Here is a 144,179-nt window from a genome sequence, read left to right as displayed (position 1 = left end):
TCAAAGCCTGCCCCACCTTTGATGTTTATTACCTTGCTACTCTAAAAACAGCTAATTAGCAAAATGAACTCAATGTCAACTCATTGTGGACTAGGGATTAACAGGGCAGTGTCGGGTGGGTATTAGTACTTGCAATTGTCTGTTAATTACTTAATTGAGTAGTGACGGCTTAGTCAGTTGTGCCTTTACAACCACGCTGACTGCTATTCAACTTATCGAGTCAGTTTACTATGTAACATGCTTCTTGGGACCAAGGAAATGTATCTTGCTGGATAACAGTTTTTTTTCTAATTGATCAAAGATCAGAAATAATAATAATGACGTTTTTGATGTGCATTTCTTTGTTGTGTTCACTAGGATGATTAGTAGTGATGGTGTTTGAATTATTAGACACTATTTATTCCAAAAGAGGAAGAGGGTTGGTGAAGAGGCAAAGCTTATTTGAACAACATATACATTTAATAAACAGAAACTGTACAAAAAACTTATTAACTGTATCAACAGTTGAAACTATCATGATGCAAATTTTCACTGAATCAAAGTCATATCTTTTCAAGACTCAGATCAGGTTGTAGTGATTGAAGGTCACATAAAAATCTTGCTAATTTCAAATCACTCATCCCGCACTTATGATTTGGTTTGTTGTTTTATGCCGCACTCAAGCAACATTCCGGCTATATGTAAATAATCGAGTCTGGACCAGACAGTCCAGTGATTGACATCATGAGCATCGACCCACACAATTGGGATCAATGACATGCATCAACCAAGTCACCGAGCCTGATCGCCACCTGATCGCGTTAGTCAACTCTTTAGACAAGCATTGTCGCCCGTTACGGCAAGTATTAGGTTACTTTATATTTGTGTGTCCAAATTACGCCATTATTAGAAATAAAATGTATTACACACATGAATATGATATAAAATGGCAAATATGGTTGACAATATGAGCATTGGTCTAAGCATTTTGAGCAGAATTGTGAATATTCACCTAATGAAGGAGTAAGTACATACTCCGAAATGTTGTGACCATCATGATAAAGAAGTTGACATCAATACATTTTCCACCTTTAAGTCCTTATGTGTATAACTTGTAAATAACTTTCATAGACTTCGGGAGTTTATCTGTGATATATGTGTGCACTTAAATAAATCACTGCATCCTTACCTGAGGCAGGAATAGATAATAGACAGGAACAGAAAAAAACAGTCAAAGTTATAGCCAAATACAGGTATTTGAAGATTTTCAGTTGTGGTGACACTTACAGTAAACCCATACAGTATTTGATTTGTAGTAGTTAACGGTTCTGGTATTTTCTGTCTGTAACTGTAAAGAAGTTCCGAAATTGTAGCGAGCAACTGCCCAGACATAAGGAGGAACAAGATGACATAGATATTAACCCATTTGTAAACTGTACAGCCTGAAGTATGTTTGTTGCCACATATCAATAAAATAGTTCCATATTGGCTGATTTATTTGTTGTAATGTAAGGGCAGAAAAAGCATCAGTTATTACTGACAAATATCTCTTGTAAACTTACTTACTTACTTACTTTGGAGATTTAACGTGCGCTTTCCGACTGATGCGTATTTCGCACACGGGCCCGGTCAGGCCATTTAATGTGTTTCCGAAAGGGGCGAAAGTGGTCTGTGCAACCCAAGAGGGGGGTTTAGGGGTTGCTTATATAGAATTTGGGAATTTTGAGATTTGGAATAGATGCCGATGGGATTGGGGAGGAGAACTAAGGGAGCTGGGTATGGTGGATGTTTGTTTGTTAATGTGATTTTGATTTGGTAGGTTATTGTGTTTTTAGATGCGTTTTATTAGTTCCGTTTTTATTAAGAATACGCCTTAGGCCTTGAAGTTTTCTAGTTTATTTTGTGGGTTTAGTATTGCTTCTAGAGTTAGAGCCTTGTTTAGATTGAGGGTGGTTTGTAATGCGGTTCGATGTGTTAGGTAGTGTGTGCAGTGGATGAGTGCGTGTTCTGGGGTTTCTGGTTGTTTGCAGTGTGGGCAGTTACCTGTAGTGTTTTTTTAAAAAATATTTAGGTGGTTATTTAGGTTGGTGTGTCCTGTTTGGAGTTTAGTGATTACTCTGTCGATTTTTTGGGATGGGTGGAGAAATTTTGGTTTGGTTAGTGGTTTGCTGAGCACTTTCTTGATTTGGCTATTTGAGTTAAGATATAGGTTATGCCATTTGTTGGTGATTTTTTGCTTGTTTACACTTTTAATTTCTGATTTTGAGATGGGTAAGTTTAAGCTTATTTCTGGGATTTTGAGGGATAGTTTAGCTGCTTTATCGGCGTTTTCATTACCGTATATTCCTACGTGGGCGGGTATCCACAAGAAGGTTATTTGTTTGCCTGCCTTAGTTAGGTCGTTGGAGCTTATAAGTATTTGATTTATTAATTTAGGTCAGTTTTTGGTATTTTTGCTTTGGAGGGCTTGCAGTCCACTTAGGGAGTCGGTAAGTATTAGGATTTTCTTTTGGTTTTTGGATTCTTGATTATGGAGGGCTGAGGCCATGCCCATTAGTTCGGCAGTGAATATTGATTGGTTGTTTGGGAGTCGGAAGGATTGTGTGGTTTTAGTTGGTTGTGTGGTATGGACTCCGAAACCTGTGTGTTTGGAGGTCGGATCTGAGGATCCGTCCGTGTAAATGTGACACCAATTTGGCCAATTATCGTGTATGTATGCTAGTGTGGTAGTTTTAGCTATGTTTGGGTCGGTTTATTTATTTATTTGGCTAGCTAGTGTTGTGTCTATTTGGGGTATTTTAAGTTTAGGGGTGAAGATATTCGATTGTTTGCAGTTTTGTTTAAGATTTTTAATTTGGTGTTCATTTAGGTAGTTTGTTATTCTTTGGGATATTGGGGTAAGTAAGTGGTGTTTACGAGCTAGAGCTTGGTTTTTGGGGCTGATGTTTTGGTTTATTAAATTTTGAATGAGAGGGTTTGATTGGGACGCGGCCCAGAAATTAAAGCTTAACTGTTCCCTGCGTAGACTTAGTGGCATTTCTCCTGTTAAGGCCTGAAGTGAGGTGTAGGAGGTGCCATGTTGGGTGCGTGTAATTAGTTTGAGAGCCTGATATTGTATTGAGTCAAGTTTTTTAGATAGAGAGTTGTTAAGGGTGTTGGATATGGCGCAGCGGTAGTCTAGTTTTGATCTAATTAGTGATATGTAGAGAGAGAGGAGGGTATCTTTGGATGCTCCCCAGTTAGAGCCAGTTAGGCATCTAAGGGTGTTTAGGTCTTTACTGCATTTAGTTGTTAGGTTTTGGATGTGAGCATCCCAGGTGAGATGTTCATCGAAAATAAGTCCTAAGAATTTGGTTTGTTTTTGAAATTTGATTTTGTTTGATTGTTTAGCTGGAGGATTGGGGAGGCGGGTTTCATGTTTTTATGTTTGAATACTATTCCTGTTGTTTTTTCTGAGTTAAGGGAGAAGCCCAATTTGTCAGCCCAATGTTGTATTTTATTAAGAGATTTTTGGAGTAAATTTTGGACCATGTTCATGCTTTTAGTGCGGATCCAGATGGCTCCATCATCCGCGAATTTTGATGTGTTTACTTTAGGGGATAGGCCCTCGAATAGATCGTTTATCATTATATTGAAGAGGATGGGGCTGAGGATACTGCCCTGTGGAGTACCATTTTCTAGGGGACATTGGTCCGATAGAGTTTGGTCTATACCCACGGTTATTTTACGATTGTTTAGGAAGTCCTGGATGTAGTTTATAATCTGACCTTTGAGTCCTATTTTTTTAAGTTTTTGTATTAGCCCATCGTGCCATACCATGTCGAAAGCTTTAGGGAAGTCTAAGAAGATGCCTGTGATATATTGTTTGTTTAGTTGTCCTGTCTTAATATCTTGTTCTAGTCGGGCGAGGTTATCTAGGGTTGAGCGGCCAGGAGTGAAACCGCTTTGATCTGGGTTTATGATGTTATTTTTTGGTTAAGTAATGTTGTAATCTATTTTTAGCCATTGATTCCATTACTTTACATAAGTTTGAAGTTAGGGATATTGGTCTATATGAGTTAGCTTGATTAGCTGGTTTATTAGGTTTAGGGATTGGTATGACTAGGGCCTGTTTCCAGGGAGTAGGAACCTGTCCGTTTAGGTAGATGAGATTGTATAGTTTGAGTAGTGCCTGGAGTAGTTTTAGGGGGAGTTTTTTAATTATTTGGTAAGAAGTTAGGTCTAATCCTGGGGCTGTGCCCTTTTTCCTGTTTTGGATTACGTAGAGGAGCTCCTCCATTGTGTAGGGTTGATTTATTTCTAGATTGTTATTGTTTGGTTCTTTTGTGGGTTTGTTTTCTGTTTTAAGTTTATCTTTGAATTTTTCACTGAAGTTGGTGTTTCTGCTAACGACCGAAAAGTGGTTGGCGAGATTATTTGCTTTTTGGGCGGGGTTGGTTGAGTTGTCAATGTTAGGTTTTTTTTATGTCGTTTTAAGCCTCTGATGGCGTGGATTTTGCGCCAGACCATTCTGGCATCTGTACGGTTATTTATACCTTCGCAGAATTTTTTCCAGTCTCTACTTTTGGCTATTTGGACTAGTTTTTGAACCTGGTGGTTTAGTTCGTGGGCTATGTTTAAATATTTGTAGTCGCGTTTTGCTTTATTGAAGGCTGATTTACGTTTTCGTCTAGCCTGTTCTATTCCCTCATTCCACCATGGTACCGTCGGTTTGCCTGTCTTAGATGTTTTGAAGGTGATGGAGGTTTTGGCTGCGTTTATTATATAGTCTGTTAGGTTTTTACAATAGGTTTCTGGATCATTATTTTCTATTTCGTTTAAGTTAGCTTCGTTGCAAATATCTTGGAATTGGTCCCAGTTAGCTTTGTTGTAATGGAATTTTGGTTCTTGGTTTTCTGTTTGGATTGGTACGTTTGTATTTCCTATGGTTATGTTTATGGGGAAGCGGTCACTACCTAGCGGGACGTCGTGCACTTCCCATTGAGTACTTTGGGCTAGATCTGCAGTGCATATGGTTAGGTCGATAGCCGACATTGTTTGGTTTATCTTATCGTACCTCGTGGGTTGGTTGCTATTAAGGAGTACTAGGTCGTTTGTTTCTATCCATTCGGAGATTAATTTGCAATGATTATCTATTTTATCATCTATGCTCCATGTAGGATGGTGAGCGTTAAAGGCTCCTAGGAATATAGTAGATTTATCGCTTATTTGGAGTAGTTTGTTTAGATCCTCAGGTTGGACTTTTTGTTCCGCCCAGTGGTAAATATTTATGATGTTTATTTTATGTTTCGGTTATTTAATGTGATTTTAATGCCGTTGGCTTCTAGGTTTGGCGTGTCTATTTTTATTTCTTCGTAATTTATATCTTCCCTGATAAATATGATTAGTCCTCCTGCGGCTCTTCTTGTTTTCGGTTTAGCTCTGTCAGTTCCAACTTAGTTGTAGTTGGGTAGTGTGAATTTGGATTTTTTTGAGAATTTGGTTTCCTGTATACAAGCAATGTGAGGGCCTTTATTTAGTTTTAATTTAGTTTTTAGTTCATGGCCGTGGGAGGTGAGTCCGTTGGCGTTCCACTGAAAAATATTTAGTCCTTCGAATATTGGGTTCGGGTGATTGGTGATTTAGTTTTTAGTTTTTATTTTATTCGGTGAGTTCTTTTAGATGGAGGTTAAAGAGGAAGAAGGGAAGATCGGTTAATTTTAGATTGAAAGCTACTTTGTAGAAGGAGTTCATCCTAGCTTTTGGTGAGTTTTGACTATGCATGTATGCTAGGAGTAAGGTGAGGTTATTTAGGTTTTGGGTGTTGGCTGGTTGGGGAGTTTGGTTTGTTTTAGTTGGAGTAGTGTCTATTGTTTCCTCAGTAGTGGAGAAATCTTCGTCATCGGTTAGATTAGGTTTAGCTGATTGAGTTTCCATGGGGGAGGCATGTGATGTGGAGGATTGTGAAGGTGTTTGTGGGATGGGTGTAGCTGATGATTTCTTAGTATTTGTGTTTTGTTGTTGTGCTTGCTTGTGGGAGAGTGTTGTTACCATATGGGCTGTAAGGTGCTTGGATGAGGGTCGTGTTGTGGTGGTCATTTTGAGGTTTGTTTTGCATGCGGGGATTGATGTTTTGGCTATGTGAGATGTGGGAGGGTTCGTGGTTGGTTGAGTGGCTGCTTGTATGTGTGAGGTGGGTGCGGTTTCTCGGTAGGGGGCCCAGACAGAGCTGTCGGTTATGGGTATTGTGTTTGTTTGTGGGATGGTGTTTGGGTGTGGTGTAGGGAGGAGTGGTTTAGATGCTGGTGTAGCAAATTTTCGTGTTTGGATTTTAGCCGTGTCTATGTTTATGTGTTTGTTGGCCTGCTGGGTGTGTGTGTGTCTGTATTGGCATTGGTTTGAGAGTGAAGTGTGTTGGGTGGATTTGCAGTGGATGCACCAGGGTGTGCATGTGCCTGGGCAGTCTGTTTGTGCGCATTTTTTACATTTAGTTTTACGGTATGTGCATTGGGAGGCAGTGTGGTTGTATTTGAGGCACTTTGTACATTGCTTAACCTGCTTTATATAGGGTTTGACTTCTAAGTTTGTGTGGGCTCCGAAGGATATGTGTTTGGGGGCTTCAGGGAATGTAGCGGTCTTTTTGAAGTTGATTATGACAATGGAGGTTGGGACCGTTTTTCCGTTTCTAGTTGAGGTTATTCTACGCGTGCTGGTGATTAGGGGTTGAGGGTTTTGGTCTTGGTTTATGTTAGCCTCTAGAGAGTATAATTGCAAGTCCTCAGTTGTTATCCCCCGCCGCGCGAAAGCGCGAAGCGGGGGATATAGTATTCACGACCGTCCGTACGTACGTCCGTACGTCCGTACGTCCGTCCGTACGTCCCACCTGTTTGTTGCCGCGATATCTCAAGAACTAAACACTGGATTGTCTTCATATTTGGAACTATGGTGTATATACAGACTCCGCAGACACCAGTCGGTTTTGGTGACCTTGATCCCATTTTCAAGGTCACAGCAGACAAATCTGCTTTTAGAGTTGGAAAACGGTGTTGCCGCGATATCTCAAGAACTAAACACTGGATTGTCTTCATATTTGGAACTATGGTGTATATACAGACTCCGCAGACACCAGTCGGTTTTGGTGACCTTGATCCCATTTTCAAGGTCACAGCAGACAAATCTGCTTTTAGAGTTGGAAAACGGTGTTACCGCGATATCTCAAGAACTAAACACTGGATTGTCTTCATATTTGGAACTATGGTGTATATACAGACTCCGCAGACACCAGTCGGTTTTGGTGACCTTGATCCCATTTTCAAGGTCACAGCAGACAAATCTGCTTTTAGAGTTGGAAAACGGTGTTACCGCGATATCTCAAGAACTAAACACTGGATTGTCTTCATATTTGGAACTATGGTGTATATACAGACACCGCAGACACCAGTCGGTTTTGGTGACCTTGACCCCATTGTCAAGGTCACAGCAGGCAAATCTGCTTTTGGAGTTAGAAAACGGTGTTGCCGCGATATCTCAAGAACTAAACACTGGATTGTCTTCATATTTGGAACTATAGTGTATATACAGACACCGCATACACCTGTCAGATTTGGTGACCTTGACCCCATTTTCAAGGTCACAGCAGGCAAATCTGTTTTTGGAGTTGGAAAACGGTGTTGCCACAATATCTCAAGAACTAATCGCTGGATTGTCTTCATATTTGGTACTATGGTGTACAGGCGGGGGATATTTCGTCACTCTGTGACAAATACTTGTTTCCCTTGGGTTAACCCTAATTACGCCTCGTGTATATTGTTGCCAATTAGGTGTTTGTTTGATTACTGTGACGTGGAATATTTGAGTTATTTTATTTGCTGCGTTGTAAGATTCTCGGTTAGGGAAGATTATCTGGTATCCTTTGGTGGCTTTTGTAATATTGTTGTAATTTATTTTTTCTCTTTTAAACCAAAGTCCTATTTTATCTGCCGAAAGTTCTAGTGAGAGAGTGGTGCCTGAGCCTGCTGAGAAGAAGTAGTGGGCGAAGGTGGTGAGGAAGGCGGCCGGGGAGGGTGTGGGCGATGGAGGTGGAGTGGATGTGTCGAGTTTGCGTTTTTTTGTGTTTTGAGGTGGCGAGTTAGCTGGTTTGGTGGGGGTGGTGTGTGTCGTGTTTTCGCCATACTCGGTCGGGACGATGTTTTCGAGTGACCTCCCGGAAGTGTTGTGCGCTTCCGCAGGCGTGGGTGAGTAAGGAGCTGGCATGTCTGCGAGTGTGGCGTTGCGGGTGTCAGTCATGTTGTTTGGGTGTTGTGTTGGAGAGTTGGAGAGCGTGTGTTGTGGTGAGTGGTGGTGGAGTGGGAGTGGTGTTTTGGGGAGGTGAGTTGGTTTGTTGTTTTACTGGGTGAGTTGTGTTTAGGAGGCGGAGGAGGTTGCGGTGGTTATTTGTTGTTGGTTTTAGTAGGAGGGTTTGTGAAATGGATTAATTATTAAAGATTTATTTTGTTGCTGGAACGCTGGGATTAGGTGAGACAAGTGGAAAGCGGGGATTAGGAGATATTTAGTCGAAGGAGTGGAGGTATGTGAGTGGTGGGCGTGGGTGGTGAGTAGGAAAGAGCGTGCGTTGTGTTAAGGAGAAGGGGGGATTAGGTGTTTTTTTTGTTTTTAGGAGTTGGGTCAAAGGGTGTGTTTGAGTGGTGGGCGTGGGTAGTGAGTAGAAATGAGTGCGAGCTGTGTTAGGGAGATGGGGGAGGATAAGGTGTTGGTTATTTATAAGAGTTGAGTGTTGTTGTTTTTAAGGATTTAGGGGTTTTGTGATTAATTCGGTGAGAGTGATGTATGTGAATAAGGATGAAAGGATAACGTGATAATTACCGATGATGGAGTTTCCTTGGCTGGCTATCAGGCAATGCTCTTTGCTGGCTTGGGAAGTGTTGCTCGCTTGGCCAAGACTCTATTATTTACAGACCACTGTCCTATAGCTGGAATATTGCTAGGTTCGGCGTTAAACAACAAACAAACAAACGATGAGAGTGATTTTAAGAGTATGTGAATAAGGCTGAAAGTATAACGTGATAATTACCGATGATGGATTTCTCCTTGGCTGGCTATCAGACAATGCTCTGTGCTGGCTTGGGAGGTGTTGCTCGCTTGGAGTACAAACTGCAACTTCGGGAGTTTATCTGTCATATATGTGTGCACTTAAATAAATCACTGCGTCCTTACCTGAGGCAGGAATAGATAATAGGCAGGAACAGAAAAAAACAGTCAAAGTTTTAGCCAAATACAGGTATTTGAAGATTTTCAGTTGTGGCGACACTTTCAGTGAAACCCATACAGTATTTGATTTGTAGTAGTTAACGGTTCTGGTTTCTTCTGTCTGTAACTGTAAAGAAGTTCCGAAATTGTAGCGAGCAACTGCCCAGACATAAGGAGGAACAAGATGACATAGATATTAACCCATTTGTAAACTGTACAGCCTGAAGTATGTTTGTTGCCACATATCAATAAAATAGTTCCATATTGGCTGATTTATTTGTTGTAATGTAAGGGCAGAAATAGCATCAGTTATTACTGACAAATATCTCTTGTAAAAACTTTCAACATGTTCAAATGACACATCGAAAGGCCATTGTGAAAAATTGTAATCTGACAGCACCAGGTTAGGATTCTTAAATGCAGTTTCAGCTTGACATTGAGTACTTTAAACTTTAAAGTGAAAAATACATTCACAATAAGTGAGCTGTGTCTGCCAATCAGAGTCGGTGAGTAAATTGGATTAGGGGACTAATTTCGAAGGTAAACTTGTTTCAACGTTTAACAACTATTTGTGTTTGTATGAGCATGATGAGACGATGTGTGTTGATTTCATATATTTTACTTCAAAGCATGTTATCACAATAAATTGAGTCGCGTATAGGATAAGTTGGAGTAGAGGCTAATTTCTAATGTAAACTTGTTTTAACATTTCACAATTATTGGTCTTTGCAAGTTATCAATCCAAGTTTAATTTAATTTATTTTACCAAGGTAAAAAAAAAAATAAGGTGTCATTTTTGTCAAGTAATAATCGCCGTTTTCGCTTTCGGCGAGTATTTCGCAAGTCAGTGCTGTTTTGCTAAGGTGTCGTTTCGGCTATAACCCGGTTATTGCATATTATAGGTTTCAATTTATATTTATAATCATTTTAACCACTGTAATAAGTAAAAAATGAAATGAAAGCATATAGAAAATAAAGGTGCTTTCATAAACTAGCACTTGTTATAAACTGCGCATCCGCAGGCAATATTTATCAGATAATCCCACATGTAGCTGTGACCATCACACTGAAGATGCACTTCACTTCTTTCTCATAATGATATGCCCAAATTACAATGATTTAAGACAGAATATGTACTATTATGTTTAGGGATATGATCTAAATTCAATTCTATTAGGTAATCCTGAAAGGACGTCAAAAATAAACTTAGAAATTCTTAAATCAGTACAATACTACATTCAGCTATGCAATAGGTTTTGTGATTTTACATAGCATCTTAAATTTATAATACTATTCCTTGCCATATATTGCAGTACACTATTACTACTAAAAATGCGACCTGACAGCGCCGACAACGTAGTTTCTATAATAAGAACATGTATATAATTGTATTCCTTGACTGTACCTATGTCATATCATATTGTATTCTAATTCTGGAGCGGTATTCAAATAAGTTTTTGCTTGTTTACCCATCTAGTTCACAAGTTGTGACATAAATATGTTTTAAGCAATATTTAGTAAACAAATAATTAAAACTTATGCAACAACATAGCGTATGGAGACGATAGACCACTGAAAAGGGCATATATATGCACACCCAATGACCCCTGACACCACAAGGCATTGTTTTGCCAGTGTATCAAGCAAAAAATACTACGAATTACATCACATGGTATTGTGACCTGTTTGAAAAGTTAGGTACTGTATTCTAAAGGTAGGCCCAAGATTCTAGACAATCCAGTGATTGGTATTGTGAACATCAATCCACACTGTTAGGTGGTCACTGGCAGATGCCATGAACCAGGTCACCGAGCCTGATCACCCGATCTATTAGGTTATCTCTTATGGGTGAGGCTAAAACGGCACCTCAGCAAAATGTCATTGCATTCTCGGACGAAAACAGCACCTTGTTTTGGCAAAAAGGGCTACTAATTGTTGTCTGTTATCTGGAGAGACATGTTGATTCCTGGCCGAAAGATATATAAATGCAATTTCTATAAAATTACTATTTATTTCCTACTTACTAAAATAAATATGAAATATATAGTTTACCTGTTGTCCAGTTTCTTGACATTTTCGCCAGACTCAGTTTCAGCTTGACATTGAGCTAATCTGAGTAAAGCTACTTAAAACTTCAAAGCATGTGATCTTTCAATGATAAGTTGCACCTCCCAATCAGAATCATGAGTAAATTTGAGCAGAGGCTAATTTCTAATGTAAACTGTTTTTAGGTAATTAACATTTAACAATTATTTGTGTTTGCAAGTTTAATTGCATTTATGTTACTTCAAAGAAATCAAAGCATGTTATATTTTCACAATAAGTTTAGTTGCATCTCCAAATCTGAGTCGGCGAGTATATGCTAGTTTCTAATGTAAACCTTTTTAAACATTTCTCAGTTATTTGTGTTTACAAGTGACCATGCAAGTTTAATTTCATGTATTCGGGCTTATTCAGACCCAAGGTAAAATAAATAACAAGGTGCTGATTTCACCAGGCTATAGTAGGCGAGGTGCTATTTCGCTTTATAGTATAACCCTCTTACAACCAGCATAGGTTGATGGGGACCAATTCCAACCCGGAATCCCCACATGAGTGGGTATGTTTTTTTTAGCAATACCACAGCAAGGGACACCTGACATAGACTTCACACATTGTACCCATGACAAGAATCAAACCTTGGTCTTCAGCACTTCAACCACTAGGCTACCCCACCACCAAAATTCCAAACATGATAAAGTTGTCATCATGGTATTCTTCAACAAGTTCAAGTGAAAATATCCATACCTTTCAAATGTCTTATCCTCCACTTCACTATGTTCACTGTTGCAAAACTCATGTCAATGAATTTGTTCTTGATTCTTCACACCTGCAAAAGTAAGTTTAGTCGGTACGGTATGAACTAAAAAAATGAGTCACATTAGAGTATCTAGATATAGGAATATAAGTAAGCAAACATATTTCTACATCATATACATTAGCAAGGATTAACATAAGTTAGGTAGATTGCTTATCCTACAAAAATTAAATCACACATTAAATAATATATATAAAACAGAATAAGTGGCTTACAGAAGATAAATAACTTTAATACGTGATCAATATTATTCACATATTCCTTACCTGAATCAGAGACCATATATCAGTCTATGTATTATGGTCTCTGTCCTGAATATGTCACGTCTTCAGCTCCCTGCAATCGAGGTTGTGAAACATTTCTGCTGTAGGAATATTACGTCTGCTGGGATATCCCTTGTCACACTGCCTTGCATGGTAGGCAAAGGCATATTCCATACACGACGTAGATATACTCCCTAATGCACACTGTCGAAATCAGCTACAGGTTCAGGACTTTTAAGGGTCGTGTCCTTATTCTCAACATAACGCTGGGATTTGATGGTTAGGTACCAAGGGTATAAATCTGGCAAAGTGCATGTCAAACATGTGGCATTCAATTCCAATCATGTGTTGCCACCTGAACCACCTGAAAGTGAGATATGGATTACAATGAATAATGACAGCTTATCAATCTTTAACAAATTCACACTGAAACATTGAAAGGATAAAGACAAGTTAGTTGTTTTCTGTTTCATCAGCATGTTCAGGGTTTATGGGGAGGTTCACAGACATCCTCAGGGGGGATACAAAGTATTGAGTGAGTATTTGTGTTTGTGATAAATACAAACTACATGTATTCATCATAGTATATTTCAATGCAATGTGAAACATCACACTCACAATAGTCCAGCTCTGTGATGGCAGCCTGTAAATAATTGAACATGGACCAGGCAATCTAGTGATTGTTATTATCAGCAAAGATCCATGCCCTCAGAGTATGATGACAACCTAGTCTGACCACCCAATTCATTAGTTGATTAGTGTTTGCAGCGGTAGAAACTAACACTTTCAGTCCACTAGTCCTAAAATGATAGCATATAGCAAAACCTTTAAAATGTCAAAATGACTAGTGCCAATTTCTAACCCTGGTGTTTGGATGTTGTGTTTGTGTGTGTATGTATATGTATATGTATGAGTGTATTTAACTTAAATCATGAATCTTATACTTGTTTCTCTGTGCTTTTACAATGTAACCAAAATTTTCTCGGGAATAATAAAGTATTCTCTTATTTATATCATTTCTGAACAAAGTGTCATATCAAGATTAGATCTCTGTCAAAACAGTGCCATGGAAAAGCCAAACAAATAGCCTAGAAATAAAAGTAAATACTGCATTGCATTAATCTGCATTTCAAGAAAATTTGGCAATAATTCATGGAATGATATTCACCTCGGTGAGGATCTCTCTGCATTGTCGAACAAGTAATTTCCTATGTAATGTATGTGTTGAATGACCCTGACTTTGTTGTCAAAATATTTGTTTTGACATTTGTTAAATATGGGGATAAATGTCATCTCTGAATGTTTGACATGAATTATTATAATTAGGGCAGTTCTTAGTCGGAATCACAACCAGGGTCTTTTCCTTTGAATCAAATGTACAACATGTACAGTTTGGACATTTCTGTGATGTGAATGCTACTTATGTTTGTAGAATGTCCGGATGAATAAAAAAGACAGTCATCTGTGCAGCATCAATGCAATGAAAGACCATAGAAGAGCAACAGTGGTAACTATTTTGAAATTATTCTGTTTGGTTCATATGGTTATTTTGCAAATATTTCTTCAGTTTGTTCCTTATCGCTGTGGGCACGGATGTCCTATTATCTAAGGCACTACAATTTTCTGTGCAGAGTTGCATCTCTTGGGCTTAGCCGGTTCTACCCGATTATGTTGCTAGGTTTGTCAGCATTATACACATGCTCGTGGGATTCATCAAAGACCTGCATCACTTAGGGCTTTCTTCCCACGTCAAGCTAACATGCTGTGATATATCTGGAATACTGTTCAAAGCAGTGTTAAAGCCAACTCATTTATTTAACACTGCATCCAGCAATAGTTTGGCTATATGACAAGGGTTGTAAATATATATTTTTCCATGTTGATGAGTTGAAACAATCACTAAATGACATCACTTAAAAAGATTCCCAGCATTCCAAGCCTAATTAATAGATAAGGTAGTGATTGAGTAGGCTCATTGATCGCATGTAATCATACCACAGTGTTGTTGGATATTGTCCATAATAGTTATCATTGGTTTGTCTGGACCGAGTTCATAACATTAATCACCGGTTTGTCTGGTTGAGATTTGAGATGTGATTATCTTAAATGTTTAGCATATAACAAGACTCACATATGATAACTTAAGTGATTTTGCTGCCTTCTATCTGTAAGTACATGTGGCAACAATTCTTTTTGATTGCTAAAATCTTTGTACATTATGCTGCAGAAACTGAGGCCCTGCTTGAGATCCCTGGATGAGTTCTCCAGGTTGACCGTCTGGAAGGACCAGACAAGGGGGTCCTAAACAGAGGGTGCACCCCTTCAGATATCAGAGGTGATTTGCAGACAGCGATGACGAGGGTCCTGTTATTTCAATAGACGCCAACCGAGAAGTTGTATGCCAAATGGTACTGGGACACACAAAGGCTGGTCTGGCTAATGTGAGAAGACTAACCAATGCCAAGCTGGAGTGGAATTCTTCCAGGACATTCAGGAAATTCTTGTCTTGAGCCATGTGGTAAACAATTGAAAGGAATGATAAATGGGACTTATTGTCTTTAAATGTGGACCCAAACACGAAATGGAAAGTTCACAATTCTACTAACACAATGCAGCAGAGATAGAGTCCAACTGGTATCCCCTCATCCTGGTTGCTGTTCATCCATGGCAATATAGAAAGAAAAGGAGGATTGAGGGAAAGAAGTTCTCTGAACTGGTGAACATTATCCGTAGGTACTGTCAAGCAAACAGTTATCACACTCTGTTATGAGTATTGTAGGATGAAATTGCATACTGCATCAGGAACCATCACGTGAACACTGTTCAGTGTGCGATATACTATAGGCATATGAATAAAAGAAATTGATAATTTGATTGTTGCTTATGTTTCATTTGCCAGCTGTGTAAATGGGGATGTTTCATGATTTTGCCTCAGTTTAATAGCCACACTTATCTTATGAAACCATGCATTGCTTGGGCATCTCAAGAATAAATAACACATCCTTTGCTCTGAAAACGTCTGATGACACATTGATCTGTTATGTCAAAGGTCAAAGTCACAACCAGACAAAAAGTTTGTTTGTGGTCTAACTCTTCCTTTGGGCAGGGGTCGAAGTTGGAAAAAGGTCGTGTGTGATCTATATATACTACATTTTTCCCTAAATTGCCTTTTCTGCATAAGTCCTAGTAATACATATACTGGTTACATTACTTTCATATTGTTGTCAATGATATGTTGAATTCTACCAAAGGACTGCATGTTTGGTTTATGTGCTGGATAGCTCTTTGAAATGTTTTTGAAATATTTATCACTGATATTGAAGGTCAAATTCACACTCAAAAGTGAAGGGTTGAAGTGTAAGATCAAGGCAATAGTGAAGGGGTCATTCATAAAGTATTTCTGCAATTATGACTAAAATGCCTATTTCTGGAGATATTTGTGAAGTATTAAGCACATAGTTGTTATATTATTTGAATACACATACATGTGCAGTGGTTACAACTCCAGTGTCAAATTAACTCTCAATCCCTTTTAATAAAAGAATTCACAGTCACTGAGGAAGAGCTTACTGTAGTACCATAAAACTAAGGTTAGGCAAATTTCAATGAAGTTAGTATTTTGGATATAACAAGTACATGTACCGTTACAAATAGTCTTATTTTCATCTCACTAGGACTAAAGGCCCAAGTGAGCACATTGTCAATGACTTTTTCTTTTTCTCAGTACAAACTGGAAGTCTGGACATGAAACTTAATGATATCATTATACGAGAACGGATGTTTGTTCATTAAATACCATTAACATCTGAAAAGGACAATATATATAATTGAACAATTGTCTTCTCCAAAAATGTTTTAGGAGGATATTTACCATTAAAGTAACCCAGAATATTACAACAGCTACGTAATGCACATGCTAACATTATGTACCAGAAGCAAGTCATGAAGAAAATGTGCATCCTGATACCTTCCGGAAACCTTCCGGAAACCTTCCAGATGCCTTCAGCAACCTTCAAATTGCTTGGTATTTTCAAGTTAATTTTTTATGTGTTTCACACTTAGGTGAAAAAAATGCACCCCCCAAATTTTGACATTTTTTGGGGGAGGTGTCCGGAAGGTTTCCGGAAGGTATCCGGGCCGGATCCAAAATGGGAAGGTTTCTGGAAGACGGAAACCTACACTTTTTTTGCTGTGAAGGACATGCTTGACCGTGACTGTTTCATCACGAGGGACACAGAATGGATGATCTTCACCTTGCAGTAAATACTCATGTGTACAACGCGAATGGCCAATACGGCATCGTCGCATAATGACCTCATCAAATCTGGACTGACAACCCATGTAAGTATTACTGATAGTTGGTTGTATTGCATGTAATATATTAGTGCCTACTTGGGTGTCTGCAATACCATCCTTGGATCCATCTGTAAAAATGGAACGTGTGATTCATATATATTTCGAACTTGTATATATTCTTGTTGATATATCAATTGATTTATGTCTGATTTTTTAAGTTGTGTGAGAGTAAAGTCTACTTCCGGTCTGACAAGCTGCCAAGGTGGAGAAGACAAAAGCCTGAAAGGAGAAATATTATCAAGGTTAATATTGGCAGCTGTAATGTGTGGTTTAATCCAAATGCCTAGGGGTGGGACCGGCTTTGGCTTACTGTGAAAAAGTTTTTTGTAAAGTGGTTGAAAAACACAGTTGTAAGCAGGGTTTGATGGGTTAGAATGTAATTAAGTTATGTATTATAGTCATAATATAGATACAGCGTTGCTTCAATGAAGGTTCATCAGCACCAATATATAGGCTTTGCACTGGAGATGTTCGAAATGCGCCTGGACAAAGTCGTAGGCCCTGATGGTGAATCAAATCTAACTTTTGTAAAGTGCTCTTACAAGGCTCCAACATAAATGATGGAACCATAATCTAATTATAGAGTGAATCAGAGACCTACACAAGTGGAGGAGGTTGTCTGACCCCCTCCCCACTTTGTATTAGCAATAACGTTCAACAAATCTAGAGCCTTCAGGCATTTAGTTTTAACATAATTGATATGTGGTTTAAAAGTCAAATGTTGATCGAAAATGAGACCCAGGAACTTGGCCTCTTCTACAACCTTGATAGGAGTGCCATGAAAACATAGCTCTGGATCTTTATTATGTTTGTATTTCCTACAGAAATGTATAAAATTGGTCTTAGCTTTGGAAAATATTTAGTAGTGAATAAAAACTAAAGAACCTTAAAAAGAGTTAGGCACTTAGGCAGCTTTATGTCAACAAAAAAGTGATCAGATAAAACAAAATACCCCAGTCTTGATAAGTATCGCTGAGGTAAGCTAACTTGATTAGTTTCTGGGAAAACTTGTCTCTATTGCAGACACTATGCACCAAGTAAAATAACATATCAAGGGTCGTAACTCTATAAGAAAATAATCTATTGAACCGATTTGTCACTACCACCAGTGTCTGTTGACCCAACGCTAACCCTAAGGATGCAGTAGTGTCTGTGAAACTTGTCCCCACAACATGTATCAACGGCTGTAAACTAATAAAAACCAACATAATATATATTATTCTGTGTAATTAGAGATACAGTAAATTACGTTTATAACGAACGTTCTTATAACGAACTGACGGATATAACGAACTTACTTTTTTGTCCCAACTATTTGCTGTAGTTATGCTGTATATATGCTTATAACGAACTACGGTTATAACTAACTTAAATTAGTGGTCCCTTTGAGTTGGTTATAACAACAGTTTACTGTTCTGCTGCTTACGGTGGCCATTACAATTTTCCACTGTACAATGTACCGCACTGTTATATTTTACTTCAGTGTTATTACATTTTACCACTGTTTAGTACATTCAGCGCGTTAATACATTTAAGTCACAACAATGTGTCTTGAACCATGCAGTTACCGATATTACCTTCTACAAATCTACAGAAAACGTTTCCTTCTTGTTGAGACTCGCGCACTCGTGTACAGATGAATGGCCAAAGATTACACAGCTGTAAATTTAACCTTAATTTCCATTACAGTGAATAAACTATGAAACGACACCTTGATAGGCAACCACAGAAGAAAATGACTTCCCATTAAAACTGGATAAAACATGTAACTCTTTCTGGGTACAGTAAAAATCGATAGATAAGTAATATGTATAACGTTAATAACAAGACATTTAGCTTAATAGGTTTGATTGCTACCGTTGAATCGATGCAATTAATACAATCGTTTCCACACTGTTTGTAAATTAAGTCTGTATCAGCCTCCCGCGTTAGTTTATCATTAACATGAAAATAGCGTTTAGTCATACAATAGTGAATAAAAGAGTTCTATTTATCCTTAAGTAGAAATAGACACTGGGGTGGCTTAATCTCATAAGAAAATCTTATTTTTCTTTCACTATTGCAGACATTGAGTGCGTGAGTGAGTTAATATTTAACGTCACATCGGCAGTATTTTAGCCATATCGTGACGAGAACTGACATAAAATACATATATTTGAATGGAATAAATATCTGTCATCGAAGGACAGTAATAATAACTAGAGTAACATTTTCAATCAACAATACAATATTAAAATGGGTTATAGATCACCAGCAATCAAAGTTAGGCCACCTTACTGGGGACCGTGGGGACTTACAATACTTTTGCTACCTGCACGACTCCCCAGCAGGATTTACACCATCCCTTCAGCCGCTGGTGATTATATGCAATTTAGCCAACACTTAAAATAAACAAATATTCTACGTCTAAAACTGTGGCAAGAATAATGTACTTTGAATGATGGGGTCTTACATATCCTCTCAGGGGGACAATAATTTTACGCTACTTCAACCCCCTTTGAGGATATAGCCACTAACAATCTTAGTTACAAATTATACATTACCAATATAAAGTATAGCTATTTACTCAATTCAAAATTGATCAATGAGTTCAATTTCTTTTAAATAGAATTAAATGAGTACTAACCTGATTGAAAAGATCCTTGATGGATGAAACCTGAAAATAAATAACCCTAGTGATGGAAAAATCGATACAGTCAAGCAGAACATGCTTAACGGTGATTCCTTCATCATAAGGGACACAGAATGGAGGATCTTCGCCTTTCAATAAATATTCATGTGTAAAACGTGAATGGCCAATACGACATCGTCGCATAATGACCTCATCAAATCTGGACTGACAACCCAAATAGGTATAACCGATATTTGCTTTTATTGCATGTAATTTATTTATACCCACTTGAGTGTCCCACTTCTTTTGCATCAGATCTTTGATGTAACATCGAATGATAGGTTTTCTAATCACTGTAGGGTAGAAGACGTGGTGTCACAGATTTGTTGAGTGCTGCTTTAGTTGCAGCATCAGCCATTGTGTTGCCATTCGTATTGGCCAGTTGAAAGATCATTATGAAGTTCTAAAATGTTTAAAATGATTGGATGACTAGAAGAGACTTTTTTAGTGCCTGAAGACAAGATAAAGAATCAGAAAATATTATAAATCGTTTATAGGCAGACTGTTTTTGAATGTATCCCAAGGCTGTAAGGATAGCATTGGCCTCAGCAGTGAATATAGAGCTATTATCTGGATATTCTGGAGGATAAATGTGTTGATCCAATGACGGTGGCAGATGCTACTTTGCCACCAGCCTTGGATCCATCAGTAGAGATTGAACGGTGGGTGTTGTATTTATTTCTTAACTGTAAATACGCTTGTTGATATACGAGTGGATTGGTCTCAGATTTTATCAAACGTGTGAGGGAAATGTCTACTTCTGGCCTCACCAACTGCCAGGGAGGAGAAGACAAAAGGCGGTAAGGAGAGATGAGATCTAAATCTATATTGGCAGCAATAACATTTGATTTAATCCGAATTCCAAGTGGGGGAACCAGCTTTGGTTTTCTCTGAAACAGTTCTTCATATTGGGGATGAAAAACGTCATAGGCAGGATTAGAAGGGTTAGAGTGCAATTTAGTGATATATTGAAGAGATAATTTAATAGCATAGTTTCAAAGAGGGTTCATCAGCCTCGACATAGAGACTGTCAACAAGAGAAGTTCTAAAAGCACCAAGGCACAGGCTAAGTCCTTGATGGTGGATTGAATCTAGCTTTTTAAATTACTCTTTCAAGCTCCAGCATACACAATGGAGCCATAGTCTAATTTAGAGCGGATTAATTATCTATATAAGTGAAGGAGGGTTGTCTGATCCCCTTCCGACTTAGCATTCGAGACGACTTTAAACAAATCGAGGGCCTTCAGGCATTTAGTCTTTAAATATTTAATATGTGGCAAAAACGTCAAATGGTGGTCGAAAATCAATCCCAGAAATTTGGCCTCTTTGACAACCTTAATTGAAGTACTATCTAAAGAGAGCTCTGGGTCTTTATGGGTGTTATATTTCCGACAGAAATGTATACAATTTGTCTTCGTCTGTGAAAACTTAAATCCATTCTCAAGACACCATTTTTGAATTTTATTAAGACACAACTGTAACTGTCTTTCAATGGTATGCATATTTTTACCACGACATGAAATATTAAAATCATCCACAAACAATGACCCATCAATTGAGTCATTTAATTCTTTATATAAGCTATTTATTTTTATGCTAAACAATGAAACAGACAAAATACTGCCTTGTGGAACCCCCTGATTCTGATTATAATGATCAGACAGGGTTGATCCAACACGAACTTGAAATTGTCTGTCTGTTAAAAACTGTGATACAAATTGAGGCAAGCGGCCTCTTAAACCAAAGTCATTTAAATCTTTTAAAATACCATGCTTCCAAGTGGTATCGTAATCTTTTTCAAGATCGAAAAAGGTACATACAGCATGTTGTTTGTTTATAAAAGCATTTTTAATGAATGATTTTAAACGAACCAAATGATCAATTGTACCTCGGTTTTTACGAAAACCACATTGGATATCACTGATTAAATTGTTGGTTTCTAAAAACCAAACTCAGCGATTATTCACCATGCGCTCCATGGTTTTACAGACACAGCTAGTTAATGAAATAGGTCGGTAATTGGATGGATCTGTATGATCCCTGCCAGGCTTTGGTATGGGTACGACGATGGCATGTCTCCACGAAGGAGGAAAATGTCCTGTTGTCCAAATATCATCAAAAATATTCATTAGTGTTGTAAGACAAAATTCAGGCCAGTGTTTTAGAAGCTGATAAAGGATATCATCAGCACCAGTTGCAGTATCATGAGCTTGTGCTAAGGCAGTGTGTAGCTCATGTACGGAAAATACTTCGTTATAATCTTCGCCATTGTCAGAAATAAAATGACTTTTTTCCTTTCTTGTTGTGGTTGATACTTCTGAAACTTTGGATTTGACGAAGAAGAATGATTGGCTAAAGTTTCGCCCAGTTTGTTTGCAATATCTGATTTTTCTGTCAATAAATTATTGTCATCTTTGAGATGATGAATACTTGATTTGGAACCTTTGCCTTTAATCTTTTGGATCATGTTCCACACCTTTGACATAGGCGTGCGAGAAGTTATTTTGGAAACATAATCCTTCCAGGTCTGTCGTATACTGAGTTTAAAAGTTCGTCGAGCCTTGGCATAATTAATTTTTACATTATTCTAATTATGAACAGTAGGATGGCGTCGAAAGTATTTCTCAGCCTTCTTTCTACGCTTCCTAGCATGTTTGCAGTCATAAGTAAACCATGGTTTACGAATATGTGGGTTCACAGAGGACTTAGGAATAGTTTCATCAGCTATACCTTTCAGTTGATCGTAAAACAACTGAATCGGGTCAGGAACATCCATAAAAAGTTCGTGTTGCAATTTGTCAGTACATATGTTCTGAAATAACGGCCAATTTGCCTTAGAAAAATTCCATCTTGTTAGAGGTGGATCATCAGTGGGGTTTATAGCCGTAAGCACTGTCGGAAAATGATCACTTCCACAAAGGTCATCATGGACCGACCATTCAAATTCATTATATAAGTTAGAATCCGTGATTGACAGATCTAATGCAGTGTACGTCCCTGTTGCAGGATGTAAATATGTGTTCGAGCCGTCGTTGAAGATGCATAGAGTATTGTTAGCAATAAAATCTTCAAGGATTTTCCCTTTATTATTTGTATTGGAACTTCCCCATAGAGGGTTATGCCCATTAAAATCACCCATGATGATACAGGGCTTAGGGGGTTGGTCAAATAAGTCCTGAAGGTCAGACTGCTGCAAATTTGAGGATGGAGAAATATATAGGGAACAAAGTGTGAAAGTTATTTGTAGAGTAAGACGGACAGCAACAGCCTGAAGGTTACAGTGGAGATGAACAGGACTGTGGATGATGCCCTGCCTCACCAAAATTGAAGCACCGCCAGTGGCTTTATCACGTGGAGGTGAAAAAGAATGATAAGAATTGTACTGACGCAATTCAAATTTATCAGTATGCTTAAGATAGGTCTCTTGTAAACTAAAAGCTGATGGTTTATAGTCTTGTGCTAATAATTGGACTTCATTAAAATTATCCCTAAGTCCTCTGCAATTCCACTGAATTATGTTAGGAGATTGAGTCATTGTGGTTCTATGGGGGATCTCTCACGAGCACGTGAGGAAGATGGACTCATACTATTGCTCTGGGACGATGGGGTGACGTCCATGTCCAGAGCATCAAAGGACTTGTGGAGCAAAACCTCTGAAGACGAGGATTTCATCGTACGTTGTTTTCTGTTTAATTTTTGTCTTTCTTTTCTTGTCAGAGTAACAACAGCAGATTCAATAGTAGCTGGTTCTACAGTCTCTGGCTGTTTAGTAACAATCTCTACATCAGCCTCAGCAGTCAAAGGTTCAGATGAGCTTATTGTTTGAGTAGAAGATGTATTTGAAGTTACTACAGAAGATATGTTAACAGGTTGATTGGATGTAATCCAAGTCAAATATGTCTGGGGAGAAATTGTAGTTTTTGTAGGAGGAGCAGCGGTAGATACAGCAGCAGAATATGTTCTGGTTAGTGGAGTTTGTGGAGACTGATTTTCAATAAGCTTCTTAGCCTCGTAAAACGAGATATTGTTCTCGTGTTTGAGCTTCAAGATTTTTTTTAGTTTTTTGCCATTCGGGACATAACTTTGATGAAGCCAGATGTGTTCCTTTGCAGTTTGCACATTTCACTTCAGCTGTGCAGTTGGTGTTGTCATGGCCGCCGCCACAGCGCTGACAGAACACAGAGTGATTACAGGATTTAGACCCATGTCCAAACTTTTGGCAAGTGAAACATCGGAGTGTATTGGGGACATACACCTCCACTCCGATGTTGAGATAACCAGCTTCAATTGACTTAGGAAGGGCCGAAAGGGCAAAGGTAAGCAGATGAGTGTTTGACGTGATGATGTCACCATCTCTCGATTTCATAGTAAAACGCTTAACTGCTGTTACACCTTCAGTTGTCAGTTCATCAGTAATCTCTTGCTCTGACATGTCGGACAGGCAACGAGCTCTGTCTCGAACAATGCCTCGGCAAGAATTTAAGGTTTTGTGAACGGACACAGCAACCTCAATACTTGGGAATGCGGTGAAAGACAAAAGATTCAGAGATTGCTGTCTCGACATGTCTACGTTTTGAACGGGTTGAACCGGGGTATTGGTGAGACATGGTGAAATATAGTAATTCAGCACCCCTGCTCCCCATCCACCATGGAGTGCTACAAGGGCGATGTTTTTTGCACCGGATCTCCAACATGCAAACACCAGGGATACAGGGATGATATACACCAGCAAATATGACTTGAATAGCTATATTTATCTACCAGATGTAGTGCCAGGCAGGTTCATTCCATGACAAGAAACTGGAGACATACAGAATACAGAGGTCAACATCACCATATTGGCCCATGAGCCACCGCCTTCTGGCGTAAGACTCTAGGCAATTTATTCAATCAAAAATTGAGAACTCATACAAGTTCTGCATGGCCAAGACCAAAATATACATGACAATACAACACAGGTGTGCATATACAATATTACGCACAGGGCCTGGCATGACCAGCCGATTGATAAAACCGGGCCCTCTTACCACCCGTCTAGGCGAAGTAAGTGTCGAAGTAGTGTGTTGGGCAAAGGAACACAGTTCCAGGAACCAGTGCCCTCAACAACCAGACTCCCGTCCTCCGACGACACAGGGACGCAACCCACGGCAAACGGGCTGCCCACTTTGGTCGCCTTTTACGACCAGCAATGGGGTGCTGTGGACAAACTCTACCCCGAAACCACACGGGGGAAGAGCTATTAGCGCTACCCAGCAGTCACCACGAGGAGGTTGCTCTTCACGAGTGCAACAGTCGTTTTGAGAAAATGTATCCCCATTTCTCTATGCACTAAGTAACATAAGTTGTAGCAAGGGCCGTAACTCTGTATAAAAATAATTCACAGGCCCAAGTTTCGAACTCAGTTTCGACAAGAATCTCGTGGATAGGCATACCAATTTTCACTGAAGTAAGTTTAGTAGTTTCTGAGAAAATTGTTTCTCATTTCATGCAGTATTCACTTAGTTGAAAAGCACGGAGCAATAGACAAAACTGTGCAAAAAATGAATTTGCGACATCAATTTTCGAAATCTTTTGAGATCATGACCAGCAGCATCTGTATCTAAATTTAATTGCCCTGACTGAGAACAAATCTCCTTTTGCCCCGTCATATTTCACGACACACAAGACATATCCTATTTATCATATAATTTTTGTATAGTTCTCTCCCTGAAAATTTAATCATTTCATTACAAATGTAAAACCATGAAACGTAAATTATCCCTACGTAACGCACAGGGACAATTCATCACCCCTTGTATTTGTGACTAAAAATGTAGTTTCATGTTTGCAAAATCTTTAGAAATTATTTAGGTTCACGAAAATTCGTTTTCATACATTTCGGTATGATTATATACAAAATCAACCAAATATTCTTGAAATCTAGGAGACCGCTGTTGGAAGCGAGAGAATACATGCTGGTCAAGTAACCAAAATCACTTTTCTCAACTTCACACTGAAGTCTATAATAAAAATTGTCTCAATGCATGAGAAAAAAGTCTAGATTTTGCCCAAACAGATTCCATTTGGCCTACAGGGCAAATTATTCGTGAAAATGATATAAAGGGGCCACTGAAAATTAGTAACAACATCGGTTGTTAGCAGAAAGGATAATCTTTCGATGCGACAGCGTCCTGTAAACAAACAAAACAATAAAATAATCGATGAACCAGAAAATCAAGTGACAAGATAGCGTATTTACTGTTTTTGTTGAAGCTAATAAAAACGATATAATTATTCTGCAAAGAGTCTGCTTCTTACAGTAATTATTTCTTACCGCAGTGTAGATCGTTCAGCACTTAGATACACTTTACATCGTAATAATGTGTATCGAACCGAGGTGACTCAAGGAAAAGGAAAATGTGAATACCATACACGTTGGTTATATATGAAAAATTGCTCAAGAGATTATAAGTTTCGTTGTGTTATTTGTACTTCCTGCATTCTGATTAGCTGAATTGGTAACGTATTACTGCATTCAGAGGACATTTAGCGAAATAATTAATGCATATTCATTGTCAAAACTACCTTTGAGACGGAAAGCCGAGAAGGAATGAAACAGCCAACGTGCAGGCTCGCTCGTCTGCTGTTGTTTTTCCCCCCGCTCGCCTATGTTCCACAATTTTCATGTCTTCGGGTTTCATGTCTAACCCACATTTTTCCAACTATGTCTTCACATTTTAAGGGAATTAATGTTTGAATCTGACAGTAGCTGACAATGTCATTGGAAACAGCCGTCTTTTGTTCTGGTTCGTTGCAGTCTGACTGTTGCAGTTATTCGCACTTCTGGTCTTGATTGCCAGGTCCAATGAACTTTGTTTTGATCCTACTCTCCGTTGAACCGACGCTCATGAATATGACAAGTGACGTCATAGATCCATAACTAGAGATGCACCATTTACCTCGTGCAGGATTAGCGTGTACAGTTTCGACATCACGTGCAGCATATCGTAATAAGAATAAAGACACTGTGGTAGCTGTGGAATCATTGTTAGTTCTGTCATTAAGTGGTACACATCAGAAACATTTTATTTTTAACGTATATACTTCTCTTATGAGTTTCTGTGGTTCTCGTTTCTTTTGGCGGTGAGTATTTTTACCACAACCTTCAACAAGGACACAGGCACGTATTCTCTCTTGTTCTGAATAGTACACTTGTACACCACGTTCGCAGATAAAAGCCAAAAATGTCACAGTGATCAACTGAATTTTCATGCAATTACATTTTGTAAACTATAAAATAACACCTCGTTAGGCAACCGCAATAGCCAAGGCAGAAGAAAATGGCTTCCCAGAAGAAGCTGGATGAAATATTTAACTATTCTAGGAAGGGTAATATATCGATAGATAAGTAATAAGTATGGCGTAAATAACCAGGCCTTACGTTTGACAGCTTTTATTGCTACCGTTGAATCAATGTAAGAAGTACAATCATTTAATCCCTATTTGTAAATTAAGTCTAATTCCGCCTCCCGTGCTAGTTCACGGTTACCAAGAAAAAAACCTATATTCATGTTGTATAAGGTGAGGTGAAATCGGGTTTAACGTCGCGTCCAAGATTATTGCACTTATATAGCCACTTGCATGTACGTGTGTGTGTTTGTGTCGCTCTTTGTACTAGTCTGGACTGATGCCGATTTATAGTGCTAGCACACTGAGATACCATGCCGCAGTTTAACATGAATATTCCACTCAGACACAGTATACTGACTCCGAGCCGACCAGTCCTTGTTTTAGCCCATTAATGCCGAGCACCAGACAGGGTAACAACAAGTACCATCCTTTAACGTCTTTTGGTATGACGCGGCCGGGGATCGAACCCCGAACCTTCCGCTCTACGAGCGGCCGCTCTACCCCCAGATTTGGGCAAACCTTTCGTGCTGTCTACTGGCCTAGGTACAACCACAGGCCAGCCTTGGTGTATTCTGAAATACATGTATGTACCTGCATCTACACGACTCGAAGAGTGCTAAAAACACTGTCCAAATAAGAGCAATAGAACACTTGTGATAATGCCATCTCGTGAATAGGAATCCAGTCTGATTCTTAAGAAAAGGTTGAATAGCTTAATAACATGGCCAAAACAAGGTTAAATATAAAATATTTAAAATAAAATGTGAGTTAAATTCATCATCTTTCTGCACACACTGTATTCCATTAGCTTAAATGCATGCCCAGAGGAAATCTATGCTTGTTGGTTCATTTCAATTATGTTTGTCAGCTTGTCAGCTCTGAACCCGTGCTCGTAGTATTCACAAGTGGTAACCATTCAAGACCCCCCACATTAAGCTGACACGCAGTCGTATATCTGGGATATTGTTAAAAGCTGTGTTAAACCAAACTCGCTTTCCAACCTACTCAAATTCATTTGGTGAAGAGTCATTTCAAGGTAACTATTTTAGATATTTTGAATTTGTGTTTCGGCCTTAATATAATCGGATTCGGACTTCTTCAAAATATTCAGGTACCATCTTCGGAGGGAACAAGGCAGACAAGCAGACCATGATTTACAGCCAGGTCTAATATCTGAGGGATTACAACGTTTTAGGACAGTAGACCTTCCGCATTCAGTTTGGGAAACAAGTTCCACTCGACAGTTTGTAGCGTGATGCAGGGGAGGTTTAGTTTATGTGTAACGTCTGTATTCGTCAATGCCAACGGGCAATGAGCAACCTTCAAACCCTGCTCTTGGTTATGCAGACCCGTAGGTTCAATTGTCTGCTCGTGATTATTCTTACGGTTTTAGCAGTAGGTGGTTTCAGCATAGGGGTAATCAATAACAGCCTGCTTAACTTTAAGCTTTCAGCCAATGGCAAGCTGTGATACAACTGAAAAGGATTATTCTCAAACAAGACGTGTGCGTACATTCTTATTAGTGTAGGTACAGTGTTTCCGTTTCATACCAGAAGCATTTTGACACGTTTTCTGCCAGAGTCAGTGTAGCACAAACACCATGCAAACTCTACTGACAAGTGCAATCTTATGTTCGATATTGATGGTTAAACCTGGCCCCAGCGAGTCTGCGCTCTATGCAGGCATACAGGAAAGAAAATATATAAAACTTGTTTTTGTGGATGACATAGGTGGTCAAGTAAGGGTACTGAGTGAAAAGAGAGTGGATTCGCTTATATTGTGTTCCGGAATGTGTAGCCTGAATCAAAGATGCAAAGCGTTTCATTTTCAACGTTCTGACATTATGTGCACAACATACCGTATGCGTGTGTTCAATGACATTGAGTTTGAGAGTCCTCGTCGTCCAAGTGCTGAACTTCATGCTGAGATTGGTAAGTATATCTAACATTTGATATGCCTTTAAGATAGCATAATATTATCTCCAAAATACAAACAAATACCAAAAGAGCATTTCATGAGAAAGCTATGTTAATAATAATGCCCCTGCAGCAATATTGCCACGTTTATATTTGGCAATGAATTCTGCCGGATTTACAGTTAAATTTGATAAAAAGTTATGATCGATTTGGAGAAATGTGCTTGCGATTTATATGACCTTTGACAGTGAGCGTAACAAGTGGAGGAGGGGTTGAGGCAATTGTTGTAGCCTCTTGGTAATTATATCGTAAATATGTCACAAAAGAGCCAATTCAATTTTTAGGCCTGCAAACTTATTTGGCTTGAGTGATTATCTAAGCAGATCTAAACAACATAGAGTCGTATGGCCAGAAGGTGTTGGTTAATTGGCCAATGTGGTGGATTCCGTTGTTCTGCTTGAGTATAACATTCTCATATCTATGGAATACTGTAAGGGACATTCTCGCGATCTTGCATTCTCGCGATCCCGACCTTTGGAAACGAGCAAAATATGCCCAAAACACGAGAATGCAAGAATTTGGCCAAAATCTCGCGTTCTCGCGATCTCGCATTGTCGTGTTTTTGGTACATAGCACTTTTTGTCAAAAGTCGACAACGCGAGAATGCGACATTTGGACATGATGCAAAAATCTTGCAATATCGCAATCTCGCAATCTCGACTTTTCATTTTCTCGCGATCTCCCGTTCTCGTGTTCTCGCGTTTTAGACGCTGTCCGTGCGCATGCGGAATATCATAAGGTCAAGCGCACGTGCACGTTAGTAGTCCTTTGGTCATGCTTCTTTCATGCTCTTCATTCTCCAAGTAGCATTTAGCAAAATTATGACTTGAGCTTGAAAATGCTATGTAATTTACATACACAAAGTCTGAGTCATCTCCCGTTGTTACAGTTTCCTATGTACTTTATAATAAAACCCTCAACGTGCTCAATATAATTTAACAAAAGAAATTGTGTACATTAATGTCCAATGATTGTGAAAACATTAATGTGTCCGAAAGTGAGTGAGTGAGTGATATTGCTTAAAGCTGCATCAGCAGTGTTGCAGCTATTCGCGGCTACACAGTCAGTTACAGAAATAATCATAGGCCAGTGAGTCCATGAGGTAATTTATACACAGCTAGAATATTCATTAAAATAAAATACTCACAGACCAATTTGTAGCATTCAGATAAAATGATATTGTCTGATGTTGTTGTTTTTTTTGTTTTTTTTATACGATATCATATTCGCTTCTTTAATTAATAGATTTTCATCCGCTCCCGCCTGACAACAAAACATCCTGCCTTACATTATTCTAATGCCCTTAAATTCCTAGAAATAGAAGTATCGCTGATATGAGTGTTCCTACTTTCTTTACCTTATAAAATACTCTGTACACGTAGCCCTACTGAACACACATGATGCATGTGAATCGCACCCGTCGACAGCAATTGTACACATATGCCTAAAGTAGGTCGATAAGAACAAAATAAAACGTTAAAAATAAAATGCCTCCTGTCTCCCATGTTTTTAAAAAATCAATCAAACTGTAACTATTAATTTATTGCGGACTTAATATAACATCCAAATGACAGGCATGCTATTACTGGAAAAGTACCCCCAATATCCAGCCTCAGCCTGAGTCAAATTAAAAACAATTTTAAAAGTAATCCCATATATGATATACAACGGACAGATGTATCAGAGAAGGTAATCTTTAATTACTTTTGTCAAAAGAAGTATTTTAATTAACGGTGGTAACCATAATTTGTTCCAAGCACCTACGGTATTCGGTAATAACATCAACAGTTTAAATCATAAGTCCCAAGCACGAGAATCTGATGGCACAAACGTTCAGTAGCGTGTATGGCCACCATGTGCGTTGACAACTGCCACACAACGCCTTCGCATGGACCTTGTGATGCTTGTGAACTCATGATTGGGAAGACGACTCCATTGTTGCAGCAAAATGGTGCCAAGATCTTGCGAATTCTGTGGTTGGTTCCGGAGAGTGCGCAGACTTCTGCCAAGAGCATCCCAGACGTGTTCGATGGGATTGAGGTCGGGAAACCTTGACGACCAGTCCATGACGTTGACTCCCGCATTCTGAAGGAAATTCATTGTCAAAATTGCGTGGGCTCTTGCATTGTCGTGTTGGAAAATCAAACCGGATCCATGTGCTGCCATTAAAGGCAGAAGTTCTGGTGCCAGTACCTGGTCGCGGTAAGCAGCAGCGTTGAGGTTGCCACGGATGTCAAGAAGCCTGGAACGTGCATTGCCACAGAAAGCACTCCACACCATGACACTTCCGCCTCCAAATCTGTCAACTTCCTGTACACAACACTGGGCGTAACGTTCATGACGGCGCCTCCACACCATCGCCCTACCATCAGCAAATCGAAGATTTAATCGGGATTCATCACTGAGTCCATCGTAAGTGTCGCTGTGCCCACAATTGACGTTGATGTCTGTGTAATTGAGTCAGAATCGGCCCGCAGTATGGCCGTCGTGCTTGAAGGTGAGCAGTTCTCAGACGGTTTCGAACAGTTTGCGCACTCAATCTACCCCTAAAGAGTTCATTTCTGGTTGATGTGGCCGTCAAAAATCGGTTACGGAGGCGACGTAAGACAATCTGACGATCCTCTGCATGTGACGTCACACGTGGTCGACCTGGCCGAGGGCGATCAGCGGTGGTACCCGTTTGCTGTAGACGCGTCTGTAAATCATAAACAGTCCGTCGACTACAACCCATCGTCCTTGCGACTTCAGCTACGTACGTTCCCGTCTGCAACATGCCGATGGCACGTTCACGTTGCACATTTGAAGGCGTGGCATGACAAATGGCCGTAAAGACTTTTGTTTTTCTTTTGTTTTTCTTTTTTTGTTAATGACTTCTAACAAGTATGGCTGAAAACACGTGCGGTATTATGGCCACGTGACCAGTTGCACGTGAAAAAAAAACACTTTTGCCACTGCACAAAAACGGGTGTTATCTGAAGACAATACGTGGCCATTACTGTTTAAATACACAATAAGGGCCCGCAATGCTAACTGGTCAAAATATTAAAATTTTAGGATTGTGAAGTTTTTAATTTGGTTCAGTATATTTGATACGTTTCAAATCTTATTTCGTTTAACGATTGATCTTTTACATGTTACCTAGATCAGAGCGCCACTTTCTGGTGTTCAAGTGATTTACTCCAAATAACTTGAATATGGTGGACGTTTTTGGTTGATGATTGTTCAGTTATGTCATGTGTGTATGTTGCATCGATAATATGTAGGTATGATCGCCGCTAATGGAGTAATTAGCCAATAACACTTTGGCTCGTCTTGGCCCGGTCCGGCCCGAGTTTTATCCAATGCCCTGAACTGTTGAACTGCATGGGAAGTATTAATAAAACGACCGGGGTAGGAAATATTCTGGGGGCAGATTTTATTGCATAGGGTGGGGGAGAGTTTATTTCAAGAGGGGCGGAACTGTACCGGTATAAATTCGCCCGGGGGTGATTTTATTCTGGGGGCGAATATATTTCGTGACACCGGCATGGCTCTGAATAAGTGAGTGAGTTTGGCTTAACACTGCTTTCTGATTGAGTGAGTTGGGTTTAACGCCGCTTTTAACAGTAATCCATTGATATCACGGCGTGTCAACTTAATGTGGGAGGAAAGCCCGAAGTGATGCAGGTCTCAGACGTTAACCAGTTCGGTGAAACCCACGAGCACGGGTATGGTGCTGACACATAATGGGGGCGAACCTGGATTCGAATCCACAATCATAGGTTTCTGGCGTGACCAAGGGACGCAACTCTGCACAGCGAATCGCGGCGCCTTAGACGACTGGGCCACCCGTGCCCCTAACACTGCTTTGAACAGTATTTATATTTCAGTTATATCCCGGCTTGTCTGTTTAAAGGGGCATTAATCTTCTTCTCGACTGTCTAACACTGCCAGCTGGGGCTCACTATCTGCCGTGAGTCCATTTGCTCGCTGATGCAACTGAGCGTGACAAGAGACTCGGCTACCGTCTTCAAGAACACGGATGGGTTACCCGTTATCTCTGAATCTCAGACAAAGGGCGCATGTTGATTAATTTCTTCAGCCTAAACAAACGGACAAAGAGAACGATGGAAGCCCATCGGATGTCGTTATTTGGAAATACCCCAGACGGTTATAGTTTAATAGTCAAAAAAATGGTATCCCAGCAGTGAAAGCATTTTCGGATATTGGATTGCGCGGATAATATTTCTTGTTCCACGTTTTCTGGCATAACCCTACACATGTGTCTTTGTTGCCATTCGCTTGAAGCTCAGTTAATGAGCCTATTACAAGTATAGTTAGTGGTAGCACCGCTCAGATTGCTTGACAACGATTCCCATTTGGCATGTCTTGTGTCTGTGGTAATATTTCATCTGAATCCAGGTTTGAAGTGAAGTGAAATGTATTATATGTACTATTCCCGTGGCAGCCCAGCAAGAGGAGTGATCAGTTCATTTACCTTTTTGTAAACGGATCATTCCTCGCTATCAAAATTTCCACAGAAAATACGTTCATTAATTAATCACTGTTCTCTTGCACAGTGGATTTGTCAAAAGTAAGTGTTTACATGTGTAGGTTTACTAAAGCAGACGGAATACACTCATATTATGGCGTGAAGTGCCGATGTAAAAACAACATACTTGGTTCAAAGGATTAGCCAATAATACGTTTATTGATTGTTCATTGCTTTCTAAGCACCATGGACATCATGAACATAATTGTCACACGTGCTATCTTAGCTGACCGATGAGACTTGACACCTTTGTGAAACACCTGAAACAAACTTAGTGATCAGTTGAGAAACGAACACGGGTTATAATATCCAGGAGCGCTATATGTATATATTTTAAAATATTTGATTGTAACAGAGCCACGTGGCGTCGAATAAGTTTATGTGTACAGCTGCAGACGTATGGGATATTATTCCTATATCTGAATATTCACGGATACATTCTTCTGACAAGGAAGCTGCCTAAATTTATACATAAAACTTCGGTGGTTCGTAATTATGATGTTTGCATTTTGTTTTCATTCATTTGCAGTTGCATTGGATAGAATCACTTTTGTTCCTCTTTGTTCCTGTAGGCGTGTATATGTTACACTCAATGTGTAAAATGTGATTCACTCTGACAATTTATAAAATGTCTAAATATTTCAGAAATAGACAAATTGACTGAATCAAAGTCCAGATTGACTAACAATTGTTAAGAGGTTCAAAAGGGCTTAAAACATCACAAAAGACTATTTATCCTAGTATTAGAGTGAGTGAGTGTGTTTGATTTTACCTGGCTTTTAGCACTATTCCAGCAAAAACCATTAGGGTACCCTACCGCTCCGCTAGTAATAGAAGGCAAAACTATAGAAACGCACTTTGAATTTCGTTTTCTTTTAATCCTATCATTTTCAGTCACTGGGTGATGATATTAAAACATAAAAATGTTTGGAATTCGTAATAACAATAACGTAAATTGACCGATTTTCAGTCAATTTGTAAAATAACTGAATATTTAGGCGTTTAAAAATTTGCCTAAGCGAAACTTTATACTTATACGTTTTGGCTAAACAATATACCCACAATGAAATACTATCAATAAAAGCTATACATGTGCTTACGAATGGCGCAGCACAGGTCGCGAGCTAGTCTTGATTTCTGCTATATCATCCAGATACTCACGGGGGAAAAACAATAACAAAGGCAACAACCAGTCTCGGGGCATTGCTGTAGATCAGTGCCCCTTTAAAATTTGGAGGAAACCTACCATTGTAGGTTTCTGGCACATCCAAGGGACGTAACTCTTCACAACGAATTGCGACAACTCAGACGACTGAGCCACAAGATGACTGCATGGGTAATTGGCAGAAAAACGCGAGAACGCGAGATTGCGACATTTGTCAAGTGTCGTGATCTCGCATTCTCGTGTTCTCGTGTTTTTGAAAATAGTTACATATAACTCCATAGGCAATTAGCACAAAAACACGAGAACCCAAAAATCGAAACACTTGACAAATGTCGCAATCTCGCGTTCTCGCCTTCTCTTGTTTTTGAAAATAGTAACATATGAGTGTATAGGCAATTAGCACAAAAAACACGAGAACGTGAGATTGCAAAGCTTGACAAATGTCGCAATCTCTGGTTCTCGCGTTCTCACGTTCTTGTGTTTTTGAAAATAGTTACATATGAGTGTATAGGCAATAAGCACAAAAACAGGAGAACGCAAGATCGGAACACTTGACCAATGTCGCAATCTCTCGTTCTCTTGTTCTCGTGTTTTTGAAAATAGTTACATATGAGTGTAGAGGCAATTAGCACAAAAACACGAGAACGCGAGATCGCGACACTTGACTAATGTCGCAATCTCGCGTTCTCGTGTTTTTGAAAATAGTCACATATAAGTGTATAGGCAATTAGCACAAAAACCGAGAACGCGAGATCGCGACACTTGAGAAATGTCGCAATCTCGCGTTTTTGAAAATAGTTACATATAAGTGCATAGGCAATTAGCACAAAAACACGAGAACGCGAGATCGCAACACTTGACAAATGTTGCAATCCCGCGTTCTTGCGTTCTCTTGTTTTTGAAAATAGTTACATATGAGTGAATAGGCAATTAGCACAAAAACAGGAGAACGCAAGATCGGAACACTTGACAAATGTCGCAATCTCTGGTTCTCGCGTTCTCGTGTTTTTGAAAATAGTTACATATGAGTGTATAGGCAATTAGCACAAAAAACACGAGAACGTGAGATTGCAACACTTGACAAATGTCGCAATCTCGCGTTCTCGTGTTTTTGAAAATAGTTACATATAACTGCATAGGCAATTAGCACAAAAAACACGATAACCCAAAAATCGAAACACTTGACAAATGTCGCAATCTCGCGTTCTCGTGTTCTCTTGTTTTTGAAAATAGTTACATATGAGTGTATAGGCAATTAGCACAAAAAACACGAGAACGTGAGATTGCAAAGCTTGACAAATGTCGCAATCTCTGGTTCTCGCGTTCTCACGTTCTTGTGTTTTTGAAAATAGTTACATATGAGTGTATAGGCAATAAGCACAAAAACAGGAGAACGCAAGATCGGAACACTTGACCAATGTCGCAATCTCTCGTTCTCCTGTTCTCGTGTTTTTGAAAATAGTTACATATGAGTGTATAGGCAATTAGCACAAAAACACGAGAACGCGAGATCGCGACACTTGACCAATGTCGCAATCTCGCGTTCTCGTGTTTTTGAAAATAGTCACATATAAGTGTATAGGCAATTAGCACAAAAACCGAGAACGCGAGATCGCGACACTTGAGAAATGTCGCAATCTCGCGTTCTTGCATTCTCGTGTTTTTGAAAATAGTTACATATAAGTGCATAGGCAATTAGCACAAAAACACGAGAACGCGAGATCGCAACACTTGACAAATGTCGCAATCCCACGTTCTTGCGTTCTCTTGTTTTTGAAAATAGTTACATATGAGTGAATAGGCAATAAGCACAAAAACAGGAGAACGCAAGATCGGAAAACTTGACAAATGTCGCAATCTCTGGTTCTCGCGTTCTCGTGTTTTTGAAAATAGTTACATATGAGTGTATAGGCAATTAGCAGAAAAACACGAGAACCCAAAAATCGAAACACTTGACAAATGTCGCAATCTCTCGTTCTCGCCTTCTCTTGTTTTTGAAAATAGTTACATATGAGTGTATAGGCAATTAGCACAAAAAACACGAGAACGTGAGATTGCAAAGCTTGACAAATGTCGCAATCTCTGGTTCTCGCGTTCTCACGTTCTTGTGTTTTTGAAAATAGTTACATATGAGTGTATAGGCAATAAGCACAAAAACAGGAGAACGCAAGATCGGAACACTTGACCAATGTCGCAATCTCTCGTTCTTGTGTTCTCGTGTTTTTGAAAATAGTTACATATGAGTGTAGAGGCAATTAGCACAAAAACACGAGAACGCGAGATCGCGACACTTGACTAATGTCGCAATCTCGCGTTCTCGTGTTTTTGAAAATAGTCACATATAAGTGTATAGGCAATTAGCACAAAAACCGAGAACGCGAGATCGCGACACTTGAGAAATGTCGCAATCTCGCGTTCTTGCATTTTCGTGTTTTTGAAAATAGTTACATATAAGTGCATAGGCAATTAGCACAAAAACACGAGAACGCGAGATCGCAACACTTGACAAATGTTGCAATCCCGCGTTCTTGCGTTCTCTTGTTTTTGAAAATAGTTACATATGAGTGAATAGGCAATTAGCACAAAAACAGGAGAACGCAAGATCGGAACACTTGACAAATGTCGCAATCTCTGGTTCTCGCGTTCTCGTGTTTTTGAAAATAGTTACATATGAGTGTATAGGCAATTAGCACAAAAAACACGAGAACGTGAGATTGCAACACTTGACAAATGTCGCAATCTCGCGTTCTCGTGTTTTTGAAAATAGTTACATATAACTGCATAGGCAATTAGCACAAAAACACGATAACCCAAAAATCGAAACACTTGACAAATGTCGCAATCTCGCGTTCTCGTGTTCTCTTGTTTTTGAAAATAGTTACATATGAGTGTATAGGCAATTAGCACAAAAAACACGAGAACGTGAGATTGCAAAGCTTGACAAATGTCGCAATCTCGCGTTCTCGCGTTCTCACGTTCTTGTGTTTTTGAAAATAGTTACATATGAGTGTATAGGCAATAAGCACAAAAACAGGAGAACGCAAGATCGGAACACTTGACCAATGTCGCAATCTCTCGTTCTCCTGTTCTCGTGTTTTTGAAAATAGTTACATATGAGTGTAGAGGCAATTAGCACAAAAACACGAGAACGCGAGATCGCGACACTTGACCAATGTCGCAATCTCGCGTTCTCGTGTTTTTGAAAATAGTCACATATAAGTGTAGAGGCAATTAGCACAAAAACCGAGAACGCGAGATCGCGACACTTGAGAAATGTCGCAATCTCGCGTTCTTGCATTCTCGTGTTTTTGAAAATAGTTACATATAAGTGCATAGGCAATTAGCACAAAAACACGAGAACGCGAGATCGCAACACTTGACAAATGTCGCAATCCCACGTTCTTGCGTTCTCTTGTTTTTGAAAATAGTTACATATGAGTGAATAGGCAATTAGCACAAAAACAGGAGAACGCAAGATCGGAAAACTTGACAAATGTCGCAATCTCTGGTTCTCGCGTTCTCGTGTTTTTGAAAATAGTTACATATGAGTGTATAGGCAATTAGCACAAAAAACACGAGAACGTGAGATTGCAACACTTGACAAATGTCGCAATCTCGCGTTCTCGCGTTCTTGTGTTTTTGAAAATAGTTACATATGAGTGTATAGGCAATTAGCACAAAAACACGAGAACGCAAGATCGGAACACTTGACAAATGTCGCAATCTCTCGTTCTCGCGTTCTCGTGTTTTTGAAAATAGTTACATATGAGTGTAGAGGCAATTAGCACAAAAACACGAGAACGCGAGATCGCGACACTTGACTAATGTCGCAATCTCGCGTTCTCGTGTTTTGGAAAATAGTAACATATATGTGTATAGGCAATTAGCACAAAAACAGGAGAACGCGAGATCGCGACACTTAAAAAATGTCGCAATCTTGCGTTCTGGCTTTCTCGTTTTTTTGAAAATAGTTACATATGAGTGTATAGGCAATTAGCACAAAAACACGAGAACGCGAGATAGCGACACTTGCCACTTAATGTCGCAATCTCGCGTTCTCGCGTTCTCGTGTTTTTGTGCTTTTAGCCTATACAGTTATATTGCGGAGCAATAGGGCGCAATACATCTTTAAAAAAATCATATTTTTTAGTTATCTGTCCTTGGCCTTTGGGCCATCGTTTTGGGCTTATGATGTACTCACCGGTCTTCATACACATACAAAATCTGAACAAAATCGAGCCAGTGGTTTGTTTGCTAGCTCTGGTACAAAAAATCGGCGGAACAATAAATAATAAATCAGATGATTACAATAGGGCTCTACAGCCTTTCGGCTTGGAGCCCTTATAATAATAAATCGAACGATTAGAATTGGGCTCTGCAGGCTTTCGGCTTGGAGCCCTAATGATAATAATAAATCGAACGGTTAGAATAGGGCTATACAATAGAACGGTTACAATAGGGCTCCGATCACTAAACCTGTAATAGGTTCATTAACTGAGCTTCAAGCGAATGGCAACAAAGACACAGGTGTAGGGTTATGCCAGAAAACGTGGAACAAGAAATAGCAATCGTATTATACGCGCAATCCAAAATCCGAAAATGCTTTCACTGCTGGGATACCATTTGTTAAACCACTAAACTATGACCATGTGGGGTATTTCCAAATAACGACATCCGATGAGTTTCCATCGTTCTTTTTGTCCGTTTGTTTAGGCAGAAGAAATTAATTAACATGCGCCCTTTGTCTGAGATTCAGAGATTACGGTGTTCTTGAAGACGGTAGCCCAGTCGCTTGTCACGCTCAGTTGCGTCAGCGAGCAAATCGACTCACGGCAGATAGTGAGCCCCAGCTGGCAGTGTTAGACAGCCGAGAAGAAGATTAATGCCTCTTTAAACAGACAAGCCGGGATATAACTGAAATATAAATACTGTTCAAACCGGTGTTAAGCCAACTCACTCACTTATTCAGAGCCATGCCGGTCCCTCAGGCTGGATATTTGGGGTACTTTTCCAGTCATTTGGATGTTAAGGCTGCAATAAATTAATAGTTACAGTTTGATTGATTTCTTAAAACCATGGGAGAAGGTAGGCATTTTATTTTTAACGTTATATTTTGTTCTTATCGATCTACTTAAGGCATATGTGTACAATTGCTGTCGACGGGTGCTATCCACATGCATCATGTGTGTTCAGTAGGGCTACGTGTACGGAGTATTTCATAAGTTAAAGAAAGTAGGAACACTCATATTAACGATACTTCCATTTCTAGGAATTTAAGGGCATTATAATAATGTAAGGCAGGATGTTTTGTTGTCAGGCGGAAGCAGATGAAAATCTATTTATTAAAGTACTGAATATGGTATCGTATAAAAAAACAAAAACATCGGACAATATAATTTTATCCGAATGCTACAAATTGGTCTGTGAGAATCTTATTTTAATAAATATTCTAGCTGTGGCCTGTAATTATTTCTGTAACTGACAGTTTAGCCGCGAATAGCTGCAATACTGCTGATGCGGCTTTAAGCAATATTACTCTCACTAACTGACGGTGATAGTTTTGTTTCCAGCTTCGGACACATTAATGTTTTCGCTATCATTGGTAACTCATGTACACAATTTCTTTTGTTAATTAACATTGAGCATGTTGATGGGTTTAATATAAAGTACATAGGAAACTGTCACAACGGAAGAGGACTCTACTCTATTCCACATAGGACTTCGTGTTTGTAAATTACATAGCATTTTCAAGCTCATGTCATAATTTTGCTAAATGCTACTTGGAGAATGAAGATCATGAAAGAAGCATGACCAAAGGACTACTAACGTGCGCATGCGCTTGACCGTATGATATTTTACGCATGCGCACGGACAGCCTCTAAAACGCGCGAACACGAGAATGCGAGATCGGGAGATCGCGAGAAAATGTAATGTTGCATTCTCGCGTTCTCGCTATTTGTGTGTTTGTGGCCTAATTTGACAAGTCAAGATTGCGAGGTTGCGTGTTGTCGACTTTTGACAAAAAGTACTATGAACCGAAAACACGAGAATGCGAGAACGCGAGAAGGTGAGATTTTGGCCAAATCTCACGTTCTCGCGATCTCGCATTCTCGTTTTTTGGGCATATTTAGCTCGTTTCCAAAGGTCGAGATCGCGAGAATGCGAGATCGCGAGAATGTCCCTTACATTATTCCATACATATCCTTATGGTGTCCGTTTGCTTGTATTCTGATTACATATATTATCGCCTTTGTTGGTGCTTTATGGTTGGGCAGAGGCAAGTCTTGATAAACCACAATAAATACAAAAACAGGGAACTGGTTCTGACGGTGGTGATGATGGAAGATGCTCTGTCTGGGACGTGGAAGTAGATTTCATAATGTGATATATCTGAGCTTCGTCGATGATAAACTTGTCATCCTTAACCCAAGAGATGTCAAGAAGTCTGACAGGAAGCAGAGGGTGTAGTGATTGTGACAACTGGAGTTGAGGAAGAGACTGCTGCTGAATGGGTTTTATTTGAGGGGGATTTAGATGGAATTTGTACTAATTGTTTGACATCAGAGTAAGAAATATTTTGTGTATGCTTTATTTTTAATATTTGTGATTGAAAAAATACTTAGATCAAGATTGCGACGAGGCCAACTGCTCCCCGTCGCAGTTGCCACATTTGATGTCATGTGTGCACTCTGAACCCTCATGAGTTCCACTGCAACAGAAGCGCCTAGCCTTGCAAGTACAAATTTTGGCCCCATGTCCAAACTGCTGATACTTGTAACACCGGAGTGGATTTGGAACATAAGCCTCCACTCCAATGTTAAAGTAACCGGCTTTGATAGATCAGGAAAAAGATCAGTTCTTGTTGGGATAAAGTTTCCATCTTCTGATTTTCTAGTAAACGGCTTAACAGCAGTGACCGCTTGATGTTTCAATTCAACAGCAATCTGGTCTTCTGTTATAACAGAGGGACATCAAGCAATTCTAGAATTCAGTGCCCTGTGCAACAAAACAACAACCTGGGAGTTAACAAACTGCTGTAGACCCAGCAGATTGACAGTGTTATATCCGTGCACATTCCACGAGGATGGAACCAGAACGACGACGTGTAACATTGATTTCTTCTCCACAGACACTTTGAATGCCTTTCAAGATGGCAAAAGGATTTAGGTATAAAGGATTGCCATCAGTAGATGAGATGACAATGAATCGTGGCCAAGAATCAGCAGTCTCAGGTGATGATTCTTCTTCATCAGACGATATGGAATCGACATGACGACGTTTATTTGTTTTGAAGGAACCAGTTGATTTGTTGTGAGCCATGGTGTAATTTGCACCCCTGCTCCCCACCCCATATCGAGTGTCAACAAGGACGATGCCGCAGTGGAAGCCAACCTGCAACGCCAGGGATACAGAGGTGTTACACTCCAGAAAATAAAGACTTGAAAAGCTGTGAGATCAAAAAGAATAAGTGTCAGTCTGATTCGGCCCATAACACTGTTCCTAAGAAACAAAGAATTCAGAGGTCTCTTTCTCCAGATTGGCCCATGAACCACCGCCTTTTGGCATACGACTCTATGCAAACTTGAGCAAAAAAATGTTTTTATCACAAAGTCTAGTGTGAAAAAATAGTTTTAGTAATATAGCAATGTATTCCATGCTAGGGCATGACATGGCCAGCCGATTGATAGAATCCGGCCCATTCTACCACCCGTCTAGGTGAAGAAAGGGTCGAAGTGGTGTGCTGGGCAAAAGGAACACCTGTTCCTTGCTCCAATACCCTCAGCCACCAGAATCTCGTCCTCCACCGATACAGGGGCGCAAACCACGGCAAACAGGTTGCCCAATTTGGTCGCCTTTTATGACCAGCAATAGGGTGCTGAGGACACATTCTACCCCGGGTCCACACGGGGGAAGAGCGATTGGCGTTACCCAGCACTCACCACGTGGAGGTTGCTCTTCACGAGTGCCGATTTAAAATGAAAAGGTATCCAGGTATTTCTTGAAAATGGATACTAAACCCTTTTATGGTGTGTATTCTTCATATATGCACTTTGTCAGTGTGTGCTCTGTGTCGAGAAAATCAGATAATGCTACTCAGACTGCAGACAGCATCGTCTTCTAAAATATACAGACACATGCAAAGGGTTAACTAGGTTGTCGAAGAATACTCAGTAACCCCACTCCCAACATACATTTGATGTTGCATTTGCCATATGTTATAAACCCCTTCACGTGTCCTTAATCGTAAACAGTACCAAAGGTTTGTAATAATTGAGATCATTGACAGGATACTTTGGCAGCAGCAACCTAGAGTCAGGATGCCTAAAGGATTCTGATTGTCCTGCAGCCAGGAACTTTGTGTGCCTCAGCATGACCTGCAAGTGTGTACCCGGGTACAGCTTCAACCCTGCCAACAGCAGCTGTGTGAGACGTAAGTCTGTTTTATAACGAAAATATGTACCAGAGATGGCTGATCTTGTAAGCAGGACACGCATTATATCGTGTGAAGTCGCTCGAATAGTTCAGTATACTAAATGACCAGAAAGGCTCAATATCAAGGAGGATTTTGATAATCTGCAAACAAGCCCATTAACAGTAGTTTTAGAGTTTGATATTTGTTTTTCTTGACATTTTTTCTTTCATCAATCTATGAATATAAACTATATTCACAGTTTCAGTCAGAGTACAACAAGACCGTTCATTTAATGTACAACATGTCACATTTCTGAGTAAAATTAAAATGTTAAATAATTTTTATAATGTCATAAAAGTGATTTATAGACCATATTGGATTTTAGTGGCTACGGAAAGTAACAAACATATTTTAAGGTGGCTCCTATCTAAATAGTCAGTATTTCTGTATGCCAAATTTGGTCCTTTTATCTGCCTTGTAACACTAATCCGGTTAAGCCCCTTGACTACAATGTTATATTTGTCTTATTGTATATCTTCTTACCGTTACTAAGTATATCTTGTATAAAGAGGACGTTGACATTGAAATTGTATCTTGTGAAATGTATGATTGTAGGATAAACATAGCACACTAAACTATATGCAAAATAAATGTATGTGTGTGTGATGGTAGAAAATATATATTTTTCCAGGTTGCAAGTCATACAGTAACGACTTTACGACCTACCAAGGCCTGGCCATCGCTCAACACAATGATGGAGGCGGAATATGTCTAACCCAGGAGTCGTGCTTAGAAAGGTGCATCGGTGAGAACACATTTCAATGTATTAGCTACGAGTTCATGAAACAGGGGATCATGTGTTATATTTCAAAATCTGGGTACCTGGATGTACAAGAATCCGACAGACAGAAGGGATTGAAGGGCTGGACGTTTGCAATGAGAAAATGTGCATAACAACATACGAATGAAGCAATAAACTGCTTCATCGGGATAAATATGTTTAATACATACTGAGGTTGACTGATAAGTTCTGTGCTCCACGTAAAAATATATAAATAAACAAAAGAACAGGGGAATATCACCTTTAGGAATAAACGACAAACTTGATGAACACGAATTGGTTATTTGCTTAAAAAGGGCTTCACACCAATAGCCTACCCGTGAAGATATGGGTTAGTATAGGTCTTCAGCAACCTTTGCTTGTGGTAAAAGGCGTCTATGCTTGTCGTAAGAGGTAACTAACGTGATCGGGTTGTCATGCTCGCTGACTTGGTTGATGCATGTCATCGTATCCCAATTGTATGGACCGATGCTCATGATGTCGGTCACTGGATTATTTAGAGACCGCCGTCATGAAGCTGGAATGTTGCTGATTATGGCGTAAAACAACAACTCGAGAAACATCCATAGCCACCCTCGAAGACATAAGTACAACACTAGATCAGGATGCCCCTTCCTGTGTCACCATTATTCTGGTGATCTATAGCCCGTTTTTACAAAGTATTGTTCTCGTTAGTAATAGCTTTTTATGGTCACATACTAGTTTTAAAAACCAATTGATATCTGTGATAAGTCTAGTAATTTTACTGTCCTTTGCTGACAGGTTTTTATATAGTCTAAATTAATGTTTTTTTTCTGTATAAATTGCTTAGTCACGATATGGGCTGAAATATTGCCGATGTGACTTTAAATATTAACTCACTCACTCACTCACTCACTATGTCACAATAAAGTGACGTGTGGCTAGGAGAGCCCGTGACGTCAGCACCACAAGAAATAATCCAGATAGTCTACGCTATTGTGATGACCAGATCCAGGTTCCAAAAAGGCAAAGAAAGGTTATGGCCTTCATGTTTTTTGGATGCTCAGGGAGTCATCATGCCTACATTTCAAAACGTCTGAAAATATACGGAGCATATTATGCTGCTCTTTGAGGCAATAACAATATCAAATCAAGACTGAGAATTTGAGACAAGGGATGCTCTTCCATCAGGACTGTACACCAGTGCACAAATCAGTCATTCCCATGGCCATAATACACGGATGCAATGTAGAGCTCCACACCTCTATTTCCTAATATAGTTAGGTACACTTTCTATCTGTTTCCAAACATGAAGAAAACTCCTGCCAGAAACCAACTTGGACTCGAACGATGCTGTGGAGAACTTTGGGACAGCCAGGACGTTTGCGAAACTGGGTTGAAATGCCTTCAACATTGAAGGCAAAAGTGTGTCGGTGTTCAGGGGGATTATGTTGAAAATGTTAATCTTCTAAATGTATTTAGGTCACGTCTTTCTGCTCAGAACCTATCAACCATCCCTCGTATGGCTTACAAATGGTGGAATACATTTCCACCAGCATGGGCATTCTTAGCCCAAGGTTTCCAACATAAACTGCAAACTACACGTTCATTACATTGTTTTATGACATGTGGAAAGCCGACACTGTTACAGCTTTAGAAAACGGATTCAGACGGTATTTGTACAAGTGATTCTATCATATTAAACATCCGTCCGTAAAAGATATCTAGAGTTTTTTGTTTTTTATTGACTTAGGAAATAACATGTGTTTTTATATGTCACTCTGAAGGCTGCTTTTTTCTCAGTTTTATTAATTTTATTAATATTTTAAGTTATCAGGCCAGCATGGATAATTTGTGTGACTCGAGAACTCTGTTGTACTGCTGCTGAACAAAAGTGCCAGAGATTACTTATTTAATACTGTAATAAATATAAGTTCAATAATAAGACTGATACGCGTTAAGTAAGTCCTTAAATATGTGTCATAAAATAAATTATGAAGTTTAGAATAGTAAACACGAAACAAGAGACGGTCTCTAAATGTAAGAGCTTAGGGGTACAGTTTTCATGTCAGGTTCTTAGTTTCTTACACAACAAGCATTGAAGAATATGTAACTAAAACAGGCATCTTCCCTTCATGGAGATGTTTGTTCAAATAATTATCACACAAAGATCTTTCGATTGTTTACTTATGAGTCCAACATATGGCGATTTCACCAATCACCTGATAAAGAAAATATCCTTGACCACTGTTGCATTTATGTTTATCGTTTAATTGGCCTTCATCTAATCATGGTTGAATGAAGTATTATCAACTGATCGAGTATACATGTTTCTCGTTTGTTACGTGTTGATCTCCAATTGAAACGCGAAGTTTAACAAACAAATAAGAACTAGATTGTGATATCAGTAAATAACAATACAAGATCAATGCACAGTCAAAACAATATTTCGAAATACAGAGGATTATGTTCAAAAACCTAACAAGGGACAACATGCTGCAGCAGCAATATACAATAACAGGCCCTTATACAACAGTTAGTGCACTGACGAATGTCTTGGATTTCTCACAGTTGAATGGTTTTGAATGAGACACGAGCTCCGTTCTTGAATCAAAGAATCAGTTTTGGAAACAGGCAGGTATCCTGTCCACCCTATGACAATATACTCACCGTCAAAATAAACGCGAATATCGTACACGTTTGTTAATATACGAAGAATTATTCAAAACATATTACATTGGTTCGATGCACAAACGAATATACTGTTATGTTGCGTGAACTGACGCTCATGGACGCATCAAACGTGACGTCATAGATCCATGACTCGATATGCATAATATATCCCTTGCAGGATTAGCGTGTAAAATTTCAGCATATCATGATAAGAATAAAGATTCACCGTGATAACACATTAGGTGGTACCCATTGGAAAGATCTCTTCTTAACCTATATGCTTCTCTTTATTCCTACGGTTTGCGTTTCTTTTGGAGGTGAGTATAGATATACACTACAACAGTCTCCTAGAGGATACTGCCTGTACATAAGTCCTTCACCAACTGTGGCAGGAGACAAGTATCTGACTGCGGAACTGTCTATACAGTGAAGGTAATGAAGGTGTCTAGTACAAGGGTGTCTGGACTATCACTCTGTATTCTGGTCATTACCACATCTCAACATTATGCGAGTACCTGAGTCACTACCACATCTCAACATTATGCGAGCACCTGAGTCATTACCACATCTCAACATTATGCGAACAGCTCAGTCACTACCACATCTCAATATGTTGCGAGCAACTGAGTCACTACCACATCTCAATATGTTGCGAGCAACTGAGTCACTACCACATCTCAACATTATGCAAGCAACTGAGTCACTGCCACATCTCAACATTATGCGAGCACCCGAGTCACTACCACATCTCAACATTATGCGAGCACCCGAATCACTACAACATCTCAACATTATGCAAGCAACTGAGTCACTGCCACATCTCATCAAAATGCGAGCAAGTGAGTCACTGCAACATATCAACATTATGCGAGCAATTTGGTCACTACAACACCTCAACATTATGCAAGCAACTTAGTCACTACACATCTCAACATTATACCAGCAGCTGAGTCACTACACAACTCATCATAATGCGAGCAAGTGAGTCACTACCACTTGTCAACATTATGCGAGCAATTGGGTCACTACAACATCTCAACATTATGCGAGCAACAGAGTCCCTACCACGTGTCAACATTATGCGAGCAACTGAGTCACTACAACATCTCAACATTATGCGAGCAACTGAGTCACTACCACAATTCAACTTTACGCAAGCAACTGAGTCACTACCACATCTCAACATAATGCGAGCAACTGTGTCAGTAAAACATCTCAACATTTTGCGAGCTACTGAGTCACTGCCACATCTCAACAATACGTGAGCACTTGAGTCACTACCACATCTCAACATTATGCGAGCTGCTGAGTCACTACCACATCTCAACATTATGCGAGCAACTGGGTCACTACAACATCTCAACATTATGCGAGCAATGAGTCACTGCCACATCTCAGCATGATGCGAGAAACTGAGTCACTGCCACATCTCAACATTGTGCAAGCACCTGAGTCACAACCACATGTCAACATTATGCGAGCAACTGAGTTACTACAACATCTCAACATTATGCGAGCACCTGAGTTACTACCACATCTGAGCATTATGTGAAAAACTGAGTCACTACTACATCTCAACATTATGCGAGCACCTGAGTTACTACCACATGTCAACATTATGCAAGCACCTGAGTCACTACTACATCTCAACATAATGCGAGCAACTGAGTCACTACAACATCTCAACATTATGCAAGCACCTGAGTCACTATTACATCTCAACATAATGCGAGCAACTGAGTCACTACAACATCTCAACATTATGCAAGCACCTGAGTCACTACAACATCTCAACATTATGCAAGCACCTGAGTCACTACTACATCTCAACATAATGCGAGCAACTGAGTCACTACAACATCTCAACATTATGCAAGCACCTGAGTCACTACAACATCTCAACATTATGCGAGCAACTGAGTCACTACCACATCTCAACACAATGCGAGCACCTGAGTCAATACAACATCCCAGCATGATGCGAGCACCTGAGTCACTACCATATCTCAACATTATGCAAGCAACTGGGTCAGTAAAACATCTCAACATTATGCGAGCTACTGAGTCACTGCCACATCTCAACAATACGTGAGCACTTGAGTCACTACCACATCTCAACATTATGCAAGCAACTGGGTCACTACAACATCTCAACATTATGCAAACACCTGAGTCACTATCACATCTCAACATTATGCAAGCAACTGAGTCACTACAACATCTCAACATTATGCGAGCAGCTGAGTCACTACCATATCTCAACATTATGCAAGCAACTGAGTCACTACCACATCTCAACATAATGCGAGCAACTGGGTCAGTAAAACATCTCAACATTATGCGAGCTACTGAGTCGCTGCCACATCTCAACAATACGTGAGCACTTGAGTCACTACCACATCTCAACATTATGCGAGCTGCTGAGTCACTACCACATCTCAACATTATGCGAGCAACTTGGTCACTACAACATCTCAACATTATGCGAGCAATGAGTCACTGCCACATCTCAGCATGATGCGAGAAACTGAGTCACTGCCACATCTCAACATTGTGCAAGCACCTGAGTCACAACCACATGTCAACATTATGCAAGCACCTGAGTCACTACTACATCTCAACATAATGCGAGCAACTGAGTCACTACAACATGTCAACCTTATGCAAGCACCTGAGTCACTACTACATCTCAACATAATGCGAGCAACTCAGTCACTACAACATCTCACCATTATGCAAGCATCTGAGTCACTACAACATCTCAACATTATGCGAGCAACTGAGTCACTACAACATCTCAACATTATGCGAGCAACTGAGTCACTACCACATCTCAACACAATGCGAGCACCTGAGTCAATACAACATCCCAGCATGATGCGAGCACCTGAGTTACTACCACATCTGAGCATTATGTGAAAAACTGAGTCACTACCACATGTCTACATTACGCGAGCACCTGAGTTACTACCACATGTCAACATTACGCAAGCACCTGAGTCACTACTACATATCAACATAATGCGAGCAACTGAGTCACTACCACATCTCAACATTATGCAAGCACCTGAGTCACAACTACATCTCAACATAATGCGAGCAACTGAGTCACTACAACATCTCAACATTATGCAAGCACCTGAGTCACTACAACATCTCAACATTATGCGAGCAACTGAGTCACTACAACATCTCAACAATACGTGAGCACCTGAGTCACTACCACATCTCAACATTATGCGAGCAACTGGGTCACTACAACATCTCAACATTATGCGAGCAACTTAGTCACTACAACATGTCAACATTATGCTAGCAGCTGAGTTACTACCACATCTCAACATAATGCGAGCAACTGGGTCAGTAAAACATCTCAACATTATGCGAGCTACTGAGTCACTGCCACATCTCAACAATACGTGAGCACTTGAGTCACTACCACATCTCAACATTATGCGAGCTGCTGAGTCACTACCACATCTCAACATTATGCGAGCAACTTGGTCACTACAACATCTCAACATTATGCGAGCAATGAGTCACTGCCACATCTCAGCATGATGCGAGAAACTGGGTCACTGCCACATCTCAACATTGTGCAAGCACCTGAGTCACAACCACATCTCAACATTATGCGAGCAACTGAGTTACTACAACATCTCAACATTATGCGAGCACCTGAGTTACTACCACATCTGAGCATTATGTGAAAAACTGAGTCACTACCACGTGTCAACATTATGCGAGCACCTGAGTTACTACCACATGTCAACATTATGCAAGCACCTGAGTCACTACTACATCTCAACATAATGCGAGCAACTGAGTCACTACAACATCTCAACATTATGCAAGCACCTGAGTCACTACTACATCTCAACATAATGCGAGCAACTGAGTCACTACAACATCTCAACATTATGCAAGCATCTGAGTCACTACAACATCTCAACATTATGCGAGCAACTGAGTCACTACAACATCTCAACATTATGCGAGCAACCGAGTCACTACCACATCTCAACACAATGCGAGCACCTGAGTCAATACAACATCCCAGCATGATGCGAGCACCTGAGTTACTACCACATCTGAGCATTATGTGAAAAACTGAGTCACTACCACATGTCAACATTATGCGAGCACCTGAGTTACTACCACATGTCAACATTACGCAAGCACCTGAGTCACTACTACATATCAACATAATGCGAGCAACTGAGTCACTACAACATCTCAACATTATGCAAGCACCTGAGTCACTACTACATCTCAACATAATGCGAGCAACTGAGTAACTACAACATCTCAACATTATGCAAGCACCTGAGTCACTACAACATCTCAACATTATGCGAGCAACTGAGTCACTACAACATCTCAACATTATGCGAGCAACTGAGTCACTACAACATCTCAACAATACGTGAGCACTTGAGTCACTTCCACATCTCAACCTTTTTGCGAGCAACTGGGTCACAACAACATCTCAACATTATGCTAGCAGCTGAGTTACTACCACATCTCAACATTATGCTAGCACCTGAGTCACTACCATATCTCAACATAATGCGAGCAACTGGGTCAGTAAAACATCTCAACATTATGCGAGCTACTGAGTCACTGCCACATCTCAACAATACGTGAGCACTTGAGTCACTACCACATCTCAACATTATGCGAGCTGCTGAGTCACTACCACATCTCAACATTATGCGAGCAACTTGGTCACTACAACATCTCAACATTATGCGAGCAATGAGTCACTGCCACATCTCAGCATGATGCGAGAAACTGAGTCACTGCCACATCTCAACATTGTGCAAGCACCTGAGTCACAACCACATGTCAACATTATGCGAGCAACTGAGTTACTACAACATCTCAACATTATGCGAGCACCTGAGTTACTACCACATCTGAGCATTATGTAAAAAACTGAGTTACTACCACATGTCAACATTATGCAAGCACCTGAGTCACTACTTCATCTCAACATAATGCGAGCAACTGAGTCACTACAACATCTCAACATTATGCAAGCACCTGAGTCACTACTACATCTCAACATAATGCGAGCAACTGAGTCACTACAACATCTCAACATTATGCAAGCATCTGAGTCACTACAACATCTCAACATTATGCGAGCAACTGAGTCACTACAACATCTCAACATTATGCGAGCAACTGAGTCACTACCACATCCCAACACAATGCGAGCACCTGAGTCAATACAACATCCCAGCATGATGCGAGCACCTGAGTTACTACCACATCTGAGCATTATGTGAAAAACTTAGTCACTACCACATGTCAACATTATGCGAGCACCTGAGTTACTACCACATGTCAACATTACGCAAGCACCTGAGTCACTACTACATATCAACATACTGCGAGCAACTGAGTCACTACAACATCTCAACATTATGCAAGCACCTGAGTCACTACTACATCTCAACCTAATGCGAGCAACTGAGTCACTACAACATCTCAACATTATGCAAGCACCTGAGTCACTACAACATCTCAACATTATGCGAGCAACTGAGTCACTACAACATCTCAACATTATGCGAGCAACTGAGTCACTACCACATCTCAACACAATGCGAGCACCTGAGTCAATACAACATCCCAGCATGATGCGAGCACCTGAGTCACTACAACATCTCAATATTATGCGAGCACCTGAGTCAATACAACATCTCAACATTATGCGAGCAACTGAGTCACTACTGCATCTCAACAATACGTGAGCACTTGAGTCACTACCACATCTCAACATTATGCGAGCAACTGGGTCACTACAACATCTCAACATTATGCACGCAACTGAGTCACTACCACATCTCAACATAATGCGAGCAACTGGGTCAGTAAAACATCTCAACATTATGCGAGCTACTGAGTCACTGCCACATCTCAACAATACGTGAGCACTTGAGTCACTACCACATCTCAACATTATGCGAGCTGCTGAGTCACTACCACATCTCAACATTATGCGAGCAACTTGGTCACTACAACATCTCAACATTATGCGAGCAATGAGTCACTGCCACATCTCAGCATGATGCGAGAAACTGAGTCACTGCCACATCTCAACATTGTGCAAGCACCTGAGTCACAACCACATGTCAACATTATGCGAGCAACTGAGTCACTACAACATCTCAACATTATGCGAGCACCTGAGTTACTACCACATCTGAGCATTATGTGAAAAACTTAGTCACTACCACATGTCAACATTATGCGAGCACCTGAGTTACTACCACATGTCAACATTACGCAAGCACCTGAGTCACTACTACATCTCAACATAATGCGAGCAACTGAGTCACTACAACATCTCAACATTATGCAAGCACCTGAGTCACTACTACATCTCAACATAATGCGAGCAACTGAGTCACTACAACATCTCAACATTATGCAAGCACCTGAGTCACTACAACATCTCAACATTATGCGAGCAACTGAGTCACTACAACATCTCAACATTATGCGAGCAACTGAGTCACTACCACATCTCAACACAATGCGAGCACCTGAGTCAATACAACATCCCAGCATGATGCGAGCACCTGAGCCACTACAAGATCTCAACATTATGCAAGCAACTGAGTTACTACAACATCTCAACATTATGCGAGCACCTGAGTTACTACCACATCTGAGCATTATGTGAAAAACTGAGTCACTACCACATGTCAACATTATACGAGCACCTGAGTTACTACCACATGTCAACATTACGCAAGCACCTGAGTCACTACAACATCTCAACATTATGCAAGCACCTGAGTCACTACTACATCTCAACATAATGCGAGCAACTGAGTCACTACAACATCTCAACATTATGCAAGCACCTGAGTCACTACAACATCTCAACATTATGCGAGCAACTGAGTCACTACAACATCTCAACATTATGCGAGCAACTGAGTCACTACCACATCTCAACACAATGCGAGCACCTGAGTCAATACAACATCCCAGCATGATGCGAGCACCTGAGTCACTACAAGATCTCAACATTATGCAAGCAACTGAGTTACTACAACATCTCAACATTATGCGAGCACCTGAGTTACTACCACATCTGAGCATTATGTGAAAAACTGAGTCACTACCACATGTCAACATTATACGAGCACCTGAGTTACTACCACATGTCAACATTACGCAAGCACCTGAGTCACTACTACATCTCAACATAATGCGAGCAACTGAGTCACTACAACATCTCAACATTATGCAAGCACCTGAGTCACTACTACATCTCAACATAATGCGAGCAACTGAGTCACTACAACATCTCAACATTATGCAAGCACCTGAGTCACTACAACATCTCAACATTATGCGAGCAACTGAGTCACTACAACATCTCAACATTATGCGAGCAACTGAGTCACTACCACATCTCAACACAATGCGAGCACCTGAGTCAATACAACATCCCAGCATGATGCGAGCACCTGAGTCACTACAAGATCTCAACATTATGCAAGCAACTGAGTTACTACAACATCTCAACATTATGCGAGCACCTGAGTTACTACCACATCTGAGCATTATGTGAAAAACTGAGTCACTACCGCATGTCAACATTATGCGAGCACCTGAGTTACTACCACATGTCAACATTATGCAAGCACCTGAGTCACTACTACATCTCAAAATAACGCGAGCAACTGAGTCACTACAACATCTCAACATTATGCAAGCACCTGAATCACTACTACATCTCAACATAATGCGAGCAACTGAGTCCCTACAACATCTCAACATTATGCGAGCAACTGAGTCACTACAACATCTCAACATTATGCAAGCAACTGAGTCACTACCACATCTCAACACAATGCGAGCACCTGAGTCAATACAACATGCCAGCATGATGCGAGCACCTGAGTCACTACAACATCTCAACATTATCCGAGCAACTGAGTCACTACAACATCTCAACAATACGTGAGCACTTGAGTCACTACCACATGTCAACATTATGCGAGCAACTGGGTCACTACAACATCTCAACATTATGCGAGCAACTTAGTCACTACCACATCTCAACATTATGCAAGTACCCGAATCACTTCAACATCTCAACATTAGTGAGTGAGTATGGTTTTACGCCGCTTTAAGCAATATTCCTGCAATATCAAGGCGGGGGACACCAGAATTGGGCTTCACACATTGTACCCATGTCGGGAATCGAACGTGGGTCTTCAGTGTGGCGAGCGAAGGCTTTAACCACTAGGCTACCCGACCGCCCCATATTTCAACATTATGCGAGCACCTGAGTGTACTGCACAGGTACTTGGTAACAACTGATTGTCTGACATGATGAAATCAATGTCAGAACACGCACTATTAAACAAAATATACACGAACCACTGTGCCAGGGCCACAACTGTCAGAATTCTTTCACATGCTGGCTTTGACAATAACAGGTGACAACAATGAAGAATCGCTCATGGAATTCCTCTGCAGATAGGTCTCAAAGGCACGATATTCAGCCCCAGACTCATTCTCAGAAAATGAACAGGTTAATGTTAAACAATATCATATATCAGGGTTGTTTACTTGCATCATGGAACTTGTGGGACAAGGACTTCAACAACTACTTTGGAAGCCACAAAAAAATGTAAAATGAAGAAACAACGGTATTTATTGCAGAAAACAGTGAGGCGTTCTACCACTCTAGGAGAACATCACATCGATGAAATGATGCAAACTCTTTATTTTTATCAGCTTTTGCATGATTTCCATGATTTTGCACAATTCCTTTGCAGCCAATAACAAATAGTGTTCATAATACCTAGGATTTCAATGTAATAAAAACTCGGAGATACACCCTCATTTGCTGCACATTGACATCCTTTGACAGACCTCTACCACTGATCTATAAGTATTTAACAACCCTGCCTTAACTTTAATTTTGACAATATGTATTAACAAAAAGAAATATATCACATGCAAATGCAACCTACCATACAATCTCTCCAACAATCAGTTACTCCATTGCAATAGACACATCAGAGAAACGCCAAAGAAGTAAAATCGTAAATTTCTGACAGAGTGTTGACGACTTCCTTACAAAAAATAATACCAAAAATCTATTGGTAATTTCTGCATGGATTGGGGTGAAGTTACGTGGAAAGAATGAGGTTCTGCAAAAAAGAAAAGGTAAAAAGATGGGAAAATCACAAAAAACACAACTACTTGAGAGCCTGGTACCAAAACACACCAACATGAAGAGCAACCTCCCCGTGGTGAGTGCTTGGTAACGCTAATAACTCTTTCCGCGTGTGGACCCGGGGTAGAATGTGTCAGCACCCCATTGCTGGTCGTAAAAGGCGACCAAATTTGGCAGCCTGTTTGCCGTCCCTGTGTCGGCGGAGAAAGGTAGTCTGGTGGGTGAGGGCGCCGGAGCCGGCAATTATGTTCCTTAGACTAACACCCAACTTGGGCTATTTGAATGTACATATAATTTTGCTCTTTGAATTACTTGATATATACAAAATTTGCCTTGATGCCAGTGCCAGAAGGCGATGGCTCATGGGCAAATCCGGTGGATTTATTGATCTCTGGTTAGTACTTCTGCTTGAGTATACCCTCCTGGTATCCTTGGTGCCATCTGTTGGAGATCCACAGACGTGTGGCATCGTCATCGTAGACACTCCATGGTAGGTGGGGAGCTGGGAGGGCGAATCACAATTAATACTACCATGACACCCCCACTCAAAAAACGTTCGCACGAATCCAATGATTAGATTTCTTCTGAGGATGAAGATTCTACTAAACCTTTCAAAAATCCTGATTACTGGATAACGTAAGTTAAAATGGTCTGTCTGCTTTAAATATGTCTCTTGTTAGCAGAATGCTGATGAATTGAAATCGTTGACTAATAGATGTAATTCATTAAAATTAGTCCCTGTACAATTCTACTGTAGAATATTAGTTGAAGAAACTATATTTTCGGGGGATTGACAGGAGATCTACTCCTCACCTTCCTTGAGGGCGACAAGCTATGTGCCCTTTGATGGCTGATGTCGGACACATCCATGTCCTCAAGGGATCCATACTTATGTAAAAGTTGGATAGTGTTGTCTGCCCCCTTTGATGGTCTACCACTCTGATACCTTTTAGAAGATTCTTAACAATTTGTTTGACACTTTTTTCTGAGTAAGATGATTGAGCTAATTTTGTTGATGACTGTTCCTGAGTTAATGTTGATTCCTTATCACAAGATGCCTTGGACTGAGACGCGTGACGTGGTGATTGTTTGTGAACTTGAGTTCACCCGTGAAGGCTTCACCTGAACTGCCGCAGACAATAACGTTGGACCAGATGTTTTAGTCCACGTAGAGGGACATGTAACATGTTTGGGCTTAGATACCTAAGGAGAGGCGGAAACAGCAGTAGAATAGGTTGGACCTGGATGTTCCTGATCAAGAACAACCTTTTTTGCAGCGAAAAACGAGATGTTGCGTTCGTGCTTAAATTTTAGACTGAAGTTTCCAACTTGGACATTCCATAGAAGAAGAAGCATGGTTGCCAGAGCAGTTGACAAAGAGTGGAGGTTTGTCACAGATGGCACTGATCGTAGAGCATATGTTCCTTTAATCTTGCTAAATTTGTCAATAATCGCCAACAGCTGAGGGGATGGTATAAATCCGGCTTGGGTCCATGCAGGTAGCAAAAGAACTGTAAGTCCCCATGGACCCTAGCATGGTGATCTACCTTCAGATGCTGGCGATCTATAGCACTTTTTTATATTGTACTGTTTCATTTAGTGATATCTTTTTATGGTTGTATGCTAGTTTAAAACATTAACCTGTGATATTCTAGTAATTTTTCTGTCCATCGATGATAGTTTAAATATATGGATTAAAAATGTATAACTTCTCGTCACGATATGGCTGAAATATTGCCGATGTGACGTAAAGCATTGACTCACTCACTCACTCACATTTGCAACATCACATGTTGGGCTTAAAAAAAATGTTGGGTTTTCATTTGCATGCCATCACAATCTTACAGTAAATATAAACGGCGAAAATATGCCACGACTGACGGAAGCCCAACGCAACAATGCCATCAGCCGACTGCAAACTGGAGAATCATCTTCAGCTGTAGCCAGGGTTTTCCCGAAGCACCAAGCACCAGACTATGGGCGGTTATTATACACCACGTATTACTGCTAGAGCACAGGACAGCTTCATCCAGCTACGTCACTTACGTGAAAGAACCACCACGGCCACCTCTACAACTACGGTAATACCAGGATTGCGTAGGATATCAGGCCACACAGTGAGGAAGGTAGTGGCGCTAGACGACCAGTTCAAGGTGTCTTTTTGACGGACCTGCATCTCTGGCTGTGACGTCAGTGGTTTTAAGGTCAAAGAGTATGGACACAACTGCAAGGGGAACAGGTTTGGTTTGATGACGAGTCACGTTGATTTCACCGTGCGGATGGTGAACGTCGTGTTTACAGGCGTCGCGGGGAACGTTATGTACAAAATTGCATAGGGGAAGGGGGGACAGATATGGTGGTGATAGGTTGATGATGTGGGCAGCGATCGCCTACACTGGTGTAACAGACCTGGTGCAAGTAACGGGGTATTTAACGGCACAATTTTACGATTCTTCGGACATACGTCTTTCCAATGATCATGCAACAATCGAACAACATTTTCCAACAAGACAACAGCCTTTTTCAGGTTCTGCGATTGCTATCAAGGTCACCAGATTTAAACATAGTCGAACATTTATGGGATGCATCTGATCAACGATTGCGAGCACGTCAGCAGCAGGCACAGAACCTCCTACAGTTGGCACAAACACAGCACGCAGAGTTGGTGAACATTCCCCTGACCACAATTCGGGATCTGATAGGTTCCATGGGACGACGATGCCAGTCAGTTTTGGACTCTCATGGGGGCCATAAAGATATTGAGAAAGGACTTCCTTCTCCTCGAAAATCTACTGTTCCATGTGTGACATATGGCACCTGGTTCAATGACAATGATGTGTGCCAATTTTGAACAATCGATTGCCGTCTGTTGATTATTAGTACGATAAATGAAATATACCTCTAAATTCACTTTTGCGTTTCTTTTTTTGAGTGTATACTTTGAAGTGGAATATTTACCTGTATTATTCTGTCCCATGGAAGACGTTTCCTTCATTAGTGTTATGAGTCATCACACGTGTTAATTCATTGATCCATTTTTTACAAAATTCTGATACTTGTGCACTTTAATAGTGGTAAACTACCCCAACAAAAAATCATACTGACTACGCCCATGTGGGAATATCGAAACATCAGTTTTTGAATAGGGAACTTTAACAGGCTAGGAGTTTTGGAATAAAAAAATACCTTTATCTATTGTTATCATTGTAATCCTTGTCAAAGCAAACTTGATGCAGACACTGCACGTCAGTAAGATATTAATATTGCAACACTGGTTATACAATCATAGTTTTAGATATTAAAAATTATTATGAAGATATTGTTTTTAATTGATGAGATGAAAATCTAGATGGAAAGTTACCTTGAATATGATTCTTAACTATATATAGGCACTTCTGTGTTTGAAACAAATATATTTATGGGCTTCCATCTCCAATTTGGACATTTATTATGCTATATAGTTCATGTCATAATTGGTTAGAGCATGTTTCATTCACAATTTTGTTTTCTCATCTCTCACAGCATACGTACTGACTACATACTGTCAAAATTCACAATATTTACTGACGAAATTCAAATGTTGCATAAGACCGTCACATTTTGCATACAGCACCATTTAGCCCCTCTACTGAAATGCATGCACAGAGCCTAATACGACCAGGGGGCACGGGTGGCCCAGTCGTCTAAGGCGCCGCGATTCGCTGTGCAGAGTTGCGTCACTTGGGCACGCCAAAAACCTATGATTGTGGGTTCGAATCCCGGTTCGCCCCGATTATGTTTCTAGGTTTGTCAGCACCATACCAGTGCTCTAAGACCTGTATCACTTCGGCCTTTCCTCCCACATTAAGCTGACACGGGGCGATATAACTGGAATACTGTTAAAATCGGCGTTAAACCAAACTCACTCACTCACTAATACGACCATGATTTTGTTACGTCTTCAATGAAGATATATTTCATGTTCAAAGGTGATAGTCAAACATAAAAGGCAATATTTTCAAGTGTGTATTGCAAAACGTTAATAGATCAAAGCAAATTAGACTGAACGATCAGCTGATCCATACCGCCTCACTGTGCAGTCGTGGTCATCCTGCCTGTGTCACTCAATCACGTAACCTATACTTCAGAATAGGACAATAGATATAGCATTGTTAAAAAGGAAAAAACGTTACCGATAAAAGTAAGGGTTGTGCTGGTTAACTCTCTATATGCGTGACAGTGGGGGGGGGGGGGGGGTGGTTCCAGGTTAGGACACCTGGGGAAGGGATGGCAAATTGAAAAGGATTAGCTCATCAGTTCAGCGATTTTGCCATGATTCCTTTCACCTGCGACCTCCACCATGATAGATGGCATTTTGATCTGTAGATTGGATTTTTAGAAAAACCTAAACGGAAGCCTTTGAAATGTTGGATATTGGACTGGAAGATATGTTTTAATTTATTGGAGAAAATTATAACATTTATTTGAAAAAAATATGTAATATAGTAGACCTTATCACCACTTTGTTGTAATACGATTCTTAAATTGCTTCTATGTATTAAATAACTTCTTTTATTGGCGAAATAAATATCCGTTATCTGCGTTATCCGCTATGTTTATTTGCAAATATCAGATTACTTACATTTTGGATCAGGCTTCTCCGTCAACCAACACACAGATACACCAAGAAGTGTTATGAAATGTTAAACAGATTAGACGAATCGGGTGATGAAAACTTGGTCTTGAAAGTAAGGAAACTGCTTTGCCAAATATGGTTTTGGTTATGTGTGGGTAGCCAAGTAAATTGATTACAGAAACTTCTTCTTATAAATATTTCAGCCACGATGTAAAGATGTATATTTCCACGAGTGGAGCCATGAAATATCCATATCAAGATACTTAAAATTCTACTCAATGATTAAACATGACTACAATCCCGAGACATACTTATTTATCAATAATGCAGGTTTACGGAGACGCCTGACAAAGCTACGTTGTAATATCCATGGTTTTAGTGTAAATTCTTATAGAAAGTACCAAACACCAGATACATTTTGTCATTATTGTAATGCACAAATTGAAGATGAACTACATGTCGTGTTGGTATGTCCGGCTTATAACCATTTACATGTTAAATATCGTCCAACTTATTATTATTATTATCATCCAAAATATGTACAAATTTATCAACTTGTTGAACATAGTTGATTATGATAAGTTACTAAAGCTCTGTATTTTCCTCGATAAAGTGTTTAAAATAAGAAGTTATATGAATGTATAAAGAAAATAGAATCAAGTTAGTGGCGCCATATCATTATATTGTCCCATATTTTACACATGTTGTACTGTTGGCCTCATGGCCATTTATACAGAATGACTTGATAAATCTCCGTTTAACGGTTTTTAATGTTTTCTGATAAACATTTCTATGGATGGTAAGATATAAACATCATCTTTAAAGAAAGAAAAGTACATCAACTTTGAATCACGGACAGGTAAATGGCGAACGAGAATACAGCGAATACGTCGCAATTACAATGAATACATTAAGAAACGACCCCTCGTTAGAAACCCACACTTGCAGAAGCCAGGGACGCAGGTTTAGCATCTGGAGGAGGGGTGGGGACTGTGGATGCAACATCTGAAGGACGTAATTTCGAAGGGAACGATGGATAAAGCATCTGGAGGAAGAGTGGAGACAACAGGTTTATTATCTGGAGGAGGGATAGGGACAGTGTAGGTTACGTCTGAAGGAGGGAAGGGAACGATGGATAAAGCATCTGGAGGAAGAGTGGAGACAACAGGTTTAGTATCTGGAGGAGGGGTAGGGACAGTGTATGTTACGTCTGAAGGAGGGAAGGGAATGGTGGATAAAGCATCTGGAGGAAGGGTGGAGACAACAGGTTTATTATCTGGGGGAGGGGTAGGGGCAGTGTATGTTACGTCTGAAGGAGGGAAGGGAATGGTGGATAAAGCATCTGGAGGAAGAGTGGAGACAACAGGTTTAGTATCTGGAGGAGGGGTAGGGGCAGTGTATGTTACGTCTGAAGGAGGGAAGGGAATGATGGATAAAGCATCTGGAGGAATAGTGGAGACAACAGGTTTAGTATCTGGAGGAGGGGTAGGGGCGGTGTATGTTACGTCTGAAGGAGGGAAGGGAACGGTGGATAAAGCATCTGGAGGAAGGGTGGAGACAACAGGTTTATTATCTGGGGGAGGGGTAGGGACAGTGTATGTTACGTCTGAAGGAGGGTAGGGAACGGTGGATAAAGCATCTGGAGGAAGGGTGGAGACAACAGGTCTAGCAACTGGAGGAGGGGTGTGGACAGAATTTCTGCCAAAAATAATTAATGGTTTTATGTCCTTTATTAGAAATGGTATGGGACTGCCACGTTGTCAACATGCTAATATACATCTTTCAGCAAATGATTTTCCTTAAAACATTATCTTCAAATATGTATAGCCTTTCGGGCTAACACGTACATGTTTATGCATAATTGTTCGGTGGTTTATTTACACAAGTTTATGCATAATGGGCTGGTGGTGTATTTACACATGTATATGCATAATGGGCTGGTGGTGTATTTACACATGTATATGCATAATGGGCTGGTGGTGTATTTACACATATATATGCATAATGGGCTGGTGGTGTATTTACACATATATATGCATAATTGGCCGGTGGTGCATTTACACATGCATATGCTTAATAGCTTGCTGGACAAATGAACCAACTTTCTATCAGGGAGGATGTTCGTCTGAATTGATTTGCGGCATTCAGAAACATATTATAATTTTTAATGTGAAGTTTACAAGACATATGCGCCTTTCCATGGCCCCACAGTGAGGACAATGTGTTACTGGCTGGTTTTGTTAAAAACATAATTATCTCATACAGTGACAAAATTGATATGTTCGTGAGATGAGACATGCATGCAATTTGATAGTTTATATATTTATTTACTATTGATAAGCATTACTGAGTTTACATTATCTGACAAACATTATATTGGGTCACTAAATAAACGTTATAAATATAAGCATTCAAATCGGCCAAAACAATTGAATATACTATGTATGAATACAATTTCTGAGTTTGATGTAGTTCAGATACATGTTTGTATCAATGCTTATATATTTAACGCTCACTTGGTGTCATCACTATATGATTTTGATTCCTGAACACATGATCATGATACAGTTGGAATCGTACTATGAACTCTGCATTTAGCAGAGATTTATTGTAGCTATGAAAGGGTTTCGTCGCTTCCATGTCTTGACTCTCCAATGTATCTCTCTAATGTACTTGTATCTGTTATGATAACAAAATATATAAAAAATGTTATTTGCATTCATTGCAAATATAATATTTAGTCATGGATTGCTTTCACAATAAGTCACGATTGACGTGTTAGTTCAGCCGATTTATGGAATGTACATGTGTATAAAGTCTTTGAATGGAATTAAGAATGTATACACATAAGGACGATAATTTTATGGATCTCAACTTTTTATTATGAGGTGCACAACCTTTTTTGGAGCATATACTTACTCTTCATCAGGCGACCTGTAAGGAGAACAAAGATAAGATATTACCTATAAACGCTAATTAACTGTTAAGTGGTGGCTTTCATTTGTCCACTGCTATCACACATCAACAGTAATGTTCTGTTGGCCCCTTGTGGAGATGACCCGTGAAGATCTGGGGTAGAATAGATCTTCAGCAACCGATGCTTGCCGTAAAAGGCAACTATGCTTGTCGTAAAAGGCGACTAACTGGGTCGGTTGGTCAGGCTCGCTGAGGTATTGATTGATGGATGGATGGATGGATGGATGGATGGATGGATGGATGGATGGATGCATGGATCGGTGGATGCATGGATCGATTGATGGATGGAGGGATGGATGGATGTACAACGAAACTGGAACGTGGAAGCTCCACAAGGTTGTGTGGTTGGTTGGTTGGTTTGTTGTTTAACGCCGCACTCAGCAATATTCAAGCTATATGAAGGCGGTCCGTAAATAATCGAGTCTGGACCAGACAATCCAGTGATTAATATCGCGAGCATCGATCCACGCAATTGGGATTGATGACATGCATCAACCAAGTCAGCGAGCCTGACGACCCGATCCCGTTAGTCGCTCTTACGACAAGCATAGTCGCCTTTTACGGCAAGCATGGGTTGCTGAAGACCTATTCTACCCTTGATCTTCACTGGCCAACAAAAGGATCAAGGCTAATCATGTACATTATACATAAACGCGATCTTTCATTTGTTTGTTTGTTAAAGATTTATGCGCTCAGCAGTATTGTCATGACACATCTGACTAAGCGGGACATGAGTGTGTGGGGAGTTCAGATTGAAAGTCATCTCGACAATTGTTCAGCCCTATATTGACAATGTATCCATTAATAGTAATAGTACATTTAGTCTTCATAAAACCTGTCAACAACAGGCAGTAAAACACAGATTTGTATTTTGTATCACAATATATAGCAAGGAGGTTTGGTTATCAACTAGAGTATAGTAACATGTACAGATCTGACGTTGACAGAGTTTAGAGATTTGATTGGAATTTGAAGAAGACACGAAATGGTTTTCCTAAAACATAAGGCGTAACAAATCATACGTAATAGAGTTCATTAAATAAAGGGTGAAACAAATCATACATAATGGCGTTCATTAAACAAAAATGAAACAAATCATAGTCATAGCATCACACATAATGTATGTCACCAGCAACACATTTGTCAATATAGGTGTGTACGTGGGCTGGCGGGATAACGCTGACCTCATTGGTCGTGTCATTTTATTTAAGAATAAACAACTGTTAATAAACATCATACAGACGAAAGATATATACGTCAAAGAGTATGAACGGAAGGGTATTTCATACAAATTAGGTTAGCAACAAACCATACATTTAAATGTTTATCGAAACACAATATCTTTGGAGTTGTTGACTAAAGCAGGGAAACACCAATGACTTGTGAAGGAGCGGTCGTCTATGTATGACGTTACGCCAACAAGACAATTAACAATATTCGGTTGGAATCGATACCAAATTGCAACATTAACAGCTCGGACAAAATTATTCTTCGATTGGGTCAAGTAGCGGCAGCACCGTACGTAACCAGTTTGTGGGTCAAAGTGTAATGATAAGGTGTGGCATCTCAAGTCACGGGAGAACAAAACTTAAGGACAATGTGTAAGGCGGGACGACATCGTTCGAGATCATGTTCTAATCTTTGTGCAACGTTCAGTTGCAGCATTTTAATATCCGTAAACACGACTTTATGAGGCAGCATATCATTGCATTGTCACGGACGGCTGTTTCTCCAGACCTTACCCCAACAAGACATGTCTGAGATGGAACGACACCTACGAAAGGACCAGAATCAGGTGGTAATGCTAGCCTAACTTCCGCTTCGCCTGAATCAACGCAGTTGGTGGTCTCATCCGATATTGACATTGTTATTTGAGCTGTTACCCACCCCTATATTGGGGCGTGTCTTCTCTTTTGTTAAGGCGTATCTCCTGTTACCAGCTATGGGTGTTGTCATTGAATTGGCTGTGACAAAACATTGATCAGACGAATGATCAAATTTTATGTTTCATCATAACACTTATTCCACTTTATTTAAAAACTCTTTTTTTCCGCTGATATACAACGTTCCATTTTCATTCTGGAATATGATGGAATATTGCCGAAGCTGCGTAAAATTCCATTCAGTTACTTTAGCCTCCTGCTCATTGCTCAACAGCAAAGTCTCGGATCTATCGTTGACCGATGAAGTATCATGACATTAAAGTTAAGAATGGTTTCAATGGGAAATTCAAGAAGAAAATGGATTAAAATCTGTTAATCCAGTCAACAAACATGTGCAGTGAACGAAATGGCTCACACCTATTTAAGATATCTAGAGTATGTCGTCAAGGAGGCCCCTAATTCCGTATAGTATTTATATTATGTGTAGAAATATCGGCAACCTTTATTATAGAAACGTTTACAATTGAAATATAAGAGATTAAAAATAAATAATATTGATTATTTGCTCTCGCTGTTTGCTGATGATCCAACATGCATCTTAAATGGTACAGAAACAATCTGTGTTTGCTGTTATGCAGGTACTTGAGACGGAGAGTTAAATCTTCCAGCTGACATTTCACTTATGTGGTGTACAATGGGACTTGACTAACAATGCTCACGACGAGCACATTCATAGCAAGAAGATAACACCACAACATATCTCAATGGTATATACATTTGTTTTATTGATACATGTATGTTCGTATTAACAGTCAATTTTAATTTGGTATCATGTGACATATTGATCCCGATTGCTCACCGGGGACTACCGACAGTGGGTGATCCGTGAGCAAAGGAAGATCAGGGGACTGTGTGTGTGTGACGAAGTGCGGGTTATCAGATCATGGGAACTTTCTTCAGGTTGTTTAGCACTATATTTCGTGAACGCCTGTGACAATAGTACTAAATTTACATTCTATACACAGAAGTTTATTTTACAGCAACTGACAGTGTTGGTATCAAGGAGTTCAAGCTGTTGACCATGATGTCTCATGTGCATTGGTTTTGTATTACCTTGACGTGGGTCGTAATGTACAGCATAGATGTGCAGAAAGATATGACTGTATTCAGAAAATGTGCACAAGAAGAGCAATGTGACTTTCCCCTTGACGAATTCGAGCCATATGGTAGTTTACTGTGCTTTGACAAGTGTTTGCAGCTTTCTAGTTGTAGTCATGTAAGATTTGATTCCAAGACGCTGGTTTGCAGGATCTGCTCGGCATCAAAGAATGTGCAGTCTGATAAACCAAACAATTCTCAGAGTGAAGGAGACTGGAGTTGTCGGAAGAAACCAAATTTAGTAAGTTAAGTTAGGACATAAATTTGTTATTTTTAAACTGACAAACTGTAAAATATTTTAGATAGTGAGATGCGGACCCCTGACCTTGGGTCATAGGGCCTACATGTCTGAGGCGCAAATATTTGCATTTGCATCCATAAGGCGTGCCAGAACCCTGTGATCGCTGGTTAGAAACTATCTGATGATGTTTCTAGGGTTCTTCAGCATTACAGACATGCTGGTGTGTTTTGTCGTCTTAATAACAACAATGTTACACGTAGACAACAGAAATGGTCCTATTTTAGGATCTTCAGCATAAGGGGGCACGGGTGGCCCAGTCGTCTAAGGCGCCGCGATTCGCACGCCAGAAAAATATGATTGTGGGTTCGAATCCTGGTTCGCCCCAATTATGTTTCTAGGTTTGTCAGCACCATACCCGTGCTCGTGGGTTTCACCGAATTGGTAAACGTCTGAGACCTGCATCACTTGGGCTTTCCTTCCACATTAAGCTGACACGTTGTGATATAATTGGAATACTGTTAAAAGCAGCGTTAAACCCAACTCACTCACTCACTCACTCACTCATCAGCATAACGACCGAAAGCCTAACCTGCTAATCACTGCCCCTAATTGCTAGATTGCCTTTATTGAATTTAATGATTTAGTGGTTTCCTTTTTAGATTCATTTCATTCCTGTGAGTATCGTCGACAAACTTTGCTCTATATGATACTTGCTAAACATAATTTGCCATTGATTCACATTTAGCCTTATAATGATTGTCCATGTTGAACCTCCATCCTTATTGATAACAGAGTACAAACTATTTCATGAATTCCTCACAACTTTCTGTGTCACCTTTTGGATACTAAATCAGCACGATAACAAGACTGACCAGCTTCTCCTTGCCGCCTGCCTTAATACAGTACATAAACTTGTTTGTTTCTTGTTATGTTTTGTAGTAAGCTGTATGTTTTTTTCCCATATGGCAGATAGAGGGTTGTACCGTATTGTACATGTGAAATTAACAGGCCATGCTGAAAACGTTATTTTCTCATACAGAATACTTAACTTGAGACAGTGTCATATCGATGGGTATAAGTCAGTTGCAAGTTGTCCTTCTTTACCTGTATGAGCGACTCTATGCACTAATTATCAGCCTAATGAGTGGATTTCACTGCATAAAATGTTGTATATGCAGTATCGAGATATGTATCGTACCGTGGCTTCTGTATCGATAACGTATTGTGATCCCTGAATATGTTTTCCTTCAAATGTATTTGGGGCTGGGGTGGACGGGTATCCGTCATGTTGAAGCTAATATATATGTTCGATGTTCCAAAGAAAAGAAGACACAGTCCCTTTGGGCATGTTCAGATTAATGTGAATAGATCAAGGACACATGTGGACATGGGGGAATCATTACCTGTTTGCCTATGTGTCCATATTTTCACATTGTATACTTCATAATACAAAGAATGCCCATGTCTCTTAAAGCAACACAATGTATTTTTCACATGATACTGTTAGTGTTTGCCACCATTTTGGTTATACATACTGAACAACAAAAGTTCCTGTGACACCAATATTTTAGTGTATTTTAAAAAAAAGTAAAGTTTGGTTTTCAATATTGTAGTACATGTATGGAATCAAGTCACAAAAACGCAACTGCTACAGAAAAGCATGCATTCCATGCAAAAGTTGACTTTTATGCAAGCCCAATGCATTTCACTACCCAAGAATGGGTATAAAGACATGTGCGTTAACGGGATTCCATATGCATCGTTTAGCATTATGCTGACAAACAACCACTCAGAAAAACAACAAAATTACGCAATTATTCAACACTTCGAAATGCCACGCCTGTCCGAAAATGAGTGGCTGCGAGCCATTGGTATACTTGAAGCAGGATCGAGTCAACGTGATGTTGCAAGACAATTTAACGTCCACAGAAACAACACCATTTGGTGTTTATGGCAACGTTGGCAACAAACAAATGCAGTCAGAGACCATCCTCGGAGTGGCAGGCCACGCGTAACCAAAAATCGACAAGACAACTGGATTCGAACAACACACCTACAAAATCGATTCCAGCCAGCAACAGTGACTGCAAGAAGCATCCGTGGCCTTCAGCGAATATCTTCACAAACCGTACGTCGCCGCCTCAGATCTGCAGCGATTGTCGCCAGAAGACCCGCCAGACGTCCCATTTTGACAGGAAACCATCGTCAAGCCCGTCTACAGTGGTGCAGGCAGCGTCTACGTTGGACGCCCATGCAGTGGGGACAAGTTCTATTCACCGACGAGTCTCGTTTTCACCTCAGCCACAGCGATGGACGGATTCGAGTGTACCGACGTCAAAGTGAACGTTACGTCAATCATTGTGTCATGGAAAAAGACCGGTTCGGTGGCGGCAGCGTTATGGTATGGGGTGGGATTACAGCAAGACAGGGGACCCGTTTGATAGTGGTAGAGAGAAATATGAATGGACAGCGCTACCGGAACGAGATCATCAGCCCAGTTGTTCTACCGTTTTTGCGTCGTCATGGCCCAGGCATTACCTTTCCTAATGACAACGCTCGGCCTAATATTGCTCAACTTGTTCAGGATTCTCTTCAACAAAACAACGTGAATGTCATCCCCTGTCCGGCTCGCTCCGCTGACCTCTCACCAATCGAGCACATGTGGAATGAGATGGATCGGCACCTTCCACGTCAACCACGTGTTCCACAGACACTCCAGGAACATCGAAACATGCTCCAGCAGATATGGACAATTATCCTTTGTGCGACGCATGAGACAACCAGAGATGGACACACACGCTATTGATTTGTAAATGGACATTTTGGCATGTTTATGTTTTTTTTATGAAATCACGCATTTTCTGAAGTCAGTATTGCAAATTAAACCATTTGAACACTTACGGGAGTCTTTTATCAACTTTGCATCAAATCTTATTCAATGTCACAGAAACTTTTGTTGTTTAGTATATTATCAAAGACTTAATATATTTGAAGATAACTTCTAAATGAAAATACTTTGATGAAATATGATTTTCAGGTATGTTAGCTGCTGCAGGTTCGATGAAATGCAAACAAAGCCTCATATCTTTCAGAAACGCTGAAATTATTTATTTGGTTTCCAGAAACTGTATTTTCTTGAAAGTACAACTTATTGGGAAAGACAAAACAAGGAGTGAAGGCTTCATTTATCCAATACTCACCTCTCCCTTTAAGTCTAGTTGTTCGGCTGTTTGTGTCATAGAGAAGGGCGACCATGTGGCCTCATTTTCAGTGATCCTGTCATACAGGTTTCAAAGCTATTTTGCCTTTTGCGCCCAATTGAATCCGTTTTGGCGGAGAGTCTAGGATATTTTCTCTCTGGTGTTCACGTGTTATATTTACTTGAACTGGGTCCTTGTTACTGCTGTTGGACTGAAGTTCCCAAGTCTCATCATAAGCTCAGTAGCATTTATCAATTATGCTGTATCAACTACAAAAGAAACTTTAGGCCGAGACATTAAAACTGTCCCACACTGCACTTATCCACATGATACGTAATTTAAAATAACGATACTATTTTTAGTTTCAACAAAATCAGTGAATCCGCTATCTCTGCACTTCATTGTGTTGTGTGTGTTTTTAGATGTGCGAGATCAGGAAATGAACACGCACTCAAAATAACCAGTCTAGATTTTACAGCTTAAAATTCTTTCATTTCACAGATTCTCAGTTCCGAGTGTCAACCAGGAAGCAGATGTGTTAAGTCTCGAAGTGGTGAAACGAAGTGTGTCCCCTATGGTGTGTGCATACTATGAATTTATCTGCACATTACGTTCGTCTGCATATATTTCGTGCTAATGTTTTACAAAAGGTATACTGTTACAAGCAAAATTATTTCATGACTGGGCATAATATCAGAAGATATTAATAACATCACACATTAATTTGGAATGGATATTTTGATATCTTCACATGAATAGATGTTGTTAACTTCATATGATTCGGTATGAAATATATACTATTTAAGGAATAATCAATGTATTATACGAACGTTTCGCGTGCATAATGCATATTATTTATTCCCAATATATGTATGGTATTTATAATACACAAATACACTAGGATAATATTCCCGTTATCTTATTAGGTCATTCTTAAAATTCTCGCTGTTTACTGCAAGTGTTTACTCAACGCAGGTACTTTGGAAACAGCGTATAAATATACAGCCATTTATGAGATTCCGGGTTAAAATATAGTTTCCCAGTTACATATGCTGGTTGAAAATGGCAGCAAATTGGATCGAGTAGACGAGGCTTCGTGTGTTGCAGGGGCGGTTGGGTAGCCTAGCCAAAGACCCGGGTTCGATTCCCGACATTGGTGCAATGTGTGGAGCCCATTTCTGGCGTCCCCCGCCGTGATATTTCTGGAATATTTGTAAAAGCAGTGTAAACCTATACTCACTCACTCACTCACTCGTCTGTTGCATGGCATCAAACCCGGCAGTGTCGATCTTTATACCAAATGACAATTACTGGATTGTCTTGTCTGATCAAACTTTTTCTTCTCTAATTTAAATCAGCACCCGTGTTTTCCTTTCAGACCTGCAAGAACACTCACAAAGGAGAGCTAGAATATCGACGCGGCCGCGAAAAAACACCCAGTTATTCAACATAACAGAACGAGGTAAATTTCTTACACGTGTGTGAGAGCAGACGGGTTTCTAGACCTTAAAACACGTGAAAATAAAAGTGAAAATACTGAGTGGCTTAGAACATATAAATGTTGTTACATGTTTCAAGTTTGAATGTTGTAAGGATGATGAGGAAACATGTAAAATAATTAGGACACAGTAGCCTCACTGAGAAATAATTTGGAAGATATGCCAGGTAAAAGTTACTTTCACTAACTTCTAAGACAACTGCGACTGCAAACACCAAAGCATCCTTTGGTCGAGAGGATTTGGACTTTGTCAAACTAGATTCGATGGCTGGTGAACGTTTGCTGGCAGTCTGAGAGGGCTGATTAGCTGTCTGTTTTTGCTTTGTCCAAATACTCTCGACCAGACATCAGGACTTCACAGAAAGAAAACTCTCAGAAGCCATAGAAATCCGTCGTCACAAACTTTCATCAACAGAGATCAAGAGTATTGCACCCCATCTGCCTCTGAAGATCTAGTCAAGCAGCAGACTTTTTAATTAGTAGCCAATCAGCTTGCTCAACCAGTTCATTAGTATCCAGTCAACATGTTTAACTTATTGTTAATCTGGCTACATGTCCACTGTATCATTTGTTCTTTATTCCGTACATTTTGCTTCATTTATCTCTAATATCAATATTTAGTATTTCTATAATATTTGGACAACAGTACTTTTCGTCCTTCGTGGCATAATGCCTTTGTTATATCAAAACAATACCGATCCATCTAACGATCAACCCATTTGGTTAACTAACATTTTCTAGGATAGAATAGGTCTTCAGCAACCCATAAAGGTGACTATGCTTGTCGTAAAAGGCGACTAACGGGATCGGGTGGTCAGGATCACTGACTTGCTTGATGCATGTTATCGATCCAAATTGTGTGGATCGATGCTCATGATATTAATCACTGGATTGCCTAGTCCGGACTCGATTATTTACAGACCGCCGTCATATCGCTCGAATATTGCTTAGTGCGGCGTTAAACAACAAACCAACCAACGTTAACTAGCTGCGTTTGTAAAACCATGGAACGCATTAATCAACTAGAATGTTTTTTTCGAATCCATTGATATTATTGCTAATATTCAATTGGGTTTCCCCAAAAAATGTATGAACTATTGATCAATTGGTTCGTTTAGAATCAATCAATGTTAATAACCAGCAAGCTTATTATACAACATAGTTTAAGAGAGGGGCGGGGATCAGACAACCCTACTTTACAAATTTATACCTTCTAAATTGGACTATGACTCCATTGTGTATCCTTGGGGCTTGCAAGAACACAAGATTCAATCCACCATCAAAGAATAAGACTATGTCCTGTTGGCAGCCTCTATGTGGAGGATGATGAACTTTCTTTAAAGCAACGCCGTTCTTAATTGTCTTTACAATATGTTACTAAACGACGTTCCAGTCCCTGAAATCCTAGTGATGACTCCACTTGCACTTTGGCTCAGATCCAGTATAACTGCTGCGAATCTAGATCTGGATATCATCTCTCCTTACAGGCTTTGTCTACTCCTCCCTGGCAGTTGGTGAGAGAAGTAGACTTTTCCCTCACACGTTTTATCAAATCTGACGCAAATCAACCAGATCATCAACAAGAATTAATACAATTAAGATATAAATACGGCACTCACCGTTCAGTCTTTACTGATGCGTCCAAGGATGGTGGCAAAGTTGCAAGTGCCACTGTCGTTGAATCAAAAATTATATCATCTTGAATGCCAGACAATAGCTCTATTTTCACTGCTGAGGCCAATGCTATCCTTACAGCTTTGTAATATATTTTACTATGACAGTCTTTAAACAAACCGCGTATTGGTATTTATTTACCCGCTTATAAATTTATTTCCCTCTGGGGCAGGATCCAAAGTACTGTATCGTGGACCAATCACACTGCAAACACGAAAACGTCGGTTTTTTTCGCATATTGTCATTGGACGATAAAAACGACTAAACATTCATTCAAATTGATTAACTGGTGAGCGTCCAGAATGTGTCCGGAAAAGCGTCGAGATTTTCAAGCGTAAAATGTACGGTGAGTTGAGGTGAAATGGCGTTTAACGTCGCGTCCAAGATTATTGCACTTATATAGCGACGTGCATGCACGTGTGTGCGTGTGTGGTTGCTTGTACCAGTCCCGACTGATGTCAATTTATAGTGCTAGCCCACTGAGATACCATGCCGCAGTTTAGCATGAATACCCCACTCAGACACAGTATACTGACTCCAAGCCGACCAGTCCTTGTTTTAGCCCCTTAATGCCGGGCGCCAGACAGGGTAACGACAACGTCTTTTGGTATGACGCGGCCGGGGATCGGAACTTCCGCTTTCCGGGCGGACGCTCTACCACTAGACCACGGAGGCGGTCCGTAAAATGAACGGAAAAACGATGCTTTTTTTGCTCGGCCTTGAACAACTGTTAACGGCCAGTCGGCGCTGGTCCTTTCAGAAGCATTAGGTTTCGTATTTCTGGCATGCCTTGCTCTGGTATCTGTCGCGCGCAGAGCAGCGAGATTTGCTGATTAGTCAGTTTTAGCATATGTAACATGTTAATATCCCTCCGCTAGGCACAATTACCTCTATGGGATAATGGGTAAGGTTTTATTTGCTTATAACAGTAACTATTTTTTTAATGTGAAGTTTACACGATATACGGCTTTCCCATAGGACGAGAGGTCGGTCACTTGACGCTTTTCACGTGACTGTATTCTTGAAATGACGTAAACACTGACTACTTTCACATTCCTTGGGAACACCCTGGGAATTCCCTAGCACAAATTCATACAGAAGCGTTGTTTCTCATCATGTAGACCTTTAATTTTGAACTAAGCGTCTTGGCTTATTCTGTGATAAGTCAGAGAGTTTGGTTGCGTGCCCGTTCAAGGATACCCTCCAAATAACCCATCCCAGAAAAAAAAAACGAAAAAAAAATCCAAACTATCCTAGTGACAATCTACATCAATCTATGAATTTACCTTAGTATCTATTTGACACATCTTTACAATCACCTTTCAATGATCGGCCAATTCATCAGTGATGACAAATGCTTGAAATAGCCGCAGGTTAATTAACAACTTCAGAAATAGCTCCCTTCACGTTTATCGTGTCGGCCATTGTGACGCCTTGTACTTGATGTAAATGTATTACGACACTCTGTCATTGTGATTGACTTACTGAGGTAGTTCTCAACAGACCTTCTCATCTAATGAGGATATTATTTGGAATACATTTCTTGTACACAAACTAAAACAGATGTTCCTCGCTTTTGGGGGAACTATTTTATTCCGGGATGACCTATTAAAGCTAGTAGTAAGTCAAGGCACAATGCGTGTGTGTGATCTGTTATTATATGTGTTTAACAAATACGGTTTTGGGCGTTAATAAAATACACTGACGCAAGTATATTCTAATCAAATCAATTGGATAATTGAATATGCTTTCTTTTACATATTACATAACATCACAACACAAAATTTGGACAGTTGCATTAACACACTACGGTGATCGCATTAAACACCACTTAAAACAGTATTTCAGTTATATCACGGCGTATCAGACTGATATGGGATAAAAATCCGAAGTGGTTCAGGCCATCCAACGGGTGTTCGCGAAAAGGCGTGCGTATCCTGCCACACAGGTGGCACCCATCACAAACACATGCAAGGACAAGGCAATAGTTCACCTGAACAAAGTACGGAAAAACACAATGATGCCCGTCCTAACTATTACCGAGAATGTAAATTATATTGTCTGTCAGAAACATGGACGAGTATGAACAATATGTTGACAAAATGTATTGGTATTATTGTTAGTCTCGGCATGCAGTTGAACTCATCACCCATCCCATTATTGATAATCCTTCTTGAAGATCTATGAAATCAGAAGCTGCAATAGCGCATTTTTACACTTTATCTCTTAATTGGCATGTTAGACATCTATTTCATAACTCAAACACTATTTGCACGGATCACTATGGAATCTTTGAACGGACATTTTCGCGTTGTAGTATGGTCGCATTGTCGCATTGACACCCTTACAAAAACAAGCAAAACGTGTCAAAATTAACCAAAGCGCGGCAATTCAACAACGAGACATTTTGGCAATTTGTTGCATTGTGGTGTGGTCGCATTGTCACTCTTTGAATACTCTTTTTCTTTATTTTACTACAGGGCGACGATGCCGTAACGCGACATTTTCAAGTTCAAAATATGTCTCGTTGTTGCATTGTCGCCCCATCACAAATGTGTATAAAAGGCGTCAAGTTCAGTTATGTTACATTTAGGAAGCAGTAACTAAGTTTTATCATATAATGCGTAGGTTTCTCGGCAGGATAAAGCCAACGGATAAAAACGATATCCGTTGGGGTCATATGCGGATAGAGATGCAAATATCAAAGGTCAAGTAGTGACTACTTTCACTGTTTATAAAAAAACATGGCGTCGCCCTCGTCATTCGGCGATCGAGTCAGAATTAACCATCGGGAATCTGGATAAACTACAGGGATAATTGCTATCATTATCAAAAGAACAGTCTAATATATAATCAGTGTCTGACTGTGACGTAGCTAAGGCATTTTTTAAGATTTGGCAACTTTGGAGATATAAATTTCGAAACAATTTTGCGAGGGAACGAGGCCTAGCCAAGCGGGATTAGTAGCCATATCTGTGCTTGAAGACCTCTGCGGCTTGAAACCTTCTCCACAAATTAAAATAGTTGGATTTGGCCGAAATATGTTTGAATTGTTACCTTGTTTCGTTTTGTCGCTGTGTGTACATCTGACTACACTTTTTAATGCTATGACAGGACAGACCGACTGTCAACAATGTCTGACCGTGGCCGTGACGTCTCATAGACTAGGGTTAGAGTAGCTTCCCTTTGACAAAGGGCAGTTACTCTAGCTAACAGACAGATGGATTGCCGCGAAAGGCAATTAAAAACAATAATTATTGTTGTTTTGTGTATATGTTGCTTCCCATTGTATAAGAAATAGATTTCAGTTGGAACTATATTGGCTACTGTCACTGTCCGACTGACACATCACTCACCCTGTGACGTAATAAATATTAATGCGCGCATTCCAGGAAAAGTCGCAATGATTCGTTGAGACATTTTGTGAGAGAGGGAAAGCAATTTTGAAGCCCAGAATTAAAGAATGACATCATATGATAAAGAGGTTATTACGCTTGTGTGTTTGGGAATGGTAAATATCCTGTATTAGGAATACTGACGAGAGCGGGGTTAAAACAATGTGTTTTCATAACGGAGCACTGCAGTCATTTAAAATAGAACCGTATGCATATGTAGTACCAACTCACTCACTCTGTTTCGAATATTCAGCAGAAATATTTATTAACCAGCTGTGAGGAGAGATATCAGATTTTTATAAGCAGTCAAATAGGGATGATAAGGGACCCGTCACTGATTAGGTTTTTGTTTACTTAAGAGCAGATTTGGCCATGTTAGATTATATAACCAATATCCAGGGGATCCAAAGGGGGGCAAACTGGACTTGTTATTGTGTGGTATGAGCTGTGACAATGATTGGGAAAGTCTAGATTTCCACAGCTCTAGCCTGAAATTAAGAATTGTTGTGTGCTCCTTTTCAATTTAATTATTTTTATTTTGTAGACATGGAAAGACCAACCAGGAAAGAAATTGATGGAATATTAATACCACATGTTACCACTGATCGAGTTAAATTCATCACACAATAATATATTAGTATTTGAAATTACGAAGATCATGATCATGTACATGTTCACTGTAGTAATTTACATACTAGTCCGCTTGATGATTATTTTTATTATAGTGTAGTGCGGCATTGAACGATTACTATGTGATATCCTCACTTGTCATCGATGCATTGACATCGAACAATGGATGACAGTTCAACATTCTTATTCGAGTTAAGCTTCAATATGGACAGTACCGGTGTCAGTAGAATTTTCGCGGTGAAAAGTATGTATCTACAAAATAAAATCTAAAGGAGCCCAAAACAATATTTTGAATTAATATTTACTTTCATGGATAGAATTGAGGCAATCGTTCTGGACTTGAGCTGGATTCCTTTTAAATTTATTCTCTGTGGTCAGGGAGAAGTACAAGGGTGTCAGTATTGCATGGAGAACTGCCGTGTAAGGAGAATCCCGCTCGGGCCAGCCTGGGTCAGTGTAATCAGATAGGTTGTGGAGTTTCGGGTTTGGGCAGTTTGCTGAATAGAGCAAGGGCTCACGAACAGGGGCACAATGTAGAGATTAAAGCATTACCACCTCACACAAGTTCATATCAGATATGTTATTGTGATTTGAAATCTCTTTTTGAACAATTGGGAGTTATTGTATACGCTTTATTCGTTTGTTATGGTAGAATATATATTTTCTATGTTGATTTTTGAATTATCCACAAACAATGAGAACTACAATGTAAACATCTATCTGGAGATATACAATAATACTACTGAAGCGCATATCTGAAAAATGGGACTAATCGACTAAGATTTCTTTCTTAAACACTGCCCATTACAGGCATTCTAATCTTTATATTATAATTTGTATAGTTTAAAAGTTGCATTGCAAATAATGGCAAATTGTGTATCCTTCTACATTTTGAATTCATTATAATTACTGCAACAAAGCCTTAACATCAGATCGTGATATAAACGAATATGCTCTACACTGTGATAAATGAATTATTAATTTCGTATTATGAATCAAATAAACTGAAATATGACAGTACAAACAAATTATTTTAATCTGTTGGTGTGAGTAGGTAACCAGACATCGAGACAGCTTACTAACGTAACCATTTGTGAAAAATCAAATATTCAAAGTTTAGGGGTTTAAACATGTGCATTGAAGAACAGACAAGAAAGAAACGCAATGATTAAATTACGGATCCTATTATTTTATAAATAAAACTAAATATATAGAAAATACAAGTTTAATTTCTAATTGTTGGAAGGTGTTTAATAATAGTTTTTGTTTGATTGTTTGTTGTTAAACGCATCAAGAGCATCGATCTACGCAATTGGGATACGATGACATGCATCAACCAAATCAGCAAGCCTGACCATTATGTAAGTCGCCTTCGAACCGGATCTCCACGGGTAATGCTTTTAATATTACAGTTCAATGAAATTCTGTATATGTCCATAATAAATGTGTATAAGTAGATGGATAATATATTCATACACGCCAATTAAATGGGTTAGACTGCATATGGTTCAATAATAAGCTCTTTTAAAAGTCCATATTTCAAGACATGTATTTGATATTCATAATAACTCCACAAAAGCTACGCAATGGCGACAAAACAGTACCAGCATCACAGATACTGATAATACATATTTGAACATGAGATACATATGATTACTTTAAAATAAAAAACATGTATCTAAATAGTAAATTAGAAGGATTAAAAATATACAATTCAAACATTTTTCGCATTTGTTTTTCGTTTGGAGTGAGTGTGAGTGAGTTTGGTTTTAAGCCACTTTTAGCAATATTCCAGCAATATCACGTCGGGGGACACTAGAAATGGGCTTCACGTATTGTACCCATGTCAGGATTCGAACCCATGTCTTAGGCGTGACGATTGAACGCTTTAACCACTAGGCTACCCGACCGCCCTTTTTTCGTTTGGAGAGAGAAGTAGTGACAGTAGTGACTGGAATCTGATGGGTGCAAACAGGTTGTCGAGTCGCTGTCTCAGATGGCTCACATTTCGTAGCTCTAAAGATCACGACGGTGATACAGACCGTGAAGTAGTTTGTCTCACAGTCCCTGGACCATATTATTTTCCCATTCCGCCTAGGCCTCACTGTAATGCTATAGCCCCAAAATGAAACAAGCCTAGATGTTCAACAGGTTCAGGCTGAAATTTCCATCCCACTAAGGCTCCTTTTAAATTTAAATATAGTTTCTCGTTTTAATCAAAATATTATATTTTCAGAGACTAAGCGTTAGTCTGACCGTGAAGTACAACTATCCAAAAGATCCCATGCATGTCTATATATCTTCAGGCAGACTCTCCATGTTCCCATCGATATATATTAAAAGACAAATGAAACAGCACTGGTGAATAGGTTATATGAGCATGTCAGCGTCGATCCTGCAATATCCTTTTGCGCAAAATACATATATATACTGATCAATTAACGTAGTAATACTACGCAAATATATGTCCAGATGTATACATCAGTTTCATCTGAGTATTTTTATTCGTGCTTTTTTCTTCAGTAGTTTATGGGGTGTTACATCACACCAGAAATCAGGTCCAAATTTAAGTCATAATTTCATGGTCTGCCTTGTATGTTGGAAACCAATATTGCAGTATGGCTGAATATTGGTAAACGTTGTATTAACCTGATTACTCACATAATTATTCCATTTTCTTCAATCACGTTCTACAATCATCTACGAACACTATCTATAAGGAAGAATATCTATATTCATCCAAATATCCATAGATATATGTCCACATATATATGTATTAAGCAAGTCCTGCACTCTTCCTTAAAAGATAAATGCTAAGCATTTCTTCTGTATGTACTTATATATGTAAAAATCGTTTTAATGTCAACACTGATGCAGTGAACGTACCACAGACCTGATGCAAGAATAACATCTAATATCTGAAATGAACACATTTTACAGAAAAAAAACAGTTGTTAAACAATAGTTATAAAATATAATAAAAAGGAGACTTTCTTCATGTTTCGGGGTCTGTATGCCAGACAAACCTGATGCTTTTTGAGTATAAAGATAAGTAAGTATAGCTGTTGTATATATTCAAATATCTTTGTGATTAACCCAACCTTGAAACATATTGAAAGATGAGTGGTAACTATTTTTGTCATTATTTCAAATTAGAATGATGTCACAGGAAGAAAGCATGGCACTTTAATAAACGTATCTTGTTAACCCAATAGGTTTTTTTAAGTAAGAGGAACATGTATATCGAGAGTATAGGTTTGGTGCGTGACTTATCACACATTACTTTCAGAAAGTGTGCATATTCTGTTTAGGGGCAATAAATGACACAACACGATTCATACGGGTAAATACGATTTACTTCAGAACTAGTATAGATTACTTTAGGTTAGGGGGAAATGTATGTAATTAACAGAACTTTGAATTTCGGCTAGAGTCGTGCTCAGGGGGTTGTTTGGGTGGTTTTACAGGATTCAGTTCCTGGCTTGGGCTTTGTGTTAGACGTGTAGACGGCATTTCCAGGTTTGTCGTATCAATGACCAAAACGATGTATCTATTTTGGCTTGTACCTTGTGTTCCCATGCCTTTTCGGGTGAACAATTGGCTTGCCTTTGCATGTGTTTGTGGCGGGTGCCACTAGTGGATCGGGATGAGCTTGCCTTTTGCGAGCACCAAATGTCATCATTTTATATGTTGAATCATGACACATGCTGCTGGTGTTGTCGGAATCGTGCAGTTGGTGCTACTTTTGGCAAGGGTTTCTTATGATAATGGACAGGCCTATGTCGCTTTTGTTAACTGATAAACATGAGATATGATGTCAGTGTATATGGTCATGTAATTACGAAACAAACGGCGAGTGGGAACTGTTTATTATATGATAAACAATGACCACGACTCATATATTTCTTATATGAGGTATCAACATTAGGTACAGCCTCTTTAAGGGTGTTAAATTATAAAAAAATGAATGCTTTTAAAATATTTCCCCCTACTTAAATAATGATGACTCGGTAAATAGAATTCGACCGCGGCAATTCCAGATAAATCAATTTTATGAACAGGAGGGTTTGAATTTGGTCTTTCCCGCATTTTCTCACAAATTTCTGGTCGATTATATGTACCTTTTCTCCCAATACCGATTGTCATATCGCCCTCACTTTCGGATGCGATTGTTTGGGCATTCCATTATCTACCTTCACCAGCTACATCTATCTGGAACAACTCACTAGACGTCATGATAGAACAATGTTTTATGTTTTATCGCGTAGATATCTTATATCATCAAATGTCAATTTCTCATTGCTTTATGATGACGTTTCCGTGACATAACCAATCATGTAGCAATAGCATACACAAATATCGTTGACTTAGACGTAGAATAGTGTCATGATATATGATTACCCTTTGGTGTGCAATATTTCTGGTTGATAAATCTAACATATGGTTACTTTTTAAGGATGGCGACTTTACATTTTAATATCACTTCATCTGGTCTCTGTAACATTTGCAAAATAATACAAATTTAATAATACAACTGAACCTATATATATGTATGTTGTAATATCCTTAAGTTGCTGACTTAGGCATTAAACAAACAAACAAAAGATAGTATCTTTAAGAATTATGTTACCAATGCCGATGCTAAAAAATAATCTCAACAATCTCCATACCTCTTTCTCTAAATTTAATATGAAAACATAATAATCTTTTTTTAATAATTTGAAGGAATAATAATGACAACAATATCATAATAATATCATCATTATTTATGTTACTCATCCTCAACTGAAGTAGTCCTCCACACTTTACATTCAGTGAAGAAGCCAATGAACATATTAACTATGAAACATACATTATTCGAAATTAGATGAACAGTTTAAGTTAGTAAATTATATTATTCGGTCGAACGTCTATCAGCCAATACTACATTATTGAATCACATACAGTAATTTTTGCAAGGCTACTCTTATAAATGCTATGACGCATTATAGGCCAGGGTTCTTTTCTCGCATTAATGTGATGACGTATTATTGCGTTAACTTCATGATTTACAGTATTCACGAAGAACATTTCACGTAGGACTAACAGTGGGAATTGTGACTATCGACTTGCTAATTATTTTTTATATTCATGCTTACTCAAACGATCTATTGGTTTGATTTATTGTTATGGGTATCCAAAAAATAAGTAGGATCCATTAGTTGCCTTTTACGACAAGCATAGTCACCTTTTATGACAAGCATGGGTTGCTGAAGATCTTTTAGATCTATCCCGGATCTTAATTATATTAGGTGCTTCCTGATGTCTCCTTTTCATATTTGATTTTGTAGGAAAATATGAGTACTGTTGTACTAATCATTGGCTTCTACGTGGTCTTGTGAGACGCAGACATATCAGTGAATCATAATCATAATCATAATCATAACTTGAGATGCGCACCCACGAAGGCCGGGTGCAAGATTAAGGGACGTGACGTAGCTCGTCAAAAGCGGAGCCAAAGCTTCCCAAATTGGAAGAATGTTTTGACACCACATTAAACCAATTCGCTATTGAATCATTGCACTTACTCATTCATTCTGAGATATTTTCTTCCCTACTAAGATTAAGCTAATGTGTCCTACGACCCAGCAGGGTCCTTATGATTTGTGCCGCGACAGCTGCTATACTTTAATTGAATGAGACGTTGAGAGATTTCACAATCGTATGTAGGTGAGAGCAGCTGTTGAAGGACATCTTTTTATCCAAATAATTGGTGATGGTACGATCCTATTAACTGCGTTCGAGTGAACGTGAACTATGATGATTGTGTTTCAAACGCACATATAGTTTTGTGATCAGTTTTAGTAACACATGAATAGCTACTAAAAGTTAATCAAAGCTATTTTTTTTTAGCTCAAACCTTCATATCACAAAAAAGTATTCAGTATATCTTGTTCTCCAGCAGATAAGCAGGTGAACAGACTTCCTGTTTAATTTTGTATCTGTTATTCACCAACACCTAGCCTCTCCTCAGGATGGATGTTTATCCACAACCCTACTCCTGTTGTAGTGGATCAAATGTCCAGAATGTGCGTATCTATTTATTTTTTTATAAATAACTCAAGAGGATTTTTTCGTTCACACATGTTAAAAAAAACCAGATTGATGAAATGAAAAAAGAGCTTGAAAGACGGTCAATGATCGCACGCATTTCGAGGGGAGTTTATGGTTAAATTGAAAGCGAAAAAATTAATAACAAATATCTAAAGACATTTGGGGAAGAAGTAGCCATGAGCACAGGAACTCGAACTAGGCTCATGTGACTAGGACAAGGAAATTTCAAATTGATATAGGTTCTGGACGTTTACCACTTTGGTGAAACCCAGGGGCACATGCACGGTGCTGACAAACCTTGCAAACCTAGAAAACAGCTCAGGGAGAATCTGGGATTTTATCCAATAGTCATTGGTTTCCGGCATACGTCAGTGATTCAACTCTGCATAGTGAATTGCGAATTCACCCCTTCACCCACAGAAACACTTACCCTTACCCAACTCAACCAAACCCAACCCATTCAAATAACGGTATGCTCGTGTTTTACAAGCACATTACATTGGTAAATATCTTACATTACAGATTTGACAGACAAATGGACCACAACAAGGATTCAAAGACCCGATATAATAATGACATGGTTGACTTGGAGCCCTTCATTTGCTAATGAATTCTACATCCTGAGCAAAAGAGAGGGGATTCATTTCGTCATCGAACTTTTCATGCTCAAAGGAAATTTACTGGAGAAACACGTCCAGTGGGATAACGTCTTTCTACCTCGGAAAAAAAATATCATGGCATCAGCAACTATTGACACGGGAGCATGTCTAAAAAACGACAGTTTGTCCTGCATATATGTATTTAGAATGATGTCCTCGTTTGTCAAACTTGTGATGCATTTGTGTTCTTACCGGGAAGTCAAGAGTCCACGTTACCTTGAGTTGGAAAGGGAAGGGGTCATTACACCGTATGTATTACCATGTTCTTGTTTAACCAGGAGAATTTAGTTAATTATTCACTTCTAAATGTCTTTTAAAGACGTCATGTATTTGTTTATGAGAGCTCGTGTAAATACACAAACAAACTACTGGAAATACAACATTCTAACTAGGGTTTTACTGTAGAATAGTAAGATGCTCGCTTGGTGTATACTGTAGAATAGTAGGATGCTCACTTGTTGTATACTGTAGAATAGTAAGATGCTCGCGAGGTGTGTATTGTACTATAGTACGATGCTCGCTTGGTGTATATTGTAGAATAGTATGATGCTCGCTTGGTGTCTATTGTAGAATAGTAAAATGCCCGTTTGGTGTATATTGTAGAATAGTAAGATGCTCGGTTGGTGTATATTGTAGAATCGTAAGATGTTGGGTTTGGTGTCTATTGTATAATAGTAAGATGCCCGTTTGGCGTATATTGTAGAATAGTAAGATGCTTGCTTGGTGTATATTGTAGAATAGTAAGATGCTTGCTTGGTTTATATTGTAGAATAGTTAGATGCTGGCTTTGTGTATATTGTAGAATAGTAAGTAGCTGGCTTGTTGTTTATTGCAGAAAAGTAAGATGCTGGCTTGGTGTATTCTGTGGAAAAGTAATCTGATCGTTTGGTATATATTGTAGAACAGTAAGATGCTCAATGTGTATATTTTCGAAGATAGAGATGCTGGTTAGGTGTATATTGTGGAATAGTGAGATGGTAGCTTGGTGTATGTTGTAGAATAGTAAGATGCTAGCTTGATGTATATTGTAGAATTGTAAGATGCTCACTTGGTGTGTATTGTAGTATAGTAAGATGCTCTGGTGGTGTATACTGGCTTAGTGTATATTGTAAAATTGTAACATGCTCGCTTGGTGTATATTGCAGAATAGTATGGTTCTCGCTTCTTGTACACAGCAGAATACTAAGATGCTCGCCTTGTTTATATTGTGGAATAGAAAGATGCTCGGATGGTGACTATTTTAGAATAGTAAGATGCTCACTTGTTGTGTATTGTAGAATAGTAAGATGCTAGCTTGTGAATATTGTACCATACTAAGATGCTCGCTTGAAGTATATTGTAGAATAGTAATATGATTGATTTTGTATACTTCAGATTAGTGAGATGCTGGCTTGGTGTATAATGTAGAATAGGAAGATGCTCGCTTGTGAAGATTAAAGCATAGTAAGATGCTCGCTTTGTGTAAAATTTTTAAATAGTAAGATCCTCGCGTCGTGCATATTGTAGAACAGTCAGTTGCTGGCTTGTTGTGTTTTGTAGAAAAGTAAGATGCTCCCTTGTTTTACATTGTAGAATAGTAAGATTCTAGTTTGGAGTATATTTTAGAAGAGTAAGATCCTCGCTTGGTTTGAATTGTAGAATAGTAGGTTATTCGATTGCTGTAAATAGTAGAAATAGTAAGATGCTTAGTGGTGTATATTGTAGAATAGTTTAATTGTGCCTTGGTGTATATTGTAGAATTGAGAGATGCTCACTTGGTGTACATTGAAGAATACTAAGATTCTAGCTTGATGTATATTGTAGAAGAGTAAGATGCTCCCTTGTTGAATATTGTAGATTAGTGTGATTCTCGATTGTGGTAAATAGTAGAATAGTAGAATGCTCGCTTTGTGTATATTGTAGAAAAGTAAGATGCTCGGTTGGTGAATATTGTAGAATAGTAAGCTGCTCGCTTGGTGTACATTGTATAATGGTGAGATGTTCGTTTTGTGTATATTGTAGAAAAGTAAGATGCTCGCTTGTGAATATTGTACAATAGCAAGATCTTAGCTTGGTTTATATTGTAGAATAGTAAGATGCTTGTTTTTTGTCTATTTTAGAATAGTGAGGTGCTGGCTTGGTGTATAAGGTACAACAGTAAGATACTTACTTGCTGTATATTGTAGAATAGTAAGATGATCGCTTGATGTATATTGTAGAACAGGAAGTTACATGATTGGTGTATATTCTAGAAAAGTAAGATTCTCGTTAAGTGAATATTGTAGAATAGTAAGTTGCTCGCTTAGTGTATATTGTAGAATAGTAAGATGCTCGCTTGGTGTATATTGTAGAAGTGTAAGATTTTCGTTTGGTGTATATTGTAGAACATTGAGATCCTGGCTTGGTGTATATGGTAGAATAGTAACATGCTCGCTTGGTGTATATGGTAGAATAGTGAGATGCTGGCTTGGTGTATATTGTAGGATAGTAGGAAGCTGGCTTGTTGTATATTGTAGAATAGTAAGATGCTGGCTTGGTGTATATTGCAGAAAAGTAAGATGCTCACTTGGTGTGTATTGTAGAATTGTAAGATGCTGGCTTGGTGTATATTGCAGAAAAGTAAGATGCTGGCTTGGTGTGTATTGTAGATTAGTAAGATGCTCGCTTGTTGTATACTGTGGAAAAGTAAACTGAATGTTTGGTATATATTGTAGAATAGTAAGGTGCTCAATGTGTATATTTTCCAAGAGTGAGATGCTGCCTAGGTGTATATTGTGGAATAGTGAGATGCTAGCTTGGTGTATATTGTAGAATAGTAGGAAGCTGGCTTGGTGTATCTTGTAGAATAATAAGATGTTGGCTTGGTGTATATTATAGAATAGTAAGATGGTAGCTTGGTGTATATTGTAGAATTATAAGATGCTCACATGGTGTGTATTGTAGTATAGTAAGATGCTCTGGTGGTGTATACTGGCTTGGTGTATATTGTAATATTGTAAGATGCTCGCTGGGTGTATATTGCAGAATAGTATGGTTCTCGCTTCTTGTACACAGGAGAAGAGTAAGATGCTCGCTTTGTTTATATTGTGGAATAGTAACATGCTCGGATGGTGAATATTGTAGAATAGTAAGATGCTCACTTGTTGTGTATTGTAGAATATTAAGATGCTAGCTTGTGAATATTATAGCATACTAAGATGCTCGCTTGATGTATATTGTAGAATAGTAATATGAATGATTTTGTATACTTCAGATTAGTGAGATGCTGGCTTGGTGTATAATGTAGATAGGAAGATGCTCGCTTGTGAAGATTAAAGCATAGTAAGATGCTCGCTTTGTGAATATTGAAGAATAGTAAGATGCTTACATGGTGTACATTGTAGAATAGTATGATGCTCCCACGATGAATATTTTAGAATAGTGTGATGCCCGCTTTGTGTATACAGTATAATAGTAAGATGCTTGCTTTGTGGATGTTGCAGAATACTAAGATGCTTGCTTAGTGTATATTGCAGAATATTACAATGCTCAATTGGTGCATATTGTATAATAGTGAGATGCTGGCTTGGTGCAAATTGTAGATTAGTAAGATTCTAGTTTGTAGTATATTTGAGAAGAGTAAGATCCTCGCTAGGTTTGAATTGTAGAATAGTGAGTTATTCGATTGCTGTAAATAGTGGAAATAGTAAGATGCGTAGTGGTGTATATTGTAGAATAGTTTAATTGTGCCTTGGTGTATATTGTAGAATTGAGAGATGCTCGCTTGGTGTACATTGAAGAATACTAAGATTCTAGCTTGATGTATATTGTAGAAGAGTAAGATGCTCGCTTGTTGAATATTGTAGATTAGTGTGATTCTCGATTGTGGTAAATAGTAGAATAGTAGAATGCTCGCTTTGTGTATATTGTAGAAAAGTAAGATGCTCGGTTGGTGAATATTGTAGAATAGTAAGCTGCTCGCTTGGTGTACATTGTATAATGGTGAGATGTTCGTTTTGTGTATATTGTAGAATAGTAAGATGCTCGGTTGATGTATATTGTAGAAAAGTAAGATGCTCGCTTGTGAATATTGTAAAATAGTAAGATCCTAGCTTGATTTATATTGTAGAATAGTAAGATGCTTGCTTTTTGTCTATTTTAGAATAGTGAGATGCTGGCTTGGTGTATAAGGTACAACAGTAAGATACTTACTTGCTGTATATTGTAGAATAGAAAGATGATCGCTTGATGTATATAGTAGAACAGGAAGTTACAGGCTTGGTGTATATTCTAGAAAAGTAAGATTCTCGCTAAGTGAACATTGTAGAATAGTAAGATGCTCGCTTAGTGTATATTGTAGAATTGTAAGATCCTCGCAGAGTATGTATTGTAGAAAAGTTAGATGCTCGGTAGGTGAATATTGTAGAATAGTAAGATGCTGGCTTAGTGTATATTGTAGATTAGTAAGATGCTGGCTTGAAGAATTTTGTAGAATAGTAAGATGCTGGCTTGGTGTATATTATGGAATAGTAAGTACTCGGTTGGTGTATATTGTAGAATAGTAAGATGATTGCTTGGTGTATATTGTAGAATAGTAAGATGCTGGCTTTGAGTATATCGTAGAGTAGTAAAATGGTCACTTGGTTTCCAGTGTAGAATAGTAAGATGCTGGCTTGGTGTATATTGTTGAAGAGTAAGATGTTCGTTTGGTGTATATTGTAGAACATTGAGATGCTGTCTTGGTGTATATGGTAGAATAGTAACATGCTCGTTTGGTGTATATGGTAGAATAGTGAGATGCTGGCTTGGTGTATATTGTAGGAAAGTAGGAAGCTGGCTTGTTGTATATTGTATAATAGTAAGCTGCTCGCTTGGTGTACATTGTATAATGGTGAGATGTTCGTTTTGTGTATATTGTAGAAGAGTAAGATGCTCGGTTAGTGTATATTGTAGAATAGTAAGATGCTCGCTTGTGAATATTGTAAAATAGTAAATTCCTAGCTTGGTTTATATTGTAGGATAGTAAGATGCTCGCTTAGTGTATGTTGTAGAATTGTAAGATCCTCGCAGAGTATGTATTGTAGAAAAGCTAGATGCTCGGTAGGTGAATATTGTAGAATAGTAAGAGGCTGGCTTAGTGTATATTGTAGATTAGTAAGATGCTGGCTTGAAGAATTTTGTAGAATAGTAAGATGCTGGCTTGGTGTATATTATGGAATAGTAAGATGCTCGGTTGGTGTATATTGTAGAATAGTAAGATGATTGCTTGGTGTATATTGTAGAATAGTAAGATGCTGGCTTTGAGTATATCGTAGAGTAGTAAAATGGTCACTTGGTTTCCAGTGTAGAATAGTAAGATGCTGGCTTGTTGTATATTGTAGAAGAGTAAGATGTTCGCTTGGTGTATATTGTAGAACATTGAGATGCTGTCTTGGTGTATATGGTAGAATAGTAACATGCTCGCTTGGTGTATATGGTAGAATAGTGAGATGCTGGCTTGGTGTATATTGTACGAAAGTAGGAAGCTGGCTTGTTGTATATTGTAGAATAGTAAGATGCTCGCTTGGTGTGTATTGTAGAATAGTAAGATGCTGGCTTGGTGTATATTGCAGAAAAGTAAGATGCTGGCTTGGTGTGTATTGTAGATTAGTAAGATTCTCGCTTGGCGTATATTGTAGAATAGTAAGATGCGAGCTTGTTGTATACTGTGGAAAAGTAAACTGAATGTTTGGTATACATTGTAGAATAGTAACGTGCTCAATGTGTATATTTTCCAAGAATGAGATGCTGCCTAGGTGTATATTGTGGAATAGTGAGATGGTTGCTTGGTGTATATTGTAGAAAAGTAAGATGCTCGCTTGTGAATATTGTAAAATAGTAAGATCCTAGCTTGGTTTATATTGTAGAATAGTAAGATGCTTGCTTTTTGTCTATTTTAGAATAGTGAGATGCTGGCTTGGTGTATAAGGTACAACAGTAAGATACTTACTTGCTGTATATTGTAGAATAGTAAGATGATCGCTTGATGTATATTGTAGAACAGGAAGTTACAGGATTGGTGTATATTCTAGAAAAGTAAGATTCTCGTTAAGTGAATATTGTAGAATAGTAAGTTGCTCGCTTAGTGTATATTGTAGAAGTGTAAGTTGCTCGCTTGGTGTATATTGTAGAAGTGTAAGATGTTCGTTTGGTGTATATTGTAGAACATTGAGATCCTGGCTTGGTGTATATGGTAGAATAGTAACATGCTCGCTTGGTGTATATGGTAGAATAGTGAGATGCTGGCTTGGTGTATATTGTAGGATAGTAGGAAGCTGGCTTGTTGTATATTGTAGAATAGTAAGATGCTGGCTTGGTGTATATTGCAGAAAAGTAAGATGCTCACTTGGTGTGTATTGTAGAATAGTAAGATGCTGGCTTGGTGTATATTGCAGAAAAGTAAGATGCTGGCTTGGTGTGTATTGTAGATTAGTAAGATGCTCGCTTGTTGTATACTGTGGAAAAGTAAACTGAATGTTTGGTATATATTGTAGAATAGTAAGGTGCTCAATGTGTATATTTTCCAAGAGTGAGATGCTGCCTAGGTGTATATTGTGGAATAGTGAGATGCTAGCTTGGTGTATATTGTAGAATAGTAGGAAGCTGGCTTGGTGTATCTTGTAGAATAGTAAGATGTTGGCTTGGTGTATATTATAGAATAGTAAGATGGTAGCTTGGTGTATATTGTAGAATTATAAGATGCTCACATGGTGTGTATTGTAGTATAGTAAGATGCTCTGGTGGTGTATACTGGCTTGGTGTATATTGTAATATTGTAAGATGCTCGCTGGGTGTATATTGCAGAATAGTATGTTTCTCGCTTCTTGTACACAGGAGAAGAGTAAGATGCTCGCTTTGTTTATATTGTGGAATAGTAAGATGCTCGGATGGTGAATATTGTAGAATAGTAAGATGCTCACGTGTTGTGTATTGTAGAATATTAAGATGCTAGCTTGTGAATATTGTACCATACTAAGATGCTCGCTTGATGTATATTGTAGAATAGTAATATGAATGATTTTGTATACTTCAGATTAGTGAGATGCTGGCTTGGTGTATAATGTAGATAGGAAGATGCTCGCTTGTGAAGATTAAAGCATAGTAAGATGCTCGCTTTGTGAATATTGAAGAATAGTAAGATGCTTACATGGTGTACATTGTAGAATAGTATGATGCTCCCACGATGAATATTTTAGAATAGTGTGATGCCCGCTTTGTGTATACGGTAGAATAGTAAGATGCTTGCTTTGTGGATGTTGCAGAATACAAGATGCTTGCTTAGTGTATATTGCAGAATATTACCATGCTCAATTGGTGCATATTGTATAATAGTGAGATGCTGGCTTGGTGCAAATTGTAGATTAGTAAGATTCTAGTTTGTAGTATATTTGAGAAGAGTAAGATCCTCGCTTGGTTTGAATTGTAGAATAGTAAGTTATTCGATTGCTGTAAATAGTAGAAATAGTAAGATGCGTAGTGGTGTATATTGTAGAATAGTTTAATTGTGCCTTGGTGTATATTGTAGAATTGAGAGATGCTCACTTGGTGTACACTGAAGAATACTAAGATTCTAGCTTGATGTATATTGTAGAAGAGTAAGATGCTCCCTTGTTGAATATTGTAGATTAGTGTGATTCTCGAATGTGGTAAATAGTAGAATAGTAGAATGCTCGCTTTGTGTATATTGTAGAAAAGTAAGATGCTCGGTTGGTGAATATTGTAGAATAGTAAGCTGCTCGCTTGGTGTACATTGTATAATGGTGAGATGTTCGTTTTGTGTATGTTGTAGAATAGTAAGATGCTCGGTTGGTGTATATTGTAGAATAGTAAGATGCTCGCTTGTGAATATTGTAAAATAGTAAGATCCTAGCTTGATTTATATTGTAGAATAGTAAGATGCTTGCTTTTTGTCTATTTTAGAATAGTGAGATGCTGGCTTGGTGTATAAGGTACAACAGTAAGATACTTACTTGCTGTATATTGTAGAATAGAAAGATGATCGCTTGATGTATATAGTAGAACAGGAAGTTACAGGCTTGGTGTATATTCTAGAAAAGTAAGATTCTCGCTAAGTGAACATTGTAGAATAGTAAGATGCTCGCTTAGTGTATATTGTAGAATTGTAAGATGATCGCAGAGTATGTATTGTAGAAAAGTTAGATGCTCGGTAGGTGAATATTGTAGAATAGTAAGATGCTGGCTTAGTGTATATTGTAGATTAGTAAGATGCTGGCTTGAAGAATTTTGTAGAATAGTAAGATGCTGGCTTGGTGTATATTATGGAATAGTAAGATGCTCGGTTGGTGTATATTGTAGAATAGTAAGATGATTGCTTGGTGTATATTGTAGAATAGTAAGATGCTGGCTTTGAGTATATCGTAGAGTAGTAAAATGGTCACCTGGTTTCCAGTGTAGAATAGTAAGATGCTGGCTTGGTGTATATTGTTGAAGAGTAAGATGTTCGTTTGGTGTATATTGTAGAACATTGAGATGCTGTCTTGGTGTATATGGTAGAATAGTAACATGCTCGCTTGGTGTATATGGTAGAATAGTGAGATGCTGGCTTGGTGTATATTGTAGGAAAGTAGGAAGCTGGCTTGTTGTATATTGTAGAATAGTAAGCTGCTCGCTTAGTGTACATTGTATAATGGTGAGATGTTCGTTTTGTGTATATTGTAGAATAGTAAGATGCTCGGTTAGTGTATATTGTAGAATAGTAAGATGCTCGCTTGTGAATATTGTAAAATAGTAAAATCCTAGCTTGGTTTATATTGTAGAATAGTAAGATGCTTGCTTTTTGTCTATTTTAGAATAGTGAGATGCTGGCTTGGTGTATAAGGTACAACAGTAAGATACTTACTTGCTGTATATTGTAGAATAGTAAGATTATCGCTTGATGTATATAGTAGAACAGGAAGTTACAGGCTTGGTGTATATTCTAGAAAAGTAAGATTCTCGCTAAGTGAACATTGTAGAATAGTAAGATGCTCGCTTGGTGTATATTGTAGAATTGTAAGATCCTCGCAGAGTATGTATTGTAGAAAAGTTAGATGCTCGGTAGGTGAATATTGTAGAATAGTAAGATGCTGGCTTGGTGTATATTATGGATTTAGTAAGACGCTCGGTTGGTGTATATTGTAGAATAGTAAGATGATTGCTTGGTGTATATTGTAGAATAGTAAGATGCTGGCTTTGAGTATATCGTAGAGTAGTAAAATGGTCACTTGGTTTCCAGTGTAGAATAGTAAGATGCTGGCTTGGTGTATATTGTAGAAGAGTAAGATGTTCGTTTGGTGTCTATTGTAGAACATTGAGATGCTGTCTTGGTGTATATGGTAGAATAGTAACATGCTCGCTTGGTGTATATGGTAGAATAGTGAGATGCTGGCTTGGTGTATATTGCAGAAAAGTAAGATGCTCGATGGTGTGTATTGTAGAATAGTAAGATGCTGGCTTGGTGTATATTGCAGAAAAGTAAGATGCTGGCTTGGTGTGTATTGTAGATTAGTAAGATGCCCGCTTGGCGTATATTGTAGAATAGTAAGATGCTCGCTTGGCGTATAGTGTAGAATAGTAAAATGCTCCTTTGTTGTTTTTTGTATACTGTGGAAAAGTAAACTGAATGTTTGGTATATATTGTAGAATAGTAAGGTGCTCAATGTGTATATTTTCCAAGAGTGAGATGCTGCCTAGGTGTATATTGTTAAATAGTGAGATGCTAGCTTGGTGTATATTGTAGAATAGTAAGATGTTGGCTTGGTGTATATTGTAGAATAGTAAGATGCTAGCTTGGTGTATATTGTAGAATTATAAGATGCTCTGGTGGTGTATACTGGCTTAGTGTATATTGTAATATTGTAAGATGCTCGCTGGGTGTATATTGCAGAATAGTATGGTTCTCGCTTCTTGTAGACAGGAGAAGAGTAAGATGCTCGCTTTGTTTATATTGTGGAATAGTAAGATGCTCGGATGGTTAATATTGTAGAATAGTAAGATGCTCACTTGTTGTGTATTGTAGAATATTAAGATGCTAGCTTGTGAATATTGTAGCATACTAAGATGCTCGCTTGATGTATATTGTAGAATAGTAATATGATTGATTTTTTATAATTCAGATTAGTGAGATGCTGGCTTGGTGTATAATGTAGAATAGGAAGATGCTCGCTTTGTGTATATTGTGAAATAGTAAGATCCTTGCGTGGTGCATATTGTAGAACAGTCAGTTGCTGGTTTGTTGTGTTTTGTAGAAAAGTAAGATGCTCTCTTCGTGAATATTGAAGAATAGTAAGATGCTCACATGGTGTACATTGTAGAATAGTAAGATGCTCGCACGATGAATATTTTAGAATAGTGTTATGCCCGCTTTGTGTATACGGTAGAATAGTAAGATGCTTGCTTTGTGGATGTTGCAGAATACTAAGATGCTTGTTTGGTGTATATTGCAGAATATTACAATGCCCACTTGGTGCATATTGTATAATAGTGAGATGCTGGCTTGGTGAATATTGTAGATTAGTATGATGCTCCCATGTTTTACATTGTAGAATAGTAAGATTCTAGTTTGGAGTATATTTGAGAAGAGTAAGATGCTCGCTTGGTTTGTATTGTAGAATAGCAAGTTATTCGATTGCTGTTCATAGTAGAATAATAAGATGCTTAGTGGTGTATATTGTAGAATACTAAGATTCTAGCTTGATGTATATTGTAGAAGAGTAAGATGCACGCTTGTTGAATATTGTAGATAAGTATGATTCTCGATTGTGGTAAATAGTAGAATTGTAGAATGCTCGCTTTGTGTATATTGTAGAATAGTAAGATTCTCGCTTGTGAATATTGTAAAATAGTAAGATGCTCGCTTGGTTTATATTGTAGAATAGTAAGATGCTTGCTTTTTGTCTATTTTAGAATAGTGAGATGCTGGCTTGGTGTATAAGGTGCAACAGTAAGATACTTACTTGCTGTATATTGTAGAATAGTAAGCTGATCGCTTGATGTATATTGTAGAACAGGAAGTTACAGGCTTGGTGTATATTCTAGAAAAGTAAGATGCTGGCTTAGTGAATATTGTAGAATAGTAAGATGCTCGCTTAGTGTATATTGTAGAATTGTAAGATGCTGGCAGAGTATGTATTGTAGAAAAGTTAGATGCTCGGTAGGTGAATATTGTAGAATAGTAAGACGCTGGCTTAGTGTATATTGTAGATTAGAAGGATGCTGGCTTGAAGAATTTTGTAGAATAGTAAGATGATGGCTTGGTGTATATTGTGGAATAGTAAGATGCTCGGTTGGTGTATATTGTAGAATAGTAAGACACTTGCTTTGTGTATATTGTAGAATAGTAAGATGCTCGCTTGGCGTATAGTGTAGAATAGTAAGATGCTCCTCGTGTTTTTGTATACTGTGGAAAAGTAAACTGAATGTTTGGTATATATTGTAGAATAGTAAGGTGCTCAATGTGTATATTTTCCAAGAGTGAGATGCTGCCTAGGTGTATGTTGTGGAATAATGAGATGCTAGCTTGGTGTATATTGTAGAATAGTAGGAAGCTGGCTTGGTGTATCTTGTAGAATAGTAAGATGTTGGCTTGGTGTATATTGTAGAATAATAAGAGCCTAGCTTGGTGTATATTGTAGAATTATAAGATGCTCACATGGTGTGTATTGTAGTATAGTAAGATGCTCTGGTGGTGCACACTGGCTTGGTGTATATTGTAATATTGTAAGATGCTCGCTGGGTGTATATTGCAGAATAGTATGGTTCCCGCTTCTTGTACACAGGAGAAGAGTAAGATGCTCGCTTTGTTTATATTGTGGAATAGTAAGATGCTCGGATGGTTAATATTGTAGAATAGTAAGATGCTCACTTGTTGTGTATTGTAGAATATTAAGATGCTAGCTTGTGAATAGTGTAGCATACTAAGATGCTCGCTTGATGTATATTGTAGAATAGTAATATGATTGATTTTTTTATAATTCAGATTAGTGAGATGCTGGCTTGGTGTATAATGTAGAATAGGAAGATGCTTGCTTGTGAAGATTAAAGCATAGTAAGATGCTCGCTTTGTGTATATTGTGAAATAGTAAGATCCTTGCGTGGTGCATATTGTAGAACAGTCAGTTGCTGGCTTGTTGTGTTTTGTAGAAAAGTAAGATGCTCGTTTTGTGAATATTGAAGAATAGTAAGATGCTCACATGGTGTACATTGTAGAATAGTAAGATGCTCGCACGATGAATATTTTAGAATAGTGTTATGCCCGCTTTGTGTATACGGTAGAATAGTAAGATGCTTGCTTTGTGGATGTTGCAGAATACTAAGATGCTTGTTTGGTGTATATTGCAGAATATTACAATGCCCACTTGGTGCATATTGTATAATAGTGAGATGCTGGCTTGGTGAATATTGTAGATTAGTATGATGCTCCCATGTTTTACATTGTAGAATAGTAAGATTCTAGTTTGGAGTATATTTGAGAAGAGTAAGATGCTCGCTTGGTTTGTATTGTAGAATAGTAAGTTATTCGATTGCTGTACATAGTAGAATAATAAGATGCTTTTTTGTGTATATTGTAGAATACTAAGATTCTAGCTTGATGTATATTGTAGAATAGTAAGATGCTCGCTTGTTGAATATTGTAGATAAGTATAATTCTCGATTCTGGTAAATAGTAGAATTGTAGAATGCTCGCTTTGTGTATATTGTAGAATAGTAAGATGCTCGCTTGTGAATATTGTAAAATAGTAAGATCCTAGCTTGGTTTATATTGTAGAATAGTAAGATGCTTGCTTTTTGTCTATTTTAGAATAGTGAGATGCTGGCTTGGTGTATAAGGTGCAACAGTAAGATGCTTACTTGCTGTATATTGTAGAATAGTAAGATGATCGCTTGATGTATATAGTAGAACAGGAAGTTACAGGCTTGGTGAATATTCTAGAAAAGTAAGATGCTTGCTAAGTGAATATTGTAGAATAGTAAGATGGTCGCTTAGTGTTTATTGTAGAATTGTAAGATGCTCGCAGAGTATGTATTGTAGAATAGTTAGATGCTCGGTAGGTGAATATTGTAGAATAGTAAGATGCTGGCTTAGTGTATATTGTAGATTAGTAAGATGCTGGCTTGAAGAATTTTGTAGAATAGTAAGATGCTGGCTTGGTGTATATTGTAGAAGAGTAAGATGTTCGCTTGGTGTGTATTGTAGACCATTGAGATGCTGGCTTTGTGTATATTTTAAAATACTAACATGCTCGCTTGGTGTATATTGTAGAACATTGATAAGCTGGCTTGGTGTATATTGTAGGATAGTAGGAAGCTGGCTTGTTGTATGTTGTAGAATAGTAAGATGCTGGCTTGGTGTATATTGAAGAAAAGTTAGATGCTGGCTTGGTGCGTATTGTAGAATAGTAAGATGCTGGCTTGGTGTTTATTGCAGAATAGGAAGATGCTGACTTGGTGTGTGTTGTAGATTAGTAAGATGCTCGCTTGGCGTATATTGTAGAATAGTAGGATGCTCGCTTGTTGTATACTGTGGAAAAGTGAACTGAATGTTTGGTATATATTGAAGAATAGTAAGGTGCCCAATGTGTATATTTTCCAAGAGTGAGATGCTGCCTAGGTGTATATTGTGGAATAGTGAGATGGTTGCTTGTTGTATATTGTAGAATAGTAAGATGCTCGCTTGTGAATATTGTAAAATAGTAAGATCCTGGCTTGGTTTATATTGTAGAATAGTAAGATGCTTGCTTTTTGTCTATTTTAGAATAGTGAGATGCTGGCTTGGTGTATAAGGTACAACAGTAAGATACTTACTTGCTGTATATTGTAGAATAGTAAGATGATCGCTTGATGTATATAGTAGAACAGGAAGTAACAGGCTTGGTGTATATTCTAGAAAAGTAAGATGCTGGCTTAGTGAATATTGTAGAATAGTAAGACGCTGGCTTAGTGTATATTGTAGATTAGTAAGATGGTGGCTTGAAGAATGTTGTAGAATAGTAAGATGCTGGCTTGGTGTATATTGTAGAAGAGTAAGATGTTCGCTTGGTGTGTATTGTAGACCATTGAGATGCTGGCTTTGTGTATATTTTAAAATAGTAACATGCTCGCTTGGTGTATATTGTAGAACATTGAGATGCTGGCTTGGTGTATATTGTAGGATAGTTGGAAGCTGGCTTGTTATATATTGTAGAATAGTAAGATGCTGGCTTGGTGTATATTGCAGAAAAGTAAGATGCTCGCTTGGTGTGTATTGTGGAATAGTAGGATGCTGGCTTGGTGTTTATTGCAGAATAGTAAGATGCTGGCTTTGTGTGTATTGTAGATTAGTTAGATGCTCGTTTGGCGTATATTGTAGAATAGTAAGATGCTCGCTTGTTGTATACTGTGGAAAAGTAAACTGAATGTTTGGTATATATTGTATAATAATAAGGTGCTCAATGTGTATATTTTCCAAGAGTGAGATGCTGCCTAGGTGTATATTGTGGAATAGTAAGATGGTTGCTTGGTGTTTATTGTAGAATAGCAAGTAGCTGGCTTGGTGTATATTATAGAAGAGTAAGATGTTCGCTTGGTGTGTATTGTAGAACATTGAGATGCTGGCTTGGTGTATATTGTAAAAAAGTAACATGCTCGCTTGGTGTATATTGTAGAACATTGAGATGCTGGCTTGGTGTATATTGTAGGATAGTAGGAAGCTGACTTGTTGTATATTGTTGAATAGTGAGATGCTGGCTTGGTGTATATTGCAGAAAAGTAAGATGCTGGCTTGGTGTTTATTGTAGAATAGTAAGATGCTGGCTTGGTGTATATTGCAGAATAGTAAGATGCTGGCTTGGTGTGTATTGTAGATTAATAAGATGCTCGTTTGGCGTATATTGTAGAATAGTAAGATGCTCGCTTGTTGTATACTGTGGAAAAGTAAACTGAATGTTTGGTATATATTGTAGAATAGTAAGGTGCTCAATGTGTATATTTTCCAAGAGTGAGATGCTGCCTAGGTTTATATTGTGGAATAGTGAGATGGTTGCTTGGTGTTTATTGTAGAATAGGAAGTAGCTGGCTTGGTGTATATTGTAGAAGAGTAAGATGCTCGCTTGTTGTATACTGTGGAAAAGTAAACTGAATGTTTGATATATATTGTAGAATAGTAAGGTGCTCAATGTGTATATTTTCCAAGAATGAGATTCTGCCTAGGTGTATGTTGTGGAATAGTGAGATGGTTGCTTGGTGTATATTGTAGAATAGTAAGATGCTCGCTTGTGAAGATTGTAAAATAGTAAGATCCTAGCTTGGTTTATATTGTAGAATAGTAAGATGCTTGCTTTTTGTCTATTTTAGAATAGTGAGATGCTGGCTTGGTGTATAAGGTACAACAGTAAGATACTTACTTGCTGTATATTGTAGAATAGTAAGATTATCGCTTGATGTATATAGTAGAACAGGAAGTTACAGGCTTGGTGTATATTCTAGAAAAGTAAGATGCTTGCTTAGTGAATATTGTAGAATAGTAAGATGCTCGCTTAGTGTATATTGTAGAATTGTAAGATGCTCGCAGAGTATGTATTGTAGAATAGTTAGATGCTCGGTAGGTGAATATTGTAGAATAGTAAGACGCTGGCTTAGTGTATATTGTAGATTAGTAAGATGCTGGCTTGAAGAATTTTGTAGAATAGTAAGATGCGGCTTGGTGTATATTGTGGAATAGTAAGATGCTCGGTTGGTGTATATAGTAGAATAGTAAGACACTTGCTTGGTGTATATTGTAGAATAGTAAGTAACTGGCTTTGAGTATATCGTTGAGTAGTAAAATGGTCACTTGGTTTCCAGTGTAGAATAGTAGGATGCTGGCTTGGTGTATATTGTAGAAGAGTAAGATGTTCGCTTGGTGTGTATTGTAGAACATTGAGATGCTGGCTTGGTGTATATTGTAAAATAGTAACATGCTCGCTTGGTGTATATTGTAGAACATTGAGATGCTGGCTTGGTGTATATTGTAGGATAGTAGGAAGCTGACTTGTTGTATATTGTAGAATAGTGAGCTGCTGGCTTGGTGTATATTGCAGAAAAGTAAGATGCTGGCTTGGTGTGTATTGTAGAATAGTAAGATGCTGGCTTGGTGTATATTGCAGAATAGTAAGATGCTGGCTTGGTGTGTATTGTAGATTAATAAGATGCTCGTTTGGCGTATATTGTAGAATAGTAAGATGCTCGCTTGTTGTTTCCTGTAGAAAAGTAAACTGAATGTTTGGTATATATTGTAGAATAGTAAGGTGCTCAATGTGTATATTTTCCAAGAGTGAGATGCTGCCTAGGTGTAAATTGTGGAATAGTGAGATGGTTGCTTGGTGTTTATTGTAGAATAGCAAGTAGCTGGCTTGGTGTATATTGTAGAATAGTAAGATGTTGGCTTGGTGAATATTGTAGAATAGTAAGATGGTAGCTTGGTGTATATTGTAGACTAGTAAGATGCTCACTTGGTGTGTATTGTAGAATAGTAAGATGTTCTAGTCGTGTATACTGGCTTGGTGTATATTGTAAAATTGTAAGATGCTCGTTTGGTGTATATTGTAGAATAGTAAGGTTCTCGCTTCCAGTACAAGGAGAAGAGTAAGGAGCTCGCTTTGTTTATATTGTCGAAGAGTAAGATGCTCGCTTTGTTTATATTGTCGAATAGTAAGATGCTCACTTGTTGTGCATTGTAGAATAGTAAGATGCTCGCGTGTGAATATTGTAGCATACTAAGATGCTCGCTTGATGTATATTGTAGAATAGTAATATGCTTGTTTTTGTATACTTTAGATTAGTGAGATGCTGGCTTGGTATATATTGTAGAAAAGTAAGATGCTGGCTGGTTAATATTGCAGAATAGTAAGGTGCTTGCTTGGTGTATATTGTAGAATAATAAGATGCTTGCTTGGTGTATATTGTAGAATAGTAAGACACTTATTCACTTTTATGCCCATTGAAGTGTTACATTGGAATCAGTATTTAGATATTTGCGAAAAGACAAGGTGGCGGCATTTTTGACAAGTTTAAACATTCTTTTTTTCAACTTTGGACATGGGAAGAAAATATCTGGCTCAGTTTGTTTAATTTTGATATGAAAACACTGATGGTACGCAGACATGTTGGGACGAACGAGGACAGACAAAACCCAAGTTTTCTTCATATAAATCTGTTATAATTCATTTGCATTTTGAGTAGTGGGTACAACTTGCCACCCACAATGGGATTAATACATGTGAATATATCAATGTCATGAAACTCTTTCAAGGTTTACAAAAAAATGAAAAAGTGTTGGGACAAACTGAGACAGACACGATGCTTTAAAATAGCAATTTACAAGAAAAAATAAATGTTCCCTGAGGTATGGAATGAAACATTACAAGTACACTTAGAGATAATCAAACAATTAAAGGTTAATCACAACTATTTAAGCAGCACAAGACAAATAAAAATCAGGGTTTTATGTCAGGACGAACAAAGGACAGACATTTGTGATACTCATTTGGTGTATATTGGATGTTCAGAAAAGATATGTGAACCATGAAACATTTAATTCCTTGCAACGTTTCAGGGCTTCATCTACCAATATATCTGCTGATGTTACTGGCTGCTCCTTCATCAGGCGATGTAACATATTGCTTTCAATCGTATTCTTTGGCTGCTTTTCTCACAGACACGATAACGTGGCTAGAAGCAGTGACTCAAAAGATACTCTGTCGCTGATGACAATGCTATGTCCTCTGGTAGTAACAAGTCATCTATAAAAAACAATCGAATATTGCGAAAATTACCAATATTTACTAACAAAGTGTAGAAGTAGAAACTGCAAAAAAATTACATTTATAGCAGCCAGGAAAGCAGTAGAAATGTTTTACACTTTAGTTTCAAGGGAACATTTTAAATGGACATTGCAATTGCAGCACTCAAAATAACACCTAAAGCATCATGGAAAGAGGAAGTCAGTACATATCAAATTTATTTGAACGTAGTAAATTGAGATTACACTTATAGCGCTAAAACAAACATAGCTGCTGCCAGCGAATATTATATCTAGAGTGATCAGGAAAACAGCAAGTACCAGCGGACATTACAGTAATAGGGCCTAGGGAACATTTTTAATGGAGGTTAAAAATGTAGTGCTCAACATTAAAATCTAAAGAGATCACGAAAACAGTACAGCCGAACGAGAAAGACAGTACATATCGTGAGTGCTAACGAACCAGCAACTGGTAGTGGACATTACAACAAGAGTTCTCAAGGATGCAGCCACTACCAGTGCATATTCTCTCTAGGGGGATTAAGAAACATAACATGTAGAGTGCTCAAGAATGCAGCCACTACCAGTGGACATTCTATCTAGGGGGCTTGAGAAATATAACATGGAGAGTGCAGCAACTGACAGTGGACATTCTATCTCGGGGGCTTAAGAAACATAACATGTAGAGTTCTCAAGGATGCAGCCACTACCAGTGGACATTCTGTCTAGGGGGCTTAAGAAATATAACCTGTAGAGTGCAGCAACTGACTGTGGACATTACACCTTAAGTTCTAGAAGGCAGCTACTGACAATGGGTATATCAGTGAATCATCCATATTGCTCTAGAAGCAGCAACTACCAATGGACATTATAATCTGGAGTGCTTCAGAAAGCACACACTGTAAAGTTGAAATTACAAGTCGAGTGCTTAGGAAGCAGCTGCTGACAGTGGACATTCAACCTAAAGTGATAAAGAAAGCTGCATCTGACAGTGAACATTACGACGAGAGTGCTCAGAACGCTAAACAAACCGCCCGGCAAGTAGCCACTGCATTTCAAGTCTACGTAAGGACCATATACAGGCTCCAGCAACGGCACCAGAGCACCAACACTACAGATGACTGACCACGTAGTGGAAGACCAAGGGTCACCTCCCGACGTCAGGATCGTCAGATTGTGTGACAGCATCTTCAAGATCGCTTTGTTTCTGCTGCGGAAACTGCTCGACAGACCATGGGGACACAACAGCGACACATTAGTGCGGACAGCGTGCGTTGACTATTGAGCAGACACCTCCACTGTCACAGGCCACACTGAGAACCCATTCTGACACCACATCATCACCGGGACTGTCTTCAGTGGACAACACAACACCAGCATTGGTGCCACCAACAGTAGAGAAGAGTTCTCTTCTGAGACGAGAGCCGTTACTGTATCTCAAGAGCAAATGGCAGAGATATGCTTTGGATGCGTGTGTTTTTGGGAGAGACTCGTGGGGTGGTCCGAACATCATGGTGTGGGGAGGAATTGGTCTTGCACAGAGGGTCGGCCCTGTGGTCTTCCAGAACATCAGTCCTGGGAGCGGCAATGGTGTCACAGCAGCTCGTTACATTGATTAAGTTTTGAGACCACACGCCATACCTCATTTGGCACGTCGCCGCAACAACGAGTTGCCTCAGTCCCGATTTATATCCTGTTGAGCACCTGGGGGGCGAGATTCAAAGACGGCTGAATGACGTCCGACCAAGGCTGACAACTGCAGCTGAACTGGAGTGCCTATGGCCTTCATCAACGCATCGTCCAGTCCATGTATCATGGCGGACACACGAGATAGTAACTTGTTATGCCATTTTCTCAGAGACTAGTGTTGTGTTTCACTTTAAGAAAATTTGACACTTTAATTTCAACCTTGATGATCAGTTTTGCCTAGTTTCATCTTTTTATTATGTCTCAAAGTATGTTTACAGTGTTTGGATAAATAAGGTTTCTCATATGTCTATCCATGGTGACGTTTCTTTTTCGGTTCAGTGTAGGTTAGATAGGGCCATTTATTTCGCTTTTACTTCTACTTTTATGAAGTACGATTTCATAATTTCTGATGGAAAATGTGCGTCAGAAAAAACAACTCGGCATCCAGAAGGTGAACCCAGTCATTTATAGCATTTTTTTAGTATTCTCCTTGCGTGAATAAACACGAGATTAGTCCAATAACTACCTAGACAGAATGATTGATAATGCAAGGCCAACTGATAGTTTAAAGTTTTATTAACACAAGGCAATTAAGCAGTACTCAAATAGTCAGATATGACGACTCAGATCAGAGACAAATCCTGTTACAAGTATTAAGGTAAACATAAAAAAAACGTCAATGCAAGTTAATGATATTCGTGGAAACAGGTTGCATTTTGGCGTAAAGGTCAGACTAGCTGTGAAAATTAAGGGAGCACTGACAACCAGTGATGACACCAGGTGATCGAGACAAAAGTAGGCAAGTCTTGCCCTACCGGTAGTACCCGCCAAGTATTTATTGCCTGACGCCGCACAGGCGTACCCATGCTGTGCAACGGCGGCATGTAAACAAGCCAGACTATTATCAGCTGTACTCACACAGCTTGAGTAAAATGAAATAATAACAACTTGTCAGTTCTAATACACTGATTGGCCAGCTCTAAATACACAGAAGGCATTACATTCTACAGAGACACAGTTATAAATTTCGATGTCGACAGTCCATCACACCACATGTTGTGTAATTAGTTAAAGTGACTGGGTCATTGAAGTTTCAGTCGGGGCACGGACGCTGCAATTCGAACTGATAGACAGTTCTTGAGTATCTCTGAGAGGGTATGTATACCTGTGCAACAAAAGGGCGGATCTCTGCTCGGACCATCTCTCACCTCCAGTGGTTATTGAGAGTGCTTCTGAACAAATTTTACTTGATATCACAGATAAGATTATTAATTAACATAAGTTATATATACTGTACAACGTTGGTACTTTAAGAATATGCTGTACATACAACCTAGGCCCAAATGGTTTTACAGTTACAGCAGCAAATGTAAGTAATAACTGGAGTGAAATTTACACTGATTTACATTACGTTACATTTACATGACGTTACAAAAATAAGATATCGCGCACATTACCAGTGGATACATATTGGATTCTGTGCATGTTGCACATAAAATACTAAAATAGTATATAAAATTCATTTAGGATAAGCAAAATAAAATACAACAGTGGCGGTCCATCAGTCTGGAACCTTGTCACAATCAGTGAATCATTATGAACACAAAGTGTATAATCTGATTAAAACTAAATGTTTCTTTTTCGCCCCGAAAATTCATTTCTCTTCTAGCCTACTCTCTCATTCTCCAGTTCTCACATACTTCCACTGTTTATATATCAGCAGAGTTCAACTATATCTTCCAACGCCATGGTAAACACAATATACATATACATGCGTAACACGCAATAAGATAATAGTATGAGAGCATGACCATTCAATATAGTGAATGTATAAACAATGAACCTTTACAAAACATAAAGAACAACATATCTCACTAACAGCCTCTTATGCATAACATTCCTATCAACTTTTCTTCGTGCTCATGTAAATAACTAATACACAAACTACGAGATCAAGACAGAAGTGATCCAAATATTGTTTATGTTGGTTGACTAAACATTTGAGGGGCATACCTTGCATATGGGACTCCCAATTACAACTTGCAGACACATGTAATACATGATGGTGGGTACAGAATGTCAGTCGAGGTATTGAGGTAGGTGCTGAAGAGGCTGAGATGAATATTAGAAAGAGCTTGAGATAAGACCAGGCTGTATGGAATCCCTGATGGATCACAAACAGCATTCTTTCGTATACTTGTTCGATACACAAATAGTTGTTACCAAGTGATGTTCTAAAGAATTAAACAACAATCTGGTAGTTTTTAGAAACGAATGTCACTATAAAATTCATGTTTCCTTTGGAGATGATACCTACAATAACATTCACGTCAGTAACGACTGTCAAAGGCTAAAGCTGGTACAATATGTGGAAACAGTGGTTGTGACCGTATGGTGTACGTGATATACTGCACACTGTACGTGATATAATGCACACTGTACGTGATATACTGCACACTGTACGTGATATACTGCACACTGTACGTAACATACTGTATACAGTACTTGATATACTGTATACAGTATGTGCTATACTGTATACTGTACGTGATATATTGTACGTGACATATTGTATACTGTACGTGATATACTGTATACTGCACGTTATATACTGTATACTGTACGTGATATACTGTATACTGTACGTGATATATTGTACGTGACATATTGTATACTGTACGTGATATACTGTATACTGCACGTTATATACTGTATACTGTACGTGATATACTGTAAACTGTACGTGATATATTGTATGTGACATATTGTATACTGTACGTGATATACTGTATACTGCACGTTATATACTGTATACTGTACGTGATATACTGTATACTGTACGTGATATATTGTACGTGACATATTGTATACTGTACGTGATATACTGTATACTGCACGTTATATACTGTATACTGTACGTGATATACTGTATACTGTACGTGATATATTGTACGTGACATATTGTATACTGTACGTGATATACTGTATACTGCACGTTATATACTGTATACTGTACGTGATATACTGTATACTGTACGTGATATATTGTACGTGACATATTGTATACTGTACGTGATATACTGTATACTGCATGTTATATACTGTATACTGTACGTGATATACTGGGCAAAACTGGCTCCCACAGGAGATATCGCTTGGATTAGATAAAGCGATATCTACACTGAAGATATCGCTGCATTGAAATTACATCACAATGCTTTGCAGACAATTGTGACGTCACTGGTTACCAAGACGTCACAATCAAATGACATCACTAATGGCTCTGCTACTGAAGCTGATAGCAGTACTTTTTACACTGAAGACCCTGCTAATTACTGTCTACAAATTGAAAAAGTTGGAAGCATGATGTTGGATGATAAATAAATCTCAACCTCGTGTCTTTTGATATCAAATATATCAACACTCGTTGATAAAAGTGGCAAAAATCCTCGGCAAGCCTCGGAATTTGTCCACTTTTATCAACTCGTCTTGATATATTTGATATCAAAAGGCACTCGGGGATTCTCTATATACTGTACGTGATATACTGTATACTGCACGTTATATACTGTGAACTGTACGTGATATACTGTATACTGTACGTGATAAACTGCACACCGTACGTGACATACTGTATACTGCATGTGACATACTGTATACTGTACACTGTACGTGACATACTGTGTACTGTACAATGTGTATTGTACGTTGCATACTGTATACGGTACGTTATATGATGTACACTGTACGTGACGATATGTATACTGTACTTGATGTGCTGTATATTGCATGTGATGTGTTGAACACTTTATGTGACATACTCTACTTGATATACTGTATACTGCACATTATAAATGTAAGCTGTACCTGTTATAGTGTATACTCTACGTGATATAATGTATATTGTACGTGATGTAATGTACATGTATACTGTACGTAATATACACTATGCCCTTCATGCTATACCGCAAACTGTACTTGACATATATGGTACACTGTACGTGATATACTGTATTCTAAACGTAATATACTGTCTACTGTACTTGATTACTGTATATTGTACGTGATATACTCTATACTGTATTCGGACATACTTTAAGGGTATACTGAAAACTGTGTGGGATCTATACTCAACAACAAAAGTTCCTGTGACACCAATATAATAGTGTATTTTTCAAACAAGTAAAGTTTGGTTTTCAATATTGTAGTACAAGAATGGAATCAAGTCACAAAAACGCAACTGCTACAGAAAAGCATGCATTCCATGCAAAAGTTGTCTTTTATGCATTTCACTACCCAAGAATGGATATAAAAACATATGCCTTAACGGGATTCCATATGTATTGTGTAGTTCATGCTGACAACAACCACTCAGAAAAACAACAAAATTACGCAATTATTCAACATTACGAAATGCCTCGCCTGTCCGAAAATGAGCGTCTGCGAGCCATTGGTATGCTTGAAGCAGGATAGAGTCAACGTGATGTTGCAAGACAATTTAACGTCCACAGAAACACCATTTGGTGTTTATGGCAACGTTGGCAACAAACGAATGCAGTCAGAGACCATCCTCGGAGTTGCAGCCCACGTGTAACCAATAATCGACAAGACAACTGGATTCGAACAACACACCTACGAAATCGATTCCAGCCAGCAACAGTGACTGCAAGAAGCCCCCCTGGCCTTCGACGAATATCTTCACAAACCGTGCGTCGTCGCCTCAGATGTGCAGGGATTGTCGCAAGAAGACCCGCCAGACGTCCCATTTTGACAAGAAACCACCGTCAAGCACGTCTACAGACGTGCAGAAAAGCGTCTACGCTGGACGGCCATGCAGTGCGGACAAGTTCTATTCACTGACGAGTCTCGTTTTCACCTCAGCCACAGCGATGGACGGATTAAAATTTACCGAAGTCGAGGTCAACATTAGTCATAGAAGAACATCGGTTCGGGGGCGGCAGCGTTATGGTATGGGGTGGGTTTACAGCAAGACAGAGGACCCGTTTGATAGTGGTAGAGTGAAATATCAATGGACAGCGCTACCGCGACGAAATCATCTGCCCAGTTGTTCTACCGTTTTTGCGTCGACATGGCCCGGGCATTACCTCTCAACATGACAACGCTCGGCCTGACACTGCAAACACGAAAACGTCGTTTTTTTCCGTATATGGTCATTGGACGGAAAAACGACTAAAAATTCATTAAAATTGATTAATTGGTCAGCGTCTAGAAAGTGTCCAGAAAAGGGTCGAGTTTTTCAAGCGTAAAATGGACGGAAAAACGATGCTTTTTGCTCCGCCTTGTACAACTGTCAACGGCCAATCAGATGGCGCTGGTCCCCCGACGCACGTGATGTCCAAGGCTTCCTTTCGGAAGCTTTAGGTTTCGTATTTCTGGCATGCCTCGCTTTAGTATCTGTCGCGCGCAGTGCAGCGAGATTTGCTGATAAGCTAGTTTTAGGATATGTTACATGTTAATGGAATTCAGACACGCGCCAAGAAGTCAAACCAAACAATTTTACTAAGTTTATTGTGGTAACGGCTATGTACAGTTACCCCTATCGGACAATGGGTTGTGTTTCATTTGGTTATAACAATAACTAATTTTTTAATGTGAAGTTTACAAGATATACGACTTGGTTGCGAGGTCGGTCACATGACGTTCTTCACGTGACTGTATTCTTGAAAAGGCGTAAACACTGACTACTTCCACATTCCTGGGGAAAAACCCTTTGAATTCCCTGGTACGAATTCATACAGAAGCGTGGTTGCAAGCCCATTTAAGTATACCCTCGCTACAACCCATCCCAGAGAGAAAAAAACACGAAAAAAAATCCAAACTGTCGCAGTGACAATTTACAGAAATCTATGAATTGACCTTAGTATCTATTTGACACATCTTCACTATCACCTTTCAATGATCGGCCAATTGATCAGTGATGCCAAAGGCTTGAAATAGCCACAGGTTAATTAACAACTTCGAAAATATCTCCCGTCACGTTTATCGTGTCGGCCATTTTGACGTATTGTACTTGATGTAAATGTATTACGACGCTGTCATTGTAATTGACTCACTGAGGTAATTCTGTAAAAGATCTTCTCATCTAATGAGGATATTGTTTGGAATATATGTCTTGTAAACATACTAAAACATATGTTCCTCGCTTGGGGGGGAACTATTTTATTCCGGGATGGCCCATTTAATCTAGTAGTAAGTCAAGGCACCATGCGTGATCTGTTATTTTATGTGTTTAAATTACGATTTGGGGCGTTAATAAAATACACTGACGCAAGTATATTCTATTCAAAGCAATTGGATAATTGAATATGCTTTCTTTTACATATTACATAACATCACTGCACAAAATATGAACAGTTGCAGTAACACAATACGGTAATCGCATTAAACATCATTTTCAACTGTACAGTATTTCAGTATTTCAGTTATATCATGGTGTAGCAAACTGATGTGGGATAAAAATCCGAAGTGGTTCAGGTCATCCAATGTGTGTACGGAAAAAGGTGAGCGTATCCTGCCACACAAGTGGCACCCGTCACAAACACATGCAAGGACAAGTCAAATGTTCACCTGAACAAAGCACGGAAACACACAATGATGCCAGTCCTCAGTTTTACCGAGCATGTAAATTATTTTGTCCGTCCAAAACATGGACGAGTATAAACAATATGTTCATTCACGTAATACATGTCATACATTTGACAAAATGTATTGACTCGGAGCATTATTGTTAATCACAGCGTATGCAGTTGAACTCATCACCCATCCCATTATTGATAACCCTTCTTGAAGATCTATGAAATCAGAAGCTGCAACACTCTATCTTTTAACTGGCATGTCAGACTTCTATTTCATTACTCAGTTTTATTTGCACGGATTACTATGGAAGGGACATTGTCTCGTTGTCGCATTGTCGCATTGACGCCTTTACAAAAACAAGCCAAATGTGTCAAAATTAACAAAAGCGCTACAATTGGCCATTTGTCGCATTGTCGCGTGTTCGCATTGTCGCTCTTTGCTAATCCTTTTCTTTATTTTACAAAAGGGCGACGATGCCGTAACGCGACATTTTCAAGGTCAAAATATGTCTCGTTGTCGCATTGTCGCCCCATCACAAATGTGTATAAAAGGCGTAAAGTTCAGTTATTGTTACAGTTAGGAATACATAACTCGCAATTCTATATATTCAGCAAACAGCCAAAAACCGAAACTCCACAACATATCCGATTACACTGATTAAGGCTGTCCCAGTTCTCCATGCGATACTGACGCCCGTTCGTCTCCCAGACCATACAGAATAAATTTAAAAAGAATCCAGCTCAAGTCTAGAACGATTTGGCAAGCCTAGATTGCCTTAATTCTATCCATGAACGTAAGCATTAATAAAAAAATATTGTTCTTGTCTGCTTCAGATTATATGTTGTAGATACTTATTTTAATTAGGAAAATTGTACTGACACCGGCGCTGTCCCTATTGAAGCTATCCATAAGAATTTCGAATTGCCGTCCATTGTTCGATGTCAATACATCGATGACAAGTGAGGATATCATAAAGTAATCGTTGATGCCGCAGTACACTTTGATAAAAATTATAATCAAGTTGACTGGTGTGTACATTACTACAGTGAACATGTACATGATCATGCCCTAATAATGAAATGCCGTAATGTCAAATACTAATTTATTATTGTGTGATGAAACTGGATCAGTGGTAACATGTGATATTAATATTCCATCAATTTATTTCCTGGTTGGTCCATCCATGTCTACAAAATGAAAATAATACAATTAAAATGGAGCATAGAACAATTCTTACTTTCAGGCTAGAGCTGTGGAAATCTAGACTTTCCCAATCATTATAGACTTGAGTTGGTCTCATGTTTTACATTATTCTCTTGGGTCAACGTCACAGCTCATACCATACACTAACAAGACCAGCTTGCCCCCCGCCGGAGCTCCCGGATTTTGGTTATATCATCTAACATGGCCAACTCTGCTCTTAAGTAAACAAGAACCTAATCAGCGAGGGGTCCTTTATCATCCCTATGTGGCTGCTTATAAAAATCTGATATCTTTTCCCAAAGACCTGGTTAATAATATATTTTCTGTACATATGTATATGGTTCTATTTTAAATGACTGCAGCGCTCCATAATGAAAACAATTTGTTTTAACGCCGCTCTGTTGTATATGAAATATATGCAAATTGAATCTTGAATCTTGAAAGTTGTAACATTTCCGCAAATAAATATCACATGCAGTATACAGTATATCAACTGCAATACACTGTATACATCAGTATACAGTGTGTCGCGAGCTCTGCGCTGGGCTGGAGCACACATTTCCTACACCTCTCCCTTCGGCAAACACATCACGAGGGTTGCAACGAGGTCATAGGTCAGGCGTGCACTCGTCAGTTGTCTAATACGGTCAAGAGTAAGATCTTCCGGAAGACCACTGCACTGGAGGTATGTGGATTATTGAGGAGGTACTACGTGTTTGGAACTGGGAGTTGAACACTAAGCACCTTTAGAGAAGAGCTCACAATAAAACGTTATGGACTCGCGGACGGACTTGTGTTTTCATTTCAAGACGTACATTTATCAGGTTGAACTTCCTAACTGTAACAATAACTGAACTTTACGCCTTTTATACACATTTGTGATGGGGCGACAATGCGACAACGAGACATATTTTGACCTTGAAAATGTCGCGTTACGGCATCGTCGCCCTTTTGTAAAATAAAGAAAAGGATTAGCAAAGAGCGACAATGCGAACACGCGACAATGCGACAAATGGCCAATTGTAGCGCTTTTGTTAATTTTGACACATTTGGCTTGTTTTTGTAAAGGCGTCAATGCGACAATGCGACAACGAGACAATGTCCCTTCCATAGTAATCCGTGCAAATAAAACTGAGTAATGAAATAGAAGTCTGACATGCCAGTTAAAAGATAGAGTGTTGCAGCTTCTGATTTCATAGATCTTCAAGAAGGGTTATCAATAATGGGATGGGTGATGAGTTCAACTGCATACGCTGTGATTAACAATAATGCTCCGAGTCAATACATTTTGTCAAATGTATGACATGTATTACGTGAATGAACATATTGTTTATACTCGTCCATGTTTTGGACGGACAAAATAATTTACATGCTCGGTAAAACTGAGGACTGGCATCATTGTGTGTTTCCGTGCTTTGTTCAGGTGAACATTTGACTTGTCCTTGCATGTGTTTGTGACGGGTGCCACTTGTGTGGCAGGATACGCTCACCTTTTTCCGTACACACATTGGATGACCTGAACCACTTCGGATTTTTATCCCACATCAGTTTGCTACACCATGATATAACTGAAATACTGAAATACTGTACAGTTGAAAATGATGTTTAATGCGATTACCGTATTGTGTTACTGCAACTGTTCATATTTTGTGCAGTGATGTTATGTAATATGTAAAAGAAAGCATATTCAATTATCCAATTGCTTTGAATAGAATATACTTGCGTCAGTGTATTTTATTAACGCCCCAAATCGTAATTTAAACACATAAAATAACAGATCACGCATGGTGCCTTGACTTACTACTAGATTAAATGGGCCATCCCGGAATAAAATAGTTCCCCCCCAAGCGAGGAACATATGTTTTAGTATGTTTACAAGACATATATTCCAAACAATATCCTCATTAGATGAGAAGATCTTTTACAGAATTACCTCAGTGAGTCAATTACAATGACAGCGTCGTAATACATTTACATCAAGTACAATACGTCAAAATGGCCGACACGATAAACGTGACGGGAGATATTTTCGAAGTTGTTAATTAACCTGTGGCTATTTCAAGCCTTTGGCATCACTGATCAATTGGCCGATCATTGAAAGGTGATAGTGAAGATGTGTCAAATAGATACTAAGGTCAATTCATAGATTTCTGTAAATTGTCACTGCGACAGTTTGGATTTTTTTTCGTGTTTTTTTCTCTCTGGGATGGGTTGTAGCGAGGGTATACTTAAATGGGCTTGCAACCACGCTTCTGTATGAATTCGTACCAGGGAATTCAAAGGGTTTTTCCCCAGGAATGTGGAAGTAGTCAGTGTTTACGCCTTTTCAAGAATACAGTCACGTGAAGAACGTCATGTGACCGACCTCGCAACCAAGTCGTATATCTTGTAAACTTCACATTAAAAAATTAGTTATTGTTATAACCAAATGAAACACAACCCATTGTCCGATAGGGGTAACTGTACATAGCCGTTACCACAATAAACTTAGTAAAATTGTTTGGTTTGACTTCTTGGCGCGTGTCTGAATTCCATTAACATGTAACATATCCTAAAACTAGCTTATCAGCAAATCTCGCTGCACTGCGCGCGACAGATACTAAAGCGAGGCATGCCAGAAATACGAAACCTAAAGCTTCCGAAAGGAAGCCTTGGACATCACGTGCGTCGGGGGACCAGCGCCATCTGATTGGCCGTTGACAGTTGTACAAGGCGGAGCAAAAAGCATCGTTTTTCCGTCCATTTTACGCTTGAAAAACTCGACCCTTTTCTGGACACTTTCTAGACGCTGACCAATTAATCAATTTTAATGAATTTTTAGTCGTTTTTCCGTCCAATGACCATATACGGAAAAAAACGACGTTTTCGTGTTTGCAGTGTCAGGCCGAGCGTTGTCATGTTGAGAGGTAATGCCCGGGCCATGTCGACGCAAAAACGGTAGAACAACTGGGCAGATGATTTCGTCGCGGTAGCGCTGTCCATTGATATTTCACTCTACCACTATCAAACGGGTCCTCTGTCTTGCTGTAAACCCACCCCATACCATAACGCTGCCGCCCCCGAACCGATGTTCTTCTATGACTAATGTTGACCTCGACTTCGGTAAATTTTAATCCGTCCATCGCTGTGGCTGAGGTGAAAACGAGACTCGTCAGTGAATAGAACTTGTCCGCACTGCATGGCCGTCCAGCGTAGACGCTTTTCTGCACGTCTGTAGACGTGCTTGACGGTGGTTTCTTGTCAAAATGGGACGTCTGGCGGGTCTTCTTGCGACAATCCCTGCACATCTGAGGCGACGACGCACGGTTTGTGAAGATATTCGTCGAAGGCCAGGGGGGCTTCTTGCAGTCACTGTTGCTGGCTGGAATCGATTTCGTAGGTGTGTTGTTCGAATCCAGTTGTCTTGTCGATTATTGGTTACACGTGGGCTGCAACTCCGAGGATGGTCTCTGACTGCATTCGTTTGTTGCCAACGTTGCCATAAACACCAAATGGTGTTTCTGTGGACGTTAAATTGTCTTGCAACATCACGTTGACTCTATCCTGCTTCAAGCATACCAATGGCTCGCAGACGCTCATTTTCGGACAGGCGAGGCATTTCGTAATGTTGAATAATTGCGTAATTTTGTTGTTTTTCTGAGTGGTTGTTGTCAGCATGAACTACACAATACATATGGAATCCCGTTAAGGCATATGTTTTTATATCCATTCTTGGGTAGTGAAATGCATAAAAGACAACTTTTGCATGGAATGCATGCTTTTCTGTAGCAGTTGCGTTTTTGTGACTTGATTCCATTCTTGTACTACAATATTGAAAACCAAACTTTACTTGTTTGAAAAATACACTATTATATTGGTGTCACAGGAACTTTTGTTGTTGAGTATAGATCCCACACAGTTTTCAGTATACCCTTAAAGTATGTCCGAATACAGTATAGAGTATATCACGTACAATATACAGTAATCAAGTACAGTAGACAGTATATTACGTTTAGAATACAGTATATCACGTACAGTGTACCATATATGTCAAGTACAGTTTGCGGTATAGCATGAAGGGCATAGTGTATATTACGTACAGTATACATGTACATTACATCACGTACAATATACATTATATCACGTAGAGTATACACTATAACAGGTACAGCTTACATTTATAATGTGCAGTATACAGTATATCAAGTAGAGTATGTCACATAAAGTGTTCAACACATCACATGCAATATACAGCACATCAAGTACAGTATACATATCGTCACGTACAGTGTACATCATATAACGTACCGTATACAGTATGCAACGTACAATACACATTGTACAGTACACAGTATGTCACGTACAGTGTACAGTATACAGTATGTCACATGCAGTATACAGTATGTCACGTACGGTGTGCAGTTTATCACGTACAGTATACAGTATATCACGTACAGTTCACAGTATATAACGTGCAGTATACAGTATATCACGTACAGTATATAGAGAATCCCCGAGTGCCTTTTGATATCAAATATATCAAGACGAGTTGATAAAAGTGGACAAATTCCGAGGCTTGCCGAGGATTTTTGCCACTTTTATCAACGAGTGTTGATATATTTGATATCAAAAGACACGAGGTTGAGATTTATTTATCATCCAACATCATGCTTCCAACTTTTTCAATTTGTAGACAGTAATTAGCAGGGTCTTCAGTGTAAAAAGTACTGCTATCAGCTTCAGTAGCAGAGCCATTAGTGATGTCATTTGATTGTGACGTCTTGGTAACCAGTGACGTCACAATTGTCTGCAAAGCATTGTGATGTAATTTCAATGCAGCTATATCTTCAGTGTAGATATCGCTTTATCTAATCCAAGCGATATCTCCTGTGGGAGCCAGTTTTGCCCAGTATATCACGTACAGTATACAGTATATAACATGCAGTATACAGTATATCACGTACAGTATACAATATGTCACGTACAATATATCACGTACAGTATACAGTATATCACGTACAGTATACAGTATATAACGTGCAGTATACAGTATATCACGTACAGTATACAATATGTCACGTACAATATATCACGTACAGTATACAGTATATCACGTACAGTATACAGTATATAACGTGCAGTATACAGTATATCACGTACAGTATACAATATGTCACGTACAATATATCACGTACAGTATACAGTATATCACGTACAGTATACAGTATATAACGTGCAGTATACAGTATATCACGTACAGTATACAATATGTCACATACAATATATCACGTACAGTTTACAGTATATCACGTACAGTATACAGTATATAACGTGCAGTATACAGTATATCACGTACAGTATACAATATGTCACGTACAATATATCACGTACAGTATACAGTATATCACGTACAGTATACAGTATATAACGTGCAGTATACAGTATATCACGTACAGTATACAATATGTCACGTACAATATATCACGTACAGTATACAGTATAGCACATACTGTATACAGTATATCAAGTACTGTATACAGTATGTTACGTACAGTGTGCAGTATATCACGTACAGTGTGCAGTATATCACGTACAGTGTGCATTATATCACGTACAGTGTGCAGTATATCACGTACACCATACGGTCACAACCACTGTTTCCACATATTGTACCAGCTTTAGCCTTTGACAGTCGTTACTGACGTGAATGTTATTGTAGGTATCATCTCCAAAGGAAACATGAATTTTATAGTGACATTCGTTTCTAAAAACTACCAGATTGTTGTTTAATTCTTTAGAACATCACTTGGTAACAACTATTTGTGTATCGAACAAGTATACGAAAGAATGCTGTTTGTGATCCATCAGGGATTCCATACAGCCTGGTCTTATCTCAAGCTCTTTCTAATATTCATCTCAGCCTCTTCAGCACCTACCTCAATACCTCGACTGACATTCTGTACCCACCATCATGTATTACATGTGTCTGCAAGTTGTAATTGGGAGTCCCATATGCAAGGTATGCCCCTCAAATGTTTAGTCAACCAACATAAACAATATTTGGATCACTTCTGTCTTGATCTCGTAGTTTGTGTATTAGTTATTTACATGAGCACGAAGAAAAGTTGATAGGAATGTTATGCATAAGAGGCTGTTAGTGAGATATGTTGTTCTTTATGTTTTGTAAAGGTTCATTGTTTATACATTCACTATATTGAATGGTCATGCTCTCATACTATTATCTTATTGCGTGTTACGCATGTATATGTATATTGTGTTTACCATGGCGTTGGAAGATATAGTTGAACTCTGCTGATATATAAACAGTGGAAGTATGTGAGAACTGGAGAATGAGAGAGTAGGCTAGAAGAGAAATGAATTTTCGGGGCGAAAAAGAAACATTTAGTTTTAATCAGATTATACACTTTGTGTTCATAATGATTCACTGATTGTGACAAGGTTCCAGACTGATGGACCGCCACTGTTGTATTTTATTTTGCTTATCCTAAATGAATTTTATATACTATTTTAGTATTTTATGTGCAACATGCACAGAATCCAATATGTATCCACTGGTAATGTGCGCGATATCTTATTTTTGTAACGTCATGTAAATGTAACGTAATGTAAATCAGTGTAAATTTCACTCCAGTTATTACTTACATTTGCTGCTGTAACTGTAAAACCATTTGGGCCTAGGTTGTATGTACAGCATATTCTTAAAGTACCAACGTTGTACAGTATATATAACTTATGTTAATTAATAATCTTATCTGTGATATCAAGTAAAATTTGTTCAGAAGCACTCTCAATAACCACTGGAGGTGAGAGATGGTCCGAGCAGAGATCCGCCCTTTTGTTGCACAGGTATACATACCCTCTCAGAGATACTCAAGAACTGTCTATCAGTTCGAATTGCAGCGTCCGTGCCCCGACTGAAACTTCAATGACCCAGTCACTTTAACTAATTACACAACATGTGGTGTGATGGACTGTCGACATCGAAATTTATAACTGTGTCTCTGTAGAATGTAATGCCTTCTGTGTATTTAGAGCTGGCCAATCAGTGTATTAGAACTGACAAGTTGTTATTATTTCATTTTACTCAAGCTGTGTGAGTACAGCTGATAATAGTCTGGCTTGTTTACATGCCGCCGTTGCACAGCATGGGTACGCCTGTGCGGCGTCAGGCAATAAATACTTGGCGGGTACTACCGGTAGGGCAAGACTTGCCTACTTTTGTCTCGATCACCTGGTGTCATCACTGGTTGTCAGTGCTCCCTTAATTTTCACAGCTAGTCTGACCTTTACGCCAAAATGCAACCTGTTTCCACGAATATCATTAACTTGCATTGACGTTTTTTTTATGTTTACCTTAATACTTGTAACAGGATTTGTCTCTGATCTGAGTCGTCATATCTGACTATTTGAGTACTGCTTAATTGCCTTGTGTTAATAAAACTTTAAACTATCAGTTGGCCTTGCATTATCAATCATTCTGTCTAGGTAGTTATTGGACTAATCTCGTGTTTATTCACGCAAGGAGAATACTAAAAAAATGCTATAAATGACTGGGTTCACCTTCTGGATGCCGAGTTGTTTTTTCTGACGCACATTTTCCATCAGAAATTATGAAATCGTACTTCATAAAAGTAGAAGTAAAAGCGAAATAAATGGCCCTATCTAACCTACACTGAACCGAAAAAGAAACGTCACCATGGATAGACATATGAGAAACCTTATTTATCCAAACACTGTAAACATACTTTGAGACATAATAAAAAGATGAAACTAGGCAAAACTGATCATCAAGGTTGAAATTAAAGTGTCAAATTTTCTTAAAGTGAAACACAACACTAGTCTCTGAGAAAATGGCATAACAAGTTACTATCTCGTGTGTCCGCCATGATACATGGACTGGACGATGCGTTGATGAAGGCCATAGGCACTCCAGTTCAGCTGCAGTTGTCAGCCTTGGTCGGACGTCATTCAGCCGTCTTTGAATCTCGCCCCCCAGGTGCTCAACAGGATATAAATCGGGACTGAGGCAACTCGTTGTTGCGGCGACGTGCCAAATGAGGTATGGCGTGTGGTCTCAAAACTTAATCAATGTAACGAGCTGCTGTGACACCATTGCCGCTCCCAGGACTGATGTTCTGGAAGACCACAGGGCCGACCCTCTGTGCAAGACCAATTCCTCCCCACACCATGATGTTCGGACCACCCCACGAGTCTCTCCCAAAAACACACGCATCCAAAGCATATCTCTGCCATTTGCTCTTGAGATACAGTAACGGCTCTCGTCTCAGAAGAGAACTCTTCTCTACTGTTGGTGGCACCAATGCTGGTGTTGTGTTGTCCACTGAAGACAGTCCCGGTGATGATGTGGTGTCAGAATGGGTTCTCAGTGTGGCCTGTGACAGTGGAGGTGTCTGCTCAATAGTCAACGCACGCTGTCCGCACTAATGTGTCGCTGTTGTGTCCCCATGGTCTGTCGAGCAGTTTCCGCAGCAGAAACAAAGCGATCTTGAAGATGCTGTCACACAATCTGACGATCCTGACGTCGGGAGGTGACCCTTGGTCTTCCACTACGTGGTCAGTCATCTGTAGTGTTGGTGCTCTGGTGCCGTTGCTGGAGCCTGTATATGGTCCTTACGTAGACTTGAAATGCAGTGGCTACTTGCCGGGCGGTTTGTCCAACTGTCCAAATGTCCAAGGGCTTGTCGTCGCTGATTTCTTGTCAATCTTGGCATGTGGTAGCAATTCAATAACGAATGAATGTTTTCCGATCTGGGTGGATTTTATAGGGCAAGAAATGGGGGAACGCATGTGCATTTCAATCTGCACGGAACTCATGTGCATCGGGTTACTATGGCCATGTCCGTGATGCGTTTGGGCGATCGGTTTGATTGTCATCTGCTTTGTTTTTTTATCATCAAATTTTATTTTTTCGGACAAGGTAATGTTAATTTTAGGAACTTTGACCAAAATTACCAAGTTATTTAAATGACAACTTCTCATGCAATGTTACTTGTGGTGACGTTTCGTTTGCGGTTCAGTATATACATTAGTCCTAATATTCCAACATTTTCCTGATTGTGCAAGTGTAATTTGACTAATGTTGCACCCTTATTAATGGAGCACTAGCATTTTATCCAAAGTAATGAAATACTAAAAGAATGACACCATTCTATTTGACGTCATGGCTGGTTGTATGGCATTAACAACGTCGGAGAAGGATGATACTGACATTTTGATTAATATATATCTCTCCTAAGGAAAGGATACCACCGTTCTTAAAAAAAACACAACTTCAGTGTAATCTAGATTTACGTTTAGGTCATATACTGTTGTAACACATTAATTACTGCTAAAAAAACAACGTTCTCCGCAAACAAAAGTAAGAATAAATGAGTCAAATCTGGATGCAACTAGATGCCAGGATAGCAGGATCTTTCTTCATCAACAAGATCACTAATAAACAATTTAAACAGCAAGGGGCTTAAGGCACAACCTTGACGAACGCCCACACTACAGTCAAACATATCTGAAACTAAAGTATTAAATTTAACGCACGATTTTACTCTTTCATAAATAGACTTGATACAACCCAACATTTTTGGCGAAACTCCCTTGTGTTGTAGACTGACTATAATTTAGAATGATTAACTAAATCGAAAGCCTCAGGAAAATCCACAAATGAAGCATATAAATTGCCATTCGTTGTCCCCAAGAGACGACCAGCAACGGACTGTAATGTGAAAACATTATCTACAGCTAAATACCCCTGCAGGAAACCGGCTTGCAATTCCAAAACTTTTTCATACGCGGCACAACAAAATCTTAATCTAGTATTCAAAACCGAAATATAAATTTTACTGATGACACTCAATATTTTTATACCTCTATAATTAGATGAGAATTAAGATCTCCCTTCTTATGTAATGGCGCTATCAATCCTATCTATCCCGATTCTTGGAAAACACAACCGTCAAAAAGTCTATTTAATAAAGGGGTAAGAAGCGGTATTAAAATATCACTTGAATGCTTAAAAAATTCAGCAAAAATATTTTACCCTGGAGATTTTGAAGTTTTGAGATTGTCTAAAGCAGCTGCTAACTCCTCTTGAGTAATTGGTGAATATAACATGTCGGCAGTAAACGCATCAACATCTCTTGTCATATCCCCGATATCAACACTGACATCGTCCATATTAGCGTTATCGATATACATATTTCGAAAATAAGAATACCATTCCTGCAATGGAATACACTGTCGAACCGAACGTAAAGCGCCTGAAAAGCTTTTAAGTGTAAACCAAAAAAGATTTACTACTATTTAGGTTATTATTAGCTTTGTCAATTTCATTCAGCAATTCAATTTTGTTACTCTGTCAGAAACATGGGTTAATGGTTTTCACTACATGGGGTTTACAAAACGAATTAATGTGTTACAACAGTATATGACCTAAACGTAAATCAAGATTAATCTAAAGTTGTGTTTTTTAAGAACGGTGGTATCCTTTCTGGACTCAAGAACTGGTATTTTGAGGGCAATCGCATTGAATGTCTTTCATCTTACAAGTATTTGGGTTCAATATTTACTTGTAAGTTAACCTGGAACAAGCTATTTACGAATTCTTCGTTGCAATCCAGAAAGGCTTTATTTCTTATCTTAAAATATCTGTTGAAACTGAGACATTTGCCGTATGATGTTTTCTTCAAAATTCCAGAAAGTAAAGTGATGTCAATTTTATTGTATGGTGCCGAAATATGGGGACTAGACATTGACTCGTCAAATCCAAATCATGTTGTACGTGGTGAATGTGGGAGATTGCCTGTATATATTTATGCCTACAAGCGGTGTATATCATATTGGTACTCGTGACTACCAAATAAATCCTTTAATATGATATTGTTAGATATGAGTCGTGGTAAAAGCAATTGGGCTTCAAAGTTAAGAAAAGTATTATATAACATGGGATTTGGCTCTGTATGGGATAATGAAAGCATTGGTAGTATTCAATATTTTTTATCAGAATTTGTAGTAAGAGCACAATTTGTCAGAATGGCATGCATCCTTGTCACATGGTGCAAAAACATTCAATTACTCTTTGTGTATATCTATAGCGTGTCAAGAGTATTATATTTAGTATATTTCTATCCAAAAGTTTCGTGAAGGTTTAGCAAAGTTTATATATAGTTGTCACCAACTAAAACTTGAGACTTGCAGATATGCAAATGTTCCAAGAAATGAAAGGTTTGGTTGAGGATGAGTATCATTTCTTGTTTGTTTACACGGTGTATGACGAATTGCGTGAACAGTACATTCCAAGAAACTACTATGTCTTTCCCACATTACATACATTCAATGTCTTTATGTCAAGTGATAAATGTAAAAACATAAGAAATTTGGCTATGTATATTTATAAGTCTATGCAATTAAGGACAAAACTGCTGATGTAAATTCCAATTACAATAATGGCTGCTGTACAACTGCTGTGACATGGGCCGATGGCCTACGTAACTCTGCTGAATAAACATAATAGAGAAATAACACACACAACTGTTGACAGAATCAAAGCCAAAGTCTTCATCATGATCTTCTGGTTATACATACTCCAGTATGTGTTTACACATATTGACATCAATAGTGTCAACAAGTTTTACTTACTGATTTTGCATTATTTCGTCACCTATATCACATACATGTACTATACGTCATGGCTCTTACTCAAAAAGTTGTTTGGCCAGGGTAACAGCATCCAAGACCTTTTATAGCTTATACATAAACAGTTTTTACTTTGACTTGTACCAAATGTTCCAATGTTATATTTGATGAACACTTGAATTGCCTTTGCATGAATTGCCAAAATCTGGAGAGTGTCATTTGCATGTGTGGAGTAATCTGAAGATGCCAGAAATGGAAGGCCATTTGTTCGTTGCCCAGTTTATGTTTCTTGGTTTGTCAGCACCATACCTGTGCTCCTGGGTTCTCCCAAAGCACTAAATGTCTAAGGCCTACATAACTTTAGAGCTTTCCTTCCCTAACAAGCTGACATGCCGTGATATGAGTGAAATATAGAGCAACAGTAAACTTAACACACTCACCTCCTCACACCCTCTGATCCCACAATGACGATATAATAACATTAAGCTTTGCATTTAGCTGCCATATCTATTGGCAATGTAGAATATGCTCACATTTGCTCTAACACCTAACACTACTGATCACAAACAGGTGCCTATGTTAAAATTGCAATATGTATCAATCCTACAATCGAATCCTTGTCCACTCAAAGCAGACTCTTTGGTAGATTATGGTCCTTATTCAGAACAAACATAAACAATGAAACAAACTGAGGTTGTAGTAGGAAAACGCATTCTTTCTTGTTCGTTTTGTGACTGAGCTCGAGTGAGTTGGGTTTAACACTGGTTTGAGCAGTATTTCAGTTTAGTATTGCGTGTCAGTTTGGTTTGCGAGAAAATGTTTACCTCTTCGATGAAACCCACAGGCTCATGTCCCGAGTAGAAGTTGGCACTGTACCGGATACTTCGATCCCCATGAACGTTCACAACAATTATTCTTCACAACAAGACGTTCAGCTTTCAAGTCTCAGCTCCATGTGCCCATATCTCGCTATAGTAAATGTACATGGATATACATTCTAAGATTGCCGACCATATTCCTAATATGGTAATACGACCAGACCATTTGGTATCTCGTCAACATCCCCTTTGCTTCTAATGCAGTTGCCAATCAGGATGATCTCTCATGGCCGTGAATGTGCCTCTACAAAGGGTCGAGATCGCCAGGCAATCCGCACGCGACATACTGTATATTCCATATAATATACGACTCATCGTCACGTCCTTAATAAAAGTTGTGAATGAAGTACAGTTGACGATAAGCGTCAGTTCATCAATAAATGAATTGTCTAATAGCTAAGCAATAATTACGTGGGATAGGAATTTGTGTGATGTACAATAATTTACTGTGGACCATTTTTTTAGCAACACAATATAAGTGAGTACATTCACATACATATATACAATTGTGATATATACAATGAAATACATCAAACAAATATTTACAAAATATCTTCTATTATTGGTTTAATAGCAACTTTCATCTCACGTGATAATTGGCAGATTATTGCTGGATACAGCATTGTACGTGTTTCAAGATTGTGAAAATGTGTATAACCTTTGCTTACAAACATGCATGTGATCACAACTTTACAAATTAATAAACATATATTTCAACAGTGTTCAACTACTGTTTGAAGGTGTGTTAAAATGTTTAGGTATAACGTCTTTAGATTGTGTTCCAAATGAATGAACAAGTTGTGTTATAAGCAGTACACTTTGTATCTGTAGTGGTATTGTGATGAGCATAACAAATGACATCGGTATCTCAGAGATTATATAAAATGCCAAGTGTCAAAATATTTTAAAGGAGAATACTAAAGCAAAAGTTGTTTTTTTCATAGGTGTAAAAGCATTCTAAAAGCCACCTTCCACGATAACAATTCGACAAAAAGTTTGTAAAATGGCAATAAATACGTAAAAAACGCCCTCGTTTTTACGCCTACTACGGAAACACCCGGCAGTTAATGAGCAGAAGCGGGTATCACGTGACGTGACGTCATATGTTCCTATCACCGATGGCTTCCCGTATGACTAAACGTGACAACTTGACAGTGACCATGGATTCTGAAGCAGTAAAAGACGTTTCCGATGTCATTTTTGATATTAATGTTAGACCATATCAGTGCGAGCCGATTTTACATCTTGCAAGGGAAACTTCCAGTCAAGATGAAGAAGAAGAATCAAGCGAAACCACCACTTGATGTCAACATCGAAAGACTCGGGACACGGCTGGTAAGTTCGTCATATAAACGACTGTCGAATAATCGGTTTTATCGGTACGATTATATTGTTAATGTGCCAACCAGTGATATATAAACTGTATTTGACAGATATGTGATGTATTAGCTGCTGTCTTATAACAGTTTTAGGTAATATTTACTTTTGATGCTGTTGGAAAGTTTTTCACCTCTTACAATCGAGTCCATGCAATTAGGTACCATTTGAATCCACGTTTATTGGAATTCGTTTCGTTGTAACAAATCCTCTTGTAATATACATCGCTCATGTGATATTTGTCTTAAATAATATTCGAAACAACAAAATGCACGTTTTCTGGTTGATAGGTAATGATGTGTATAGTCGGCGGTAGGCTCAATTAACATGATTAATCTTTATTATTTTAGACAGATCCATTTGTTTTTAGCGGACTGTAATATATTTTTAGGTGTGACTGTGGTCAGTGCATCACGATGCAAACTGGTCTTGAGAGCAAATGTTGCCAGGAGATTCAGCAAACGGAACACATGTGCGATGAAGCAGGTGTGCAGTGCATCACTGAGCATGATTTTTTCATAGACAACTGACTACGGAGAGGAGTCGTTTGGGTTGCATTACTGGAGTTTGTTCAGCAGGATGGACCACTCGACGATAACGAACCAGAACATGAGTAAGTGGTTACTCCTCCGAGTTCACCAATTGATATTTAATAAAACAGATAACTGCCAAATATTATATTTTGATCACCGTTGGAACTGTTTTTCCCCTCAAAGGTTCCAAAATTATGTTTAGTAGAATGAATGAAAGGTGTCAGCTCAATTGACTTATTGTCAGTATCATTACATGTACTACCAAAGCTGTCATCATAGCCTTTGGGGAAATGGCCAAATGAAAGCATGTTTGTTTTGTGAAAGCTTATACTAAATGAAAAAGTGATCATGCTACTCATATCTACAGATACTGTTGATATTGTCGTAACTGCCTTCGGGCGTCAAGTGCGACCCTACTGCAGTTACTGAAAGTATTGCGGTTCCTGGTCATCATCGTCAGTTAAGCCCTGACTTTGCAACTCACCTTGTCAACATCGCCTCAGCTCCGTCAAGGATTGATTGGTCTAACGACGCTTACTCCAAGTGGTCTCCATCAGCATTCATACTCGCATAATAAAGACACGCAACACCAGCTTTATACTCATATTAGTTTTACTTACTCTCAGTCCATCAATCAATACACGACAGGATCAGTCCGGCCAGGCTCGTCACTAAATGGGGAGAACTTAGATCGATCAGGATTCGACTCAATCGATTGCAAACCGCGCTCTCCTAACCTAATGTTGAAGGTATCATTTTCTAGTGTTCGGGTGTGGCCTGTCTTTGTCACATGTCACAATACCTCATTTTAATTCGTTAAAGGTTAGATCTGACCATGAACTCATGTGTGTCGTGATAGGAACAAATACTGAAGCATGCGTGCCAGATTGATCATCACTCTATTGATTTTGTGACTCATTCAGGATGCTACAAATGAAAAGTATCTTACCTCTCTGCTTGTTTCATTAACTAATTGACGATAACATGGATCCAGTCCAATGATATATATGTAATGTCCCGAATACTCTTGTGATAAATGTGAAATGTCTTTTATCTATTAATTCCTTTCGATCTAAAAGTTAGCTGTCACAAAATCTTTGTATATCTATTGCAATTCACCATTGCAGCTATAACGGTTTAATTTGATACCATTTTATAATGTTTTTGAGACACATTTTAACCTTATAACAATATCGTCGCTTCTCCAGACTAGTTTATCATAGTCTTCCGAAGAAATGCAGGAAAATTTATCCTTCGTGCGATGTGAAGAATATTAGAGAGCCATTCCCAGCAGAATCCGACTCAAATGTGCAAAACCATGACAGTCTTGTTCCAAGGATATTTATTTTCTAACCCTGTATGAAAAGAATGTTGATGAATGTGTGGAGTCGATGATTGTGTGGAGTATGAGCTAAGGGAAAATACTTTCGTCTTGTTGTTTGTTTATTTATTAATAGTTTAATTCTGCACTCAGCAATAGTCCAGCTATATGACGGCGGTCTATAAATAATAGAGTCTGGAGCAGACAATCCAGTGATTAAAATCATGAGCATCAATCCACGCAATTGGGATCGATGACATGCATCAACCAAGTCAGCGAGCCTGACCACCGATCCCATTAGTCGCCTTTTACGACAGGCAAAGACACCTTTTAAGTCAAGCATAGGTTGCTGAAGACCTATTCTACCCCGGAATATTCACGGGTATCATCTTATCAGGCCAATTGATCATAACATTATTGTATTCTGTTAGTAAAATAAACAGTATATCAAAGTTTGTCTATCAAGCAGATCAGCTTGTTTATGTTATAACAATGCCATGTCAGGTTAGTTATTTTCATCTGCGAGAGGTCATTGTGGTGCAAACTTCACAAATTTATTACTTTTCTTAAAAGGGCAGTCGGAGAGCCTAGTCGTTAAAGCGTTCGCTCGTCACGCCGAAGACCCGGGTTCGAATCCCGACATGGGTACAATGTATGAAGCCCATTTCTGGTGTCCCCCGCCGTGATATTGCTGGAATATTGCTAAAAGCGGCGTAAAACAAAACTCACTCACTCACTTTTCTTAAAAATACAAAAACTTTCCGTTTTCTGATGTGATGAAACCATTTCTTGTCAGTCGAGGCCAGAATAACAACAAAACATTGCCACATCATTTTCAGTCAAGATGTAATCATGGTAGCATAAATATGAGCATCACAACTCAGTAGCTTTCATTGAACAAAGTTGATTCATGGGATCACTAACAGTTCAGTTAGTCAGTTTGTTGGGATTAACCCTGCTTTCAACAGTTTTGCAGTTATGTCACATATTTATGTGGGAGGAAAACCTGAAGTGATGTATGCCTCTGATGTTTGACAATTTTGTGAAACCTGAAAGCACTAGTTGGTTGGTTGATTTGTTGTTTTACGCCGCACTCAGCACTATTCCAGCTATATGACGGCGGTCGGTGAAATAATCGAGTCTGGACCAGACAATCCAGTGATTGACATCATGAGCATCGATCCACGCAATTGGGATCGATGACAAGCATCAACCGAGTCAGCAAGCCTGGCCACCCGATCCCATTAGTCGCCTTTTACGACAAGCATAGTCGCCTTTTACGGCAAGCATGGGTTGCTGAAGACCTATTCTACCCCAGAATCTTCACGAGTAGAAAGCACTAGTATAGTCTGACAAACAATAAGCACAAACCGATGTCAACTGCTACTTGCCAGTTTCTCCATAAAATAAGATGAATAAATGTTGAGGCACTTACTAAATATTTATACATTTTAATGAAGGAATAATACCACTAATTTATCAGTTTAGGCAATGAGTTTCTCAAGAAATCAAGTTCAAATCAACATCACCAGTATATGTACCGAGTCTCCTACTCCTTTTATCTGACTGAATTTCCAGATCACTATTTGTCAAAATAGATGTATGTCAAATGTTCAACTATGATTTGTCCATGCAGGAAGCAAAGGTACTGTAAGTCCCCATGGTCCCCAGTATGGTGTTCTCCAATAACAGGGCTTGATCTTCAATCGCCAGCAGTGGTTTATTCGCAGTGGTTTATTTTTTTTCACCTAATCTGATTGGCTGCCTGAGAGTGGAGAGTTGTGTCATCGTGTTTTGATTGGCTGGCTAAAAATAATTGACGGCACTAGTTTCGGATCGGGGATACCGGAGGTCGTCTAGTACAGAAAATCCCCAGCAGGCAAAACATTACCGTAGTGACAATGTTTCCATTGCCGAAAGTTGATGACCGAAGGAAAGTTTGTGGGGGAAGAAGGGGTATGATATATGGAGATATATCAGAGAATTTCGGCTTCCCAATGTACCAGATTCAGTTGCAGAATGAGCAGACGGTAACCGAAGCGAGATACCGCATCGATATTACGGGACCAGGGGAGCAACTCCGGTACATTCTTTACTGGGCGTTTTCAAAGCTAATAACAAAGCTCATGAAACAGTTAATTAATTCATGTAAAAATACCGATGAAATAGTGAAACAAACCATATTGTTTGGTATTTTTTAAAAACAACAACTGTCAACCACATAAGAAATGTCACGTTCCAACAAAGTTTTGATCTAGAGCCGATCGATCAAAAACATATTTCATAGATCTATTAAATTAATCGAGACTTAAATTTCATATTTTAAGAAAATAAACACTCAGATAATTTGGATCTAGAGCAATACTCAATTTTAATGCAGGAAACGATCAATCTTTGCTGGACGGACCGTACATCTAACGACCAAGATGTTTTGCAACCACAGCAGTTGTTTCCCCTTTCAACAGGTGGAGTTTACCAAGATCAATATAATTAATGTATTTTGGCCTATAATTATTTGGTATTTTTAAAACATTAAGACTTCAATTATTTAAACATACTATCTCAGGACAATTAAGAAACTCATTATGAAAAAACAACATTACCCCGTTAAAACTTGAATATATTAAGTCATACCTAAATCTAAATAAACTCCAGAAAGTAATATATGTATTTATATTTTTTCTTAACTATTTTGATTTATTATAGGGAGCAGACAAAATGATGAAGAGAAAGATGGTGGGCACCAATCAACCTTTTTTAGGTATTTTTTTCAACAATGATGTACATTTATGCATCTTAAAATATATTGTGTATTTTAGATAGGATGAAATAATCTCAAAATTAATTTCTTATTATAAGTTTTAGGTAGAAACTCAATATCACAGTCAATTATTTTCAGAATTTACAGACAATACAGAGTATTAAGAAATGTAGAATTAGGTTTGTCTCAAGTATATTCTTTAAACCAAAGATTTATTATTTACCATGATTACTGAAAAAAAACACTTCTTTGGAGGTAACTGTTGCAGTAAAATTACAATGTAAAATTACAAGGGTATTAAAATGCAAATATTTGTAGAACTACTGAAATAATAATTTATTGTTTACATACTATCCTATGTATTTATGTTTCACACACAAAAAATGATTGTGCTTGTCAAATTCACATTGTTTCTTGTCATTCACAAATATGGGGAAATTAGATGACTCATTTAGTAACACTTGGTGTCATGGTGTTAAATATTATGTTCAAAAGAAAAACTGTCAACTGAAAAGGCTTTTTTTATATCATAAAAACACATGGGCTCACAATGTTCAGGAACAAAAAAATTGTAAAAAAGATGACATGAAATATTCATCATTTTAGACATTAAATTATTCACTGTAAAACTAGTTTTAAAAGAGGTAAATTTGTCCAAAAAATTTACAATCCATTGAAGGATTTGAGAAGATGTAATCAGCTGATCAGTTGCCTGAGTTTGTAATATTATAAAATCTTGCCTGATCAATCCTGCTGACAGTTCCTTTGGGCACTTGTTTTTCGTTAACAATAGTTCACAATATATGACAATATTTAATTTCCTCTTAATTGGGTTTATAACATTTGTTTCTAGCGAACAAATAAACGAATAACGTATTTACATACACTAAAAAGGTGGGCCTATTTAGTGTTGCGCATTGAAAATGATAGTCACGGCGAGACGAATGCAAATAAAGTTATGGGCCGAGAAATCCAAAACCATTAACAAATATCAAATCACATTACTAATTCTCAAAACGTTACCCCCATCAGCTTTTAATAGTTAACAAAAAACATAACACGAATGCTAACAAGTGGCTTGCCTGTCACGGAAACTTCGTGTGAGTTGTCTTCGCTAGAACCTTTTTACCTGTTTATGTTACAGTTGTCTTACTGAGCATATTCGAAAACGAGGCTGGGGGGAATTCCGAGTGGTTACTAAACACGGGAAATCTTCAACTACGAGCTCGACTTTTTATCGCATATTGTTATGGGATAAAAAGGATTAACCACTGTGTTCGGTTGTTACCGAAAAATCTACACACTCGGCAAAGCCTCGTTCTAATCGTGACAGATTAATCACTCGTGTGTAGATTTTTCGGTAACAACCGAACACAGTGGTTAATCCTCTATATCTCCCTTCAGTGGCTGACGCTTTCTAGCCTATTTTTATATTGTGTTGTTCATTAATGCTTACTGTTTTTTTAATATTCTCAACTTGTTTTAAATCAAGTCTGTGATATTCTAGTTATTCTACTGTCCATTCTGACAGCTTTTTATTTACTCTAAATATATGTATCATAAATGTGTCATAAATGTATAACTTCTCGTCACGATATGGCTGAAATACTGCCCATGTGACGTTAAATAATAACTCACTCACTCACTCAACTATGATTTAAACTTATCATAACAGTGTTCCCGCTGGCTTTTGAAACTCTAAAAATTACCAGTCCCCCTATTTTTTGCCAGTCCCATCTTTCAAGAAATAAAAAAAAACTATTTGGTTTTAATTCTGTCAACATCATGTTCAGTGCAAATATGTCATCTCTGAAGTAACTGAGTTAGATCCATTACCTCATTCATACAAACTTCAGCCAATGGTCCATGCTCGCACTGCCTGAACTTTGTCGAGTATCCTTCATGCTTTTTCACAACATATTTTTCACTGACAACCATTTGTCCACCTTCGTATCTGGATCATCTTTACATAAAGCTGCTACCCAGTACATATGGTTTGTTGTGGACTTGATACAAGGGCGGATTGCAGCACATCCACTCTTTTTCGCAGCTGCTTCCAGTTTTTTTTCCCAACTCCTGTAATCAATTGTAACATGTAATTCGGGGGTAGAAACCATTTGCATATCCACCTTGTCTACAGCTCCTTTCAGACCAGACCCGTGAAGATCCTGGGTGAAAGAGGCCTTCAGCAACCCATGCTTGCCGTAAAAGGCGACTAACGGGATTGGTTGGTCAGGCTCGCTGACTTGGTTGATGCATGTCATCGATACTAATTGGGTGGATCGATGCTCATGATATTAATCACTGGATAGTCTGGTCCAGAGTCGATTATTTACAGACCGCCGTCATATAGCTGGAATATTGCTGAGTGCGGCGTTAAACAACAAACCATCCAACCAACCTTTCAGACCAGTGGATTGAGTTAAAATACTAATCCCGTTTTCACTAGTCTCAGTTGTATTTTTTATGTTAACCAGCTGACCATCAGATAATGTCATGCATGTCAGCAAATAGATGATAAAATTATGACAATAGAAATGTGCATGCGAGTGATTGAGTAATTATTGCTAACAACACATTAGGCGTCTTGCAATGCAGCTATTTTCAACGATTGGGCAATGGAAGTTGCCAATTCATTTGATAATCTGTAAAATAAACTGACTAACACAAAATGTTTAGCATTCACCAATCACAATAATGAGTGTCCTTACACCAAAGTAATGTTTCTTGTCTTTATGATCCTCTCTCATGTATTTCTTCACTGAGACATGGCGATCTGCGATGACTTCCTCAATGGAACATCCTTTCACTTTGAGAAATGATAACCCTCGCTTTAGTCCCTCAAGTTCCAGGTGATGTGAATTCTTCACTCCATTGCACTAGAACAATATCAAGAACAGTAACATTCATACAATCAATGAATCAGATGTACAAAAGTTGATATGCTCAAACTTCATACTACAGGCGACTATGCTTGTCGTAAAAGGCGACTAACGGGATCGGGTGGTCAGGCTCGCTGACATCTATTGGTTATATTGATACTTTTTGCACATCATTACAGCAATGAATCTAAACCTGACTTATTCTTACTCACCTGGACGAGATGTATATCCAACATTCTTCTGTCTTGAAGATCCATCAAGGTATCTGTGCCATATTTTGCACAATTGCCCGGGGTGTCGCATCTCCCATCACCTCCCAAAACAAGGGGTTTCCCACCAACATTTGCCAACAAGCTGGACTGATGTTCATTCCAAACTTTCAGACAAGATGGTACTGCATAGCATCGCTGTATGTTGATGAAAGTATCCATGTTAAAAATTGGCATTTTCATGCATTTGAACATTCTCAATACTTGTGCGGCACATTCCCTGCTCAAAAGAACACAGAAGATTGCCCCGGGGCATTGTCCCTTGCATTGACTGGCTGTTCCATCTTGTATTGTGCCCCATCAACAATTATCATAACGCCTCGTTGTTGCATCAGCTTAACTTGACAAGACAAGCCACAAAATAAACTTGAACTTGACTGATGTGAGGATTCTGTGGATTTGATGACAGGTGGAGCAAATGGTCAGTTTCAATATCAGTATCTGTATCGAAGTCGGTCTGCAGGAGGTCTTGGACTTTATTGAAAAAATATATTGTCCCGGAAATTGTTTCAAGAAATAATCATGCTTCACACTGGAAAAATAGAAATTGTCTGTTACAAAAACTACATTGTTCTAAAGAGTTATTTTGTGGAAGAATATGGATCCTAGTCGTTATATTAACAAATCATCTGGTCTCCGTACAGTTACCAAAATCTAATCCAGGTACCTTGTTGTTGGCCGTTGAATTTACAGATAATGTTTTTCTTCTGTTGAAGCAGAACATTTTCAAGCTGTTAGGAAATCTCTTACTGACATAAAAATACAAATTTCATCACAATCGGACTCGATTAATGAATGCTAAAAAATACCACCGACTGTAAGCTGTTACATGTTCTGATGTAGTATAAATGGAATATTGTGGAATGATTTAATTTTGTATTTAATCAAGTTATCAACGGTCAAATGTTACAGTTATGCCTAACAAAACTGGGCTACCGCCAAAGCACATTTAGCCCACTTACCTCGTCCATTTGTTGTTTCCTAAATGCTCCCCATGTAACGCAAGGCAAACCATCGACAAAACGTTTGGTCCCGAATTTCGTGGGGACTGCGTCCTTCTTCAGCCTAGCTTTTGGATGTTCATAACGCATGTGTGCAAGGCGAAATGTGTCTCTTTCATACGCATCCGCGTCGAAATGATCGAAACATAACACAACATACTGGCTTCCAGTTTTTTCTCCCCACGTTGGCTACTGTGTATCCAAATCTTTCTCCTGCCTAAATCTGTCTTTTTGCTTGGAAAGCAGAAGAAAAGGTGCCTATTTCCATTGTTGGATGACGTCGTGCAACCTGGCCGACCTAAGTCTCATATGACGTCACGACGCCGTGGGGAACGTTATTCGGATGCTTGTGTTTTTGAGAGAGACTCGTGGGGTAGTCCGAGCATCATTGTGTGGGGTGGAATTGGTCTTGCACAGAGGGTCGGCCATATGGTCTTCCAGAACATCAGTCCAGGGAGAGGAAGGAGTCACAGCAGCTCGATACATTGATCAAGTTTTGAGACCACACGCCATACCTCATTTGACACGTCGCCACAAACCACGAGTTAAAGCATGATAACACCCGTGCCCAAAATGAGAGATAAAAAGAGACTTCCTTCAGCAGAATGTCATCAGAACCATGCAGTGGCCTGCCCTCAGTCCCGATTTATATCCTACTGAGCACCTGTGGGACGAGATTCAAAGACGGCTGAATGACGTCCGATTAAGGCTGTATCGACGTTGCACGGCAGTCATCTATGCACATGGGGACACACGAGATACTGACTTGTGATGCTTTTTTCTCAGAGACTAGTGTTGTGTTTCATTTTAAGAACATTTGACACTTTTATTTCAACCTTGATGATCAGTTTTGCCAAGTTTCATCTTTTTAATATGTCTCAAAGTATGTTTTCTCATATATCTATCCATGGTGACGTTTCTTTTTCGGTTCAGTGTAGGTTAGATAGGGCAATTTATTTCGCTTTTACTTCCTCTTTTATGAAGTACGACTTAATCATTTCTTATGGGTTTGTTTATACCTAAAGATATAAAGTTTCAATATAGATATTGGTGTTGGAATAGTTTGCTTCCTCGTGAAAAAATCACCACGAAAATATATTGTCCTTATCTACAGGTAATTCTTACCAAGTGACCTGAGTTACAATAAACTAGTTCTATATATAGCGGAGTTATGTTTGTACGTGTGTAACCTCTCTGTCGCCTTTTGACATCATAGAGGAAAATCAGTTTTCGTTATTTACGGCATGCTATTTTTGGCATTGAATGTATGTCGTTATACGTACGCATATAACTCAATTTGATATATAGTTATGTCGTTCAGACATTAGGCAGTATTTCGTTAGCTCACAGTTTCTGTAAAACTGCTTAATTAAAATAATTGTCGCACAGTACTTTTATCAGTGTACAATAAAAATCGGCGAAATTTGCTGGTTTTCAACGCAGAATAAATTCTCAGACAACACTTAGTAATGTCTTCTTTACAAACCGATTTAATATTTGCAGTTAACTTTACACCATCAAATAGGAAATTTGATATTCTACATCTCTGCGGAATTTTATAGCCGGAGGTAGATCCAGTGCCGCGTGAGTGCAATTCTCGCACAACCTTTTTAAATCTTAGGATAATGTGCGTCAGAACAGGAACTCGTCATCCAGAGGGTTAAACCAGTCATTTACAGCATTTTTTTAGTGTTCTCCTTTAACACCATGCGTGAATACACACCAGATTACGTGAAAATACCTACCTAGACAGAATGATTGATAATGCTAGGCCAACTGGTAGTTTAAAGTTTTATTAACACAAGGCAATTAAGCAGTACTCACATAGTCAGATAAGACAACTCAGATCAGAGACAAATCCTATTACAAGTGTTAAGGTGAACATAAATATAAAACGTCAATGCAAGTTTATGTTATCCGTGGAAACAGGTTAAATTTGGCGTAAAGGTCAAACTAGCTGTGAAAATGAATGGAGCACTGACAACCAGTGATGACACCAGATGGTTGAGAAAAAGGTAGGCATGTCTTGAACTACCGGTAGTACCCGCCAAGTACACATGTTTTACTTACTTACTTTGGAGATTTAACGTGCGCTTTCCGACTGATGCGTATTTCGCACACCGGCCCGGCCAGGCCATTTAATGTGTTTCCGAAAGGGGCGAAAGTGGTGTGTGCAACCCAAGAGGGGGCTTTAGGGGTTGCTTATATAGAATTTGGGAATTTTGAGATTTGGAATAGATGCCGATGGGGTTGGGGAGGAGAACTAAGGGAGCTGGGTATGGTGGATGTTTGTTTGTTTATGTGATTTTGATTTGGTAGATTATAGTGTTTTAGATGCGTTTTATTAGTTCCGTTTTGATTAAGAATATGCCTAAGGCCTTGAAGTTTTCTAGTTTATTTTGTGGGTTTAGTATTGCTTCTAGAGTGAGAACCTTGTTTAGATTGAGGGTGGTTTGTAATGCGGTTCGATGTGTTAGGTAGTGTGTGCAGTGGATGAGTGCGTGTTCTGGGGTTTCTAGTTGTTTGCAGTGAGGGCAGTCACACACCACTTTCGCCCCTTTCGCAAACACATTAAATGGCCTGGTCGGGCTCGTGTGCGAAATACGCATCAGTCGGAAAGCGCAGGTTAAATCTCCAAAGTAAGTAAGTAAGTACGTTCTACAGAGACACAGGTATAGATTTCGACGTCGCCAGTCCAATCACATGACATGTTGTGTAATAAGTTGTCTGTAGGCAAAGCGACAGGGTCTTTGAAGTTTCAGTCGGGGCACCAACGCTGCAATTCGAACCTATAGACAGTTCTTGAGTATCTCTCAGAGGGTACATATACCTGTGCAACAAAAGGGCGGATCTCTGCTCGGACCATCTCTCACCCCCAGTGGATGTTGACATTGCTTCTGAACAAATTTTACTTGATATCACAGATAAGATTATTAAATAGCATAAGTTATATACTGTAAAACAGGAATTTAATGCAACATAAAAATAATGCGAGCTCTTGATTTTAGACATAAATGCGCATTTTAAAAATGCGAGTGCCCATACCATTTCCTAAAAATGTATGCGATGGATTTATGTTCTGTGTTATTTTAATTAATGTAACCTACGTACATAAAAGCCTTACCTGAAACGTTTTGACGTTTTGAGCAGGAACTGTGAGTAGATAGAGATAAATAAAATAACTGTGCACATTTAATCCCCTGTACATGTTTTATCAGTGTGAGATTCCTTTATTATTTAAATATTATTTAAGCTAATTGCCCGTATGTTTGCTGGCCAAGCGTGAGAATGGTTTCCTTGCAGCTATAATTGTGTTAGTGTTGTTTTAGGTGACAGTCTGTTGGTACTAGTATATACGTTCGGTCCTTTGATGACAAGAAGTAGAACAGATCAGTATATCAAATCTTCGATCATGTGACAATCCTCACACTCCTGTTGACCTGCGGATTAGTGTCATGAAACCCATTCATGCGCGTTGGCTCGTGTCTGCTCTTGACAAGCTTGTAAAGGACACTGATGGGATATTCCGTGGCTGGCGCCAATCTGGGCTGCTTAACAGGATGTGAACTGACCACGACTCAACTTCACTTTGTGTAGGTGACTTTGTTATTTGAAAAAAATAATGCGCATAAAATTAATGCGACCTTCCGTCAATCGCATTTTTCGCATTAATATTCTGCTCGCATTAATTTCCTGTTTTACAGTATACTGTACAGCGTTGGTACCTAAAGAATATGCTGTACATAGAACCTAGGTCCAAATGGTTTTACAGTTACAGCAGAAAATGCAAGTAAAAACAAGAGGGAAATTAACATTGCTTACAATGTTAAAAAATAAGATATGGCGCACATTACCAGTGGATTCATATTGCCTTCTGTGCATGTTGGATATAAAATACTATAATAGTATTTTATATTCATTTAGGATAAGCAATAAAATACAACAGTGGCGGTCCATCAGTCTGGAACCTTGTCACAATCAGTGAAGCATTATGAACACAAAGTGTATAATCTGATTAAAACTAAATGTTTCTTTTTCGCCCCGAAAATTCATTTCTCTTCTAGCTTACTCTCTCGTTCTCCAGTTCTCACATACTTCCACTGTTTATATATCAGCAGAGTTCAACTATATCTTCCAACGCCATGGTAAACACAATATACATATACATGCATAACACGAGCATGACCATCCAATATATGGAATGTATAAACGATGAACCTTTACAAAACATATAGAACAACATGTCTCACTAACAGCCTCTTATGCATAACATTCCTATCAACTTTTCTTCGTGCTCGTGTAAATAACTAATACACAAACTTACGAAATCAAGACAGATGTGATCCAAATATTGTTTATGTTGGTTGACTAAACATTTGAGGTGCATACCTTGCATATGGGACTCACAATTACAACTTGCAGACACATGTAATACATGATGGTGGGTACAGAATGTCAGTCGAGGTATTGAGGTAGGTGCTGAAGAGGCTGATATGAATATTAGAAAGAGCTTGTGATAAGACCAGGCTGTATGGAATCCCCAATGGATCACAAACAGCATTCTTTTGTATATTTGTTCGATACACAAATAGTTGCTACCAAGAGATGTTCTAAAGAATAAAACAACAAATACACACATATGCACGTCAGTAACGACTGTCAAAAGGCTAAAGCTGGGACAATATGTCAAAACAGTGGTTGTTACTGTATGTTGTATGTGATATACGTCACAATGTACGTAATATATATGTACGTGATATACTGTATACTGCACGTGACATACTGTATACTGTACATGGCATAATGTATATTGTACGTTACATACTGTGTACTGTACGTTATATGATGCACACTGTACTTGATAATATGTATACTGTACTTGATGTACTGTATATTGCACGTGATGTGTTGAACACTGTATGTGATATACTTTACTTGATGTACTGTATATTGCACGTGATGTGTTGAACACTGTATGTGACATACTTTCCTTGATGTACTGTATATTGCACGTAATGTGTTGAACACTGTATGTGACATACTTTCCTTGACGTACTGTATATTGCACGTGATGTGTTGAACACTGTATGCGACACACTTTACTTGATATACTGTATACTGCACATGATAAATGTAAACTGTACCTGTTATACTGTATACTCTATGTGATATAATGTATATTGTACATGATGTAATGTACATGTATACTGTACGTAATATACAGTATGCCCTTCGTGATATACCGCTGAACGTGACATATGTGGTACATTGTACGTGATATACTGTATTCTATACGTAGTAAACTGTATACTGTACATGATTACTGTATATTGTACGTGATATACTCTATAATGTACGAGATATACTCTATACTGTATTGGGACATACTGTAAGGTTATACTTAAAACTGTGTGGGATCTATTCTCAACAACAAAAGTTCCTGTGACACCAATATTTTAGCGTATTTTTCAAACAAGAAAAGATTGGTTTTCAATATTTTAGTACATGAATGGAATCAAGTCACAAAAACGCAACTGCTACAGGAAAGCATGCATTCCATGCAAACGTTGACTTTTATGAAAGCGCCATGCATTTCACTACCCAAGAATAGGTATAAAAACGTGTGCGTTAACGGGATTCCATATGCATTGCTTTGCATCGTGCTGACAACAACCACTCAGAAAAACAACAAAATTACGCAATAATTCAACATTACGAAATGCCCCGCCTGTTCGAAAATGAGCATCTGCGAGCCATTGGTATGCTTGAAGCAGGATCGAATCAAGGTGATGTTGCAAGACAATTTAACGTCCACAGAAACACCATTTGGTGTTTATGGCAACGTTGGCAAAAGACGAATGCAGTCACCGACCACCCTCGGAGTGGCAGGCAACGTGTAACCAATAATCGATAAGACAACTGGATTCGAACAACACACCTACGAAATCGATTGCAGCCAGCAACAGTGACTGCAAGAAGCATCCCTGGCCTTCGACGAATATCTTCACAAACCGTGCGTCGTCGCCTCAGATGTGCAGGGATTGTCGCCAGGAGACCCGCCAGACGTCCCATTTTGACATGAAACCCCCGTCAAGCACGTCACCAGTGGTGCAGACAGCGTCTACGCTGGACGGCTATGCAGTGGGGACAAGTTCTATCCACTGAGAAGTCTCATTTTCACCTCAGCCACAGCGATGGACAGATTCGACTGTACCGAAGTCGAGGTGAACATTGTGTCATGGCAAAAGATCGGTTCGGGGTGGCAGCGTTGTGATATGGGGTGGGATTACAGCAAGACAAAGGACCCGTTTGATAGTGGTAGAGGAAAATCTGAATGGACAGCGCTACCGCAACGAGATCATCAGCCCAGTTGTTCTACCGTTTTTGCGTCGACATGGCCCAGGCATTACCTTTCAACATGACAACGCTCGGCCTCATATTGCTCGACTTGTTCAGGATTCTCTTCAACAAAACAACGTGAATGTCATCCCCTAGCCGGCTCGCTCCCCTGATCTCTCACCAATCGGGCACATTCGAGATGAGATGGATCGGCAAAACCGAAATTGTTTTAGACTTTGTTTCAACTTTGCATAAAATCTTATTCAACTTTTGTTGTTAAGTATATATACCGTACTTGATAAACGGTACACTGAACGTGATAAACTGTATCGTGTACGTGATATACTGTACAGTGGACGTGATATACTGTATCGTGGACGTCATATACTGTATGATGTGCGTGATATACGGTATCGTGTATGTGATATACTGTGTCGTGTATGTGATATTCTGTATTATGGACGTGATATACTGTATCGTGTCCATGATATACTGTATCGTGTGCGTGACATACTATATCGTGTATGTGATACACTGTATAATGTACGTGATATACTGTATCCTGGACGTGATATACTGTATAAAGTGCGTGATATACTGTATCGTGTATGTGATATACTGTATCCTGGACGTGATATACTGTATCGTGTATGTGATATACTGTATCCTGGACGTGATATACTGTATCGTGTATGTGATATCTTGTATCGTGTACCTGATGTACTGTATCGTGTATGTGATATACTGTATCCTGGACGTGATATACTGTATAAAGTGCGTGATATACTGTATCGTGTATGTGATATACTGTATCCTGGACGTGATATACTGTATCGTGTATGTGATATCTTGTATCGTGTACCTGATATACTGTATCCTGGAAGTGATATACTGTATCGTGGACGTGATATACTGTATCATGGACGTGATATACTGTATCGTATTTGTGATGTACTGTATCGTGTATGTTATATACTGTTTGCTGTAATTGATGCATTGGAATTATGATGACAACCCACGATTCACATGCATTTAGGCATTTATAACACACTAATTTAGGTCATTGAGAAGTAATCTAGTGGAGGGTAAATACATATTAACAGCTTGTTACAATAACATTTTTGGTGGCAGACTGTCTCTTTCTTTAAAACAGTTTTCTTTCAGTTGAAATCCCAGACACACCACCAGCTACAGTCGTTTGACGAAATTGATTAGAATTTAAAGCACCTCATGCTCAAGGCTTTACCCGCCCAATCAACTTTAAACAACAAAATGGATGTGTTAGTCCATACAAGTGCAACTTTTCCAGTCCATCTATATTTGACTTTGATTACCACTTCTTCCTTGTCATCCAAATGCCTGATTAAGAATAAATCATAATCAGACACGGCCAGGGCAAATGAACCATCATAATTCCATTTCATGTGCTTGATGTACGCCATTCCGCTTATATTCCCAGATTCATTCAACGTAAATGCACCTTTTCCAGCATGAATGAGGTATCTTTTTACTGCTGTTTCAAACATATTAAAGAAATATATAGGTATTCCAAACTTCCCCCTGCAGGCAACTACAACCATTTCGCCATGGCATTTTCTGTAAAAAAAGAGTAATTTCTGTGTCACGATAGTCTCTTTGAAAGGTGTACATGCGTGGATTGTTAATTGTGAATCGAGAATGAGTGAAAGAGTGATGCATAATAAAACAGCTGTGCTCTTTGCATTCAAATTAAACATAAATTATTTGTGTTGATTCTAATGGAAGGTATTGGTTTCTATAATAGTGAGAAGCTTCTGAGAGCAGCCTGTATGTACCACAGAAACAATAGAAGTGAAGCACAGTCTATTGCTCTTCACTCCTGAACTAGCTGCGAGCTGTACATCTGTCCACTTGTGTGACAGTCAAGAGGGCGCACAATACATCACGCGAGTTTGTTTGGGGATGGTACATATACTGCATCAGGAATAAACATTGTATTTAGCGAGCATTGGCGAACGTGTATATTCTTAATACAGGACATTTACCATCCCCAACACACACACGTGATAACCTTTTTTATCCTTGACGATATTCCTATATTCTGTGCTCGAAGAACGTCTTCCCTTCTCTCAGAAACCTTATCTAAAGATTGCAAGTTTTCCTGGAATGCGTGCATTAATATATATTGCGTCAGAAGGTAAGTGATGTGTCAGTCAGACAGTGGCAACAGTCATTATTGTTCCAACAGAAACCTGTTTTTATACAGTGGTGTAACTATACACAGGCAAACCAACAATTGCCAAAACAAATTGTTACTATTAGCCTTTCGCGGCAACCCATCGGTCTGTCAGGGATTGTAGCTGCCCTTTATCAAACTAAGGGAAGCTACTCATTTACATAGTCTATGAGACTTCACGTTTGTTTAGAGTTTGCCTGTCTCGTCATAACGTTACGAAGTGCCTTGAGTTGTACACTCCTAGACAAAATGAAACGCGGTAACGTCGGACATGTTTCAGCCATATGCAACTGTTTTTATTTGGGAAAAGGTTCCAAGCCTCAGAGGTCTACAAGGTCAGATATGGAAAATGTTTCGTAGTTTATATATTCTAATTTGCGAAAGCACAGCTATGTCACAGTTAGTATTATGAACTATTATATTGGTAATGGAAGCAGTTATCCAAATAATTTGTTTAGATTACCGATAGTTTATTTGGAATCGTTCGCCGACTGACAAAAGCGACGCCACATTTTTTAACACTAAAAGTAGTCCATACTTTACCTATAATATTTGCATCTCTATCCACATTTGATACCAACGGATATCGTTTTCATCCGTTGGCTTTATCCTGCCGAGAAACCTACCCATTATGTTATAAATACAGGGCTTATGAAACCACCTATTGTAATTGTAGAACCACAACCCGTAGATAGGGTGTCAGTACAGATGACTGATTGATGCTGCGGCACGAATGTGGCGTTGTTTACCTGCCGATATACGTCTGGTATTCTGATAAATCGGAATGTTTGGGACGAAACAATGATGGGAAAGGTTTTTGTTCTGTCAGGAACCCTGGTATTTGCTACTTTCTTAGGCATCATACATGTAATTTCCTTTTGTAGTTACTGCAACCTTGAACACTATTGGTGTAGTGTCCATTGGCAAATGCATCTTTCTTAATCAATCTGGGTGTAATGTTCACTGCCAGATGCAGCTTACTTAAAACACCTACAAGTCATGTTGCTTTCTTAAGCCCTATAGATTATAATGTCTATTGTTCTAGATGTCTAGTTGTTCCCTAATCACTCTATGTGTAATGTTCACTGTCAGGTGCTGCTTTCGAAAGCAATGAAGATGTAATTACCACTGGCAGGTTTAGCTTCCTGAGCACTCTCGTCGTAATGTTCATTGTCAAGTGGAGCTTACTTAATCACATTAGGTTTAATGTGCACTGTCAGTAGCAGCTTCCTAAGCCCTCGACTTGTAATGCCAACTCACAGCTTGTGCGTTCTTAAGCACTCTAGATTATAATGGCCATTGGTAGTTGCTGCTTCTAGAACAATATGGATGTATCACTGATATACCCAATGTCAGCAGCTGTTTGATTGGATGCTCACATCCAAAACCTAACAACTAAACGCAGTAAAGACCTAAACACCCTAAGATGCCTAACTGGTTCTAACTGGGGAGCCTCCAAAGATACCTTCCTCTCTCTCTCTACATATCACTAATTAGATCAAAGCTAGACTACGACTGCGCCATATACAACACCCTAAACAACTCTCTATCTAAAAAAACTTGACTCAATACAATATCAGGCTCTCAAACTAATTACACGCACCCAACATGGCACCTCCTACACCTCACTTCAGGCCTTAACAGGAGAAATGCCACTAAGTCTACGCAGGGAACAGCTAAGCTTAAATTTCTGGGCCGCGTCCCAATCAAACCCTCTCATCCAAAACTTAATAAACCAAAACATCAGCCCCAAAAACCAAGCTCTAGCTCGTAAACACCCCTTACTTACCCCAATATCCCAAAGAATAACAAACTACCTAAATGAACACCAAATTAAAAATCTTAAACAAAACTGCAAACAATCAAATATCTTCACCCCTAAACTTAAAATACCCTAAATAGACACAACACTAGCTAGCCAAATAAATAAACAAACCGACCCAAACATAGCGAAAACTACCACGCTAGCATACATACACGAAAATTAGCTAAATTGGTGTCACATCTACACGGACGGATCCTCAGATCCGACCTCCAAACACACAGGTTTCGGAGTCCATACCACACAACCAACTACAACCACACAATCCTTCCGACTCCCAAACAACCAATCAATATTCACGGCAGAACTAATGTTATCAAATACCAAAAACCGACCTAATTAATAAATCAAA

The 144,179-nt window shown here is 38.8% G+C and overlaps 2 protein-coding genes and 1 pseudogene across 2 annotated transcripts; 1 reads left to right on the top strand and 2 right to left on the bottom strand.

Moving 5' to 3' along the window:
* Positions 1–22,882: 22,882 nt before the first annotated feature.
* On the bottom strand, positions 22,883–23,783 carry LOC125381460. The gene is made up of 2 exons (XM_048398012.1): positions 23,478–23,783; positions 22,883–23,113 (listed from the first exon to the last, which is right to left on the bottom strand). Exons 1-2 carry the CDS (start codon positions 23,781–23,783, stop codon positions 22,883–22,885), a joined length of 537 nt encoding a protein of 178 aa, XP_048253969.1.
* Positions 23,784–61,097: 37,314 nt separating this feature from the next.
* On the bottom strand, positions 61,098–120,971 carry LOC125381459 (proline-rich receptor-like protein kinase PERK9). Its single transcript, XM_048398011.1, has 3 exons — positions 120,835–120,971; positions 63,052–63,066; positions 61,098–61,830 (listed from the first exon to the last, which is right to left on the bottom strand). The coding sequence occupies exons 1-3, from the start codon at positions 120,969–120,971 to the stop codon at positions 61,098–61,100; spliced, it is 885 nt and encodes a 294-aa protein (XP_048253968.1).
* A 3,496-nt stretch (positions 120,972–124,467) lies between these two features.
* Positions 124,468–125,301, top strand: LOC124113962 (annotated as a pseudogene).
* The last annotated feature ends 18,878 nt before the right edge of the window (positions 125,302–144,179 follow it).

The sequence above is a fragment of the Haliotis rufescens genome, unplaced genomic scaffold (assembly GCF_023055435.1).
Source record: "Haliotis rufescens isolate VD_foot unplaced genomic scaffold, xgHalRufe1.0.p SCAF_18, whole genome shotgun sequence".
Classification (NCBI taxonomy): domain Eukaryota; kingdom Metazoa; phylum Mollusca; class Gastropoda; order Lepetellida; family Haliotidae; genus Haliotis; species Haliotis rufescens.
The sequence above is the reverse complement of the archived record's forward strand: the minus strand, read 5'-3'. Positions and strand labels throughout refer to the sequence as shown.

Excerpts from the sequence above, each read along its gene's own strand:
- LOC125381460 (XM_048398012.1), bottom strand. The coding sequence starts at position 23,783 with ATGTCAGAGCAAGAGATTACTGATGAACTGACAACTGAAGGTGTAACA. Across the intron at positions 23,114-23,477 it reads ACACCAACTGCACAGCTGAA|CCAGAGACTGTAGAACCAGC; the intron begins GTGAAATGTGCA and ends GTTACTAAACAG.
- LOC125381459 (XM_048398011.1), bottom strand. The coding sequence starts at position 120,971 with ATGGACGATGTCAGTGTTGATATCGGGGATATGACAAGAGATGTTGAT.